Source organism: Salmo trutta, chromosome 21 (genome assembly GCF_901001165.1).
Source record: "Salmo trutta chromosome 21, fSalTru1.1, whole genome shotgun sequence".
In the NCBI taxonomy this organism is placed as follows: Eukaryota; Metazoa; Chordata; class Actinopteri; order Salmoniformes; family Salmonidae; genus Salmo; species Salmo trutta.
Genome location: NC_042977.1, coordinates 31,904,885 through 32,020,446, shown reverse-complemented (window position 1 = coordinate 32,020,446; position 115,562 = coordinate 31,904,885). Strand labels below are relative to the sequence as shown.

The following is a 115,562-nucleotide window of genomic DNA, read 5'->3' as shown; positions in this document are numbered from 1 at the left end:
GTGTCTCAACACTAGCTAAATTTACTATCACACCAAATAGACCTATTATTCAAGTCAATTCGATGGGCAAGTGACGACGTCATGCTTATGGGTCCTGTCCCCTAATCCTTTGAATGGGCTTGATGATTATATCATCAAATTCATGAAGAGGCGTTTTTTTTACATTCCTGGAAAATGACACGTCACTTTCATACCATATAGGCCTTGTGCTGCTCCAAATGCATCAGATTAGAGCTATACCATACAAAATATTCAACAACTCAAGTAGTTTTGCAAGGTGAATAAGGTGCTAAAAATAGCTAGCAGGGAAGAAAGTGTTCTCTGTCTAAATAGACAGGTTGTTATCTGTATGTGGAGGAGCATCTGAAGACAGGCTGTCTAATATAGTATTTGTCGGCCGCAGGAGTAGGAATGAAAAGGAAAGGAAAAGAAAATCACTGCAATGCAGGAAGGTTGAGTTATTTCTAGAACCATACAAGGAACGTTGAGAGTTATTTGTAAAACGATACAAGAAATGTTGAGTTATTTGTAAAACCATACATCTGCAGTAAATGTGTAACCTGTTTTTCCAGAAACATCCAAGAAAACATTTTAAAACGTGATATAAGAGATTGGATAGCTACATGCATAATACCCAGAATGTTAGCTATGCAAAAAAATAGTAGTAGCTTGTCATATTGAATTGGTCTCTCGAATACCATCAGTGCAACAAGAACAATCTTGACTCTCAGCTCATGTATGAAACAACAATAATCATCAAAGATACTCCAAACTGTAAAAGGCAAGGGATAACCAACCACCCCTGCCTTGAAATGGCATAGTCAAAGGATTCTTACCTCCAGGCATTTATTCACCTGTCATCATGCTATAGAAACACTCAATGTTGTAGAGAGTTATAGTGACATATCGAAAAGATTAAGTGAAGACAGGACACAAAGAATGTCATATTTAGTGTTTGATTCTACCCTTTGTTACTCATCTCATTCAAGACCATACATACGTTGCATTAGATTTTTTTGCATCTTTGACACTATACATTAGATAGCGGGACAGCAAATAAACAAGTATTGTTCACGGAGTAAATATGCACTTAAAATGGTGGATAAATGAATGGGAACGCATTATAACAATTTTATTTTTGGAAAATCAAAATGAAAAGAGTCTGTTGAAGAACACCCAGTGGCATCAAGAAGGCTGAAACAGCAAACCAAGGAGTAAATTGACTTAATGCCATCAAATTTCCCCCTATTCATGCTATAAGAATGGGGTTAGGGAAAGAGATTAGGTTATACATCTGCTGTCAGAGACTGGAGAGACCAAGCAGAGAACTTCACCTAAACAGAATGATGATCAAACAGACATGCCTCCTATTTTCTCCTTTATTGTCCCTTCTTCCCTTCTTTCACTCGACTACAGGCACAAACCCAGACAGGGGCAGATTTAATTCCTGATGAAACGAGTGAGAAATATGAGGGAGTCAGCAGCAATATCTGGATCTGAAATGTTCTACCCACCACATGAAACCCCCACAATGTCACTATTAGTAACACATTCACATAAATATGGATATTTTTTTATTCAAACATTTACTGTGTTGTTAGTGTAAATCTACATCTGATGACATAGCTTTGTAGGTAATTACTACCGTAGAGATAATTCACCATAGAAGACCTGAGGCTTTGGGGCTCCTACACTCACTAGGAAGAGAGAGTGCGTAGGTTTATAGTTGAGTAGCTATGCTGTGCCCTAAAGGCACATATGAGGCAAAGTTTGGTAAGTAACATTCTAATGTGTGGTTAACAAGATTTTTTTCTTATCTTAAGTGCAACAGAAAGTATACAAAATTATAACTAAATGCATTTGAAGTGCTCCTCAAGTAATTTTCACATTCAGTACAGAATTGTATGTAATCCTCTCAAATATAGAGTGAACTATTCCATTTGCAAATGAGAATAATTATTTGAATACCACAACACTGTAAATCCTATTGATTAGTGTGCATGACACTTTTTTCCATTTCCTCCTCCGAAACAAAACCGCAAAGAAGCCAGTAAACATTACAAATCTGTTGTTTTATTGGGTTAATCTGGCTGCTAAGTAACTGACAAGTAAATTAAATCTGTACAAATAGTTTTGGAGTGTCTGAAAATAGACAGTGATTTAAACTGTAACTAACAGCCATGCATTTTCCAGCTGCAGTGGCAGTGTTGAGGAAATGACACCAGCTTTGGTGGGTTGTATAGCTTCTGAGATGAGTCTCTTCATGTTGCTTGCAGTCCCATCATGGCATTGTTCGAAAGCTTGTTTACCTGCTGATAACATACACTGGTGGATTCAGGAGCACCGATCCAAAATCTGCTGCCAAAGTCACTCAAGTCTCATTGTACCACAGGAGGAGAAGAATGAACTGTTTACGCAGAGGGGAATGCAAAATGCTAAATGTGAAATCAAACTATGGGACCAATAAGGAATCACAATAACTTTGCCAAGGTTTTATTTTTAGCCCCAGTTGCAATGCTAGCGTTCTGGAAAACTGTAAAAACAAAAATGCCTGTGTGCGCTGTATGGCTAGGTTTGCACTATCTGGGGGGTGGGGGGGTATATCATTTGTACAAAATGGACAATGAAAAAGCAACATTTATGTTAGTTATGGATTCAGTTTTCGAGGTGAAATTAAATTAAATCAAGGATTCAACCGAAAAATCATTTCTAAATCATTCATATCATTTGGTCTGTAGATGTTTCATTTTAGAGAAGAAGCTATGTTTGCAGGTCAAAGGCATCCTTTTGCTTTGTATATATAATAACATGGTCCTCCTTGAGCCATGGCCCCTGCATTGGGCCCCACACCCATCCACAGGCAGGTATCCAGGGGGCCAGCAGGGCCCCCAGACGGCCATCTATGGGGGCCAGGTGACCCTGTCTCTGGGGTTAGCAGGATTACCACTAAAGAGGGATGGGCAGAGATGCTGAGGAGCCACTGAGTGCGAGTGTGCGAGGCTGGTGATGGCAGCTGTCAATGGTTTGGAAGGAGAAGCCAGACAGATTGTGCGTTCTGTTGGTGCAGCCAGTTCGCCACCTGGCAGGCTTTTCCTTGTTAGAACTTCTTGCTGTTTCTGTTCTCATCGTCAGAGAGATGGAGAGATGTTTCTTTCCCTCCTCTCTCCTCATTTGCGTTTTCATCTAGGGGGGAGATTTGGGATTTGTCAAACGGTTTAGAATGCTTTTGTATGAAATTATGGAAGATATGCACTCTACGTTCTAGACAAAGTAAGTAGGTTAATCAAGGGCACTATGTCACATCTACAGCTATAGAAGTATCCCATTGATTCCCACAATGACATTAGTGATTAGCTTTCCCATGCCCATAAAACACATTACCCATTATAGCTCATTATGACAGTAATTAATCAGACATGTAGCAACCCAGACAGACAAAACATCAGTTTGATCATTTGAATATTGCCCTCGTCATGATATGTTATTAAGAGGCATTAATTACCATTAATTAATTAACATGTGCAATAATGTTTAATGATTAATTCAAGTTATCAGTCACCTCTCCCTCCAGGCATCTGATTGACAAGATAAAGTATAACACATAGATGTTTTTTTTAAAGGCTAACAGCCTGATGCATCCCTTATTAGTTAGTCATTCCAACATGTACTGTATCACACCCAGAATCTAGCTGTCACTTCACCATTTCCTTCTATAATGCATATGTGCCTCACACCACACTCACGTCACAACAGTCACTGCCATCTCACAAGTTGATACAGAGGGATGTGATTCAGTTCCAGGTTTTTCTAGGGTTCTCAGAATCAAGATGTAGCCCACCAGTCGTCCACTGTGAGATGTCTACAGAAGATGTATTGTAGACTCTAGATATGTCTACAGAAGATGTATTGTAGACTCTAGATATGTCTACAGAAGATGTATTGTAGACTCTAGATATGTCTACAGAAGATGTATTGTAGACTCTAGATATGTCTACAGAAGATGTATTGTAGACTCTAGATATGTCTACAGAAGATGTATTGTAGACTCTAAATATGTCTACAGAAGATGTATTGTAGACTCTAAATATGTCTACAGAAGATGTATTGCAGACTCTAAATATGTCTACAGATGTATTGTAGACTCTAAATATGATGTCAATAGAAGATGTATTGTAGACTCTAAATATGATGTCAATAGAAGATGTATTGTAGACTCTAAATATGATGTCAATAGAAGATGTATTGTAGACTCTAAAAAGGATGTCAATAGAAGATGTATTGTAGACTCTAAAAATGATGTCAATAGACGATATATTGTAGACTCTAAATATGATGTCAATAGAAGATGTATTGTAGACTCTAAATATGTCAATAGAAGATATATTGTAGACTCTAAATATGAAGTCAATAGAAGATGTATTGTAGACTCTAAATATGTCAATAGAAGATATATTGTAGACTCTAAATATGATGTCAATAGAAGATGTATTGTAGACTCTAAATATGATGTCAATAGAAGATGAATTGTAGACTCTAAATATGATGTCCATAGATGTATTGTAGACTCTAAATATGATGTCAATAGAAGATATATTGTAGACTCTAAATATGATGTCAATAGAAGATGTATTGTAGACTCTAAATATGTCAATAGAAGATGTATTGTAGACTAAAAATGATGTCAATAGAAGATGTATTGTAGACTCTAAATATGTCAATAGAAGATATATTGTAGACTCTAAATATGATGTCAATAGAAGATGTATTGTAGACTCTAAATATGTCAATAGAAGATGTATTGTAGACTAAAAATGATGTCAATAGAAGATGTATTGTAGACTAAAAATGATGTCAATAGAAGATGTATTGTAGACTCTAAAAATGATGTCAATAGAAGATGTATTGTAGACTCTAAATATGATGTCAATAGAAGTTCTAGGCTTTTTAGTTAAGTTTTAACACTGATTATCAAGTACCACGTCTTTCCAGTGGCTGAAGACATCTACATCCACACAGTTATGCCTCTTTAATTCCTTAACCTCATACTTTAACAGTATGAGCTATAAGCACTGTGGGGTGTTTTAGGAGGTGGCACAGGTCAGAGGAAGTTCCCTCCAAACAGTCACAGTAGGCGGAGACCATCAGAAATCGACTACGCATTTGTAAAAAAAAATAATAATAATGTAACTAGGCAAGTCAGTTAAGAACAAATTCTTATTTACAATGACGGCCTACCGGGGAACAGTGGGTTAACTGCCTTGTCCACCAGGGGCCGGGGCAGAATAGCAGTTTTTTTTTACCTTGTCAGCTCGGGGATTCGATCCAGCAACCTGCTGGCTCAACGCTCTATTTACTAGGCTACCTGCCTTCCCAAAGTATAACTGGTTTACAACCTTTCCCAACCGTCCCAGGGACCACAAAATCACCTCCAAAAGAACCACTATTTGCGGAGTCCTGGATATATTTTTTTACATAAAATATCGTGGCTGTCAATTTTAGCAGTGAACGTATCTTATTAAATACCTATTATTATTGTTATTATTCTAAACAATTTGCATTGTGAAAACTATTTTAAAATTGCTTATACTACGATTAATACTCGCAACTGTTATTATTTTTGGAAGAAAAAAAGAGAGACTCCCCAAAAAAGTGTTGATAAAAAAAAATATATATATATATTTTAATCAACACTTTTTTTTTATCAAATCTGATCAATACATTACCTTACTTTTTTTTCCCTCAACACTTTTTGCGGACCCGCTGCAGTACCCACACGGACCACAGGTTGGTAACCACTGAACGAGATATCCACCATCTTTGATACAGCATACCTTTGCAACACATAGGGGAGTGACATCAAAGGTAATGTATTCATTGTATTGATCAGAAGTTAAAGATTTCTTGAACAAGTTACAATAAACATGTTGGTTGGTGTGCTAGCTTAGAAAATATGCTATGAAAAGGGCACTTCACACCAGTTTGCAAGCTAGCTAGTAGCTATATAACGTTAAGCAAATACGTTAAAAATGACAAACGTGTGTGGTTGAAGCCCACAATTTGTGAAACTTAACTATAAGAAGTGAAAATATAACTTGTTAATTTGTAGTCTTCAATGTTTTTTTGTGACATGAGCTACAACTTTACAAAGCTAACTATACTACTTCTGAACACCACCAGAGGTAGCTACTGAAATCAATGTGTTGATACAATTTATCCATCCTGTTTCTTTATTTGTTACAGCTATTTTCCAAGTGACCACCACAACTCATAGAGAGACTACAGGACAAACATGGCTGTGTCCCCAAAAAGAAGAATGAGGAGCAGAGGTAAAGTGTTAAAGCCAGCTGCTAAACTGAAAAGCTCACTGTCTGTTCAAATTGGGAGGGAGGGAAGATTATTTGCAACAGAAGTTGCACTGTTGGCCTGTTGAGTGTGGTGTCAGCTGGTCCCAGACCCAGTGGCCCTCACTGGGCTATGCTCTGCTGAAGGGAGGGAGAGTGGCTAATGGCTGCCCACAGCTCAGGACATGGCCTCGTTTGTTCATGGTCCCCCATCTCTGAAAAGAGTTATGCTGTTTACTTTGAATGGACAGCGTTTTTCTTTGTGTGCTCAATCAAAACAGAGGGGCAAAGTTAGTCAGCAAGTTGCATAGCGATCTGCATTCGAATTCTTCCAGCCTCTCTTGTATCAAGTTTGGAAACAATGTTTGACACTGTGTTTGACTGGACTGGGATGCTGGAGGTAGGAGAGATTTGTTTACCTCCCCAATACTAGATAGAACTAGATTCTAGATTCTAATTCATTCGTCAGCCACTTCTCAAATATATCTACTACAGTAGTGTACAGTAGCTTACAATCATCATATAACCCTCAGAATATAATGCATACAAATGATGGTTCAGTGAGTATAAGCTATGTAGTTAAAATATTTATATGCTTTTTTTATCTGATCTATTTTCTAACAAGGTATTTGCCTATGAATCCCTGGCACTTTTGATATTACCTGAAGGCAAATTGTACAGATTTATACAAGTTATTTACAACAACAGCCAAGCCATTCCTCTGGAAACTAGGCTGCAGATCAAAGGATTGGTTTGATCTCTACTTAGCATATTTGTTTAACCTAGCCAGTGATTCTGAAAAGTGCACAAGCTTTTGCCGTGATATGCAGAGCACCCTTTATCTGTCTTTTTCTTGTGTTAGCTCTGGATTTAAGTACTTTCTGTATTTAAGAGACAACTGGATTTGCCAGCTTTTGAAATTGAGTTGCCCACTGCTAGCTGTCTTGGCACCCAGGGATAGATAACTAGGTATGTTCCACCGCTAATCCTGATCGGCCTTGTAATAGTATTTGTGGACTGTACAGCACTCAATTAGGGCATAATGTGCTATTTTTATTTCCTTTAAGTTGTATTAAATTTGAAATCATTTGCAGTTTTTGCATATCTACTGTTTACTTTTTGAAGTATTGTTTTATAGCAGTTTTATTCAGGCAATGATGCTCTGCTCTGCACACACAGATACAAAATGTCAAGCAAAGAAACAATTTTCAAGTGCTCTAAAAAAAAATATGCCAGGGCAATCGGGCCATTTTCTGGAAAGCTTAAGAGAATGCATATGCACACAATGCCCTAATTCTCTCTTACTTTGGGCATGGGGAAAGATGAGCACAGGTTTATTGAGAGCCAGAAAAGGGGGCAGATAACTCACAAGAGGGATAAACCTGGGAAGTCATGCTGTAAATGTGTTTTACAGAAAACAATGAAAGGAGCAGACAAAGCGATTGTGGCAAAGTCCTTTGGAATATGGAAAAGCAGCTCTCAAAGGTCCAGGACCATGGAGAAGCCGGATGAGCCGTCCGAGGAGAGCAAGGAGAACCTTTCCAGCTGCACCTGTGAGTCCCTGCGAAAAGGTAAGGAACCAACAACCGATGGAGGAAAAGTGTGTCTACCTTATTTCAAATAGTCATAGGCCTATGTCTCTCAGCTTATTTTTCTTGTGGCCGTTTTAAATATTACTAGCAACATTGTTTTTCATTTGACTCTCCAGCTAGCCTGCTCTTTCCAGCCAGTGAACAAACAAACAAACCACATTGTTGGGCAGGAGAATTCCTTTTGAGGGAAAGTGTGTCTCCAATGATACCACGCTGCCAGGAAAAAGACAAAGCAAAAAATAGCTAACACAAAAACAGTCACAGGTGCATGGGACTGAGAGAGAACCCAGTGAATGGTCACCGCGGTCCCCAGGAGGTCTTTCAGTGTAAGCCAGTGCGGTGGGTGGACTTCTGACAAGGACATTGGTGAGCAGCCAGGTGGAGTGTGTAACTGTGAATGCTCCTGTTTATTCTTTTCACATGCTAATGTACCTCCAATCTGACTTCTCTATGTGGCAAAAACTTTACTTTTAGTTTACGTTTATGCCCACTAAATATTGTACTACACTTAACAAAATATAAACTCAACATGCAGTGATTTCAAAGATTTTTCAAAGAATTACAGTTCATATAAGGAAATCAGTCAATTGAAATTAATTCATTAGACCCTAATGTATGTATTTCATATGACTGGAAATAGAGATATGCATCTGTTGGTCACAGATACCTTAAAAAGAAGTGGCGCTGTGGATCAGAAAACCAGTCAGTATCTGGTGTGAACTCCATTTGCCTCATGCAGCGCGACACATCTCCTTCGCGTAGAGTTGATCAGTCTGTTGATTGTGGCCTGTGGAATGTTATCTCACTCCTCTTCAATGGCTGTGTGACGTTTCTGGATATTGGTGGGAACTGAAACGCTGCCATACACGTCACCGATTGAGCATGTTTGGGATGCTCTGGATTGACATGTCTGGTGAATATGCAGGGCATGGAAGAACTTGTACATTTTCAGCTTCCAGTAATTGTGTACAGATCCTTGTGACATGTGGCCGTGCATTATCATGCTGAAACATGAGGTGATGGCAGCAGATGAATGGCACGACATTGGGCCTCTGGATCTCGTCACGGTATCTTTGTGCTTTCAAATTACCATTGATAAAATGCAATTGTGTTTGTTGTCCGTGGCTTATACCTGCCCATACCATAACCATACCATGGGGCTCTCTGTTCACAACGTTCACAGCCGCAAACTGCTTGCCCACACAACGCCATACACCCTGTCTGCCATCTACCCGGTACAGTTGAAACCGTGATTCATCCATGAAGAGCACACTTCTCCAGCGTGCCAGTGACCATCGAAGGTAGGTATTTGCCAACTGAAGTCGGTTAAGACGCTGAACTGCAGTCAGGTCAGTACCCTGGTGAGTACGACGAGCACCCTGAGACAGTTTCTGACAGTTTGTTCAGAAATTTGTCGGTCATGCAAAACCCACAGTTTCATCAGCTGTCCGGGTGGCTTGTCTCAGACCATCCCGCAGGTGAAGAGCGGCTTATGGTAGAGAAATAAACATTCAAGTGTCTGGCAACAGCTCTGGTGGACATTCCTGCAGTCAGCATGCCAATTGCTCGCTCCCTCAAAACCTGAGACATCTGTGGCATTGTGTTGTGAGACAAAACTTCACATTTTAGAGTAGCCTTTTATTGTCCACAGCACAAGGTGCACCTGTGTAATGATCATGCTGTTTAATCAGCTTCTTGATATGCTACACCTGTCAGGTGGATGGATTATGTTGGCAAAGGGGAAATGGTCACTAACAGGAATGTAAACAAACATTTGAAAGAAATAACATTTTTGTGCATATGAAACATTTCTGGGATCTTTTAGTTCAGCTCATGAAACATGGGACCAACACTTTACATGTTGCATTTCTATTTTTGTTTATTATATACATTTTGCCTTCCTGTATTATACTTTTTTAAATTGCATATTCTATTCTTCTGAGCCATTAACTTTATGTTCATATTTTGATATTTTATTATTTCTTACTGCAAGTAAGCTTTTCGTTGGATAGTGTATACCATGTGTATCCTGTACATACGACTAATAAAAAATGCATCTTGAAACTTGAAAAACGTAAAACACACAGAAGCATTTTGATAACTTGTTTACATTCAATGTAATAATTGATGATATGCATTGAAATTGATTTAGTATGCAGTATGGTGCAGGATGGCAATCCAGTGTTACATGGAGGTTAACAGGCCTTTTTATTGGTACTGTAGGGTCTGACTTTCCATCCTTAACTGATGTAACTCTATTTTGTCCACGCTTACAGTAACATGTATTTGGCTTATCAGCATACACTGTTGGCATCAAATATTTGCAGAGGGCAGATCAAATTGTATTAGTCACATGCGCAGGTGTAGACCTTACAGTGAAATGCTTACTTATGAGCCCCTAACCAACAGTGCAGTTTCAAAAAATATGGATAAAAGTAACAAGTAATTAAAGAGCAGCAGTAAAAAATAAATTAACAATACAGGGGGGTGCCAGTACAGAGTCAATGTGCGGGGGCACCGGTTAGTTGAGGTAGTATGTACGTGTAGGTAGAGTTAATTAAAGTGACTATGCATAGATGATAACAACAGAGATACGGGTAGAAGTTGTTTAGAAGCCTTTTAGACCTAGACTTGGCGCTCCTGTACTGCTTGCCATGCGGTAGCAGAGAGAACAGTCTATGACTAGGGTGGATGGAGTCTTTGACAGTTTTTAGGGCCTTCCTCTGACACCGCCTGGTATAGAGGTCCTGGATGGCAGGAAGCTTTACCCCAGTGATGTACTGGGCCGTACACACTACCCTCTGTAGTGCCTTGCGGTCGGAGGCCGAGCAGTTGTCATACCAGGCAGTGATGTAACCAGTCAGGATGCTCCCGATGGTGCAGCTGTAGAATCTTTTGAGGATCTGAGGACCCATGCCAAATCTTTTCAGTCTCCTGAGGGGGAATATTTTTTTTTTATGTCCGCTTCACGACTGTCATGGTGTCCTTGGACCATGTTAGTTTGTTGGTGATGTGGACACCAAGGAACTTGAAGCTCTCAACCTGCTCCGCTGCAGCCCTATCGATGAGAATGGGGGCGTGCTCGGTCCTCTTTTTCCTGTAGTCCACAATCATCTCCTTTGTATTGGTCACGTTGAGGGAGATAGGCTCCACATTCTGTTCACACGCACCACTATGTGGACAGTATGAAGAGAGAAGTATGTGGATTATACGAATAATATCATTCAGCCCATCTAGGTCGATGGACCCACAATTCTGTCCACTTTACCAATACTCCATCTTGTTACTCTCACATAATTCCAACCTTACAGTAAATAGCTAACTTTAAAAGATATCATGAGCTTTCATCATAGTAAAATCATTTATCTATCTGTGCATATGTCTCTTTCAAATTCAGTTTCTGGAAAGGGATATATGGCTCCTCTGTACTAGAAACATTTCCATACCTTCTAGTGTGAACTCTATTAATAGCATCAAAGGCAGCATTAACATCTGCACCTCTAGCATATTTTCTGTATAACCAACGACTACAAATGACATGCTGTGTTCCTAACCCAGCTCCAACCCTGAATTACTGTGTGCTCAGTGTAATTATAAAGGAGGATTGTTGTCAGGCTATAATGCAGAATGCCAGGTACACACTGGCGGTGTCTCCCATTCCCACAAACTCACAGAGCCGTAACTATGTAGCCTACAATATGTACCCTAATCTCTAAGGTCAGCAGTAATTAGTTTAGATTTCTCTCTTTCTTGTTGAAACCTGAAATCAACCATTTGTCTGCTGATAAAAATAAAACATGAGGGAAATGGAGAAAGTGCAATACTTTGGTGCTCCATTCTTCCTAAGCCTGTTTAGGTCAGGGAGATCATTCAAGATTAAGTTCGAAATTGGACGTCTATCCATGTCCTTATGATGTCGGGAAATGCCTTCAAAACTGTCAGTAGGGGAAACGGTGAGCGCTATTATGGTCAAGTAGGCTTGGGTGGTGTAGATGGCTGGAGGATGGGTGTAATCCCATGACTCTGGGTCAGAATGCTGTGTGTTTAATCCCAGTGGTGGACCCAGATTTATTTTTTTAGCCCTATCCCTAACTCTTACCTTAACCATTTGGAATGAATGCCTAAACTTAACCCTTAAAGGCCCACCTCAGAGGAAGTTGCTGCACCTATTTTGAGTAATTCCTGTCCTAGAGCGGAAATTCTCGTTTACGTTCCACCTCGAAGATTGACGCAGGCTGCTAATTCAGGAATTGGGGGTGGGAACGTTGTCGTAGCAGAGGAATTACAACAAATATGGCGCTGACTGACAGGTGTCAGTGTAACTAGCTAGCATGTTAACTTTAGCCAGCTAATGAAAATTATGTGAGCACCGTTTCAGTTAAGAAGGTTGAAAGTAATTATATCAGAAAAGATTACCAGTCTACTTGTCAAGAGATAAGTCCCAGCCAAACCATGCCTCTACGGGCTCCCGAGTGGTTCGATTCCATGTTGTATCACAACCGGCCGTGATTGGGAGTCCCATAGGGTGGCACATAATTGGCCCAGCGTTGTCTGGGTTAGGGTTTGGCCAGGGTAGGCCGTCATTGTAAATAAGAATTTGTTCCTGACTTGCCTAGTTAAATAAAATCAATTAAAATATACTAGCTGCTGATATGTTGAGGGTTGACGTTTGTCCGACTTTTTCCATTTTAATAATATGAGTGAAACCGTGTCGGATTCCAGACGTCATTAATATTTGGACATGCACACGGACATGATCAAATAGCTATATTGTTTGTTCTCTCTGTTTATCATTTTCTCTTTAGGATCAGTAGAATGGTTGAAAATGAGAACCCTGCATACCCAGGGCACCGGGCCATGCAAAACAAATTTGCCAAAACGTTAGTGGTCAAAACCATTCATCTTGGGGGAGTGGGGTTCTAAAATGCAATCATATCACACAATTTTACCGTTTGTAACCCACCATCTCTTTTCGGCTTTATGTTCCAAAATTTGAAATGGTGTTTATACATTGAATAAAAGTACAGACTCAGTGCTTCAAAATGGTGTATCATACACTGTGGTTGGAGGAAACATGGGGAAGTAATGCTGCTTTAAAAGTTGATTAAATTATAATCCCATTTAGGAGAAAAAGGCATTTCAACATTTTGCTGCAAATTTCACATATTAATCCTTTGGAAACATATATTTAGAAATGGAATACTTTCACCAAATTGCCAAAATGGATTCTCTGAAAATTATCTCACTAAGTTCCTGCATTAGGCAAACCATTAACAGTATAAAATTGCCTATTGTTTTATAATAAAGATAACCTTTCACATTGAACAGCTACAGTGCCGCTCTTTGTTTACGCTCCTACCCTCTAAAGCCTGACACCCACCGATCTCTTAAAGAATTCACATTGGGACCCGTGATGGTGAGGTAGTGCTTAAAAAAAACGAAGAAAAGATTAACATTAAAATACTTTAATTTCAAGTGCTAAAGGTAGTAGCCTACAATTAGGAAAACTTAAAAAACACAAAGGATTAGGTTAAAACACTATCTAGACCTAGGCCTATATCATAAGATCCTTTGAGTGACTTTGGTTCAGGTCATGTTATGATATGAACAAAGGAATCTAGCCTGACAGCACATTTCTGTCCTGCCCTTTGGAACAGGACATGTAATGTCCATGGCCCTGTCACTGCAACAGTCCTGATCTTCTCAAATATATGTTTGCCGGGTTGTGTCCAGTTTGGGCGATGCTTTCACATCTCTGGAAGGACGTTAACATTGCACAGCAGCTGAAATCTGGTTCCATCTGAGTGAAAGCTCCTTTGTCACAACAACACCAGGTTCCAGACAATTGAAGCTGTAAAGGAGGAAAGCAGACAAAAATAGACAACACATTAAAACATTGCATACCAGAAATAAGATTCATTGACCCCCAATTTCAAGTAATAAGCTGAAAGTACAAAGACAAAATACCTAAAGTGTTGCTTGTTCACCCCCGATCATCTCCTTGTATTGGTGGCGGAGAGCAGGTTCATACTGAAAGACAAATTCCAGAAAAATAGGTTAAAACATGAATTAATTAATCTCCTATAGCTTGTTATTGCCTGTTGACTGCTACAGCTGTACTAAAATGCCCACTACACACTCAACCTGCTTCCAGCCAAACAATGACAGTGCAGACACTACAAGATAACTAGCTAGATTTAGCAAACATTTATAAATATAAAATGGTCATCTATTTTTTTGTTATAATGCAGACTAGCTATACAATTTGTGAATCTTAACAAATTATCTAAAGGATTATGATTATTTGCTGGTAAGAAAAGGCGTGCAGCAAGAACATTAGTTTGCACCCTCTATTTTAATGGAAAGGCCATGTGTAGGGTCGTCACTAGTTAACACAGCCACAAAGTCACAAACCCCATCTATTTCTACTTTTTCTCTTCTTAAAATTGCATTTTAAATATCTCACATTTACCCTAACTTTAACCACACTGCTAACCTTAGCCTAACGTTAAATTAAGACCTAAAAGCTCATTTTAGTTTTCATAAATTTGTACGATATAGCCAATTTTGACTTTGACTGTTTTGTCTAGTGGAAACCCAAGTGTAGGCTACAGAGAAAAGCTATTTGGCTCTCAGAATACTCATGATTAGGAAGAACTTTGAGCAGGTGTTTCTGATTTAATTAACATTGCCATGCTGGTGGTTGGTAACATTTTAAATAAGTCCAACCCTTACATGAAACGTAGGCTGAAAAGAAAGTGCACATCTCATAGGAAAATACACGTAACATGCTGACAACACCGCTCGCGCATGTTGATTTTGTCAACCCACACCAGATGCGATCAGGACATGCAGGTTTCTAGTAATCTCTCCTCCTTCAGGCCTCTTCTTCTTCTTTGGACTTTATATGGCGGTTGGCAACCAACTTTAAGGTGCATTACCACCACTAACTGGACTGGAGTGTGGACCTCAGTTCATCTTTCAATCACCCACGTGGGAATATGCTCATTAAAACCAATGAGGAGATGGGAGAGGCGGAACTTGCAGCACGTCAAGCGTCACAAATAAACTCAGCAAAAACAGAAACGTCCTCTCACTGTCGACTGCGTTTCTTTTCAGCAAACTTAACGTGTAAGTATTTGTATGAACGTAACAAGATTCAACAAGTGAGACAAACTTTACAAGTTCCACAGACATGTGACTAACAGAAATGGAATAATGTGTCCCTGAACAAGGGGGGGGGGGGGTCAAAATCAAAAGTAACAGTCAGTATCTGGCCACCAGCTGCTTTAAGTACTGCAGTGCATCTCCTCCTCATGGACTGCACCAGATTTGCTGTGAGATGTTACTCCGCTCTTCCACCAGGCACCTGCAAGTTCCCAGACATTTCTGGGAGGGCCCTAGCCCTCACCCTCTGATCCAACAGGTCCTAGACGTGCTCAATGAGATTGAGGTCCGGGCTCTTGGCTGGCCATGACAGAACACTGACATTCCTGTCTTACAGGAAATCACGCACAGAACGAGCAGTATGGCTGGTGGCATTGTCATGCTGGAGGGTCATGTCAGGATGAGCCTGCAGGAAGGGTACCACTTGAGGGAGGAGGATGTCTTCCCTGTAACACACAACGTTGAGATTGCCTGCAATGACAACAAGCTCAGTTCGATGATGCTGTGACACACCGCCCCAGACCATGACGGACCCTCCACCTCCAAATCGATCCCGCTCCAGAGTACAGGCCTCGGTGTAACACTCATTCCTTTGACGATAAACGCAAATCCGACCATCCCCCCTGGTGAGACAAAACCGCGACTCATCAGTGAAGAGCACTTTTTGCCAGTCCTGTCTGGTCCAGCGACGGTGGGTTTGTGCCCATAAGTGACGTTGTTGCCGGTGATGTCTGGTGAGGACCTGCCTTACAACAGGCCTACAAGCCCTCTGTCCAGCCTCTCTCAGCCTATTGCGGACAGTCTGGGCACTGATGGAGGGATTGTGCATTCCTGGTGTAACTCGGGCAGTTGTTGCTGCCATCCTGTACCTGTCCCGCAGGTGTGATGTTCGGATGTACCGATCCTGTGCAGGTGTTGTTCCACGTGCTCTGCCACTGCGAGGACGATCAGCTGTCCGTCCTTTCTCCCTGTAGCGCTGTCTTAGGCGTCTCACAGTACGGACCTTGCAATTTATTGCCCTGGTCACATCTGCAGTCCTCATGCCTCCTTGCAGCATGCTTAAGGCACGTTCACGCAGATGAGCAGGGACCCTGGGCATCTTTGTTTTGGTGTTTTTCAGAGTCAGTAGAAAGGCCTCTTTAGTGTCCTAAGCTTTCATAACTGTGACCTTAATTGCCTACCGTCTGTAAGCTGTTAGTGTCTTATCGACCGTTCCACAGGTGCATGTTCATTAATTGTTTATGGTTCATTGAACAAGCATGCGAAACGGTGTTTAAACCCTTTACAATGAAGATCTGTGAAGATATTTGGATTTGTATGAATTATCTTTGAAAGACAGGGTCCTGAAAAAGGGACGTTTCTTTTTTTTGCTGAGTTTAGAACCAAGTTCTATTTTATCGCCTGGCTACGCAGACGTGTGGGTGCAATGATTGAATAACATGCATGTGTACATTTATTTTGCAAAGCTTGCGCACGCGACGCAGGTGTTGTGGTCAGCATGTAAGAGTCACGAAACATCCGAAGTCACACATTCGGATTTGGCACTTATAGCCCAAATACAGTGAGCTCCAACAGTATCGGGACAGTGACACATTTTTTGTTGTTGTTTTGGCTCCAGCACTTTGGATAACAAATGGTACTATAGGTAAGCTCTGGCCATCATCTTTCAGCTCGAAAAAGTGCATTTCTATTCGTGTGGGTGTTTTTAAATTTGAAACTTTTGGAGAAATTGAACAATACTGAGCAGCAGCTTTGAAATTTGACGTTTGGCGAAATGGAACGATACAGAGCAGGGTGTCCAAAACACTTCCAAATGTTATGTTTGGAGCAACTTTGAAATTTGATGTTTGGAGAAACGTGGATGAACGTCTAATTCTGCAGTGAGACTGTGAGAGCTTATTGGCTTAGGTTATGTGACTGAGCCATGGTTGCTGTGTGAAATTGTATCCCGATACTGGCACTGCGTCCTTGTGAGGGAGTCTTGTAAAATGGGTTTACTTAGCGCCTTTGCTGGCATTTTCTGAAGATAGCAAATGCACAAACACTGCCCCCTGATCGTATTAACTGTAGAACAAAGTGATGTAACTCTTTGTCTTGCTTGTGTGGCATAGGTTTCCTCTGTATGAGTTTAGTGGTCAGCTCAAAATGTATGTTGCCAGGGATGTTACAGAACCATCATGCAGTTCAGCCATAAGACAAGTATCACTATTTAATATGACTGATTGTCTCTTCTGTGGTTTATCATTGGACATGAATTGGCTGTAAACTTCTGTCCCCAAAATGCACCATGTTAAACTAGAGACCTGCTGAGTGAGATACCCTTGCTCTTGGGCAACCATCCATGGAAGCAATCTCCTATAGTAACACATACAGTACTTTACATTAAAGGAACTAGTATGAGACAAGTTATTAATACTGTTTCCCTTTGCAAGCACATATCTTGCTGATATGGTGTTCTCCTTTAAGCCCTTCCTATGGACACATTGTATTTTGTAATCGTGCATAAAAATAATATACTGTATAGTATACTGTACAACGCATACAGTACATGGCCCACATGTGTACTGTACACCTAGTATTTTACAGAGACTAGAATACCAAGGTGTGTCGAGACCTTTCTTTAATCACTCAATTTACAGTACAAATCAGTTGAAATATCTCCACGCATCCCACTTATTTACATTTTAATTACTACTATTACTTATTTTTGGGATGTGACTATAGCAAGGCCTTGCACTAGAACGAAGCAAAAATACTTTTTCACTGGAGGTTTAGGTGCTTGTTTCTTTTAAATACCATCATCTTTGCTGAAATCCCCTCTCAAAAGAACCTTTCACTTGCTGGAATAAATTCAAATTAAAATTTAAATCCCTCTTTGCATTTCTTCAGCCTCTTTTAAAATAGCTGCCTCCTCTTAGAAAGCTGTTTATGTAGTGATCTGTTCATAATCCAGTTTGTTTCTCAACAGCGAAAAACACAGAAATCGTATTATCACTATTTTGGAGAGATGATGCGAGAAATCAGCAACTATAAATGTCTGGATCTGTAGAAGTTTTATAAGTGCAACAGACCATTGATGAAGAACAGTAACATTTGACTTGCAAATATCGATAGTACATTGTATTGAGAGATCTCAGTATGTATCAAATACCTTTTGTGATGTTATTCAAAAAACTAGACAATGGCTGTACATTAGTCTCAAGTTATCTACCTAGCACATATTTATCAGAAATGTTTTACCATGTGATATACAGCTTTTGTACTGAGCATATTAAGATTTAACTATTGGCACAATCGGTGAACCTTACATGTCATTGACAATCTTCCAGACTTCTATAAACAAAAACCCTTCCCAATCTCACAAGGCCTTCTAATATTTTGTAGAAAACAAGATTTAATCAAGAATGAAATTAATAAAAATATAAAACAGCAACACATTTATATGGAAGTGCCTTGTGATATATATCCAGCTGAAAATATGTAAAATAACTGGGAAGAGCCTGTTGGGAGATTTAATTTGCTCCAGCTAGATTGGGTTCATTGTTTGGAAACAAATTATAATTCTGTCTCCAGAAAGTTAACAAAGATCTAAACAAAAGGAAATCAATGGCCAAGCCCATTAATCACTCAAACCAAGCTACTTGTGCTGAAGAAACTTACTTCATAATCAATTTCTTTGTTTTGCTCAAAAGGGCATTTGCATTCTGATTCATGTCAGCAAGCTTATTGTATTGGGCGCAATCAAAATATTGTAAACCACATTAATGAAAGTATTTTTGTATTTTCAAGTGTCTCTGAATAGTCATCATGATAAACTGTGGCTGTCTTACAAACTGCTGTAAAAAGCTGTTTTTAACACGGACCACTGCGCTACTGATAAGGGTCATGTGTTGATTTGTCAACAACAAAGGTATCGAGGTGGAACATTGTGCCAGACTCTTGTGTCTAGTGATTTAAGACTTATGATTCTGGCATTGATAATACTGACCTTTAAGCACAAGTACAAGCAATCCAACTCTGCAGAGTTTCTGCTAAAGATTGTCGGTTATAAAATCGAGACAAATCTGGGAGCTACAGAATGTGTTGCTGAATGCTACTTATTATTCATTATTATTATTATCAAGACAATCTACTGCTCATCAGCATGATCATTACAGAAGCCACAGACTCACCTGTTGCCATTGTTTGTGGTCATTATTTTGCCTGGCCATCCCAGGGGAGCCACTTTGTGGATGGGTCGGGGGTTATGTCGGTCTGTTGCCTTGAGTCAATATCTGAGACTGCTAGAGTAGACCCAGTTGAAAACCAGTCCCCAAGACCCAATACTTAGACCCAGAACTAGACCTAGTGTTTCAAAACTGTGACAAGATCAAGACCAGTTTAAATGTTGAAAACGAGATCCAGACCAAGACAATTGTAAGAAGTCAGGCATCTTATTCCTAAACATAAGCCATTGCATGGCCTACCAGCTCGCACATAAGGGAAGCAAGGCACCCTGGCACTTGTGCGTTAAATCATTCCTTCTTGGCCACATAACTCTGGCAAGAGGAGGTATTGAGCGATATGTCTTGACCACAAGTTGAGTGACTACGAAAACCATGTTGTCCAAACATTAGCTCAGACCCAGACCAGAGGTATTGGATCACCGATCCATACAGAAGACACCGATCCATATACCTTGGGCACTGAAACCCTGGTCCATGCGGTCTTAAGTGGTGTTGACCTAGACCATGAGATCAAGTCTCCATCTTTGCTACATTTCACTAAAAGATGAACAACTAGTCAATTTTAATATCACCTAGCATACTGCGATATTCAGAACTGTTGAGCATACAACTTTTCCAAGAGATTGTGTATGCCATGGTAAAGCACGAAAGAACAGTCAGAAACTTTTGTCTGCAATCTGACTTCTTTACTACTACAGCAGCAGATCACCCAACACTGTTATGTAGCTTTTGAATCACTGCAGTACCTCAAGTCCTAGAGTAGCGAGGTTGTCATTAAGCATTGGGGGTGTGTCTTTAAAGGTCGCCCACCGTTATACCCTAGTTATCCCCAAGGGGAATGTTGGGTAGTACTAATTGTTTCTTTAACTGTGATTTAGTTACATGCGGTGAAGATAATGATCCCCATGGAAAATGTGCTGTGTTTTCAAAGAAACTTTCCCTGCCTGTTGACATCAACATAAGGATAGTTACATATCCTGGAGCTATATCATCAACATGCACTTACAGTGCCTTCAGAAGTATTCATACCCCTTGATTTATTCCACATTTTGTTGTTATAGCCTGAATTCAAAATGTATTAAATTGATTTCCTTTCTCCCCCATCGACACACAGTAACCCATAATGACAAAGTGAAAATGTGTTTTTAGAAAATGTAGCAAATATATTGAAAATTAAATGCAGAAATAAAATAATTTACATAAGTATTCACACCTTTCAGTCGATACATGTTAGCATCACCTTTGGCAGCGATTACTGCCGTGAGTCTTTCTGGTTAAGTCTTCTAGGAGCTTTGCACACCTGGATTGCACAAAATGTGCACATTTATTCTTTAAGCTCTGTCAAATTGGTTGTTGATCATTGCTAGATAGCCATTTTCAAGTCTTGCCATAGATTTTCAAGACAATTTAAGTCCAAATTGTAACTAAGCCATGTAGGAAAGCGGACAGAACCAGGTTTTCCTCTAGGATTTTGCCTGTGCTTAGCTCTATTCCGTTTCTTTTTAGCCTAAAAAACTCCCTGGTCTTTGCCGATGACGAACATTTCCATAACATGATGTAGCCACCACCATGCTTGAAATATGAAGAGTGGTACTCAGTGATGTGTTGTTGGATTTGCCCCAAACATAATGCTTTGTGTTCATGACATAAACTTCCTTTCTTTGCCACATTTTTTTCCCAGTTTTACTTTAGTGCCTTATTGCAAACAGGATTGATGTTTTGAAATATTTTTATTCTGTACAGGCTTCCTTCTTTTCACTCTGTCATTTAAGTTAGTATTGTGGAATAACAACGTTGTTGATCCATTCTCAGTTTTATCCTATCACAGCTATTACACTGTAACTGTTTTAAAGTCACCATTGGCCCCATGGTGAAATCCCTGAGTGGTTTCCTTTTTCTCTGGCAACTGACTTAGGAAGGACGCCTGTATCTTTGTAGTGACTGGGTGTATTGATACACCATCCAAAGTGTAATGAATAACTTCACCATACTCAAAAGGATATTCAATGTCTGCTTTATTTTTTTGGATGTTTTTATCTACCACTAGGTGCCTTTCTTTGTGAGGCTTTGGAAAACCTCCCTGGTCTTTGTGGTTGAATCTGGGTTTTTTAAATATTTTTTATTTATTTATTTAACCTTTATTTAACTAGGCAAGTTTGAAATTGACTGCTTGACTGAGGGACCTTTATATAATTATCTGTATGTGTGGGGTACTGAGATGAGGTAGTCATTCATTAGTCCATGCAACATATTATATGAATTGTTCAGATTATTTTCACTCCTGAACTTGTTTAGGCTTGCCATAACAAAGTGGTTGAATACTTATTGACTGAATACATTTCAGCTTTTATTTTTTATTAAGTTGTACAAATTTCCAAAATATAATTCCACTTTGACATTATGGGGTATTGTATGAAGGCCAGTGACTCAAAATGTAACCCATTTTAAATTCAGGCTGTAACACAAAATATGGAAAAAGTCAAGGGGTGTGCATACTTTCTGAAGGCACTGTATGCGTTGTTGCTCTTTATTTGCATATGCAAATTGCTAAAACATGTTTTAATTCCAATAATTTTATGTGACTATTTCTGTGATGAACAAGGCATCAAGTGGTTGCACAATGGCAGACAGATGAGTAAATGGGGTTTCGCACTATAAACCAGGAGGTGGTGATTGGCTATTCGTATTATGTGAGCACAATTCTGAAGCATTTTATCTTAAATTAACCTCACTTTATTTTAGTATATAATGATTTCAATATTTTAGATTAATGACTGAATGAATATTCATACCTACTCTGTTGTATTGCATGGAAACCTAGAACTCGAACCAGCTTTGGGTTGCCGGTTGCCTAGATTTGAATTAAGATTTTTTTAAAGCATCGTAGGTTGACTTCATAAAGATAATTTATTGTTCTTACAGTACATTAGAAGAATTCCGGAAAACATTATATTTGTGTAGGCTTTACACAAAGCCCGTATCGTGCTCAAAAACAATGGGGTGCTTTGACATTTCACTTCTTTGCTTACATAATTTGCAGCAGAATGCAAAAAGCTTTTAGACACACGTGACCGATTGTAATACTTTTCTAAATGCAATCAAACACTTTCTACAAACATGAGCAGGACTTTTTAAATGTGAACCCTTGTCTGACATGTAATTTCATCCAACCCACTCCTCTTTTCATTCCTCACTATCTCCCCCCAGTTTTCCTGTTGATGAAATAGTTTTGAAAAACACTATATGCTAGTTCATGGGTCATGTTGTAGGCTTTGGAATAAACCTCTTTGTAGATTAATCAGGGACAACGCATATTTTTTGAGTTTTACTTTCACTGAATTTGTGAAAAACTGAGCTGCTGGGCTTACTACACTGTCCTCTGTAATGTTTTTCATTTAGTTAGGATTGCTGTCTGGACATGACGTAATCAGTACTTTCTTGGACAAGTGCTTAAGATGTTCTTTCACTATGATTGTTTGCATCAGCTAAGAAAGAAAACATGTTTGGCTCTTGAAAGACAGTTACAAAATTAGACGTTAAATTAGGCATTAAACAAGGTGATGATCAACTGCCAAACCTTAAGTAATGATATGCCTCAGCCATCCTCAAGTCCCCAGCCTTGCTTAACCAAATTGCGCAGATAACAAAAAGCACAGAAAATACATTATTATTATTACACACTGTGTTCACACGTCTCTCCCCGGAGACTGGGATGACACAACCTAGAGATAAGCGTGTTTTGGGTGGCCTCTGTCATCAGCTGGGGAAGGAGATGCTTGCATCTCTAAGAGGCCCCCTTATGGGTATCACTTATTTTAAATGCTAAACCGCGGCCCCCTACCCCCATACACCCCCTCTCCACTCCCCCGCCCCTCACCTCTCCTCCCGCCCCAGGCTCCACCCAGAAGTGTGGCTTGCCTTTGTCATTGTAATCTGGCCCTGTTTGCTAAACGCTTCCAATGTTTACTCTCTGCTATGGGGGCTTGTATTAACAGGAGTCAGCAGGATGCGCATGACATCACTAGCGCTGCGGCTGGGGGGCTGTTGTAGGAGCTGCGTTTGTGATGTCTCGGGGCCACTGTCTTCTCTCTCTTTATTCCCCCTTCTCTCTATCCAGGCTTGTCTAATGCATGAGCTAACTCAGGAGGCTAACATGGCCTACAGGGAGGAATTACACCTAATTACTTAAATAACTGCTGTGCAGCAGCTAGCCTTCCTTCCTTAGTCACCAAAAATCATTTCCAGGTCTTTGGCTTTTAATGATAGCTAGTCCTCTATGGTAACAGAAAGGATCTAGGATAAAATGGGTTTTCATTCATTCAAATAGGAGAGAGGGAAATAAAATAAGACAGACAGGTACTAAGATACAGAAGGGGAAGAAATTCCAATTAACCGACAAGGCTTTCATGACATATACTTTGGTTGTTGTTGCCGTAGCGATAAAGTCGCAGACATTGAAACTCGTCTGTTGAGCCATTGTTATCATCCCTGGCCATCTGCTGCCGAGGACTGACATTCCCGCTCATTTGCATGATGAGTGATATGGGAAGCTTGGGAGGGCGTATGCCCCAGTCAGTCCTATGACAAAGCAAGTGAAAGTTTTTGAAGCAGAATGTAAGGGGTAAGAAAAACGAGATATATATATATATATATATATATATATATATATATATATATATATATATAATCTATATCAAGCGTGTGTGTGTGTGTAGAGGGCTAACGCATGCATCTGCCTCCTGTTTGTGTGTTTTGCGGATGTGGGAGTAGAATGAGGAGGGGGTTGTCTGCTGTTGATGTGCAAATGTGCATCATATTGAAGGACTGTGAATGGGGAGGTGTGACGTAAAAAGGGACCCGAACGCAGGTGCTTATCTCCAGGCTGTCAAAGGCATAGTATGTCATATTCCTGGGGACTACCTTTCAAAGACACTGCATCAGCTCGGCCATCAAGCGACTGGGGGGAAATCAAACTTTCTGGATCATAGAAGTAGGTTTGTGTCAAAAGTAATTTTATAATAATAATAATGATAATAATGTATAGTGGTTATGGTGTTTTTTTTTTTTTTGTCATTGACATCAAGCGCTGAGTGTGAGTGCATGTGAAATACAAGCATTTTATCCTCTTGATGTTTGATGCTGTCATATGACTTCATAAAACGTCATATATGTTTAAAAGTTAATGAACATGTTTATTTCTATAGGACACTAACTACTAATGTGTGAATGAGTTTGCTATAATTTTACAATATGAATACAGAAATAATATCAATTGTGTTATATTTATAAATGTCATGTCTGCACTTCAAGAAAGTATCTGTCTGCTAAATACAGGATTGTTGCCATTATGTGGATCAGTGCTCTTAGTAAAAGTGCAGCTTCTACAAGGGTCTCAGACAGCTAGAGAGGACGTTATATTGCTCAAATGGGGTTTTAAGAAGCACAACCTATTTTTGGATCATCCAGATAGCATTCAACGCTGTCGACACAAATGCTGTATGTTTAATTCAGGTAGAGTATAAGCTAAGGTCTTAGAAGAACACGTTAGTATTGTGTCTGAAGACAATGCTTTGTCAGGTTGTGCTTGGCAAAAGTTGCGTTAATGCTTGTTGAAATCGTGTTGTATTATGGTCGATAATAAGTGATCATTGAGACTTCTGTGGCAGACATGGTCCAGACCTTACACTTGAACAAACTCTGAAGAGACACAGTACAAGGTCTCCAGGGAAACTGTTGATTTAGTGGGAAGGATGGATGTTTCAAAGGTTTATCATCAGGACTGTCAATAGACTTAGGCCTATGCCTCGGAAGGGCAAAGATAGAAGAATATGTTAAGGGATAATTTGGAAGAAAATGAATGAATTTTTTTATAACATACTGCAGCTAGGGATTTTGTCAAGACAACTGGTGGGTTGATAAGTGAGTTGTGTATTGAGAAAAACAACTTGTTTTTTGAGGCATTTGCATAGGCCACATGATTAAATGAATATATTTTCAGGCGTAACATGTGTGGGTAAGAATACTTTAATTGTAGTCAGTTCCCTCCAGCGGCAACTTATTTTCAAGATGTCATTTTTTTAAATATTGTTTGTGTAGTTGTCTCTTTGCAACCTACTATGTTATTTTAAGCTTGAGTAAGTGTGCAGAGCAAAATGAACATCCCAACTTGTCATTTAAACAGTCTGTTCCTGTTGGAACTGTTTAGAACATACATTTTAATAGATTTTAGAGATTTTCAGAAATTTCTCAAATATGACATTTTGTGTCTTGTTTTTGAAAAACCATACTGAAACAAACAAAAAAATGGCTTGTTAATCAACTTTATTTCAAGAAGGCAATGTGATATACAGACCAATATGCCATGTGTAATATATAATATGCCAAATATAATATATTTAATATTCCATGTATAATATATAATATGGCGTGTATAATAATTATTGCTGCAAGGTGAAATCTTTTCAAAGTTAGGTTTGTCCAATACAAAGAGTTGGAGATGTAATAATACTGAGACAAAACTCTGAAATCATGAGCATATGGTCAATCTTTGGAGGTTATTTTAATACCACAGTTACAACAACACAAAGATGACAAATGATATGGTATTGAAGTGAAGTAAAGTCATCTACCCTCTTGTGTACTGTATGCAGCCCCCTTCCTGCTCCAAGCAGGATACTAATACAGTTGCTACACAACAGGGTAATGTTAGCTCTCTATGCCTGCACTCCAGTACGACAACAGGAGCTGTCCATGGTACCTAGAGAATAAAGACTGTGTTGTCCAGAGGGGGAGGTGAAATTACAAACTCCAGTTTATTTATTTGTGTAAACTTGATTATTTAGTTCTATGATGATAAAATTATTGTTCTATAGGATATCAAGTGCCCTGCTGTGACTTGTTAACTTTGTCACTTTTAACTTGACAAGTCTTTCCATAACTCAACAAATAGATTCAAACAGAGTTATTCAAGAAAAGAGCACTCTTTACTTTTCAATTTCCAGATTGAAGAGCAAGTCAAATATAGAGAAAGTAGCTGTCATGCATTGTGAAATACTGCAAGCAGCAAAGAGTTACAGTAGCAAACATGGTGGTAAATATCCATCCAACATGTACTGTGTTACCTGTTTTTCCCCACTCAAACTTCACTTAGTTAATCTAGGGAAATGAATTATGTGGATTTAATTCAGTAAGGTTTCAGAAATGTTCCATCTGCTGTTGAGCAGCTGGGGAAAGGATAAATGTAATTAATTACTTAACTTTTGAACAGTATTCCAGAGAAACTGTGATATTTGTATGATTGGGAATACATTTGCAATCCTTAATGTACAACATAAATATGTATTTGTTATGACTTTGCTGCATGTGATTTGTTTTGGCGAAATAAATATCACTTGAATTGACAGAAAACCAGTATTTTTTAATGCCTAAAACGTAGGCCCTCTAATAGATCTATCTGTAGAGGATTTCAGAAAGGAGCCATAAAAATACTCTGTGTTTAGTAACCCATGTTTGTCTTTTGGCTATATCAACTTCATTTGAAACCCACATAAATATATGCAATGGATTCTATATAATGATAAAGCAGTACTCCTCTGAAGATCAGTTTACTTAAGGTTGTATCTGTTTTAAAATGAGTCTGACTGGGATAGACTATACATTCCTGGTTGCCATATTGCAGTTAGAGGTTTCCTGATGCACAGACTATGAAGTATTTAGTGATAAATAGGAAATATTTAAATATTATATAAAACATGTTTAGTAACCTAACCAAGATCATCTGAATATAATTGATCTATAAATAAATGACAGGTAGTATTATTTTTAAAGAGAATACATGTCAAATGTAATGTTTTTTTAGTGAGTGGTTTTATATGCTTGACATGGTGGCGCTATAAGCGATGTCCCTAATTAAAATTACATGGGATTTTTTTCTGCTCTTTTTTTTATTCAAAATATATTTTTTAATTTACCTTGATTGTAATGTTACCTCATTGGCTGTGGGTTTGTTTGTTGGCCTAACTATAAAGGATCTGCTTGTACCCTTGTGGGTTGAGAAGAATTAGGATTTATGAATTTATTTCCTCTGTTGTATTGTTTAAACAGCTTTGGTTTAGTTTTGATCCCTTCCTCTTGCCTTTGAGGCTGTTCCACGGTGTCAGCTGTTGACTGATAGTAAGAGAACTGCCTCACAGTGTGAATGAAAGAAAACTAGCGGTTGGTAAACACTGATAAGGGATAAATAGAAAGCGGTCAGGCAGAGATAGTTCTGTGGGAGCCCAGATTGTGTGCGGTCTGTTAAAATGAGATTCTGAGCCTGTCCTTTTTATTCTTCCCCCCCTCCCCTCTGCTGCGTTTGTCTGGAAAATCTCCAGTGACCCTGCACAACAGTCCCAGGCTGCACTATTCTCTTTTTGTGTTTTGTTTTCTAACAAGGGTCAAGTTGGCCGATAGACATGTCCCTGATGCTTATAGACAGCTGTCATGACTGCAAGTACTTACAATAATTAATGTTACATGGAATTATAGTTCTGCTGCACCAGAAACACAGCATCAGGGAAATAGTGAAAAGATAAGTAAAATGTCTAGAACGTTCTCTGAAAATGTCCAGCCTTTGTCTGTTTGACATTTTATTGTCGAATGGTTTCACTTCATGTTTCTTCACAATTTCTTTCAATGTTTTTTTAATCTACTTGTGTATGAAAGATTTGGACTGAATTGAAATTAAATGTTGTAAGAGTTAATACTTTAATGATAAAAAGTGCAACGTTCAAACAATTTTGAACAAACTAATGCACTTGCTTACTTACAGTACCAGTCAAAAGTTTGGACACACCTACACATTCCAGGGTTTTTCTTTATTTTTACTATTTTCTACATTGTAGAATAATAGTGAAGACATCAAAACTATTAAACAACACATATGGAATCATATAGTAACCAAAAAAGTGTTAAACAAATCCAAATATATTTTATATTTGAGATTATTCAAAGTACATTTTACATTTTAGTCATTTAGCAGACGCGCTTATCCAGAGCGACTTACAGTAGTGAATGCATACATTTCATACAATTTCATACATTTTTTTTCTGTGCTGGCCCCCCTTGGGAATCGAACCCACAACCCTGGCGTTGCAAACACCATGCTCTACCAACTGAGCTACAGGGAAGGCTAAGTAGAGTAGCCACCCTTTGGTTTTTGGTATTCTCTCGACCAGCTTCATGAGGTAGTCACCTGGAATGCATTTCAATTAACAGCTGTGCCTTGTTAAAAGTTAGTTTTTTAAATGTGTTTGAGCCAATCAGTTGTGTTGTGACAAAGTAGGGGTGGTATACAGAAGATAAGCTTGGTAAAAGACCAAGTCCATATTATGGCAAGAACAGCTCAAATTAGCAAAGAGAAACGACAGTCCATCATTACTTTAAGACATGAAGTCAGTCAATCCAGAATATTTCAAGAACTTTGAAAGTTTTTCATTTGCAGTCGCAGAAACCATGAAGCGGTCTCATGTGGACTGCCACAGGAAAGGAAGACCCAGAATTACCTCTGCTGCAGAGGAAAAGTTAGAGTTACCAGCCTCAGATTGCAGCCCAAATAAATGATTCACAGACACATCTCAACATCAACTGTTCAGAGGAGACTGCGTGAGTCAGGCCTTCATGGTCGAATTTTTGCAAAGAAACCACTACTAAAGGACACCAATAAGAAGAAGAGACTTGCTTGGTCCAAGAAACACAAGCAATGGACATTAGACCGGTGGAAATCTGTCCTTTTGGTCTGATGAGTCCAAATTTGCGGTTTTTGGTTCCAACTTCCGTGTCTTTGTGAGACGCAGAGTAGGTGTACGGATGATCTCTGCATGTGTGGTTCAAAAGTTTGGACACCTACACATTCAAGTGTTTTTCTTTATTATCACTATTTTGTACATTGTAGAATAATAGTGAAGACATCAAAACTATGAAATAACACAATCATGTCGTAACCACAAAAGTGTTAAACAAATCAAAATATGTTATTTTAAATTCTTCAAAGTAGCCACCCTTTGCCTTTATGACAGCTTTGCACACTCTTGGCGTTCTCTCAACCAGCTTAATCTGGAATGGTATTCCAACAGTCTTGAAGGAGTTCCCACATATGCTGAGCAGTTGTTGGATGCTTTTCCTTCACTCTGCAGTCCAACTCATCCCAAACAATCTCAATTGGTTTGAGGTCGGGTGACTGTGGAGGCCAGGTCCTCTGATGTAGCACTCCATCACTCTCCTTCTTGGTCAAATAGCCCATACATAGCCTGGAGGTGTGTTGGGTCATTGTCCTGTTGAAAAGCAAATGATAGTCCCACTAAGTGCAAACAAGATGGGAAGGCGTATCGCTGCAGAATGCTGTGGTAGCCATGCTGGTTAAGTGTGCCTTGACTTCTAAAAAAAATCACAGACAGTGTCACCAGCAAAGCACCATCACACCACCTCCTCCATGCTTCACGGTGGGAACCACACCCACAGAGATTATTCATTCGTCTTCTCTACATCTCACAAAGACACTGCGATTGTAACCAAAAATCTCAAATTTGGACTCATCAGTCCAAAGGATAGATTTCCACCGGTCTAATGTCCATTGCTTGTGTTTCTTGGCCCAAGCAAGTCTCTTCTTCTTATTGGTGTCCTTTAGTATTGGTTTCTTTGCAGCAATTCGACCATGAAGGCCTGATTCACACAGTCTCCTCTGAACAGTTGATGTTGAGATGTGTCTGTTACTTGAACTCTGTGAAGCATTTATTTGGGCTGCAATATGAGGCGCAGTTAACTCTAATGAACTTATCCTCTGCAGCAGAGCTAACTGTGGGTCTTCTTTTCCTGTGGCTGTCCTCATAAGCCAGTTTCATCATAGCGCTTCATGGTTTTAGCGACAGCACTTTGGGTATTGACATTTTTGGGTATTGACTGACCTTTATGTCTTAAAGTAATGATGGAGTGTCATTTCTCTTTGCTTATTTGAGTTGTTCTTGCAATAATATGGACTTGGTATTTTATCAAATAAGGCTATCTTCTGTATATCACCCCTACCTTGTCACAATACAACTGATTGGCTCAAACGCATTAAGAAGGAAAGAAATTCCACAAACTAACTTTTAACAAGGCACACCTGTTAATTGAAATGCATTCCAGTTGACTACCTTATGAAGCTGGTTGAGAGAGTGCCAGGAGTGTGCAAAGCTGTCATAAAGACAAAGGTGGCTACTTTAAATAATTTTTTTGATTTAACACTTTTGATTCCATATGTGTTATTTCATAGTAGAATGTAGAAAATAGTAATAACAAAGAAAAACCCTTGAATGAGTAGGTGTGTCCAAACGTTTGACTGGTACCTGAGATACATACATAGATACAGTATATACATACGTACATTAGATACTGTATATACATACCTACATAGATACTGTATATACATACATACATACATACATACATACATACATACATACATACATACATACATACATACATACATACATACATACATACATACTATAAATTCATACATACATACATACATACTATAAATTCATACATACATAGATACTGTAAATACATAGCTGCATATGCTGCAGGTAGCCTAGCGGTTTGAGCGTTGGGCCAGTACCAAAAGGTCTCTAGTCCAAATCCCAGAGCTGACAGGGTGGAAAAATAAGCCGATGTGCCCTTGAGCAAGGCACTTAACCGTATTGGCTCCAGGGTCGGTATTGGTAATGGCTGACCCTGGCCATGACCCCACTCTCCGAGGGTGTCTCAGAGGGAGTTGCAAAAAACGCATTTAAATTTCACACGTGTATAATGCGCACTTGTAATATAAGCATCCACAAAATTATTATTATTACGTAGATACATACACAGATCTATAGATACATACGTAGATACATACACAGATCTATAGATACATACATACATACATACATACATACACTAACTTATAAATGTATAAATATAATCACGTGTTCTAAATACATAAAGCCATGAACTGTCAACATCAAACCTCATACTGAATATCTACCATTTTTCAAGCCTTTTTTTAGGGGCAATCTGTTCATTCTTTTGGTATAGATTTTTAAGGGGGATTCCATCTTTTATGTGATTTAAAATGACCTTCAGAGTTCTTACCTTGAGGGTCACCATGTGGTGTATTTACACAGAAAATAATTCAGCCCATTGTAGCCCGCTAGCTAATGAGATTGGTCGTTAAGTGAATGACACAAAGGCTACAAAAAAAGCTTAGTGGCTCCGTTGAATATTACAGTGTCCTCGCACACACACACACACACACACACACACACACACACACACACACAAACCTCGCGGCAGTGACACACTGGACTAGCCTGGCTACCCACCCACCCCACCTCGATGTCCTTCTACACCATCACCTCCTTGATGTTACTATGAAAGGCAAAACAAAGGCTAACGGGGGCATGGTAAGTCAGGCTAACAATTCTGCCCTGTCGGAAATGTTAATGTCTCTGTGTCTCCGTGTCTACGTATGAGAGTGTGAGTGAGTGTATCTGTGCCTGTTTAGTGAATGCAGAGCTTTCAGTCTCAGAGTAAATAGTGCTCTCGACAGATAAATAGATTCATGAAAGGTTAGCGCAGTGCCTAAGGAGACTGTCACTTCCAGACATGTTGGCTAATGTGACAGAGGACAAGACCCAGCTGTTTCCTCTTGCTTGCTTCCTAACTGTAACTTTACTCGCTAGCAACCCTCTTTTCTTTTCCCCCTGAACTTACGTCTGATGTCTTCTTTATGGAAGTACTGTAGTTTTGTCTTTTACCAGCTCTATTTACAGCTCTACTCAGAAAATAGAGCTACTTTTTACTACAAGTTGTGCCTTAGCTTCTATTTTCCATTACAGGATGGTAGTTTCATATTGACATCTCTGGTCCGTGCATTCAATTCGTGTCCATAATAGTTATTTTTTCTGACTTAAATTAATTTCTGGCTTAGACATTTTGTTATTGCGCGTGAGAATTCAATATGTAGATGTTTTTTTGGATGTATAACCATACTCCTGAATTTGACATTTAGACCTGTCACTGCCTTGTACTTGTCCTATGCTTGCAGGTACTCTCAACAGGTTTAAGCTGGTTGTTTTACATAGAAGTATATTATGTATCCTACATCATTTATATTGTATCAAAATATCATGCACGACCGGCAGACTGCATACTGGGTTAAAGTCCATATTTGTTATTAAACCCGAGAGTTAAGTCAAATTTACATTTTATTGACGGGTATAATCATAATCACAGACCATCTGCTGATCTGGCAAGCTCGGTTCAAACTCACAAAACAGTCCTGCTAACCTTTAAGTACAAAATACTATAGTCAGGGTTTAACTCGGCTATCCCAGAAGTGTGTGTGTGTTAGAGGAGATTGTATAGATTTAGCATAATACTTCATTCAGATCCTCTAGGGCTGCTCCTGCCATGTGTGTTATATATATCACGATCACTTCGATAACCACCATGATATTAAGCATGATCAATGTTAGCAACAGCCTGGCTAAGAGTACACATTACTAACTTTTTGACACATGTATGACTACAACCTACATTGCCATGGTTTCAGGCATTTAACTGCACAGAGGTTTTGTATTATTTCACTCTTTTTCCTGGTTTGGAATAATGTTGATAAAATGGTCAATGAAAACTATTTTATTTACTTTCCCCATTTAGAATAAGTAAATTACAACACTTTTATAACAATTTTCTTGCATTTTTTTCAACAAAATAAGAAATTCACCATCAGGCATCTCTATAAGGCATAAAATACTTATGTACAACTCATTCCAAACAAAGCTTACGCAGACTGAGAATTCATATGCCAGAGGTAAATCCCAGTTAACACGGATTTATACTGGCATGAGTTAAAGGACTAGAGTTTGTAATCCAGGTGGCCAGGGGATTTTGCCACACAGTGAAATCACTTAAAACTCCCCCAACGTCCTGAGCCATGGAGCTCAGAAAGCTGGGAGATTTTTCAGAATTTATGACAGCACAGCTGAACTCTTTCTGTGTGCGTGTGCACGCTCGTGTGCAAGCGCCTGTCCACCTGTGTGTGTGTGTGTGTGTGTGTTTGGATAATTTACTTCCTTTTATATACTCAATTAGTAAGATTGGGAGCCAGATAACAACATGAGACCTTGACAGATTGGTATTATCCCCCTTTGACAGGGCGAGTGGATAGTATTGGGAATTCAGCGTCCCATCTGCATAAACAGAAATAAATGTTTGTAGCTGAAAGTAAAGGATAATGGCCTCTATTTTAACAGCCGTTGACTCCACCTCTTCATTAGTAATGTGACCAAGTGGTTATTGGAGTCATTTCCCTTTTTCCCAGTTTGCTCTCTATGAGCTCCATGTACTGTAAATGTTTGGATGTGTGTGGCTGTGGAGGATGAGAAGACGGGAATAGTTTGTGTGTTTGTGTGCATTTGCATGTATGTGCACACTTAACGTGTGTGTGTGTGTTTGGAGGACAGGACAGAGGAGCAGAGATGGAGTGGAGTTGTTTAATGACAGGAACAGCTGACTTGTTTAGAGAGCAGTGAAAGGTAATTAACCCTGGGAAAACTACAGCTGCCATGCGAGCTGTTCACTTCAGTGCAATCTGATTAGGAATCAATGCCTCAGTGCTGCCTGGCTCCTTTCAGACACACTGTGTGTGTCTGTGTGTGTACGGTGTATGTTTTTTCGAGGTAAACTTTTCCCACCCAGAGGCGTCTGGGCACGGGAGACCTGCCTTTTGTGGCACGGGATTAGCTCGAACGGTTACTACGTTTCTCCAAATTGCCGACCACCTGGTAGCATTCAGGCAACCCTCCTCCTGCATGAAAAGGGTCTCCTTGGAAAGAAACAATGGCCAGGATTACTCTGTAGTGATGACAGACACCCGGGCTGGAACTTCTTTTCCCCCAAACACCTGTCAATGAATTAGTCCTTGTTAGTGTTTTGAAAACTTATGTTCAATAATGATTTGAAAGATGCAAACCAACATAGCATACAGTATTCACACACCTTGACTTTTTCCCCATAATTTCAAAGTGGAACATTTTTACAAATGAATTAAAAATGAAAGCTGAAATGTCTTGAGTCAACAAGTATTCAACCACTTCGTTATGGCTAGCCTAAATAAGTTTAGGAGTAAACATGTGCTTAACAAGTCACATAAGTTATAATGACTAGCTCATCTCTGTACCCCACACATACAATTATCTGTAAGGTCACTCAGTTGAGCAGTCAATTTCAAACACAGATTCATCCACAAAGACCAGGGAGGTTTTCCAAAGCCTCGCAAAGAAGGGCACCGATGGGTAGATGGGTACAAATAAAAAAGCAGACATTTAATATCCCTTTGAGCATGGTGAGGTTATTAATTACGCTTTGGATGGTGTATCAATGCACCCAGTTATTACAAAGCTACAGGCGCCCTTCCTAACTCAGTTGCTGGAGAGGAAGGAAACCGCTCAGGGATTTCACCATGAGGCCAATGGTGACTTTAAAACAGTTAGAGTTTAATGGCTGTGATAGGAGAAAACTGAGGATGGATCAACATTGTAGTTACTCCACAATACTAATCTAAATGACAGAGTGAAAAGAAGGAAGCCTGTTCAGAATAAAAAATATTCTGGGACGGCAGGTAGCCTAGTGGTTAGAGCATTGGGCCAGTAACCGAAAGGTTGCTGGATTGAATCCCCGAGCTGACAAGGTAAAAATCTGTCGTTCTGCCCCTGGGCAAGGCAGTTAACCCACTGTTCCACGGTAGGCCGTCATTGTAAATAATAATTTGTTCTTAAGTGACTTGCCTAGTTAAGTAAAGGTTAAATTTAAAAATGATTTTAAAAAATTCCAAAGCATGCATCCTGTTTGCAATAAGGTACTAAGGTAAAACTGCAAAAAATGTGGCAAATAAATTAACTTTATGTCTTGAATACAAATCGTTATGTTTGGGGCAACACATTTTCAAGCATTGTGGTGACTGCATCATGTTATGGGTATGCCTGTCATCGGCAAGGACTGGAGTTTTTTATTTTATATAAAAAAACTGAATAGAGCTAAGCACAGGCAAAATCCTAGAGGAAAACCTGGTTCAGTCTTGGGAGACAAATTGAACTTTCAGCAAAACAATAACCTAAAACATAATGCCAAATTTCTTACCAAGACAACATTGAATGCTCAGGAGTTGCCTAGTTACAGTTTTGACTTAAATCAGCTTGAAAATCTATGACAGAGCTTGAAGAATTTAAAAAAGAATAATTTGCAAATATTGTACAATCCAGGTGTGCAAAGCTCTTAGACTTACCAAGAAAGACTCACATCTGTAATCGCTGTCAAAGGTGATTCTAACATGTTTTGACTCAGGGGTGTGAAAACTTATGTATATGCAATATTTCTGTGTAATTGATTTTCAATAAATTAGCAAACATTTCAATTAACATGTTTTCACTTTTTCAGTATGGGGTATTGTTTGAATCTGGATGAGAGAGAAACAAATGTAATTGATTTTGAATTCAGGCGGTAACACAACAAAATGTGTAATAAATTAAGGGGTATGAATACTTTCTGAAGGCACTGTTGGTGTTAATTGATTGTGTAGAAGCTGCAATCCTGTGATATAGGTTTAATTTCCTTTGGGTTATAATTAGTCTTGGTAGTTATAGATAGCATGGTAACAAACCATTCCATAAAACAAAGCAATGTGCTGTTTTTGAATATTCAACATTTCTGTTCTGATTGAGATTGATATTTGATAATTAATTGCAATTCATCTAAAAAGCCATCTTTCATAGAATAATATAACTATAAAAGTGCCCCAAATTTAGTGAAAAAAATACAGACATTGTCTCTCTGATGGCGGAACAAGAAGAACCACCAATCTGGACTTTGTGCCACTGTGACTGTGTGGACCTGGTCCAGATTAACTCAGTTTAGAAGGGAAGGCTTTGGGATGACTTTGGAAAGCGATTACAAGATTTTTAAATCACCTCAGCGCAGGTGTCACCGTCTGACTCTTTTATGGGGTGCTTTGCTAACTGGCTCCAATAACAAGTTTCCCCTGTAGTTATGCCATCATAACAAATCATTGAAGCGATAGTGGCTGGCCAGCCAGGCTCCTAATTGTCTGTTAAGAATTCTGTGGAGCCTCGTTCTCTTTATTGAAGCTTCTCAGTCTTGGGGAAGTGATAAGACAGAAGCCAGTTTGTAGAGCCCCGTATAAAAGTACTCATTTGGCATAAGACAAACACTTTGCTTGGCGGCCAGGATGGCTGCATTGGAGACGGTTATGTCTGAAATCACAGTTGTTTCTGGAAGTCCGGAAGCGCCCCTCTATGAGGATTTTGGTGTGTAAAAAGTGCCCACTGATCAGAAGATATTCTGTTTCCCTTTTACTGTATTTATGTGAATGGATTGGTGTTCTACACTTTGGCGATTGTTCATACATTTTCTCTCCTTCTCACTCTCTCTTTGAACTTATATTATCAGTACCGAAATAGCGTGGAATTGGGCATGGTTACCTCCATACCTTACCTGGCTTAGCTTGTGTTAGTCTCTTTAGCCAATTTGCTGTCACTGTCCACAGTTGGTTCTACTGTATTTAGCACCATTCTATCATCTTCTCATGGTACTGAATATACAATCTTTCATTGGAAGAGGTATACTGTGAGATTTTTGATGGGTTGAGTTTGGAGCGTTACAAAGAGCAAACTACTCTGTATGATACTTTAAACTTGTATAGCCCTTAAGACTATTTTCAGTACAATTGGAGCTCACAGAGGTGTTGCTTGAGAGGTCAAACTATTAGTTCAATCATATCTTTATTAATTCTGCATCATAAGAAAGTCACCAATAACTTAAAATCTTGGGACCCATTTGTTTATATTTAAGGAATATTAAATATATTACTTTTATAGGAACATTACCCTATTATTATTTTCAAGAGTTTATAAAATGCATTTGTATAAAAAAGAATCACCATCATTTTAAGGGCCGGCTTTGATATGAATAGGGAAATCAGAGCCCCCCCCCCTTCCTCGCTTTCACCCTCCCCCTCCTAAAACGTTTCTTAGCTATTATTCTAATGTCCAGCTGCTAGCTTTTTAAACAGAGGGCATCTGATGGCTGCTTGGTCGCAGCACCGCAAATGAAAATAATTTTTTCAAAAACTTGTTTATCAAAATAGTCTCTTACACTATGAATGAATTAGCATTTCAATGAAAGGTGGTGAAATCAGTTGTGTTCCTTATCATCATATACCATCTCAGTTTGGCTCTCCACTGACAAGGAATCACTGTCTGCACACAAGCAACCAGCATTATTGTAAAGCGCACCTTTTTTGTTTAAAAACACGACATATTGCTGATTCTAAGCACGGTGGAGGATAACAAAAACCCAACCGGTCCTATTTTACATATACAAATATGATCAGTTTACCGTATACACTTAGACATTCATTACAAGGAAATATGAAAGTAAATTGTACTATCTATCATTTGCTGTTTGCACTTTATTATGCAGAAACAGAAAACACTTAGCATGTCAAATTAATCTGGAAATTATTCCCGGGGTAAACTATAAACACAGAAGTTACCCCGCACATTTACCCTCCTTTTTTCTCCTTCCTCTAGATCAGAGTGTAATTGCCAGTAATCAGGTCTGTTTGCTGCTGATAAAACCTCTCTGAATGCGAGGAACCCTCTTTGTGTGATGACTCAATTATGCCAGAAGTGGCTCATCAAACCTGGCCCATCAGCTGCTTTAATAAATAAGGAGGAAAACTTGCTGCGGGCGCATTATAATTCCATTCATTCCATAATTAAATTCATTCCAGTTTTAACCCTTCATTCGTATAGTCTGCCTCTGGAAGAGGAAACAAAAACAAGGGAGGAGGGGAGGGGAGGGGGCGGGTACTGAACAGACAGTGACCTTGCATAGAGCATCTACCCATCCCCATAATTCAAAATGATACTGCTGAAGAAAGGTTAAGAGAAAAGGCTCAGTGAGAAGAGAATGGATGGTATCAGTTCAGATAGAGCCCTTCTGTCTGCATGCATTGTTTCCACACAGCTTTAAACAGTAATTATGTTAAAAGTGTAATCTAATCATAGCAGTTGGTTGGGGGAGTATGCGGGAGCTGACATTTTTAAAACCTTATTTGGTGTTATTCTCGTTTGCCTTGCTATCATCTTGCATCTGCCCCAATCTAAAGGAAATGTAAGCAAAGTAATTCATGTTTATGGTCTTCACACTTTTACTTACCCAACTGTAAGCTTTTATTGTTTTCTAAATGAAGTACCACCAGTACCATTGACTCAGTTTTACTTTATCACTAAGTGTCTGTTAATTACATGAGGGTGTCCCAAGTGCAGGGATAAGCTGGGAACCAGGGGACATTTGAATGACTCAAGGTTAATGATGATTATTATTATACTAATGAATATCACTATTAGTTGGAGCAGTAGCTTTACAGTAGTTGTTGGGATGGGGAAAAATTGTAACAGCACCACTTGTATTGATGGTGACATACAAGTACCGTTTGGCTTAGGAATCAGCCACAGTATTAGTTGTCATAGTTGCACAGATGTAGGATCTTAATTTGACCAGTTTCTCACAGCAGGAAAATAATCCTGCAGCAACAGGAAATGTGAATTATTGTGTGGATTATAATTAATGGACGTTTTTGTAGGGGTTGGTACATTTTTTGTTAGGGCAAATCAAGTCTTTAGAAGCCTTTTTAAACCGTGAATACACTACATGTTTGCATTTCCTGCTGTGCAGGGTGATCAAAAAAGGGGCTCCCGAGTGGTGCAGCGGTCTAAGGCACTGCATCTCAGTGCTTGAGGCACTACACTACTGGTTCGATTCCAGGCTGTATCACAACCTGACGTGATTGGGAGTCCCATAGGGCGCCGCACAATTGGCCCAGCGTCATCCGGGTTAGGGTTTGGCCGGGGTAGGCTGTCATTGTAAATAAGAATTTGTTCTTAACTGACTTGCCAGGTTAAATAAAGGTAAAAGAAAAAAGAAAAAAAAGAAAGCTCCTACACCTGTAGTAGTAGTTGTTTTAAACAGTAGCAGGCAGCTTCAGTATCAACAATATACAAAACTGCAAGACCTTGTCAATGGCGAACCTTTTTGAAGTTGATTTCCAACAACACAAATAACCTCATACTTGTATATTTAACCACTTGTAGTTTGTATGGCTATGATGAACAATAATTATGAACAATAATATGCTTGATTGCATTTATATTTTGTATTAGAGCAGGGAAAACCACAGTTGGATCCAAAGTAACAGATCCAACGTATAAGCAGTCCCCATTCAACCCCTCTCCAAACGGTGTGTGAGGCCATGGTTATTCATGACTGTTGGACTGGGAAGCCCTCTCCTCTCCTAGTCTCAGTCAGTCACAGCCCATTCTCTCCTATCCTCTGTGGTGGGAAAGGTAGCAGATGGAATAGGGTGGGGAATGGGCTGGTCCCAAGGACAGCATGCAAAGCAGCCAGATTAGCACATAGAGAATCACATAGAAACCCTGCGCATCAGGCATTAGGCAACTCTGCTCAGTATCCCCAGAGAAATCTGCCCCATACATGGGCAAATAGTCCTCAGAGAGCAAGACGTTATTTGTCTATTTGTGTTGGGGGGCAGGAAAATGATTCAGCAGATGACAAACCCACCGGCCTTCCTTAAATAGTAGTGAGTCTCTTTTTTCTTTTTCTTATGCTAATGATTCCGAGTCCCCCCTTTTGGTTTGCAGAGGGAAATGCTCTGAGTGCTGTAATTAAGATGTTTTTTTTCTTTTTCCTTTTTTTCCCAAAGCTAACAGAAATAAATAATTCCTGTAATAAGATCTGTGAAGTGAAGAGGCTTAATGTACTCATTGTGTTTGTCCTTGTTTTCCCTCTTGGATGTTTTGTGTTAATTAGACTGTGAGCAATTTGATCTCTGTCAAGCAATCAATTTGCATCTTGGTCCTTATTCAACCATGTGAGGTATTATCTTGTTTCCTGCCCGTCACTATCTCTGACTGACTGCACGTTCACCAACAATGTCTATCACCACCAGCACCTTTAGCATTGAGGACAATATTATCAATATGATTAATTAGTTAACCAACCTACAGAATACTACAATTTAGATGGAAAACTTGGAAATTGAGAATCAGTAAAAAGTTAGTTTCTTTCCACTCCACATTTGATTTGTAGGCTTATATCTATTTTTATTAAAGGTATATTTATTTTGGGGGTTTTTTTGTTACAGAGAATGAATTTCATGCTCACATCCTGAAAAAAGGCAAGAATTGTGCACAAATCGACCAAGGTGGACTGCGTGGACCTTGCAGCACGTCGTATATATTTCCAAGAAAACTGCAAATAAAGGTAGGCTTAATATAATTCGATGATATATTATCCAGTGATGGGTTTGGGTACTATACATATGGATGAAAGAGCATGGAGCTAGTTGATGTCCTCTACAATAAGGTTGAAATATAGCCAAGTTCATTGTCCTGAAAAAAAAAAAAAGTATATTTTACCAATTCACTTTTTCTGTGAACGGATATAGTCATGTATTTGTATGGCTAATGGAAGTGGTAGCCATGATGTTCTGGATAAGCAGCATGTTTAGCAGTGTCGTGTCAATGCTCTTTTGACCCCTGCAGAATATGAGAGACAGATATTGTTTTACATATGCAGGGATGTGGGCGTTTGCAGATTTTGTATATTCGATATGTAGCTAGCTTTGTTGAGTCTGCTGCTTTATTTTTATACCACAGCACGTGTATTGTAGCCTACTGTACGTTGAATGTGACCATGCCTCCCAGGCTGCATTTAGACAAGCAGCCCAATTCTGATCTTTTTTCACTAATTGGTCTTTTGACCAATCAGATCAGCTATGAAAAAGATCTTATGTGATTGGTCAAATGACCAATTAGTGGAAAAAATATCAGAATTGGGCTGCTTGTGTAATCGTAGCCCCATTGTTCTACTTTTGAAAGCCGTTCCTAAGTCCAAAATGGCTGGCTGAAACCATGACAATGTCCAGATAGCCTTGGATAAAAATACTATGACCATAATGTCAACCATAAAGAAATGGGAAAACATTTTGTACTGACCAATGACCACCAAAGATCTATCATGTGTATGTGTTATAGTTTTGTGCAGTGTCAGGAATATATAACACAAACAAATCCCTGCCTGAGAGTGTAGTAAATATTTAATACAAACAAAGCCATATTTGAATAGCATGTACTGTATCTACAGTATTTGTTCTGCCTGTGTAAATATATTCATTGAATGTCATGTGTTCTCTCCATGTCTACTTCTCTTACTCGTAAACGTCTATAGGAGATTTCCACGTTGCTCCATTACTTCTGATTCATCCTCTGCAGAATTAGATACAGCTTTGAGTTTGTGAAGGACCAACAATAGCTTTTGTCGAATGGGTGTCAAAAGCACATGCTCTATACCCTCTCAGAACCTCTGTGCTGCTCACAAAGCAGAACATATAATACTTGAACACAAAAAGTTTGAGCTGTTTCTCCATCTCCCCTCAGATGACAATCAATCACATTTATTTTATAAAGCCCTTCTTACATCAGCTGATGTCACAAAGTGCTGTACAGAAACCCAGCCTAAAACCCCAAACAGCAAGCAATGCCGGTGTAGAAGCACGGTGGCTAGGAAAAACTCCCTAGAAAGACTAGATACAGGCCTTTGAAGGAATACAGTATGTAATTCAACGTTCGAACAAACATATTGAGCGCAGTTGAAAAAGCATGAACTGACAAAATATCAGTCAAATGTATACTCCTCACGGTCAAAACCAAGTTCATCGGGTATCTTACGAAGATAGAAGCATTATTATATTCAATATAGTATTTTCAATATATTCAAATAAGTATTTTCAAAATACATGATATTCTTTACTTGTAAGATAGAGGAATTTAAATGGTTCATGTACAAAGCATTAATAAGGCATTAAATCAGAGGTTATGTTATGAAATATTTAAAAAGTGTTTAAAACAAGTAGATTTGCATAATGTGAGTGTTGCCTCTCAATAACACAGAGGTGCCTAATGTGAGAATATTAGTCAATCTGAAATTACACTATCTGAATTTGAAATTGAAATGAATTTGTATTATTGTAGACGTTGTAACACATACATACACTATCTATACAAGTCTTGTTTAATAAAAACAAGTTATATAAATTTATACAAAATGAGTGAGTATCTCTTGTCTGTTTGTTTGTCTGTTCATACGATGATGGAAAAATTGTAATGAACTAATGAGGTAAATGAGTTTTTACAGAATGTAATCTATAGTGTTTGGGTAGTTGTTTGTCTCAATAGGGCCCTAGTAATCAAAAGTAATGAACCTATTATGTGCAGGTCCTCCGAGGGCCCGGCGTGGCATTGAAGAGTGTGGCACATAAAAGGTTTATTAAAGTAAATTAAGGTCCATCACTGCCACACCTGCTCCCCTATTATAAATGTATGACAGGTCAGTGCCTTCAATCACAACAGCAAACCAGAGAGAGGAGTCATGTTTCCCATTACCAGGAAAAGTAACAGCGTATCTATCCTGTGACTCACAAATTTCACTGGCCTGTGACCACTATACACTGCCATCAGCCCAGAATAATTACCTTTAATAGGTTTTATTTGGGATCCACATGAGAAATGGTGGCGAGGGAGAGTGGATGGATTTGAACAACTATTTTGGTCTAAACACACTGCTGTCTGTCTGTGTACCACCACCACCACTTTAATGTCATTATTTTGCATTATGGTGTTTTTTCCACCTCCAAAGTTTATTTTGTTTTATTAACTTCACCTTCGGTTGGTGTTTTGCTTTTACATGTGTTTTCATGACTACAGCCATTAATTTACCGCAGATAATCAACACGTAAATACATAAATGTTCTGGGAAATATAGGGTAATGTTGATAGGAAGGTTCAAAGTTACTTCAAATAAACCTACAAAAATAGGATGGATACAGCATCTGCTGAGTTAATGTTAACATCATTATTCCAGTCTCAGTAGTCAATATTAACAGAATCTGTATTTTGTTAGAAATTTGTGTTACATGCTAAAGAATACATTGTGTGTTCTTTATCAACAGATGGATTCAGAAGGAGAGGAAAACACACTCCAAACATGCAACGGTGGTAAAGGTGAGCAGTGTTGACAACTCTTACCATGTTCAAGCAAGCCCATCAATAGCAGTAACCGAGCACTTCAGCAATTCACGCACATTCCACTTATACATCTATGGGGTCTAGGCAGGAATCAGTTCAACAATCCAACTTTACAACTGTCAGTTTTACAAATTATCTTACCAATTTGAAGAGCACTGCATTGCCATTATTTTATTCAGATGGGGAATTAGTTCATCAAATTGGAACTGTGGCTCAAATTCGTTAAGGAGTGAATATATATAGTGTGATTGAAAACCCCTAGACAGGGGGATGCCATTATGCTAGTGTTCCAAGCCTCTAAGGTCTGGCTGGTGGCACCAGAGCCATTACTATGTCTGGGAAATTCATGGAAGCTTTATTATGGGGTTGTGCTTCATGGGAATACGGTGGACTTGAATGAGAATGAGATTTGCATCTGTGGTGCATGCCCCTCAGGGAAAATCGATTTGCCTTTTCAGATCATGTTGTCAAAGCTGTCAGGAGGATGAGCTACAGCAGATCTCAGAAAGAGGAGAGCAGATTGGGGTTGTGGATATTTAAAAAAAAAAATCTATATAAAGGGTATCTTGACGATGATTTTAATCATATCAGAAGGCTTTTGTTGAAGTAAAATAGTTCATTATAAGGTTGCAAAAAATCTATTTTGATAAGTAGCTGTAAAAGTCATCTTTTCATAGAACATTTGATAGAGTACAATCCAAAATCATACTAGGGGAACACCCCACTACCATGAGTGTAGTCGGCCCACAGTGTATTCATTCACAACTGCTTATCAAAAACATGGAGCTAGTACAGTAGATCGGTAGCTTTGATCAGGATTGTGTTTCCCCAGTAGCCAGATGCGTAGTCACTCCACAGTGGAAATGTAAACATTACTATTTACCTGACGTACTTCTGTTTCTGTTTACAGTTCCAGCTGACTGCATCACCCAGGCTCCGAGGTAAGGGTTCACGACCTCTTTGTGAAAATAAACACTTACAGGTATCCTCTAATTTACCCCGGGTTTCTATGCCCTTGCATACAGAATGAAATAGGCATCCTTTGTTAGTAGATGTGGTATGCTGGCCATTCTCTTATCTTGATAAAACCGGTTATAATTGATTTTGTCCCTGTAGCTCTTCACTGCGCTTCTAGGTACTTTGTATTAATCATCTCAACCATATACAGTTTCTTCAACCTTATGTTGACCTTTTTTCACTGTAGTTACAAAAAAACACTTGTTTTTACTTTCTGAATCCTGAAATACAGTTGGGGAATAAACTGACAATGTTACATTTTACGTTCACTTTAAGTTCAAAGTTTTCAGATGAACCCCAGTAACGGCTATGGCCTTTTGTTGACCCCGTTGCTCTTTTTATTCATTCATCCCCCCCACAACAGCACATATGGGTCTATGGCTGCTAGGAAGAGGCTCGCCCAGGAAGGGGTGCAGGGCGCCCCCGTCAACAAGAGAAAGTCTCTCCTGATGAGGCCCCGCCACTACAGCCCCAGTGAGGCGTGCTGTGAGGAGGAGAACGAGGACCTGGCACCGCCACAGGACAAAGAAGAGCTGAGGAACATTGACACTCCAGCAGGTAGACAGATGTCCTGTTGTTTGTCTGTTTTGATGAACAATTGACGCTGAATTTTAAAATCCCATCTGTTGCATTCATATTTCCCTCCTTCTCTATTGCCTGTCTGCTCGCCATCAGCCAGACCCCATAGTCATTGTGTATTGGAAGTGAAAGACGAGACTGCTGGGTTCACATTAGTTGTGTCTGTCTCACGTCCTCAGTCCTACTTTTGACAGCTTATCTGCCATGATATTTTTGGCATGGTTTTTTCCCCTATTTTTGATGAGGCCAGATTTCAGACTCCTCCTTTTCTTTTTTTTTTCTTCTGTGTTTGGTTTTTCTGAAAAGCCATTCAAAAATGGGTTGAAAACACAGAGAATTGAATAATGATCATGTTTGCTTTAGGCCATTCTGATTAGAATGTCATCTGTTGATGTTTGTTTAGTAAAGTGAGTTGAGTTTAGATTATACACACGATTTATTGATTATTAACACAAGCTAATGTTGCATCTTAACAGAACCAGCTTCCCTTCTGAAGTATGCTAACCATCTTCTTATTAAACCAATGTCACTGATATAATAGAATAAATTAGTGATTATTTGTCGAAAGATACTAAGACCAAGGTGCGTACTCAACAATGACATAAGGAAATGTTTGTTTATTTCATTGAGCCCTCCCCCCAAGCAAAACATTTCTATTTCCAAATGAATTGAATTTTGAGCATTTTGGCAACAATACCCATGGTTTACATGTGCATTCTCACCCACTATAATCTGCACTTATTTGGTATAGTTTTAACGATGTAACTAAGCAACAAACGTAATTGTCCCCTTCGAAAGCTTTTGTTAGGCCCTCTAACACAGTCCAAATATACATAATTAGGCATAATGTCTACAGCTCATTATAGTACACATGTGGGTAGTGAAATGGACCAAGAGAGTAGCTCAATGAATTGTGCGGATTAATTGGAAATGGAATGTATTTGTTTCTGGGGTTCATATAACATTACAATTATCATAACCCTTTCTGCACTAGCTTCGCTATCTGTTTTTTCCCTTTATCTTTCTTTGTTCATATACCTCCCTCTCATGGTTTGTTTGTGTTTCAAGCAGAGCTTTTATGTGTCTGTATTCAGTCACCACTACCTACTTGTACTGTATTATAACCTTTAAATCAAGAAAAGTAGATATTTTTTATCAAAAGAAGGCACCTGCAAACAGCAAGCCCTATACAATACAATGAACATGTATCAAAAGGCTGGCAACACAAAGCAATGACTGAACATTGTGTGATTAACATAGACCTACATACATTTGTAAATATATTTTTGTCACAATCAGGTCTGGGGATATTTTATGTGAAATGTCTATGACAGTTAAAGTGGATAGAAAAAGCAATAAGAATGTAACAGCGGGATACTGTTCATATCTGCATTTTAAAACAAGAGGGAAAAATAAGCCGCTAATTTGGTCGAGCCGCACTGCGTTCAACTCCAGCCAAGCTCCAACCACACTGCAGAGCGCCTGTAATGGCTATTCTGGAGTACAAACTGTTCACCTGTTCCAATACACAAACCACAGGAGGGATCCATGTTTTTCTCTCCCATGCGGTCTCTTTTCCACTGCACGCACTTCTCACTGTGTGTGTGTGTTCAGTTGAAGTCGGAAGTTTACATACACTTAGGTTGAAGTCATTAAAACTCGTTTTTCAACCACTCCACAAATTTCTTTAACAAACTATAGTTTTGGCAGGTCGGTTAGGACATCTACTTTGTGCATGACACAAGTAATTTTTCCAAGAATTGTTTACAGATTATTTCACTTATAATTCACTGTATCACAATTCCTGTGGATCAGAAGTTTACATACACTAAGTTGACTGTGCCTTTAAACAGTTTGGAAAATTCCAGAAAATGATATCATGGCTTTAGAAGCTTCTGATAGGCTAATTGACATAATTTGAGTCAATTGGAGGTGTACCTGTGGATGTATTACAAGGCCTACCTTCAAACTCAGTGCCTCTTTACTTGACATCATGGGAAAATCAAAAGAAATCAGCCAAGACCTCAGAAAAACAATTGTAGACCTCCACAAATCTGGTTCATCCTTGGGAGCAATTTCCAAACATCTGAAGGTACCACGTTCATCTGTACAAACAATTGTATGCAAGTATAAACACCATGGGACCATGCAGCCATCATACCGCTCAGGAAGGAGACGCGTTCTGTCTCCTAGAGATGAACGTGCTTTGGTGCGAAAAGTGCAAATCAATCCCAGAACAACAGCAAAGGACAAAACTACAAAAGTATCTATATCCACAGTAAAACGAGTCCTATATCGACATAACCTGAAAGGCTGCTCAGCAAGGAAGAAGCCACTGCTCCAAAACCGCCATAAAAAAAGCCAGACTACGGTTTGCAACTGCACATGGGACAAAGATCGTACTTTCTGGAGAAATGTCCTCTGGTCTGATGAAACAAAAATAGAATTGTTTGGCCATAATGACCATCGTTATGTTTGGTGGAAAAAGGAGGAGGTTTGCAAGCCGAAGAACACCATCCCAACCGTGAAGCACGGGGGTGGCAGCATCATGTTGTGGGGGTGCTTTGCTGCAGGAGGGACTGGTGCACTTCACAAAATAGATGGCATCATGAGGGAGGAAAATGATGTGGATATATTGAAGCAACATCTCAAGACATCAGTCAGGAAGTTAGAGCTTGGTCGCAAATGTGTCTTCCAAATGGACAATGGCCCCAAGCATACTTCCAGAGTTGTGGCAAAATGGCTTAAGGACAACAAAGTCAAGGTATTGGAGTGGCCATCACAAAGCCCTGACCTCAATCCTATAGACAATTTGTGGGCAGAACTGAAAAATTGTGTGCGAGCAAGGAGGCCTACAAACCTGACTCAGTTACACCAGCTCTGTCAGGAGGAATGGGCCAAAATTCACCCAACTTATTGTGGGAAGCTTGTGGAAGGCTACCCGAAACCTTTGACCCAAGTTAAACAATTTAAAGGCAATGCTACCAAATACTAATTGAGTGTATGTAAACTTCTGACCCACTGGGAATGTGATGAAAGAAATAAAAGCTGAAATAAGTAATTCTGTCTTCTATTATTCTGACATTTCACATTCTTAAAATAAAGTGGTGATCCTAACTGACCTAAGACAGGGAATTTTTACTAGGATTAAATGTCAGGAATTATGAAAAATTGTGTTTAAATGTATTTGGCTAAGGTGTATGTAAACTTCCCACTTCAACTGTATGTGTGTCATCCATCTGTACAAAAATAAGTTATTTTCTGTCTGCTCTGCTAATTGTAACTAAACATAACTGACTTAATCTTTGTTGAACAGGCTGATATTCGTATGCCTTTGTTTAGAATTAAATGTATCATGTAACAAAAAGATTATCAGCCATGTCATTGCATGTCTCAAAAAATACAGCTTCATATTTTGCATCAAAAAAGGAGTTTAACTATGTCTATTTCATTCACCTACTTCCGCTGTTGCTGGTCTGTCTTCACCTGCCTTGTATTGTGGTAGTGAATATACATCACATCCCTACATTTACACAATCCAAAATCATATGCTTCAAAACAAAAGCCGTTTTTCTTTTTTGGCAGAGGTTCGTCAGATAAGTCAGAGCGCTACACTTCCTGCATTTAGCAGCTTTTATTTTGGGGGATTAAGTTGTATACTATGGCCTGATAATGACTAGTAGTATCGGTTTGGTAATGCCTTTATCATCCTCAGTGGAATCCACTTACAAGATTATATAGCCTACAGAATTGCATCCTAAATTATCTCCAGATCTATCAACCTATTGGATCCCTCTCCTCCAGTCTCTGTGGGTTACTTTTAATTTGCTCTGTGACGTCTTTAGAGGATAGATCTACTCTGTACTGTACAGCCTACTTATGATTTCTAGAGTAAAAACCCTTATGGCCTCACTAAAGAGCTTTAGCACTGAAAATAAGTTTCAATGATTTGGGGGATCAAAAGATATTTTAGTGAATCAATCCAGATGATAGCGTTCCATTGTTAATCATTGACCATGACTTAATATTAATATAATCAGGGTTTTACTATATTAAGTGTCATTTAACATACATTTTGGAGAACTAAGAGCCTAGCTTTTCTCTTTGTTTCACTTAAACTGAACGATGATTGAAACCAGAAATTCAATTGTCATGTCAAATATATTTGACCATTACACGCAGTCCTGGGATATAATAAACATTTTGATATGTCCATAAAAATGTCCACTGATAAAAAAACAGAAAAGCTTTATTTTAAAAGCTTTTAGTAAAGAATCAATGTAAAAATCAATTATCAGGTGCACTCAGCATAATGACCTATTGAAAAAAGATAAATAAAAAGAAAGAATAAAGGGAAACCAGGATTTTTGTAAAAAAATGTAATACTGAAATGTTTTCCTCTTTCTTGGTTATTGTGCTTACATATGAATATGGGTTCTTAAATGAGTTGTGTGTGAATGACAAGTTAATATCTTTAAAATCATAAAGCCCTGCTTGGCGTACACCTCAACTACTTAAAACTGATGTTCAGTGCCACAAGCCATGTAAATCTCTGTCATTATCTGGTCCGTCTAAATCCACATCAAGTTGTTGTATTCTGATTAGAGATTTCTAAGAAGAGGAAGACAATCTTGTTCTTCATCTTTAGGTTTCATGTTCAACTAGCCAAAACAAGTGTCTTGTGAATTATCTCTGATGTACTTGAGGAATTGCCAGGAAATCTTGCAGTTGCTGTCCTGTCCATACTATTACTATTTTCATTACATATTGTATTTTCCAATCCTCTTAACAGTCATTTCAAATGACAAAGACATGCGTTTTCTAGATAGGAAAAAGTGTCACAATTGGCGTTGAATGTCTCTACAAAAACATTGACTAAGCTGAAATGGGGACAGACAAGATTGTTACTCTCTGCCTAACCAAATGTTCTCTGAAAAGCATGGCCTTAATATGAACAATTGACTCAAGCTTGAAAAAAGCATCACAACATAGTTTTTGTTCTCTTTTGCTTTTACTTTGTTTCTAAGATGGATACTCAGAAACACTTAACGAGCCCAAGAGAAATGGCTGCCAGGACGCAATAACAAAACCCCATGATTCCTTTGGATGGTCTGAAGTGGTGACTGACTCTCCCCATCAGGAGGCTGCAGCCTCGGAAACTCTGGAGGACGAAGAGGTGGCGGAACGAAACCAAGAAGAAGAAGAGGAAGAAGACCAAAGTCAAGACAGGATGAGTATAACTTGCAGTTCGTCGCCACGTAAAAGCCCATACGGAAACAGCTGGGAAGCCGAGTGGGAGCCTCTGTCCCTGTCTCATTCTGCCAGGGTGAATGGCTCCAATGGCTCTATCAGCAGCCCCTCCAAAGCCACCACCGGAGAAAGATACCTATTGGGGAGAAACCACTACCTACACATGCGAGACCATGATCCTGACTCGGTCCTTAGTGGGTATAACATGGGCAGAGCAGGTCCCTTCCAGGCAGGGCCCCTGCGGCTCTACCGATCAACCCCCAGTGAGGAGGACAGTGAGGGGGAGCCAGAGGTGGAGAGGCCTCCTCGACTGGAGGCCTGGGCCCTGGGCCTGCAGGAGATGGAGAGACCCCTGAGCCTGGAGATGGACAGAGGAGACCGGGACAGAGACAGAGAAGACAGAGACAGAGGAGACAAAGACAGGGATAGAGACAGAGGAGACAGAGACTGGGACAGAGGGAGGGTGAACCTGAGCCTCCTGGAGCAGGCCATGGCATTGCAGTCAGAGCAGAGGCAGGTCCTCCACAATGCCTACAGGGAGATGGATAGGTTCCTACTGGAGCAGATGACCAATGAGAGGAGGCACCAACGGCTACTGGACGTGGACACCAGGGTGGGCTATCATGGATGCAAAGGTACAAATACTTCATTTCAATATATCTTATTTCTTTGTCAATTCAAGATTCTAGATGTTTTATTTTATAACAGCTTTTTATCAACGTAATGACAGTGAGGACCCTTTTAAGTCCATCCTTTGTTTTTGTATGTGTACTATTAAGGCCACTTGAGAACAATAGAACTACATACAGTGGATATTGCACTTATTCTAATGAAGAGTAGTGGGCATAAAATAAGTATGCAGCAGACATGATTATGCATGTTTATCTAGTATGAATTAGACCACTTGTGATTTCAATGATGAGGCGCTTCGAAACGTCAAAATAATAAAGAATCATATTCAGAGGGGGAAATCCTCTTAAGTACTAAACTCATTTTGGCAACAATTGAAGTAATAAAAAACCAGACTAAAATAAATAAAAGAACAAAATCTTGTGATGGAATTGCTACTACCCAGAATATTGGATTTTGATAGGAATCAACTGGATATTTAACCATGACCATAAGTCTTAAATCCGCCCAAAGTACCCCTCATGTTTTCCACTGATTCTTCAAATGACTGCAGCCTAATGTGTAATCCCAAATGTAATCTTTCGATGGATGGGCATTAAGAAGTCAATGCCCCGTGTTGAACTGGAAGCCTTAACTAAAAGGACAGATTAATATAGAAAGAAGCATTTTGCAAAAAGTGTCTGGCTCTTTGCATGATACTGTACTTTAATCTGTTTGTTTCTATGTACATACAGATTCATTCTAGCATTTCTCAGAATCTCACATTCATGCAAGCAACTCTTTACAAGTTTAATGAAATATAAAACTGAAGTTCATTAGAATTTTGCCAAAAGCTGTTACCTTTGTTGCATTCTTTGCTTGTGTGGGTAATGAAGGTTACAAAGCATGTTAAGAATGATACTGCAACATTCTTGAAGGTGTCATAAAATTGTTATAAATGTATATGTGAATGTCTATGTATTAATCTAAGCGCTCATGTTATTTGCCTCCTCCCAGACTCTCCACGACCAGATAAGAAGGACATAAGGTGTCCTACCCCTGGTTGTGACGGCACTGGCCATGTCACTGGTCTGTACCCCCACCACAGGAGTCTGTCTGGCTGTCCCCACAAAGTCAGAGTCCCCCCAGAGAGTAAGTCACTCAGACATACACATACATGTATGTACATCAGGTATTCTTGAAAGTCAGGACAAAACCAATGTATCTTCACTTACATCTACATGTACACACAGGTGTAGGATCTTAATTCGATCACTATTTTGTTGCTGAGAACTTTCCTGCACAGCTGTAAATGGAGATGAGCTTCGAGATGTACATAAATTCACTGAAAATCATCCACACGGTTATATTAACAGAATTGTGCTTTACCTGATCAAGCAACATTATGGACTAAATGTTAACATCATGTTGCTGCAGGATTATTTTTCTCTGACAATATAGGTGAAATTAAGATCCTACATATGTATAGAATAGAAAGTGATGCTTTTTTACTGAAAATAAGTACTGATGTTTAAATAAAACCTTCAAAGTTATCAAGTGGCTCCAGAAACTGATTGAGTGGCATTCATTCTACATTTATACAATCATGAAGTGAGACTTGTTGTCACCTACAGTTTTCTTGTAATTTCTGAATATTGTAAAGGTTTTTTATTGGCTGTGGTTTAGTCATTTCAATGTAACATAACAAGCATCCAACATTAAACAGTAATGTTACAAAAGGAACAGAAAAAGTAATTAACTTTTTTCAATATGAAAGCAATGTGCTCTTAGACCAGAAGCAATGTTTGCAAATCAAAGGGGTTGCTAATGCTGTATTCAAAAATAAATGGACAACTCCTGCAAACTAATTGGAAAATATGTACAGAAGAGAAAAGTTTCCAAGGACACAGAGTAGAACTCCAACTCTAGCTAGGTTTCCGTCCAATTGGCCACAGATTTTCATGTGAATATTTAAACATCTGAATGAAATCATATGCGCTTTTCCCCACAAGAGATGTTTCCATCAAATTGTGGATAAAAGGCTGTGCTTGATGACGTAGTGCTTTTTGTTCTATTTTTATTGCCACTAAGGTATTTATATTATGCGACCAACACACAGTGCACTGACAATGGGAACAGTGTTAGTTAGATATGCTTGTGTCCATAATTGTATGACTTTTCTAAGGATCTGTGCTCTTGGTTTTTCTCTGATGTCAGTACAAAGAACGTGTGAATTGAATTGATGTATCTATAAATGAACAAGCCTTTAGTTTGCCTTTAGTTTACCTTGATCACTCTGGATACATTATTGTTTTCCTGTATTCTCATTTTGTGATTTGTTATTGTGTTAACTCTTGATCCCCCCCATGAACTCGGTCACCGCTGACGCAGTATATTTGTCACCGCTGACGCAGTATATTTGTCACCGCTGACGCAGTATATTTGTCACCGCTGACGCAGTATATTTGTCACCGCTGACGCAGTATATTTGTCACCGCTGACGCAGTATATTTGTCACCGCTGACGCAGTATATTCGTCACCGCTGACGCAGTATATTCGTCACCGCTGACGCAGTATATTCGTCACCGCTGACGCAGTATATTCGTCACCGCTGACGCAGTATATTCGTCACCGCTGACGCAGTATATTCGTCACCGCTGACGCAGTATATTCGTCACCTCTGACGCAGTATATTCGTCACCTCTGACGCAGTATATTCGTCACCTCTGACGCAGTATATTCGTCACCACTGATTGTATAGTAAATCTCTCCTTCTACTGAGCCTACTGTTTCACCTACTGTCCCTCTCCTGTCTGTTTGTCCCCAGTCCTGGCCATGCATGAAAACGTCCTCAAGTGTCCTACTCCCGGGTGCACAGGAAGGGGCCATGTAAACAGCAACCGTAGCACCCACCGGAGGTACATCCTGCAGAGACTAACCCATTAAACATGACATACTGTACATAGACAGGTTCAATGGGTTTGAAAACCTCCTCCTCCCCCCCCCAGTCTCTCAGGCTGCCCCATTGCTGCTGCAGTGAAAGTCTCCAAACCTCAAGAGGAGAGCCCCAAATGCAGACAAGCACCTGAACGATTGTCCAGGTAAAATCACGAGGGGAGAGAGAATGTATAATATGTGTTATAGCTGTAATTTTGCAATATTGTCATTTTGACTGTTGACAATTATCGACGTGTATGTGCGCATACATTATGATGACAGTAAACCATTGAGACATTGAAAACTATACTATGAAACTAATTGATTGAAGTTCGGAGAGAGCATAGTCCCTTTGATACAAAACAAAGTGTGTCAATTGCAATATCATATAAAATCAGGAGGTATGTTGGTTAACATTTACAGTATCGTATCCTGTTTATTTATTCAATGTATTGTAAAAGGAATTACAATATATAGCCTATCAAAACTTCACAGACATGGTTTCTCACTATCACTTGTTCTTAAGCAATGGTTTAAGGTCCCATGAGATTCTCCCTATTAGGGACACAGAGCATCACAACTCTTTGTTCCCTGTAGAAAAATCACAGGCAGACTGCCAACCCATACAAAATTAATTAGTTGGGTAACATGCCTGTGTGTGCGTCTACAATACAGATCAGATCCCACATCCAGGAGGAGGACATTGATATTATTCAAACAACACTGTGTCCATTACTTCACAGCCACCTCGTATGGATATTATTCACACTATAATGTATATTACTTCCAGAATCATCACCACCTCTTCCACAGCCCATGCATAATGTGCATTAATGTGTCAATATCATATCCTATGCATTTTATTTGACACTGTAGCCACTTTCCTGCCCACTTGTGTGCATGTGTCAATTTCCTGGATCCTTACATGCGTTTTATTTGACACATACAGTAGCCACTTTCCTCATCAAATCCAACAACACCTCGTCTTCTTGGATTCTTCTCCAACCAGGCCTCTCGGCCCCCTCATGAAGAAGTTGGAGTTGAATCAGTACAACTACAGGTTCGCCCATCACCATCCTGTCGCCGCCGCCTTGCAAGCCAACCTCACCAAGGACATGGACAAGTACAGCAAGATCCGCTTTGATTACGCCAGCTTTGATGAACAGGTCTTCGGCAAACAACCTCTGATGGCACCCAACCAGGACCAAGAAATCTCTTCTTCACACTTCCCTGACTGTGAGTTTCGCACATTTGATTTGATTCAAAGGGGGGGCGGAGGGAGATTGGCTGTACCATAACAGCGTGTCAAGCCACATTAAAGGGATTTAATGTGCAAGCGTTGCTCATCTTCTGCCACAAATGTGCAGCTCAGTAGGACACTATGTAAATAAATGATCAGACAACAACCAAACTAAGAGTTTGCAACACACTCACAAGGTTCCTGTAAACAAGACAATCATGCTTGTTTAATATATATATATATTATATATCAACACAAACGCTTTTCTATTCAAGCACAGACTGATCCCACTGCAACCACAGTGTAAAAATAAACATGCTGATGACATGTACCATACTGTATGTTATAATGTAGGGGGTATAATCATGTGTTCCCAGACCTCTGTGAAAGTTTCTGTATCTGAGTTCTGTTATCCAACAGCTCTACAGTACACTGGCTTTCTGGGCGCCCCCGGCAACTGCCTGCCCACGCCAGGCCCTGTACGCCACAGCCCACCCAGCCATTACAAACCTGGAGGTGAGGGGCTCCAAGCCACCACTGCCACCACTGCCATCCTCAACCTCTCCACCCGCTACCGAAGCAACATGGAGTCCATCTCGGGTCGGCCCCTGGCGTCCTCCACAAAGGTAGTCAAATTAGACCAATTATTTCATGTGGTCATTTTAAAGCAACTCTGATTTGTTTATAAAAAGGGTGAAACATCAAAAGGACAGTTTTTGGCAAAGGAAACGTTGTCTCTGGTGGCGGCGAAACAAGAGATCCCCCCCCCGTAAAGCATTAATGTACACAAAATAACATTTGTGTAATCACATCATAAGAAGAAAATACAACAAACCTTTCTCAATTACAGTAAGACTCTGTAGTTCCTGTAAAACATGTGGTCATGCGTTTAATTTCTACTTTCATGGTAATAGACAAAGATAAAGATTTAAAAAAAGAATAACTGTATGAAAGTGTGTCTTGCATGCTGCAGATGGCGTAAGATATTTAGCTTAGTAATATATTATCCAGGATAAGCTGTGTCTCTATCAGATGGCCTATACAACCAGTTCAGTGGCTTAAACCAATCAGCTGAACAACTCATTAGCTGAAATATTTTATTCTCACAAAATCAAAATCTCCCCGATTTTATTAAATGTGCACCAGTTTAGTTTACAATTTGACCCCTTTGTGCACATCCTATATAATCTCTAGTGGGAAAACCCCCAACTGCCCTGTCCACTACGCAGAAAAGTTCGATCCTCTCAACTGAACTGAAACATGGCCTTCCTATGCATTAAGTTTAACTGCATGACAATGACTGTTTCAAAACCCAAACAAGGCCTCTGCAGTATGTAATTACTATCAGAATATTGATAGATAGATGATTCAAGGTTTCCAACACCTACACAGTACAGGACCCAGCTTGGTGAGCTGATAATGTGGCCTTGTACCAGGTACCAACCCACTGAATGAATAAAACAGTGTTAACAAGTTAATCATCTGTCCTCTTCTGCAGAGGACTTATGTAGCATACTCCGTATGGGGCCATGCAACTCCTATGTGTCTATAGCTCTGTAGGCTACCAGTAACGCAAAGGCAAGAAAAGCATCACAACTCAATGTGGAATGCTCATCTATCTCTCCTGCGATTGAGATGTTACCACACGTCTACACACGTCACCATCACACACATCATTAAAATGGATAGCCACACATGCAATGTCCATGAAAATTATACCCATTCATTCATTTTGTAAAAAATAAAAATAGAATATAGGTATAATGGGACATATACGTTTGTTGGCGACATTTCAGCATTTAATGAGGTAAAACTTCTAATACTATAAAACCTAATAAGCCACAAGTGCACATAGCGTTTGACGTAGCACAGAATGAGTAACACATCTGTCAATGAGAGAACTTATGCTACATTAAGCTTTTCATTTTTGTTTTAATGGTGATGACCTAAAACCAGCACCCACAGCTGCCATCTTGGTTTTGTGTCCTAGAAAACAGACCGATGGCACAGCTGTCACTGACAAACTATACACCAAGGAGCGATTATTATTTTGTTCAACAGAATTAATGCTGGCTTAACACCATACTTTACCCCGGTGTTAGATAATCACGACATGTCTTATTTTCATGTAAATGTATATTTGAGGGGCAATTGAAGTTACTTCTCACAGGAATTATACACGTTGTTATTTTTAGAAAGGTATCCCTTTAAAGTATTGCGTTAGGTTAAAAGGGCATATCATAGTGGTGTATTAATTTCAGTCTTCACTACTTCATACAGTAACTCTCATTTCTCATTCCAATACAGACTGACATCAGTCTCATTTTTTGTGAACTGTTGAATATTTAATAAAAGTGACTCCATTGTAACCTTATGACTATAACTGAGTCTGACTTGTGAATTTATTCTCCTTTAGGACATGCCCATAGAAGTGGATGAGAACGGCACTCTGGACCTGAGTATGAAGAAGGGTCGGGAGGTGAAAGCCCCACCCCAGGTGCCTTTGGGAGACGCTACCCAGTCCCCTCCTGAGTCCACTCTGTCCAAGCAGGCCGGAAGTGTACACATCAGCCCTGCCTTCTACCAGGCCCTGTGCGAGAGAGACACCTGGGACACCCCTCTCAACTTCAGCAAAGCACAGCATCAAATAATGCACGACAGAGAGGTAAAAATAACTTTGCTGTTCCTCCTTTTAAATACACAAGAAATACTGTACAAGATACCTATGAAACAGAAGAAGAAAGCTTGTTTTGTTAAATTTGTTGAACAAGAGAAAATATAGCTAATTGATAAACATATGAACATTAACATAACAACATATGGTCTATAAGGGTGATATGGGGATACAATATATAATGATAGATAATTGTGAACACAGTGTATGTTCCTAATAAATCTCTTGTTAAAGAGCATGTACTTCATAGCTGGTATTCCTGGTTGTTCTTGACATTTGTCCTGTAAATAATTCACTGACGACAACATCTGGTGCTGAACACAGAATCTTTGAGAAAGTAAATCCAAATGTTTTACATTACATATCCGTATAAACACTGTCCGTGTGGATTATCTGACTTTAAATGGATGTATGGTTTACTGTTGGTATCCTTAAGTGTAATCACTCATTACCCCCCAACTCCTAGGCTTGTGTTTTAAGAGTTTTTTTAAGTGGGGTGTTTTCATTGATAATTCACTTTTAGATCATGTTCAAGACTTAAGACTGACACAAGAAGTCAGGTGATTAAGGAGATTTTTAAGGACACTATTATTATTTTTAAGGACATTATTATTAAGACTGCATCAGGAATGGCCTATTCAGGCATCAGGCACCCTATTCCCTATGTAATGCACTACTTTTAACCAGGGCTCTGTTAAAAAATAGTTCACTATATAGTGAGAAGGGTCCATTTCAAACGTACCGATGTCTCTCAGCAGGAAGATTTTGACGACGCTTCTCTGGAGGACCAGAGCTACTCTGGAGACGCGAGCATGTTCAGCCCCAAGACCGATATGCTCTTAAGAGACTCTAAGAAAGAGCTGATGAGGTATATCATGTTTAATGTTGGGTCTGCTCATTCTGGAGGTCCAGTGAGGGGAGAAATTGACATCTTGCTGCTTCTTTGCTCAGTCATCTGTGTATCATGTGCATTTCCCTCTAAAAAGGTCAGCTGACAGATGGTCAGTATTAATAACAAAAGTGTAATTCCCAACCAGACCTGTTTAAATAGGGCATTATAATTGGGGTGAATGAATACACGCTCAGTGAAATGCGCTGGACACGATCTATCCTGTTATTAGCTCTTATATTGTTACCTATTATATATTACATGTTGTTGTGACTGGTATGTCTGCAGGTTCATGTGAAGAATGTATCTTGTTAAAAGTGAGTTTTCACATGTCCGTATGTCCTCAAAATGAGCTTACCACTCTTGACTTTGTAGTTAGACTGCATGTTCAATGGAGTTATTATCCACTCTATGGTAAGGTATGATTGAGTAGTTTACAGAAAACAATTAGATCTGCCAAGGGATTTACGAACAACTTCTGCCACACCAAATAAACATTGAAAATAAACATTGAAATTACTACATTTCCTGCTGTACTAAGTTCCGCTTCCACTAATGCAATTCAACGCATGTTAAAAAGGTTAATACACTGTATCAGAAGTCCATGTATTGTAGAGTATGGTCTAACTAAGTGTTGTGTTCTCTGCAGCTGTCCTACCCCTGGCTGTGACGGTAGTGGCCATGTTACAGGAAATTATGCATCACATCGAAGGTAATTAGACACTGTTAACACCGGCTAGTAAACACTGTACGGCCTGGTTCAGAGGAACTATGTCGACTGTTTCATATTGATCAGTATTATATGCTGCTGAAAATGAAAGGGAAAAGTTGCTTTTTTTTACATTCAAATAGTATTGTAATAACTCTCTGGTGTGGATCCTCTGTCTGTAGTGTATCTGGGTGTCCCCTGGCTGACAAGACTCTGAAATCACTGATGGCAGCTAACTCTCAGGAACTAAAGTACGTGTTGTCCTGTCAGTCATCATCTTACCACTGTTTATAGACATATCATTCACCTGTTTGGGTTCAACTTTGTGCTGTTTTATTGCTTTACATTATACATTCCACCTGGTCTCATGCCGTTTTAGTCATATATTGAATATGGACTTTTCTCCAATTCATGTGATCAGGCTGCATACATTTACATTATGCAATGTACTGGGTATCTACTGACCTCATCTGTTTATTTTTTTTTAATTCATGCATTTAAATATGATATCATTGTCCCAGACAACGTGGCACTGAGTTTCGCCTGTTCTGTCGGTCTCTCCGCCTGCAGGTGCCCAACACCTAGTTGTGATGGATCTGGACACGTGACAGGGAATTATTCTTCACACAGAAGGTAGTCTAGACTGGATCACACAAATTACTGAGTAGATGAATAGGGATGTGTTTCAATCTCATTGTCTAGGTATTTATTTTTTATTAGTTTATACATTTTAGACAATTAATAAACTGCGATATAACCGATTGATTGTTGTTGTTGCTTAATGTAGTTTCCAATGACAGGCTATGTGAGAACATCATCTTATCACTGATGAAAGAGTTTGCTTTATTTTAGCCCTAAAGTAGTGTTCATTATTGTTAAACCATATTGTCTCTAAACATTTGTAGTTTGTCAGGATGTCCACGTGCCAGAAAGGGAGGCTTGAAGCTTACACCAAACAGAGATGAAAAAGACGACCAAGAAATAAAGTAAGATATTTTTCTTCTCATTATGATTTCTGTTTCATAACTATTCTAGTGCTGGCATGCATGCCTACGTGAATGAAAGTACTTGTATCATGTTGTAAAGAGGTCATTATACCAGAAAGACAAAAAGGAAATAGTTTTCCTGTTCATAATTTACTAAAGCTATCTTTCATGGATTAACAACATATTAAATACATGTTTCAAACGTTGTAATTTTTTTCATTGTCTTAATAGAACATCTGGCTTATCATACTCTTGTGTGCATTGTGTTCTTGTATTGTTTATTTAAGGTCCCCCATACTACGGGATGTGATCAAAGCTTAATTGTTCTAGATGCAGTTGTCTCTGTAAAAAGCAGTGTGTAAAGTACTTAAGTAAAAATACTTAAAGTACTACTTAAGTCGTTTTTTGGGGTATCTGTACTCTTACTTGTATCTTACTTGTACATCTGGACAGATTTACCCTTTTGAGATACTAATGCAGGGCCAAAATGTTAGGAGTTAGACTGGAATATATCTCATGCACAAGAGGGGGTGGTTGAGAACCTACATGTAGTGCATCTTTAAGGTTATTAGATTATTGTAAATTGTAGGCCATATGGCATGATTCCATTGTCCCGATGCCTTACACTCAGAAAAAAGGGTTCCAAAAGGGTTCTTCAGCTGTCCCCAAAGGATAAACCTTTGTGGTTCCAGATGGAATTTTGGGATCCATGTTGAACCATCTGTGGAATGGGTTCTACATGGAACTCAAAAGAGTTCTTCTTGGAACCAAAGGGATTCTTCCTGGAACCAAAAAGGGTTCTTCAAAGGGTTCTCCTATGGGGACAGCTGAAGAACCCTTTTAGGTTCTAGATAGCATTTTTTCCCCTAAGAGTCTACATATACCTGTAGTGTATGGATGAATGTAAGTAATGTGGTTGGGGTTGTTTTGTCCTCTAAGTGCTACTGGTACTCTACTGAACAACAGAGTGCAACAATCTTTGTTACAGTAGCACTCTGTTTTGTTTGTACACTAGTTCTCTGTACCATCTCAGCCTGCCTTTCACCTTTACCAATAAGGGAAGGGGTCGGAACCCTCAGGGGATACATGACAATTATGTGTAATTCATGTCACTCCATTACTGACCTGGAGAAAACAGAGCTGGGAAATGTAATTACCCTTACAACTCTTAATAATATTCAACAAGACTTGTGCTTATGATTTGTTTATGTAGGCTATATCAATCTGAATGTGTTAATTATTCCAACGTTTTTGTGGATTAGCAACTTGGTTGATACGATTATTTGAGCCTGTTGTCAGTTTTGTTGACTACATTTTTAATCAGCATTTTACTGGATTAATCAACATAATGGTTTGACAACTCTTCCTGTCTAGATATAGTGAGGGATGTTTATGAACTGTGAAAATGATTTGTTTGAGTATATATGCATTTATTATGTGTGGTTTAAGAGGTTAAGTAAAGTCGTCTCACCTCAGTTGACAGCATTTTGATCTACTTACATTTCCATTGTACCGAAACTGTGAACAGCGATATATTGACATATCTCAGATCATACAGTATTTACTGCCTCTGTCATATTAAATGGTTTGAACTGCAAAACTATTTTGAGGAAAAAACAGCTTACTGGTGACAATCTTTCTCCTCTGCCTCATCTGAATGAGAATAGGCATCTCTCACAGGGGCACTCTGAACATTGTCAACAGTCTGTGTTACAACATGACTCCCTCCACTACAGTAGCAGTACAAGGGGAGGACACCAGGTAGTAATAAACCTGACTCCTGGGGTGTATTCAGTGATGTTAAACGTTCTGAATGTTTCTGATAGAAATAGAATGAATAGACCTGATATAAGCATATCTGTTCTATACGACACATTACAAAACGTTCAGATATAAATGTATCACCCTCCTTAACGAACCCCTTGTTTGTCTCCCTGCTAGGTGTCCAGTGACGGGTTGTGATGGCCAGGGCCACACATCAGGGAAGTACACATCTCACCGCAGTGCAGGGAGCTGCCCCCTTGCTGCCAAGAGGCATAAAGAGTCATCCATCAATGGCCTCCCCTTCCCCTGGAATAAGGCCTGCAAACAGGAACTGCCCCACTGTCCCCTGCCCGGTTGCAATGGCCTTGGACACGCCAATAATGTGTTTGTCACCCATAGAAGGTTGGCCTGCATTCACTCTATTCATTGTGTCCCATACAATACTAATGAAACAAGTTTATTTTTAAGTTTGTAAGTGTAAGTTTCTTTCTGATTATTTTTCATTTTCTTTGTAAATAGTTTGTCTGGATGCCCTCTTAATGCTCAGAGTATTAAGAAGAAGATGACAGGAGAGGAGATGATGACTATTAAACTTCAAGCCAGCAGTGGTAAGCCATTATAATATGATTTACAAACATGTTCTGTTTGGGCTGGTGGACTGTACATGTATGCTTTGGCAGGATAATGTATGTTATGGAAATGTTCATCTCAGTACCATCAAAGTATGTTTAGTCCCCCTGCTAGTTGATTCACTGAAGCAGCAGGTTTAGCTTGATTTTCATGCGAGTATTTTCTAATTTCAGTCGACAACAACGATGACGTGCAACACTTGGATCATGAAATCAAGGAACTGAATGAATCCAACCTGAAAATAGAAGCTGACATGATGCAACTGCAGACCCAAGTAACTATCCACAACTGTGATATGATGTTTTTTAAAGGATTCATGCCCGGTTCAGGTTGACAAGTTTCCCTCTCCCCTGAAAGCAGATTTCATCGATGGAATGTAACCTGAAGACAATTGAGGAGGAGAACAAGATGATTGAACAGCACAACGACAGCCTTCTGAAGGAGTTAGCTCACCTCAGCCAAGCTCTTATCAACAGTCTCACAGACATCCAACTGCCTCAAATGGTACAGTGATACCAACCTCCTCACTTGCACATGCAGCTTTTATCAAATAAGTACAAATACTGAGCTATATTGTATGCTAATACAATTATTTTGTTTAACAAGTAATAATTTATTTTCTCATAAAGATAGGGGTCAAATTATTGGCACTCCTGTTTTCAATACCATTTAATGCCTCACCGTGCGAGGATAATGGCACTGAGCCTTTTTCTAAAATGTTTTATGAGATTGGAGAACACATGGGGAGAGATCTTCGACCATTCCTTCACATCTTTCCAGATCCTTGATATCATTCGTCTGCTCTTATGGACTGCCCTCAAATTCAAACCACAGGTTTTAATGGGGTTCAAGTCCGGACACTGAGATGGCCGTTTTAAAATGTTGATTTTGTGGTCAATTAACAATTTCTTTGTGGATTTTGATGTGTGCTTGTAGTTATTGTCTTGTTGGAAGATCCACTTGCAGCCAAGATTCAGCCTCCTGGCAGAGGCAACCCAGTTTTTGGCTAAAATTTCCTGGGCTATGTCTGAAATCTGGCTTGCCTACTAGTTACATAAACGACATACTGTGTACTAATCGTACTACATACTATTTAGAACGTACTGCCTAGTAAAAAGGCAGTACGTTTTTATCAAATATCAACATAATACTCATTCATATTGATAAGGCGTCATCTAATGCCCATTCGCCCTTGTTCCCTGCCATTCCTTCATTTTTGTAAAGTGTGTCCCCTATTCTGATTATCAGCTGTGAAAAGACGATTCTCTTCCTCAATAGTGTGCAGTGAATTCTAGATGAAAAGCCCAAATTAGTATGACATCCTGGCATTTAAAGCATACAACATCAAAATGTCACATACTATAAAACTGCCTATTTTCGCATACCCAAAATGCCTACTATTTAGGACGTAAGTATGGGTATTCGGACACAGCCCTGGAACTGGGTAAAGTTGATTATGCCGTTGACCTTAACAAGGGCCCCAGGACCAGTGGAAAGCCCCATTACACCCCATAAGAATCACCACCATATTTTACAATATGTTTGGGGGTATTTTCTGCTTATGTATACCACTGGTGTGCTGGGCCAAAGAGCTCTATTTTCATGTCATCCTACAATTTAAATGCCTGGAGTTTGCTAAACGGCATTGGCACTTGGATTGGAACCAGTGCTATGGTCAGATGGCTTGAAAAAAGAGCTCTTTGGCCACGCATCTCACTATCTCAGTCTCCGGACTTGAAACCCATTGAAAACCTGCGGTTTGAATTGAAGAGGGCAGTCCATAAATGCAGACAAATGATATCAAGGATCTGGAAAGATTCTGTATGGAGGAATGGTCTAAGATCCTTCCAAATGTGTCCTTCAATTTCTTAAAACATTTTAGGAAAAGGCTCAGTGCCATTCTACCCGAAAGGTGAGGTATTGATAACAGGGGTGCCAGAAATGTTGACCCCTATCTTTTTGAGAAAAACAAATGACATTTTAAACAACATCTCTTTATCTGAGCAATTATGTCATTCTAAAATAATATCATTTTTGAATGTTTTTGAGCATAGAATATAGCTCAGTATTGTATTATTTTATACCGTATTTGTTGCTCATCTTTATCAAGGGTGCCAATAATTCTAGACCTGACTGTCTAGCTATAGTGACATTAAATTATTATTGTCACTATAAGCTTCAGTTCGTGAACTAATATTTGAAAATGTTTGTGTTTCAGGGGCCCATCAGCGAGCATAATTTCGAAGCCTATGTGAACACATTAACAGATATGTACAACAGCTCTGAGCATGACTACTCTCCCGAGTGTAAGGCTCTCTTGGATAATATCAAACAGGCTATGAAGGGAATCCACGTTTAAGCTGTCGAGCCATCAAGAGGAGGTATCTTTGACTTGGGATAATGGCACTGGATGGCTGTGTGCAGTGCTGGCTTAGTTGCATGTATAAGACAAGGCTTTGGGAAATGTGTCAACATTTCACTGTTGAATACATTGCACTGAGACAATTACCAGCCCAAAATAATGTAATGTTTTTTAACGCTTCTGTATTCACTTGACATGTTTCTTCTGGTGAGATTTCTACCCCCCTTGCACTTAATTATTTTGAATGGTTTGCTTGATTTAAATCTGTATTTATTTTTTGTCTTTTTTATATTATTATTTATAATCCTTATTCATCAATGTATTTATTTCCACACATTTGTATTTATTTCTATCATTGTAAAATGCTAAATATTTGAAATCCTTTGACTAATTCTGCACATTGTAAATGACATTGAAGCACGTTCCAGTTTCAACCATAGCTCTCTTTCGTCATCTAGTGGTGGTTTATTTATATATCAGATCATGTCATAATAAAATCATTTGGATCTCCCATGAAGGTGGAGAACTCCACCAGAATAATCCAGAATCAACATGTTTTTTAATTGTTGCTTTTGCTTTCTATTTAGTATTCAACACTGAATGTATGGTAAGATCTAAAATGCAATGTTAGTGTACATCTCTTAATTCAACAATATGTTAAGTTGACTGCAATTAGGGGAATTGCTTTCAGCTGTTCGCAAAATGCAACATTATTTTATTTCATTCAATGAACTGAATGTCAGATTCAACTTGAGTGTGCCGCTCGAATAGAGCAACTGACAGCACTAAGAAAATTGAAAAATCCACTTTGACTTATTTCTTAAATGATATAGATATTAAACTGCCTTCTGTGCACATGCTGTGTGTGCATATATGTGCCTACATGTAAATGAATACATAAAATATACGGTACTCTGTTTTGTGGTAGGACAGTATTATGTGGCTGGTGTCTAATTTATTGTACATTACACTTTTCAAAGGAGAAAATGTTAATGTTTATATGCCATTTGAAATCTTTAAGCATCGTCTCGGTACTGTAGCTGTAATCTCAAAGTCAGGTCTTGAAGTTTCACAGGTTAGGAAGTGTTAGTGCTTTTCTACTTTTTACTTCTCTTCAGCGTGGGAAAACGGAACATGCTCCAAGAAATGTAACACCACCATACAAACATTTACTCTGGTTTAAGCTATTCTGACATCCTTTACATACATCAAATGTTAGCTAATGTATACTTAATGGTGGTCAGTGGCATTTCGGTTTCTGTATGTCACATCAATTTTAAAATATCCCCCAAAAGCACTTGGTGGTGTAAATATCACTGCTGGTTCTTTAGGGCCAGATTCAATAAGCGTTTGCACCTTGGTAAATCAAGACCTATATTGTCAATAATGGACAACTGTCAATAGAAATGTTCAATTCATCACTATTATGAAGCAAAAAGAGACAAACAAACAATGTTTGTTCTTAACTGTTTATTTTCAATTGTTTATTTCTTTTTAAATTGAGTTGTGAATCAGTTGCACTTTTTTCTTTTGTATTTCAGATTAGTTCTATTGCCCTGGGGTTCCAGAAAAAGATTAAGCTTTCTTTGTTTGTAAGCATTGCTCTTGATGTCACAGGAAAATGTTATTATTTTGACGTTTGCATGGGTTGATAGTCTTATCAAGTTACAATAAATTGAGTTTGACTTGGCCTGCTACACATTTCCTGAGGAGGAATTGGAAGTGCATATCTGCAAAACAAAGCCAAATTTAGGACACTTGTTGAGGAAAATACTTTCTTTTATCCAAATACTCAACTCATTCTAAAGAATTGTAATGTTTAAAAATGTAATCATTGACGGTTTGTTTAACTTAATAATTGTGTTAATTTATAATTCGTAATATTTAATTCACATACCACACATTGTTTGCTCAGGAAGTTTTGTGAAGAATATTTATTTTTCCCTGTTTAGTATTTGATGTTTTGTAATGTGAACTGGATTTTTGTGGAATAATATTAGTATGATGAAACTGTATTGGACATTTTCATTAAAATGTTGTTTTTTCAGTTCAAGTAGTTTGTAAATCGAAAGTTCCTATTACTTTTACTATTTCATAAGCAGATATGCGCTGTGCTGTACAGTTTGTGTATGGTAGAAATAAAACTTTTTGAATGGTTGTGTGATTCTCAGATGTAAAGTAGGAGGTTGGCAATGCCTTACAGCACAAATACTCTTCTTTGACTGAAGTCTACTTCACACTGTATTATATAATCTCTCAAAATACATTTGAATGAGATTTAACAACTGCTCCTTGGGCGGTCATTATCTACTGCAAATGGAGAAGAAAATATTGGATGGCTCAATATTAATGCCTCCTTTTCATCCCAATACTCTCATTGTAGCTTCATGAGATTGATACCAGAGTATGACAAGTCTGCCACCTGGTGGCGGGTATCAATAAGACATCTCAGATGAGAAAGTAGGCCATCTGTGTAATACAGTTACATAGGCCTATTCTTTGCGCATTGTTGACCATTTTGTTGCGGACAACGGAGTATATTCATTGAAATTCAATCAATTGACAATCCTCATAGAATTGTTTGTGTATAATACAGTGTGTTATGTTTATTCACAATGAAGTTAGACTAGAGTGAGCAGCAGGCCTTGCCAAGCAGCAAGGTGATAGTTCTCAAAGAGAGAGTATAAAAGCAGAGAGCAGTAAGAATCAACCCATTTGAACTTGTCACCTTATGTTGAGGTTGCTCGCTAGCTAAGCTAACATGACATTCAGCTACAGTTAGCAACTTAGCGGTTTACATTTCAGCGCACATCATAACCAAGTATAGGCCAGCTATAGGTAACTGATAAAATAATGGAAACACACGAGTAAATGAGGGATACAAAGTATATTGAAGGCAGGTGCTTTCACGCAGGTGTGGTTCCTGAGTTAATTAACCAATTAACATCCCATCATGCTTAGGGTCATGTATAAAAATGCTGGGCAGGCCATTATTTTGGCTACCATGACTATAGCCACATAGGACGATAATGCCCTCATGCACAGTGCACAACTGGTCACTGAATGGTTTGATGAGCATGAAAATCAAATGCCATGGCCATTTCTGTCACCAGATCTCAACCCAATTGAACACTTATGGGAGATTCTGGAGCGGCGCCTGAGACAGCGTTTTTCGCCACAAATGTTTCTCGTGGAAGAACGCTATTGTGTCCCTCCAATAGAGTTCCAGACACTTGTAGACTCTATGCCAAGGTGCATTGAAGCTGTGGTGTCCCAACGCCCTGTTAAGACATTTTATGTAGTTACCTCTACATATGTTTCCATGTAGCTCAGTTGGTAGAACATGGCGCTTGTAATGCCAGTGTTCTGGGTTCGAATCCCACAGGCGACCAGTATTAAAAAAGTACGAAAATCAATCCACTCACATCTGTTAAATGACTAAAATGTAATTATTACACCTTTGATCAGGAAGGAGAACGGACAAAAAATGCAGAGATGAAGAGAACAAGTCCAAGTCAAACCACGCAAAACAGTTTATTTTCTTAAAGAAAATGTATCAGTTCTGAATACTTTGGCACCAAAACAAATACTCCATGTTGATCTATACAAATAGCTTTCGAGTGACACGCCTCCATCACTGCACCAGCCATTTGGTGGTGGAAGCAGTGGGTTCCTGAGACGGTGTCGGTCAAGGAGACCAGAGGCTGGCTGTGAGGGTAGGTTATCTGTCCAAAATGGCACCCTCATCAACATTTGCGCACTGTGGGTGGAATAGGGTGCTATTTGGGTTTAAATTCTGAATTATTCAATGGTTATCAATGTTGTTTTTTATGCACATGTATCATCACTTTGAATTCACAATGAATTATGACAGAGGAAACTTACAAGCCAATCTCGTTGTTGACCTTATCCTGTAGGAAAAAATGCTAAATCGGCTGTAAGGATGGTGAAATACACATTTAAGGACTAAATTCTGCCTGTCTGGCTGGTTGGCCCGCTTCGAATACCGGTACATAAAAGTAGTCGTCGCACTGTACTTACATCGATACTTACATCGTCTTTCTGCAGATGGATGGCCCAGAAGAGGAGGATGGAGAGGAGAAGCACCAATAGTTTGAAGGACCCAGTGGTCCCGTCTGAGACCAACTCATCTGACGCTGGGAGGAGCTGGGACACTCGCTTACGGAGGCCGAGGTACTCGAATGAATTGGCGAACATGATTACTTTTTCAGTCACACATCACCACGACCATGCACTGTATAATTAAAGATGCGCAAAAATGCGCACGGAGATTTAGCTTCGATCCAGTGGTGTTGTGGTGGTTGCGCGTTCTTTTCCATGAGGGACTTGGGGTTGAAGTGATAGGCAAAGTTACTGTTACGGCGCAGTCCGATGGATGTAGTGAATCTGGACTGGGGTGTAGTTGAACACATGAATGGCGGGTGCGAGCCAAGCTATTACGGCGCAAAAATGGGTGTTGTGCGTTCATATGAAATGAAAGGAAACAGTTCTGGTACCCCAACGCCTACGTCTAGACCCACCTGTGGTTTCGACCTAGCCCCCAAAAATCTCAAATCTAGTTTATGGGCCAAATATGCCTCAAATACATTGAGCCAATGCTAGTCATAGACTAAAGGCATATTCTACAATTCACATTGTTCTACTCTAATTAATCGTGAATTATACCCGAAGAGTAAAAACCATAGGCATTTTGTTTCTTAATTTTTTAACTACACCAGACAAGAAAATAAAGTTAATTGAATTATTTTATCGTTTTGGAGCGAGGATTCCACAAAGCAGATACAACATCACCAAGCATCTCTCCACAGTGTTAGGTTATTCTGACAAACTGATGTGACAAAATAAAATTGAGAAAAAAAAAATAGTTTATTGCAGGAGCAGTACAGGTTTGAAGAAATAATTATACCAAATAGTTAATCATGTAGGCTAACAAGATTCTAAGTTATAATTGAACAAACACAATACACAGATCAAAACCAACTGTTCCATCAACATTTTAAACTAAGATCACTAGCACTTGAAGATGATTTACAGCGTTCCACAGCATGTGCTGTTAAAATTCAACAATAGCTGGAAGCAAAGCCGCATGGCAGCATGTTATAAGCTTGAGAGCCATACTGTATTCAGCGGAGCCTGCAGGCTAGAACCAGAGCTATAGTGGTCACCATGAGGATGAGAAATATAGCCTTCAACAGTAGGTACCACACCATCACAACATCTAGAACACCTGAGAGAGAGAGAGAGAGAGAGAGAGAGGGAGCGAAAGAGAGACAAAGATAATGTAGAAAAGAGAACAAAAGAAAATAAAGAAATGTCAAAAAGAGAGACAAGACAAGAAAGAGAGAGAGAAAGAGAGAAATTAAAATCACTGAAAAGACGAGGCCATTTTTCTCATTAATATCATTGATGCTGGGTGGTGAACTATAGATGCTGGGCGGATAACTCTTTGGCTGCTAAACCATGTGGATGGGAAAGAACATCTCACCTTGTCTGTAAACCCCAACCCCATGCACCTCACACATACCCTGCTTTGGCTCTACTGTGGGCTCAAGGGTATTGACAGAGGGCCCAGAGGTAGGGAGGTCTGGGGGAAAAAAAACAGATCAAAACATTATAAACTCAGCAACAAAAGAAACGTCCTCTCACTGTCAACTGCGTTTCTTTTCAGCAAACTTAACATGTAAATATTTGTATGAACATAACAAGATTCAACAAGTGAGACATAAACTGAACAAGTTCCACAGACATGTGACTAACATAAATTGAATAAGGTGTCCCTGAACAAAGGGGGGGGGGTCAAAATCAAAAGTAACAGTCAATATCTGGTGTGGCCACCAGCTGCATTAAGTACTGCAGTGCATCTCCTTCTCATGGACTGCACCAGATTTGCCAGTTCTGTGAGATGTTACCCCACACTTCCACCAAGGCACCTGCAAGTTCCTGGACATTTCTGGGGGGGAATGGCCCTAGCCCTCACCCTCCGATCTAACAGGTCCCAGTCGTGCTCAATGGGATTGAGATCCGGGCTCTTCGCTGGCCATGGCAGAACACTGACATTCCTGTCTTGCAGGAAATCACGCACAGAACGAGCAGTATGGTTGGTGGCATTGTCATGCTGGAGGGTCATGTCAGGATGAGCCTGCAGGAAGGGTACCACATGAGGGAGGAGGATGTCTTCCCTGTAACGCACAGCGTTGAGATTGCCTGTAATGACAACAAGCTCAGTCCGATGATGCTGTGACACACCGCCCCAGACCATGACGGACCCTCCACCTCCAAATCGATCCCGCTCCAGAGTACTGGCCTTGGTGTAACGCTCATTCCTTCGACGAAAAACGCGAACCCAACCATCACCCCTGGTGAGACAAAACCACAACTTGTAAGTGAAGAGCACTTTTTGCCAGTCCTGTCTGGTCCAGCGACGGTGGGTTTGTGCCTAAAGGCGACGTTGTTGCCGGTGATGTCTGGTAAGGACTGTGCGTTCCTGGTGTAACTCGGGCAGTTGTTGTTGCCATCCTGTACCTGTCCCGCAGGTGTGATGTTTGGATGTACCGATCCTGTGCAGGTGTTGTTACATGTGGTCTGCCACTGCGAGGACGATCAGCTGTCCATCCTGTCTCCCTGTAGCGCTGTCTTAGGCGTCTCACAATACAGACATTGCAATTTATTGCCCTAGCCACATCTGCAGTCCTCATGCCTCCTTGCAGCATGCCTAAGGCACGTTCACACAGATGAGCAGGGACCCTGGGCATCTTTCTTTTGATGTTTTTCAGAGTCAGTAGAAAGGCCTCTTTAGTGTCCTAAGCTTTCATAACTGTGACCTTAATTGCCTACCGTCTGTAAGCTGTTAGTGTCTTAACGACCGTTCCAGAGGTGCATGTTCATTAATTGCATATGGTTCATTGAACAAGCATGGGAAACAGTGTTTAAACCCTTTACAATGAAGATCTGTGAAGTTATTTCGATTTGTATGAATTATCTTAGAAAGACAGGGTCCTGAAAAAGGCACATTTCTTTTTTTGCTGAGTTTATATAGATACATACAGATGTGTAACCGACTGGGTATAACCTGGGTTATCTGCGTGCTACGAGGCTGCATTAACACACTGAGCTGAAGCCTAGGTATTAGCTCAGGGTGATACATAAATATTCAGGTCTATGACAATTGTACACATCACACATGCCTAAATGTGGTATGTTTTTATTTGACTCTTATTGTTGATATTGATTATTGTACTGCAATGTTGAGGGAGATAGCACACACGCATTTCACTGCCCCTTTTACACCTGCTGTAAACTGTGTACGTGACAAATACAATTGGATTGGATTTTGATTTGATCTTACCTTCCACTGTAATAACAGCTGTGGTGCCCAGGGCATCAGGTGGTTCTGTCCTACAGCTATAGTTCCCACTGTCCTTCTCCCCAGCTCCACTCACATGCATAGACAGAGTAATGTTGGGCAGGATGGAGCTAGCGTTAAGTAGGACCTGGCCATCCTTCCACCACTGCATCACATGGCTGGGCTGCAGGCAGACAAACTCACAGGCCAGGCTGAAGCTGTGGCCCGGCCGGATCGTTTGGTCCACATGGGCTGAGTTGATGGAGGTGTAACAGTGACCTATACATCCAAAAACATCCACTTGTTATAAGATAACACTTGTGTTAAGCTTGTTATAACCACTTATAAGCTTGCTTTAACTACTTGTTAGGATATAAGCAAAGATTGTCCAAGCTCTATTTCCTATTTATCCATCCTATTCATCCATTTTAAATATGACAGAGAGAATTGACCTTAGAAAGACAACATACACCTTTCCACTAAAAGCCTAGAACTGGCTATGCCTAGACTTACCTCTTACTTGGACCAAGAGAAAAGCTATCCTTAAGAACAAGCACATAATGTCAATCAGTCCCGTTTGTGATATATGTCAGTCTGTCCTTTTCACAGCTTGATGTGTGGACTGAGTCCCTTCAGACACAGAAAGGCAGTGCGGAAACTACCTATAGGGTGACCTAACAGTTACTCAGGAAACGCAGGTCTGAGTTCTGAGTAGCTCTCATGATGAACCAGCAGATGGTTTGATAACACTGACCAACAGATCACATCCTCTTGCAATTCATTCTATTGCAAACTTTAAAGTAGTATATTTTCCTATATAGTAGGGTCTATGATAGGAGAGAGAGAGAGAGAGAGAGAGAGAGAGATAGAGAGAGAGAGAGAGATAGAGATAGAGATAGAGATTCACATTCATTTGTTCTCTCTTTGATGTTTTCACCTTTGAGTCCCCAGGTAAACATTTCCTCTGAATCCATCTTTACAAGGCTATTTCTACTTGTTCATTTTCCAGAGAACATAGAGCCCCGTGTTGATTATCCCTTTTATCCCATGGCTTTAACTTAACACATATGCCACTAGAAATGTGTTCAACATCAACTAAAGTAGCTAGCAAGTTAGTTTACTAGATAGTTACAGTAGTTGCCTTGGTCACCAAACAAACAGACTTGCTAATTTAGCTAAACAACCATGAGTCCTAGCTTGCTATTATGAAAATCGAATTGCCAATGACAACAATGCTTTAAATTAGAGCAGCTCAAACATAGAACATGTAAGAATGAACTATAGCCATTGAATTCTACCATGCTGATATACCGTGGATATGTAAGGGATAATCAACCAGGGACTATGCGTAGCCAACCAAACCATCAGTCCTAGCTTGCCATTATGAAAATTGAATTCAACAATGCCAATAACATTAATGTTTTCAATTCGACTTTTGCTTTCAAAAGCTGCTCAAAACAAAGAACATGCAAGAATGAACTAGCCATTGAATTCTACCATGCTGATATACACTATATATACACAAAAGTATGTGGCCACCCCTTCAAATTAATGGATTCGGCTATTTCAGCCACACCCGTTGCTGACAGGAGTTACTCTTAAGGATCGGACCCTTTTTTTTACATTTTCGCCAAATATGACATGCCCAAATCTAACTGCCTGTAGCTCAGACCTGAAGCAAGGATATGCATATTCTTGATACCATTTGAAAGGAAACACTTTGAAGTTTGTGGAAATGTGAAATGAATGTAGGAAAATATAACACATTAGATCTGGTAAAAGATAATACAAATAAAAAAACATGATTTTTTTTTTGTTCCATCATCTTTGAAATGCAAGAGAAAGGCCATAATGTGCTGTTCCAGGTTAGGCGCAATTTAGATTTTGGCCACTAGATGGCAGCAGAGTATGTGTAAAGTTTTAAACCGATTCAATGAACCATTGCATTTCTGTTCAAAATGTATCGAGACTGCCCAAATGTGCCTAATTGGTTTATTAATACATTTTCAAGTTCATAACTGTGCACTCTCCTCAAACAATAGCATGGTATTATTGCACTGTAATAGCTACTGTAAATTGGACAGTGCAGTTAAATGAACAATAATTTAAGCTTTCTGCCCATATCAGATATGTCTATATCCTGGGAAATTTTCTTGATACTTACAACCTCATGTTAATCACGTTAACCTACGTTAGCTCAACTGTCCCGTGGGGGGGACCGATCCCGTAGAGGTTACAATCAAGCACACAGATATGCAATCTACATAGAAAAACATTGGTAGTAGAATGGCCTTAAGAGCTCACTGCCTCAGTCAGCGTTCCAATTCATCCCAAAGGTGTTCGATGGGGTTGAGGTCAGGGCTCTGTGCCGGCCAGTCAAGTTCTTTCACACCGATTTTGATTGTATGGACCTCACTTTGTGCACAGGGGCATTGTCATGCTGAAACAGGAAAGGGTCTTCCACAAAGTTGGACGCACAGAATCATCTAGAATGTCATTGTATGCTGTAGTGTCCCTTCACTGGATCTAAGGGGCCTAGTCCAAACCATGAAAAACAGCCCCAGACCATTATTCCTCCTCCACCAAATTTTACAGTTGGCACTATAAATTCAGGCGGGTAGCGTTCTCCTGGAATCCGCCAAACCCGTCGGACTGCCAGATGGTGAAGCTTAATTCACCACTCCAGAGAACACTTTCCACTGCTCCATAGTCCAATGGCAGTGAGCTTACACCACTCCAGCCAACGCTTAGTATTGCGCATAGTGATCTTTGGCTTGTGTGCGGCTGCTCGGCCATGGAAACCCATTTCATGATGCTGCCGACAACAGTTCTTGTGCTGACGTTGCTTCCAGATATAGTTTGGAACTTGGTAGTGAGTGTTGCAAACAAGGACAGGCGATTTTTACCCGCTTTGCACTTCAGCACTCTGTGGTCCCGTAAGAAATTGTGTGGCCTACCTACCACTTCACAGCTGAGCTGTTGTTGTTCCTAGACGTTTCCACTTCACAATAATAGCACTTCCGGTTGATCGGGGCAGCTCTAGCAAGGCAGAAATGTGACGAACTGACTTGTTGGAAAGGTGGCATCCTATGACGGTGCCATGTTGAAAGTCATTGAGCTCTTCAGTAAGGCCATTCTACTGCCTATGTTTGTCTATGGAGATGGAATGGCTGTGTGCTCGATTTTATACATCTGTCAGCAACAGGTGTGGCTGAAATAGCCGAATCCACTAATTTGAAGGGGTGCCCACATACTTTTGAATATATACTATATGTCAATCTGTCTTTTTCACAGCTTGATGTGTGCACTGAGTACCTTCAGACACAGAAAGGCAGTGTGGAAACTACATATAGAGTTTATGACCTCACACTTACTCAGGAAACACAGGTCTGAGTAGCTCTCATGATAAACAAGCAGATTGTATGATAACACTGACCAACAGATCACATCCTCTTGCACTTGATACTATTACAAACTTTAAAGTTGAAGTTTAAAGGAGTATAATAGCCTATATAATAGGGTCTATCATAATAGCGAGAGAGAGAGAGAGAGAGATAGAGATTCACATTAATTTGATCTTTGATGTTTTCACCTCGGAGTCCCCGGGTAAATATTTCCTTTGAATTCATCTTTCCCAGGCTATTTCTACAGTAGGGCAAAACACACATCTATCTGTCTACATCTGCTAACCACCATGTGACGTGTTAACATCCTCGCAGCTGTGTACCATCAGCTTGGAGAAACTGCTGGTAGGCTAGTCAACCACTTCACAAACTAGCTGCATCCCAGGTGGCACAAACGTCTGGCCTGATTCCTGCATGCCAGATCTAAAACTGGCAGCCGGATTCGGCCCGAGTCTGAAATGAATGATGGTACAGAATAGGCCCGAGTCATTTGGGCCCGATCTGGCAGCCAGAACTGAGCCAAAGCTGCCATTTTAGGCCCAGCAATGGCCCGAATTCAATCGATTTTATTTAAATAGATGAAATTGACTCTGTGTGGGTTTCATCCCTGAACAGGCACTATTAATGTACAGTAGCATGGATGTATCCAAATAAATGTCACTAGAAAACAGCTTAAACAAATGCAAATGCAGCTACTTTGATGTTATTATATCTGCAGAGTTGACACGACTGTGTTAGCCATAGTTGGCTAGCTAGCAAGCAAGGGATAAGAACATTGCAAGCCTGCATAGCAATCAAACAAATAGAATGAACAACAAGTCCTCTTCTCTAGCAACTTAACCGATAGAACTAACAACCTGGTTTAGTGGAAGGCTGAAATAGTATGAATTTACTTATCAATGAAAACATGTCATTTTTACCAGAAAATGTGTGCTTGTTTTCAATGGCAACAGTGGTTTAAGTGGGATAAATGCCTCCGCTCTGTACATTATCTGGAATTAATAAACTCGGTCATTATCAAGTTGTCCATTATTTCCAGATAATGTATAAAGCGTCAGTGTTTATCCCTTACATGTATGTATGTAAACTCAGCAATAAAAGAAACGTGCCTTTTTCAGGACCCTGTCTTTCAAAGATAATTCGTACAAATTCAAATAACTCCACAGATCTTCATTGTTAAGGGTTTAAACACCGTTTCCCATGCTTGTTCAATGAACCATAAACAATTAATGAATATGCACCTGTGGAACGGTCGTTAAGACACTAACAGCTTACAGACGGTAGGCAATTAAGGTCACAGTTATGAAAGCTTAGGACACTAAAGAGGCCTTTCTACTGACTCTGAAAAACACCAAAACAAAGATGCCCAGGGTCCCTGCTCATCTGCGTGAACGTGCCTTAGGCATGCTGCAAGGAGGCATGAGGACTGCAGATGTGACCAGGGCAATAAATTGCAAGGTCCGTACTGTGAGATGCCTAAGACAGCCCTACATGGAAACAGGACGGACAGCTGATCGTCCTCGCAGTGGCAGAGCACGTGTAACAACACCTGCACAGGATCGGTACATTCAAACATCACACCTGCCGGACAGGTACAGGATGGCAGCAACAACTGCCCGAGTTATACCAGGAACGCACAATCCCTTCATCAGTGCTCAGACTGTCCGCAATAGGCTGAGAGAGGCTGGACTGAGGGCTTGTAGGCCTGTTGTAAGGCAGGTCCTCACCAGACATCACCGGCAACAACGTCGCCTATGGGCACAAACCCACCATCGCTGGACCAGACAGGACTGGCAAAAAGTGCTCTTCACTCACGAGTCGCGGTTGTCTCACCAGGGGTGATGGTCGGATTCGCGTTTATCATCGAAGGAATGAGCGTTACACCAAGGCCTGTACTCTGGAGCGGGATCGATTTGGAGGTGGAGGGTCCGTCATGGTCTGGGGCGGTATGTCACAGCATCATCGGACTGAGCTTGTTGTCATTGCAGGCAATCTCAATGCTGTGCGTTACAGGGAAGACATCCTCCTCCCTCATGTGGTACCCTTCCTGCAGGCTCATCCTGTCATGACCCTCCAGCATGACAATGCCACCAGCCATACTGTTCGTTATCAAGTCGTCCTGCAAGACAGGAATGTCAGTGTTCTGCCACGGCCAGCGAAGAGCCCGGATCTCAATCCCATTGAGCATGTCTGGGACCTGTTGGATCGGAGGGTGAGGGCTAGGGCCATTCCCCCCCAGAAATGTCCAGGAATTTGCAGGTACCTTGGTGGAAGATGGGGTAACATATTACAGCAAGAACTGGCAAATCTGGTGCAGTCTATGAGGAGGAGATGCACTGCAGTACTTAATGCAGCTGGTGGCCACACCAGCTACTGACTGTTACTTTTGATTTTGGCCCCCCTTTTTTTCAGGGACACATTATTCCACTTATGTTAGTCACATGTCTGTGGAACTTGTTCAGTTTATGTCTCACTTGTTGAATCTTATGTTCATACAAATATTTACACGTTAAGTTGGCTGAAAATAAACACAGTTGCCAGTGAGAGGACGTTTATTTTTTTGCTGAGTTTATGTGTGTATGTAAATGTGTGTCTCTCTGGTTCTATCTGCCCTTTCCTTGCTGTGTTCAGTCCTCTCCTTTCTGCCTCTGTCTGGTGCAAGCTGCAGCCACTTTATGACAAACTTATCTGTCTCTCAATCTGTAGCCTTGGATGTAAAAGTGTTTCTCCTTTTGAATAAAACCAAAAAAGTTCTAAATAAGTAGTCACTGAAATCCTAGGAATCACAATCCAGACTTCAGGTTTCCAATTTCAACACTGAGTCAAACAGATCAAGATATATGTGCCTGTTGTAGCACTCCCTTGTGGTCAATCTGAACATGCTTGCATTTGTTGAGTCTTGACAGGGTTTGTAACATGTGTACTGGTGAATATACATTTATGTGCCAGCCAACACCCACATTAAAGTTTATTGGTCAGTTGTTTGACATACTAGTCTGGAAAATATTGCGTTGGAAGACGTTGGTCCATAGATGCCATACAGTGCATTCGGGAAAGTATTCAGACCCCTTGACTTTTTCCACATTTTGTTACGTTACAGCCTTATTATAAAATGTATTACATAAATACAAATCCTCATCAATTTACAGACAATACCCCATAATGACAAAGCAAAAACAGTTTTTTAGACATTTTTGCAAATTGATTAAACATAACAAACAGAAATACCTTATTTACATAAGTATTCAGACCCTTTGCTATGAGACTCGGAATTGAGCTCAGGTCCATCCTGTTTCCATTGATCATCCTTGAAATGTTTCTACAACTTCATTGGAGTCAACCTGTGGTAAATTCAATTGATTGGACATGATTTGGAAAGGCACACACCTGTCAATATAAGGTCCCACAGTTGACAATGCACGTCAGAGCAAAAACCAAGCCATGAGATCGAAGGAATTGTCGGTACAGGATTGTGTCGAGGTACAGATCTGGGGAAGGGTACCAAAACATTTCTGCAGCATTGAAGGTCCCCAAGAACACAGTGGCCTCCATCATTCTTAAATAGAAGAAGTTTGGAACCACTAAGACTCTTCCTAGAGCTGGCCACCCGGCCAAACTAGGCAATCGGGGGAGAAGGGCCTTGGTCAAGGAGGTGGCCATGAAACCGATGGTCACTCTGACAGAGCTCCAGAGTTCCTCTGTGGAAAATGAAGAACCTTCCAGAAGGACAACCATCTCTGCAGCACTCCACCAATCAGGCCTTTATAGTAGGGTGGCAAGACGGAAGCCACTCCTCAGTAAAAGGCACATGACCGCCCGCTTGTATTTTGCCAAAAGGCACCTAAAGGACTCAGACCATGAAAAACAAGATTCTCTGGTCTGATGAAACCAAGATTGAACTCTTTGGCCTGAATGCCAAGCAGGAGGAAACCTGGCACCATCCCTATGGTGAAGCATGGTGGTGGCAGAATCCTGCTGTGGGGAGGTTTTTCAGCAACAGAGACTGGGAGACTAGTCAGGACCAAGGGAAAGGTGAACAGAGCAAAGTACAGAGAGATCCTTGATGAAAACCTGCTCCAGAGCACTCAGGACCTCAGACAGGGCGAAGGTTCACTTCCCAACAGGACAATGACCCTAAGCACACAGCGAAGACAACGCAGAAGTGGCTTCAGCCAGAGCCCGGACTTGAACGATAGAACATCTTTGGAGAGACCTGAAAATAGCTGTGCAGAGATGCTCCCCATCCAACCTGACAGAGCTTGAGAGGGTCTGCAGAGAGAGAAGAATGGGAAAAACTCCCCAAATACAGGTGCCAAGCTTGTAGCGTCATACCCAAGACTCGAGGCTGTAGTCGCTGCCAAAGGTGCTTCACCCACGCTGATGGTTTTGTTACTTTGCTGACCACAACCCTCTGCTCTTGATTGTCCAATGTCTCTTTCAGCTGGTCAAGCACATCATATGGGATTTTCCTACATCCATGAACAACAGGAGGGACTTTTGGATCAATGTAGATGTGGTGCAGCCCTGGAAACTCAGAGTACTTTAATAAATCTTCTTCGGGATTGTTGTCCCATCCACGGGACAGTTGCGCTAACGTAGGCTAATGCGATTAGCATGAGGTTGTAAGTTACAAGAACATTTCCCAGGACATAGACATATCTGATATTGGCAGAAAGCTTAAATTCTTGTTAATCTAACTGCACTGTCCAATTTACAGTAATTATTACAGTGAAAGAATAGCATGCTATTGTTTGAGGAGAGTTCACAATTTAACATAAAGTTATTCATAAACAAATTAGGCACATTTGGGCAGTCTTGATACATTTTATTTTACAGAAATGCAATGGTTCATTGCCCATACACTGCTGCCATCTAGTGGCCAGAATCTAAATAGCACCAGGGCTGGAATAATACATTATGGTATTTTTCTTGCATTTCAAAGATGGTACAAAATAAATACAAAAGAACGGTTGGTTTTTTCTTTGTATTATCTTTTACCAGATCTATTGTGTTATATTCTACTACATTCCTTTCACATTTCCACAAACTTCAAAGTGTTTCCTTTCAAATGGTATCAATAATATGCATATCCTTGCTTCTCAGGGCCTGAGCTACAGGCAGTTAGATTTGGGTATGTTATTTTTTGCAAAAAAAAAAAAAAAAAAAGGGGCAGATCCTTAAGAGGTTTTAAACACAGCTGCATAGTGCTTGAGTAGCTCTTCCTTGGAGCATGGCAGAGCATGGCTTGCAACTGTTGACATTTTTCTGATGAGGTCAAGCTGCACACAGGCCTCCCTGCCTAGTAGTGGTGTCAGATGCATCTGTAATATAGAACTGTAGATAGGCTTGTTTGTGCCGCGTGTGCACTTGCAATGTCATGATGCCCTTTGGTTTAATGCGGATGCCTCCATAGGCTATGAGTACAGTCCCAGTCTCTTTCACGTTGAATTGCTTGGGCAATTTGTCAGCTATTGCTTGTGGGAGCACATAAGCTTCAGCTCCTGTGTCTAACTTAAAAGTTGACTGTCTGTCCCCCTATACGCAAGTTTGTGTGCCAGCCAGCATCTTTTTTGCGTGCTTGTGTCACTGCATCTATGAACAACGTGTCCACTTCCTTGACCTCTGTTTCAAAAGGAGCAACATCTGTCCCTGACCTCCACACAGCTGCAAAGTGATTTATCTTGCCACATTTTTTACATTCAACATTGAATGCAGGACACCTCTTTGGTTTGTGTTTTTCCACAAGTCTGTCTGCTGCTCGCTGGTTGAGCATGGGGGCGGCCTTTATTCTGACTGTGCTCATGATTGTATAATGGCGGCCCTTTTCTTCCATAGCATGCACAAACTGTTCTGTGCTATTGCTAGCTAACATACAGTATCTTTATTTTCACTATTTTCTACATTGTAGAATAATAGTGAAGACGTCAAAACTATGAAATAACACACGGAATCATGTAGTCACCTAAAAAAGTGTTACACAAATCTAAATATATTTCAAAATATATTTTAGATTATTCAAAGTAGCCACCATTTGCCTTGACAGCTTTGCACACTCTTGGCATTCTCTTAACCAGCTTCACCTGGAATGATTTTCCAACAGTCTTGAAGGAGTTCCCACATATGCTGAGTACTTGTTGGCTGCTATTCTACAATGTATTTTTTTTTTTAAATAAAGAAAACCCTGGAATGAGTAGATGTGTCCAAACTTTTGACTGGTACTGTAGCCTAAGTTGATGTAATTTATTTTGTACAGCATACATTTATTGCCTTAGCTAGGGTTAAATCTGAAATGGAGAGTAGTTTCTCTTATTCCACTATGTGGCGATAAACACATACCCGTTAGCATTAGATCCTCGGTGTCTTTGAACTCACAACCGCGTGTTCTCAGTCTCAGTTAGGTTATACACTTGTCAATACCTGCCTGTTCATTGAAGTTGTGTGCCCAAAACGGATGTCTCTCGAGCACAGTATTCCTGCGTGGTGCACAGTAGTTGTCCAATGCTTTAATCACCTCGGCCAGTTTCTTGTTTTCCGGGTCGGCATATGTGATCTCCATCGTGTTGTATATCTCCAGCTCGTCTAAAAACTGCTATTTTCCAAGCCTCTGGCTTGTCATTTATCCCTCTGGCTAAGTAGTACAAATTCAGTCTTTGTTTTCATTTCTTGCAAGGATTCCAGTCAATAACAACGGAGGTGGTGTAAACGACTGCATTGCTGCTAATCCCAAACTACATAGCTATTGACTCTGCGCTGTGAGTATTTTCCAATCTAAAAGTGCAATGTCGACATTTTGTCTGTTATAAAGTGGCTACTCGCTATCTACCATGGCTTTGTCTGAATTGGTGACGCACAGACTGTTTGGGCCTGCATGTGTTCAAAACTTCATTTCTAGAGACGATTGACATCTTTTTACACCAATGTCCATCTGTCAACTCCACTTCCTTTCACCACGAATCGCAATGTATTTTTGCTAATTCTTTCGTTAATATTTTGCTAGTTTAGCCTACGTTAGTTGATCATGGCCATCATCGACTGCTAAAGTTAGCTGGCAACGTTCAATATGTATCATGCTATTTGGTCCACATTAACTATCGAACCTGCTGCAATGCTGATGGATATTAGCAATGGCGCAAACATTTGGTTAAATTTGTTTTGTCACGCCTTGCTTGAATAACACTACAGTTTTTAGCTACTAACCTGACATTCGTTGTGGCTAAAAGCCTAGCTAGTTACGTTAGCTAGGTAACGTTAAATTGTCTGCGATGTCGTGTTTGTTTCATGCGTTGTATACATTTAAAGTAACGCAACGCAACACCGTTAAAGCCAATGTATGTAATTTAGCTAGCTGATGTTTCTTAGCTAGCCAACGAGCTACATCATGAAGCTCAATTCTATGCAATATTTTAAAACAGTTAATGTTATCAATTTGAAAGGTAATTAACCACAAAAGAGGCTAGCCCATTTCCTGTTTTTATTTTGTTTTCCACAAACGCAGTGCTGAGATATCAGGGCAAGATGATTGGTTTAGAAAACGTCCAATCTGTGTGGTAACTGTTCTAGAAAGCAGTTGATTGGCTTCAAATAATTCTGCCAATCGTGGATGAGAACTAGTCAATGAGTGGGTTTCGATTCATGTCATACGTGTATTGCACCGGCTGAAAGTTGATTGCATTCGATTTGGAACCGGGCTGCCTCCTGGGGGTGGTCTGTTCGAAACCCATGGCGAAATCTGCTCTAACCAGGAGTGATATAGCCAAAACTAGATTGAGCACGTGGAGTAATCAGTAGGATTCTGTGTTTTCACATGCGAAAGTGATTGCTTTAAAAAAAAATTGAAACGCCTTATCTGCCTTCCCAATGAAAACTAGTTAGACAATTCGAAAATATATTTTATGGACAACAACCGAGCGGCGCAGATTACTGTTAGATTTGAGAAGGGCGCTCCTCCCTCACCACATTTGCCCATCACGTCACGGGCCATAGCCTGATGGATCGCGGCTCAAATTACTCAAACTCCGTCACTGTATCGTCAGACTACACTAGCTGCCTACAGAGACTACATTGTAATGTATCTGAGAACAAATTAGTTTATCCTGCAGATGTAGCTAGGCCTAATTGTTTTTCGCTTAATATATAGTTGAGAGCTTACTGAACAAACTAAACATTAGGCTACTGGCAGCCTGTCTACTGTTCTTTGACAATTATCTCTGTAAATAGTGCAGGGGAATTTTATGTCAATTTTTCTTTTTTCTGACCCAAAATAGGCAGGTAGCCTAGTGGTTGGAGCGTTGGTCCAGTAACCGAAAGGTTGCTGGATCGAATCCCCGAGCTGACAAGGTAAACATCTGTCGTTCTGCCCCTGAACAAGGCAGTTAACCCACTGTTCCTAGGTAGGCCGTCATTGTAAATAAGAATTTGTTCTTAACTGACTTGCCTAGTTAAATGAAGGTTAAATAAAAAAATTAACTGTGAATCATCATTTGTTTACCCTGTACGCACATTGAGTAACACAGTACAGAGATAATTGCCAAAGAACAGTAGACAGGCTGCCAGTAGCCTAATGTTTAGTTTGTAGCCTACATCTTGGCCCCTGTCCAGATCGATAGCGCATGGTCTTGTGCATAGATAGGATTTCACTGAGCATGTTATTGGGTTGTTGTCCCAGGATCGGTTACATGTTTCGTCACCCGGCCCAGGTTGGCTGTCCCTGTCACTGAGTCAGATACCAGCCAGTCTCCCTCGTTCTTAGAAAGTCATGACATGTCACGGCATGTTCTCTCTTGGCCTAAGCCCAGTGGGTCAACTCAGGCCACACATCCTGGTTAACCATGTGAAATAATCATGATTTGTCATTTAAGGGTCACGCTCAGTAGGCAAATGTTATAGAGCGTTGCAGATTAAAAGGTCTTGAATAGAGCTGACATGATTTTTTATTCAAATCAAATGTTATTAGTCAAATGCTCCGAATACAACAGGTGTAGACCTTACAGTGAAATGCTTACTTATGAGCCCCTAACCAACAATGCAGTTTGAAAAAAATACAGATAAGAATAAGAGTTAAAATAACAAGTAATTAAAGAGCAGCAGTGAAATAACAATAGGGAGACTATATACAGGGGGGTACCGATACAGAGTCAATGTGCGGGGACACCGGTTATTTGAGGTAGTATGTACACATAGGTAGAGTTATTAAAGTGACTGCATAGATGACAACAGAGAGTAGCAGTGGTGTAAAGAGGGGGTGAGGTGCACTGCAAATAGTCTGGGTAGCCATTTGACTAGATGTTCAGGAGTCTTATGGCTTAGGGTGTAGAAGCTGTTTAGAAGCCTCTTGGACCTAGACTTGGTGCTCCGGTACTGCTCGCTTTGCGGTAGCAGAGAGAACAGTCTATGACTAGGGTGGCTGGAGTCTTTGACAATTTTTAGGGCCTTCCTCTGACGCCGCCTAGTATAGAGGTCCTGGATGGCAGGAAGCTTGGCCTCAGTGATGTAATGGGCCGTTCACACTACCCTCTGTAGTGCCTTGTGGCCAAGCAGCTGCCATACCAGGCAGTGATGCAACCAGTCAGGATGCTCTCGATGGTGCAGCTGTAGAACCTTTTGAGGATCTGAGGACCCATGCCAAATCTTTTCAGTCTCCTGAGGGGGAATAGGTTTTGTTGTGCCCGCTTCACGACTGTGTGCTTGAACCATGTTAGTTTGTTGGTGATGTGGACACCAAGGAACTTGAAGCTCTCAACCTGCTCCACTGCAGCCCCGTCGATGAGAATGGGGGCGTGCTTGGTCCTCCTTTTCCTGTAGTCCACAATCATCTCCTTTGTCTCGATCATGTTGAGGGAGAGGTTGTTGTCCTGGCACCACATGGCCAGGTCTATCCTCCCTATAGGCTGTCTCGTTGTTGTCGGTGATCAGGCCTACCACTGTTGTGTCATCGGCAAATTGAATGATGGTGTTGGAGTCGTGCCTGGCCGTGCAGTCATGAGTGAACAGTGAGTACAGGAGGGGGTTGAGCACGCACTCCTGAGGGGCCCCTGTGTTGACGATCAGCGTGGCAGATGTGTTGTTACCGACCCTTACTGCCAGAGGGCGGCCCGTCAGGAAGTCCAGAATCTAGTTGCAGAGGGAGGTGTTTAGTCCCATGGACCTTAGCTTATTGATGAGCTTTGAGGGCACTATGGTGTTGAATGCTGAGCTGTAGTCAATGAATAGCATTCTCACATAGCTGTTCCTTTTGTGCAGGTGAAAAAGGGCAGTGTGGAGTGCAATAGAGACTGCATCATCTGTGGATCTGTTGGGGTGGTATGCAAATTGGAGTGGGTCTAGGGTTTCTGGGATGATGGTGTTGATGTGAGCCTTGACCAGCCTTTCAAAGCACTTCATGGCTACAGACGTGAATGCTACGGGTTGGTAGTTATTTAGGCAGGTTTGGTAAAAATGGATTTAAGTTTCCCAGCATTAAAGTCCCCGGCTACTAGGAGCGCCGCCTCTGGGTGAGCATTTTCTTGTTTGCTTATGGCGGAACACAGCTCATTCAATGCTGTCTTAGTGCCAGCCTCTGACTGTGGTGGTATGTAAACAGCTACAAAGAATACAGATGAAAACTCTCTCGGTAGATAGTGTGGTCTACAGCTTATCATGAGATACTCTACCTCAGGCGAGCAATAGCTCGAGACTTCCTTAGATATTGTGCACCAGCTGTTGTTTACAAAAATACATAGACTGCCGCCCCTTGTCTTACCAGACGCCGCTGTTCTGTCCTGCCGGTACAGCGTATAACCAGCCAGCTGTATGTTGATGTTGTCGTCGTTCAGCCACGACTCCGTGAAGCATAAGATGTTACAGTTTTTAATGTCCCTTTGGTAGTTCCATCTTCCGCGTAACTCGTCAATTTTATTGTCCAAAGATTGCACGTTTTCTAGCAGAATGGAGGGAAGTGGGGGTTTATTCGATCGCCTACGAATTCTCAGAAGGCAGCCCTACCTTCGGCCCCTCTTTCTCCTCCTCCTCTTCACGCAGATCACAGGAATCGGGGCTTGTTCCCGAGGAAGCAGTGTATCCTTCGCATCGGGCTCGTCAGAGTCGTGAAAGGAAAAAGAGGATTCTATTAGTCCGTGGTGAGTAATCGCAGTCCTGATGTCCAGAAATGATTTTCGATCATAAGAGACGGTAGCGGCAACATAATGTAAAAAATAAGTAAAAAAACTAGTTACAAACATCAAATAAACAAACAAAAAAACAATCGGCTGGGGGCACGTAGAACGTCTGCCATCTTCTCCGGTGCCATCTTCTACTTGTTAGAGGTGTGTTTGTTCTACATGGTATATTTCTAGCTTATTTGAACGGACCACAACTTTGTGCCCAACTGATTGCGGCCCTGAACATAGGTGTTTAATGCATAGGCGAATGTCATTTCTCTCTGTGTGTATATTTAGCTAACTAGGTTATCTGAATCTATTGCAGGATTTCAGGTCAAGTTCAAACCACATGTACCTATTTTAGGTAACTAAATTAGCTCCCACCCTTCTCTGTCTGTAAGTTTAAGACAAGTCATAGGCTTGTCAGCAGCAGCATGCATGGCTGCAGTGCAGTGCAGTACTCTACTCAGTCCTTTACTGCTGGTGGAATACCTTTACTGCTTGACCCATTTTGACAGCCCTTTTTTTTGGTTGCTGAAAACTCAAAGGACTATGCATTTCAGGGATGGATGAATAAAACCAGAACAAAAATCTGCTCCTGTAACACAGTACTATCATACAAGGGTGAGAATGAATCAATTATTTATTTTGCCAGTGTGTGAAAGAAGAGCCAATGGAAAATTACCTCTCCACAAGCCCTACTAGCTACTGTACTACAATGTCACCTCTGAATGTAATCTTTATTAGCTGACTCGGATGTGTTAGGTGGAGATGCTGAGAAGGCTGATAGAGAATTCAAAACGTGTCTTTCTCTGCTGCGTCTTTCATACACTGTAGATGGGCTTTATGATCTCCTCACAGACCATACTCGTTTGAGTCATGCTAGGTTTTTCACCTATGTTTTTTAGTAACTGAAATGATAAGTAGCTACCCGTCCCGTAGTGTTTTTCACGCTTCATAAAAACAGGATACTATACTTCATCAGTTTTACAGAATTATTCATGAAGATCTCATTGTAGTTAACTTCAATAAACTCATAACAATTTTGGTTACCACTAGCTTCATGTGCTTACACAGTAATTCACAACATATATTTTTCTCCATAGTTGCTTGCTTTGCACTATCTGTAGCTACATGGGTATTGACCTCCGGGCTGTGTATTTATGGTTTCTCCATAGACTGACACCCCCTGCTATACTTATCATCTTATCTCTCTTTTATCATTGTCTCCCTCTCTCTCAATTCCCTGGAGTTAGCCTGTCTTGATATGACAATGGTGTGAAGTGTCCCTCAGGGAAGAAGAACACAACCACTCAGTCCCTCAGGTGTCCCACTGTCCTCTTCATCGCTCCATGCCCCGCTAAGAAGACAACACAGTGTTCCACTTGTGGAAAGAAGAGTTTTGCACCCTCTTTTTGCTCTACCGTTTCTTTCTCGCCATGGGGGGTGCAGTGAGTGCCGGGGAGGACAACGATGATCTGATTGACAACCTCAAGGAGGCGCAGTACATCCGTACAGGTCGCGTGGAGCAGGCTTTCAGGGCCATAGACCGCGGGGACTACTACCTGGATGGCTGCAGGTACTACACTACCCTTAATGCTCTATACAACCTCTCCAGTTTTATCAAAATCAGGTTTGGGGTCCATTTCAATTCAGGAAGTAAACAAAAATTCAAATTCCACATTTTTCTCATAAGGAAAAAATACAATGTGAATTTCAGTTTATTTCCTGAATCAACTGAATTGAAAAGGTATTGCCCCAACCTTGGTACCTATAATGCTCTGTACAAAATTGTTTTATCTTAGTAAACATTTTCCTGGAGCTAACATAATGGTGTTTCTCAATAACCCTCCTTACCTATAATACAGGGACAATGCCTACAAGGACCTGGCGTGGAAGAATGGCAACATCCACCTTTCTGCCCCCTGTATCTACTCTGAGGTGATGGAGGCTCTGAAGCTCCAGCAGGGACTGTCCTTCCTCAATCTGGGCAGTGGGACTGGATACCTGAGCACCATGGTGGGACTCATAATAGGTAACGATGCCTCTGTTTGTTTAATTAAATACTTTTCCTCTCTACGATGTGTTGAGACATTCATTTAAATCTTGATTAACGATTATATGGTGATGGTATACATCGATGCTCTAGCCCTAATGAGTTAACCTATGCTTAAATAACACAAGGCAACACACATGGATAGCATACGAAGTCAAACGCAGACCCACCTAACCGGTCGTAAGTGATGTGTAATCACTGCAAATTAACTTTTAATTGTTTTTTTGCAGGTCCATTTGGTGTGAACCATGGAGTGGAGCTCCATACGGATGTGGTGGAATACGCCAAGGAGAAACTAGATGACTTCATCAAGAATAGCGACAGCTTTGATAAGTGAGTTGGAAGCTTAATCAAAACGTTACACATGTTAAATAGGATGTAATGGTGCGTGCAGTGAAACTCTGGTTAAATAACTAGATGCAGTTTTCAGACATGGAAATTGCCTTACAGTGATGCTCCAGAGCTTTTGTATAATTTCAGCCTTTTATTTAATTTTTTTGTTGTTGACTTTCCCCCTCTGTTTCCGCTACTGAATTTATCACCAAGGGAGGACTTGGCCTACAGGCCATGATTAATTATTGTGAAGATCTAGATTATAGACTGCATTTCTTGTAGATACCGTCTTTTTTTGTACATAGTATAGAGCACATAAATGCTTAATACAAATACTATTTTCCTTTATTTTTCTTCATTACCCACCCTAACTCAACAAGTCTGCAAACTTATCTTTAAAGGTCTGAAAGGTTAAATGGTTACTTATTTTATGTTTTACTTTTTCTTTCTTTCTCAATAACCCCCAAAATATGCTGCTTTAGAGATTTCATATGTAAAGCTGCCACTCACCGTTATGCTGCAACCCTGTAATGATAGTGCAGGTAGGGGAGAACCGGGGCAGGAGGGCTGGGGGTCTAGGGGGGTTCTGGGTGGGGAACGACCAATGGGTTGGTTCCCCTGTGGGTCCTGATTTTTGTTTCACATCCATAGGCTTATTAAAACCTCTCTGGGCTATGTGGGACGATTTCGTCCCACCTACGTAACAGCCACTTCAATCCAGTGGCGCGATTTTTGAATCGTTAGAAATGCTATAACTTCAATTTCTCAAACATATGACTATTTCACAGCTATTTAAAGACAAGAATCTCGTTAATCTAACCCCACTGTCCGATTTCAAAAAGGCTTTACAACAAAAGCAAAACATTAGATTATGTCAGCAGAGTACCCAGCCAGAAATAATCACACAGCCATTTTTCAAGCTAGCATATCATGTCACATAAACCCAAACCATATCTAAATGCAGCACTAACCTTTGATGATCTTCATCAGATGACACACCTAGGACATTGTGTTATACAATACATGCATGTCTGTTCAATCAAGTTCATATTTATATCAAAAACCAGCTTTTTACATTAGCATATGACGTTCAGAACTAGCATTCCCACCGAACACTTCCGGTGATTTTACTAAATTACTCACGATAAACGTTCACAAAAAGCATAACAATTATTTTAAGAATTATAGATACATTACCCCTCTATGCACTCGATATGTCCGATTTTAAAATAGCTTTTCGGATGAAGCACATTTTGCAATAATCTAAGTACATAGCCCGGCATTACAGGGCTAGCTATTTAGATACCCACCCAGTTCAGCCTCCACCAAAATCACATTTCCTATAAGAAAAATGTTCTTACCTTGCTTGTTCTTCATCAGAATACACTGCCAGGACTTCTACTTCAATAACAAATGTTGGTTTGGTCCCAAATAATCCATCGTTATATTCCAACAGCGACGTTTTGTTCGTGAGTTCTAGAATGCTTCTTCGCGGTGTCGCGCATGGCGCATTGGCGTGTCAAAAATGTCTAAATATTCCATTACCGTACTTCGAAGCATGTCAACCGCTGTTTAAAACCAATTTTTATGCCATTTATGTCGTAGAGAAGTGTTAATATTCCGACCGGGAGTATGCATTGAGCCTAAACAGCCGAATAAAATTTCTCCTCAGAAGCGACTCATGCACGCGCATCATTGAAAGGTCCTCCGAGCATCCACTTACAAAAGGCGATAATATATTTCAACCTGAGGTTCCCTCGTAAACCTTCAGTTATTTCGCGGGCTCTGAGAGCCTATTGGAGCCCTGGGAATTGTCACGTTACAGCTAAGATCCTTACTTTTCAATAAAAAGAGGTAAGACGCACGACTCCTTGTCAGACAGGGTACTTCCTGCTTGAAGCCTTGTCAGGTTTTTGCCTGCCATAGGAGTTCTGTTATACTCACAGACACCATTCAAACAGTTTTAGAAAATTCAGAGTGTTTTCTATCCAAACCTGAACAATAATATGCATATTCTAGCTTCTGAGTTGGTGTAGGAGGCAGTTAAAAATGGGAACATATTTTTTCCAAAATTCTCAATACTGCCCCCTATACCAAACAGGTTAACACTAAAGATACATCATTAATAATGAATTGTTTTTTGAAAAACAATGGCAACGCTAGCTATTCTCTCTTGGAATTTGAAAAACCTTAATAGTCCTATCAAATGTTCCAGCTATCTTGATGTCCTAGCAAGAAACCATATTGATATGGCAATGCTCCAAGAAACACACCTACTCTAAAAGGATGCACATAGAATAGAGAACCATTTGTACAAACTGGCTGCTTTTTCATCAGCCCCAAACAGAACTAAAGGTGTAATCATAATGATACATAAGAAACTCAAAATCACCATCTTGGGTAAAGGCGAAGGCCAAGAAGGCGGAATCACTTCCCTTAAATGTATCCATAATGGAAAGAAAATGGCCTTTTATTGTGTACGCTCCAAACTCATGATCCTACATTTTTTGATTCTCTGAACAGCATATTGTCAAAATTAACTGAATTCTATCTGGTTATCGGGACAGACATGAATGCCATTTTGGACATGCGGGACAAACCATGCTTACTACTACCAACTTAAAATGTCAGAATCTCCTAAGCAACAAGATGCCATTTCAATGTTTCATTACTACAAACTCCTACATTCTGTGATCAATTTGAAATTGAACTAAATTAATTCATAATGATCAATAAAAATTCAGTCGATGAACCCCGGATTCTATGGGATGCCATCATAGATTTTATAAAAAAATAATGGAACTGCATTTGCATCTGTGTTGACTAAATCACAATTTAAAAAAGATAGCAGAATTGGAAATGTCGTTATTTGCATTAGTGTTCTCAACAAACACTTTTCAGACCAGGTAGCTATTACTCTTTTCTAAGTCAAGACCGAGCTTAATTTATTAATAACACAGAGAGCAGAATTTGCCATCCATCGAGTTAGACTCAACCATTAATTCCATGGTAATCGTCTCAGTCGTTTACTGGCCAAATAGCTATGCAGTAATGATCAATTAGCTGATATAGCAACTATTGAATCTGAAATAGGGGAATTACTATCAGAACTCAAAGATCCTCCCGCTTCTATAAAGAATTGTACACCTCTGATTGTAAATCCACACCAAGCCAGACTATCCTTTCTAAAATAATTAAGAACTCCTCTTCTCTCAACAGAGGAAGCTACCTCGCTGGGAGCCCAAATCTCTCTCAATGAACTCAAAAGGGCATTGGATAGCACGAATAAAGGCAAATTACCTGGATGGGATGGTATTTCTTCTGAGCACTATTTCAAATTTTGTAATCAATTAGGATGGGTTTGTTAAAAAAGCTTTTTCCTTGGATAACCTCCATCGATTATTACAGATATTAAATACATACAGCTCCTTGGGCTGAAACAACAGCTCCTTGGGCTGCTTAATCGCTCGATGCAGAAAAAGCTTTTAATAGACTAGAATGGTCATCTCTGGTCTGTCTTAGAACCTATGGGAATTGTCTCCAATTTCATTAATATGATTAAAATGCTATATGCCAATTCCTCAGCCATAGTTATAACAGGCAATATCTGCTCCTCTCCTTTCAGAATCAATAGAAGCAGCAGACAAGGCGATCCCATTTCTACTTTGCTATTTTTATTATCCATGGAACCCCTGCACAAGGCAATTCATCAATCAAAGGAAAGAACACACATTTCTTTTAAATCTACTGATCACTTCATCTCATTATACACAGATTATGTTTTACTACAATGAACAAAAATATAAACGCAACATGTAAAGTGTTGGTCCCACGTTTCATGAATTTATTTCAACTGACTTATTTCCTTAAATTAACTGTAATTCAAAATAATGTATATATTTACAATTTAGGTCAACTATGCTAGCCTATGGAGGCCCTTGGGAAACCCAACTATTGAACTATCCAATTATGGGATTTAAAAATATATTATCTGGGCTCCCAAAAGGACTGATCTCTATAATATATAAACAACTTTTGGGAAGCTCATATTCTGAGTTAGCCATTAAGAAAGTATGGTTCCCAGATCTAATTGAATCTGAACAACCCTTTTAACTCGAACAGAATATGTAAATATATGACCTTTGCATCCTGTAATCTAAACCATAAACTTAAACATTTTACTTTGTTCACAGACTTTATTTAAGACAGAGGAAACATTTTACGATGACATTCGTCCCAACTGTTCATATCTTTCATATCATGTGGGTGTGCCCTGCAGTTAAATGCTTTTCATCTATTATGTTACTTAATGATGATAGCTCCTTGAATCTCTCAATCATTCAAAGACAATTACTGATGTTGGCTCTTCGATGGCATTCACCTTACTCTCTCCCAATTTGCCAGTGGATACGGTTACTATTAGATGTTAAACATTAGAATTATCGACAGCAATAACTAATGGTGCTAGTCAAAGAACAATTGAGGCCTGGACAAATATACTGTGGTTGGATGGAGACATGTTGGCTCGGTGAATAGGAGGGGAGGTTGGGGGTGGAGGCCCACTTGTATATTTTTTGTGGGGGGGGATTAATACTGAATTTATTATTACTTAAACTCTATGTATTTCTTACTTTTGTTTTTCTTTTGAGTGGCATCCCACAGGTACATTTTATATAAACCAAAAATATTAATTGAAATGGATATTGTACCTCATATATATATATATATATATATATATATATATATATATATATATATATATATAAATTATATTACTACCTCATATAAAAATGACTTGTGTCATGCACAATTTGTGGAGTGGTTGAAAAACTAGTTTTAATGACTCCAACCTAAGTGTATGTAAACTTCCGACTTCAACTATATATAGTTTACATACACTTAGGTTGGAGTCATTAAAACTAGTTTTTCAACCACTCCACAAATTGTGCATGACACAAGTAATTTTTCCAACAATTGTTTACAGACAGATTATTTCACTTATAATTCACTGTATCACAATTCTAGTGGGTCAGAAGTTTTCATACACTAAATTGACTGTAGGTTAACCTGTTGAGGATCTTATCCCGATCTTATCCCGGTATTGGGATTCATTGTCATGTGACCATGGCGGGGAATTCAAAACTGCAAGAGTAATCATTTCAAAAAATCAAATAATCAACTATTTTCCTCCATTTGAAAGATATATCTCCTAAATCTAACCACGCTGTCCGATTTTCAGAGGCATTACGGAGAATGCATAAAGTTAGGTTATGTGAGGAGAGTACATTGACAATAGCTGCGTGTAATGTTTAGCCAATTCAAAGAAGGGCATCAACAGACAGAAAACTAGCTAGAATTATGCACTTACCTTTGACAATCTGCATCAGATGACACTCATAGGACATTATGTTATACAATACATGCATTTTTAGTTCCATCAAGTTCATATTTATATCCAAAAACAGCATTTACAGTCGCGGTGAAATTCAGAATTTTTTTCGGCTCGAATGCACCCAGTGAATCCAGCATTACAAATCACGGAATTACTATTCGAAAACATTGGTAAATTATAATATTGTCATTCAAAGAATAATATATTATCATCTCGTAATTGCTACCGAATGGCCAGATCTCAAAATAACTTTACTGGGAAATCACATTTTGCATAAACTGGGTACTATGCTAACAACAATAAGCTATATGCTAAGCTAAGCTAAGCTATACCGTTAGCATTAGCATCATCTAATATCGATAATAACATTCTAAATATCCCCTTACCTTTGATTATCTCCATCAGAAGGCGCTGCCAGAGATCCCAGGTCCAGAACAAATGTGGTTTCTTTTGACAAAGTTCATAATTTATGTCCAAATAGTTAGCGTTCAGTAGGCTCCCACAAAATGAGGTGGGCAGTGTAAAGTCACGTCAAAAAGCTAAAGAAAACCTAGTAAATAATCTATTTACGTTTGTTTAAACATGTCAAACGTTGTTCATCATTAATCTTTTGGTCCATTTTTAACGTGAAACATCAGTAAACATCAGTAATATTTTCACACAACCTATCAAGTGTCTAGAATAAACGATAATGACAAAGGCACTCTTCTCAGATTCATGCGCAGGCGCAAAAAATGAAGTGATGACGTGTCAACTTGTAAGCTTTCTTATTCGGTCTGTATTCATCACAGATGCTTCCAACAACTTTCTAAAGATCGTTGACATCTAGTGGAAGCAGTAGGAGTTGCGAACTGAATCCTTTCTCACTGTGGTATCTTTAAAACAATGACACTAAATAGTACAGTCACAAAATTCTCATTTTTTTAAATCTATTTTTCACAGGTTTTTGCCTGCAATATGAGTTTTGTTATACTTACAGACACCATTCAAACTGTTTTAGAAAATTCAGAGTGTTTTCTATCCGAATGTGTTAATAATATGCATATCCTAGCTTCTGAGTTGGTGTAGGAGGCAGTTAAAAATTGCCACATATTTTTTTCAAAATTCTCAATACTGCCCCCGTGGCCCGTAGAGGTTAATTGAAATAATTTGAGTCAATTGGAGGTGTACCTGTGGATGTATTTCAAGCCCTACCTTCAAATTCAGTGCCTCTGTGCTTGCCATCATGGGAAAATCAAAAGAAATCAGCCAAGACCTCAGAAGAAAAATTGTAGACATCCACAAGTCTGGTTCATCCTTGGGACTAATTTCCAAACACCTGAAGGTACCACATTCATCTGTACAAACAATAGTACACAAGTATAAACACCATGGTACCACGCAGCCATCATACCGCTCAGGAAGGAGACGCGTTCTGTCTCTTAGAGATGAACGTACTTTGGTGCGAAAAGTGCAAATCAATCTCAGAACAACAGCAAAGGACCTTGTGAAGATGCTGGAGGAAACGGGTACAAAAGTATCTATATCCACAGTAAAACAAGTCCTACATCGACATAACCTGAAAGGCCTCTCAGCAAGGAAGAAGCCACTGCTCCAAAACCGGCATAAAAAAGCCAGACTACGGTTTGCAACTGCACATGGGGACAAAGATCGTACTTTTTGGAGAAATGTCCTCTGGTCTGATGAAACAAAAATAGAACTGTTTGGCCTTAATGACCATCGTTATGTTTGGAGGAAAAGGAGGAGGCTTGCAGGCCGAAGAACACCATCCCAACCATGAAACATTCGGGTGGCAGCATCATGTTGTGGGGGTGTTTTGCTGCAGGAGGGACTGGTGCACTTCACAAAATAGATGGCATCATGAGGTAGGAAAATGATGTGGATATTTTGAAGCAACGTCTCAAGACATCAGTCAGGAAGTTAAAGCTTGGTTGCAAATGTGTCTTCCAAATGGACAATGACCCCAAGCATACTTCCAAAGTTGTGGCAAAATGGCTTAAGGACAACAAAGTCAAGGTATTGGAGTGGCCATCACAAAGCCCTGACCTCAATCATATAGAACATTTGTGGGCAGAACTGAAAAGCATGTGCGAGCAAGGAGGCCTTACAAACCTGACTCAGTTACACCAGCTCTGCCATGAGGAATGGGCCAAAATTCACCCAACTTATTGTGGGAAGGTTGTGGAAGGCTACCTGAAACGTTTGACCCAAGTTCAACAATTTAAAGGCAATGCTACCAAATACTGATGAAAGAAATAAAAGCTGAAATAAATCATTCTCTCTACTATTATTCTGAAATTTCACATTCTTAAAATAAAGTGGTGATCCTAACTGACCTAAAACAGGGAATTTTTACTTGGATTAAATGTCAGGAATTGTGAAAAACTGAGTTGAAATTTATTTGGCTAAGGTGTATGTACATTTCCGACTTCAACTGTGTGTGTGTTTGTGTGTGTGTGTGTGTGTGTGTATATATATATATATCTCGGCAAAAAAAATAAACGTCCATTTTTCAGGACCCTGTCTTTCAAAGATAATTCATAAAAATCCAAATAACTTCACAGATCTTCATTGTAAAGGGTTTTAAATACTGTTTCCCATGCTTGTTCAATGAACCGTAAACAATTAAAGAACATGCACCTGTGGAACGGTTGTTAAGACACTAACAGCTTACAGACGGTAGGCAATTAAGGGCACAGTTATGAAAACTTCGGACACTAAAGAGGCCTTTCTACTGACTGAAAAACACCAAAAGAAAGATGCCCAGGGTTCCTGGTCACCTGCGTGAACGTGCCTGAGGCATGCTGCAAGGAGGCATGAAGGCTGCAGATGTAGCCAGGGCAATACATTTTACATTTTAGTCATTTAGCAGTCACTCTTATCAAGAGCGACTTACAGTAGTGAATGCATACATTTCATTTCATGCATTTTTTTTTTTATTTTTTTTATTTTTTATTTTTTGTACTGGCCCCCAGTGGGAATCAAACCCACAACCCTGGCGTTGCACACACCATGCTGGCATTGCAAAAACCAAGCTCTACCAACTGCTCTACCAACTGCTCTACCAACTGCTCTACCAACTGCTCTACCAACTGCTCTACCAACTGAGCCACAATAAATTGCAATGTCCCTACTGTGAGACGCCTGAGACAGCACTACAGGGAGACAGGACGGACAGCTGATAGTCCTCGCAGTGGCAGACTACGTGTAACAACACCTGCACAGGATCGGTACATCTGAACATCACACCTGCGGGACAGGTAGAGGATGGAAACAACTGCCCGAGTTACACCAGGAACGCACAATCCCTTCATCAGTGCTCAGACTGTCCGCAATAGGCTGAGAGAGGCTGGACTGAGGGCTTGTAGGCCTGTTGTAAGGCAGGTCCTCACCAGACATCACCGGCAACAACGTCGCCTGTGGGCGCAAACCCACTGTCGCTGGACCAGACAGGACTGGCAAAAAGTGCTCTTCTCTGACGAGTCGCGGTCGGATTCACATTTATCGTCGAAGGAATGAGCGTTACACCAAGGCCTGTACTCTGGAGTGGGATCGATTTGGAGGTGGAGGGTCCATCATGGTCTGGGGCGGTGTGTCACAGCATCATCGGACTGAGCTTGTTGTCAATACAGGCAATCTCAACGCTGTGTGTTACAGGGAAGACATCCTCCTCCCTCATGTGGTACCCTTCCTGCAGGCTCATCCTGATATGATCCTCCAGCATGACAATGCCACCAGCCATACTGCTCGTTCTGTGCATGATTTCCTGCAAGACAGGAATGTCAGTGTTCTGCCATGGCCAGCGAAGAGCCCGGATCTAAATCCCATTGAGCACGTCTGGGACCTGTTGGATCGGAGGGTGAGGGCTAGGGCTAGGGCCATTCCCCCCAGAAGTGTCCGTGAACTTGCAGGTGCCTTGGTGGAAGAGTGGGGTAACATCTCACAGCAAGAACTGGCAAATCTGTTGCAGTTCATGAGGAGGGGATGCACTGCAGTACTTAATGCAGCTGGTGGCCACACCAGATACTGACTGTTACAGTTACTTTTGATTTTGACACCCCCCCCCCCCCCCCCCCCCTTTTGTTCAGGGACACATTATCCCATTTCTGTTCGTCACAAGTCTGTGGAACTGGTTTATGTCTCAGTTGTTGAATCTTATGTTCATACAAATATTTGCACATGTTAAATTTGCTGAAAATAAACGCAGTTGATGGTGAGTGGACGTTTCTTTTTTTTGCTGAGTTTAGTACCAGTCAAAAGTTTGGACACACCTACTCATTCCAGCGGTTTTCTTAATTTTTGACTATTTTCTACATTATAAAATAATAGTGAAGACATAAAAACTAGGAAATAACACATATGGAATCATGTAGTAACAAAAAAAGTGTTAAGCAAATCAAAATATATTTGCAATTCTTCAAAGTAGCCACCCTTTGCCTTGATGACAGCTTTGCACACTCTTGGCATTCTGTCAACCAGCTTCATGAGGAATGCTTTCCAAAAGTCTTGAAGGAGTTCCCACATATGCTGAGCACTTGTTGGCTGCTATTCCTTCCCTCTGCAGTCCAACTCATCCCAAACCATCTCATTTGGGTTGAGGTCGGTGATTGTGGAGGTGTGTTGGGTCATTGTCCTGTTGAAAACAAATGATAGTCCCACTAAGTGCAAACCAGATGGGAAGGCATATTGCTTCAGAATGCTGTGGTAGCCATTTTGGTTAAGTGTGCCTTGAATTCTAAATAAATCGGTGGCGGTCCTCATGAGAGCCAGTTTCATCATAGCGCTTGATGGTTTTTCGACTGCGCTTGAAGAAACTTCAGAATTTCTTGAAATGTTCAGGATTGACTGACCTTCATGTCTTAAAGTAATGATGGTCTGTCGTTTCTCTTTGCATATTTGAGCTGTTCTTGCCATAATATGGACCTGGTCTTTTTCCAAATAGGGCTATCTTCTGTATACCACCCCTATTGTCACAACACAACTGATTGGCTCAAACGCATTAAGAAGGAAAGAAATTCCACAAATTAACTTTTTTAACAAGGCACACCTCACCTCCATTGAAATGCAATCCAGGTGACTACCACGAAGCTGGTTGAGGGAATGCCAAGAGTGTGCGACGCTGTCATCAAGGCAAAGAGTGACTACTTTGAAGAATCTCAAATATAAAATATATTTTGATTTAACACTTTTTTTATTTACATGATTCCATTTGTGTTATTTCATAGTTTATTATTCTACAATGTAGAACATAGTAAAAATAAAGAAAAATCCTTGAATGAGTAGGTGTGTCCAAACTTTTTACTTGTACATATATAATTTATGTTCAATTCCTATGGTATGTTACAAATACTAATTCATACAATATGTTACGAATTTGTAAGTGCTAAAGATCCTGGACAGCATCTTTTAAGACGTGTCTTGCCATTTGAATACATTTTAAGGCGTTGAAATCTTTTTTACATTTTTCTGACTGATTGAAAAACACATTTTTCGTGGATGCCTTTTGGCTTGCATTTATTACCTTTTTTACTTTATTTTGTTTTTGTCAGGTTTGACTTCTGTGAACCCATCTTTGTGGTGGGCAACTGTCTGGAGATCTCGTCAGACAGCCACCAATATGACCGTATCTACTGTGGTGCGGGGGTGCAGAAGGATCATGAAAATTACATGAAAATCCTGCTCAAAGTTGGGGGTATTCTAGTGATGCCTATAGAGGATCAGGTAAGCGGTAGAATGTCTCTGAATAATGCAGGAATCATAAACATCATTATTCATGATGGTGCCGTCTGCGTTGGTAATCAGAGGCTGCGTCTGAAGTGGCAACTTATTCACTATATAGTGCGCTACTTTTGACCAGAGCACTATGGGCCCTGATCTAAAGAAGTGCACTATATACGTAATAGGGTGCCATTTGGGATGCTGTTAGTGAAACAGCCAGGGCCTGCATGACCAATGATGTTACGATACCCAGCAATCGTTATTGTGCCTCAGAAGCCCCTGAACTGGTACTTACGCCATCAGTCTGGTCTATTTTGTCCTCTAACAAATTGGAAAATAGCAAAACACTTTAGAAAAAGGATGACGTTGTGTGGCACTCAAGCAGAGAAATAACATTTTTGAAGGGCTTGCACAAGCCCACACAGTCTGTCATCTTGTGAAATGGAAAGTCTAGCTGCTTATGTTGTTTTTCAGAAAACAGTTGGAACTCCTGCATTGCCAGGTTGGTGTGGTGGTGCAATAAAGAGGGGGAAAGTTTTGATGTGGAGAATTGAGGCCAAGGGCTGAGGCAGCTCAGAAGCTCAGGTCCACCACAGTTCCTCTGGATCAACACCTTCATGTGATGGCCAAAACCAGCTTTTTGTCAAGTAGATATTTGAAGGCACCCATGTCCCTTTCTGGTGTGGAACTAAAGATGCATATAATACATGTGATTGTGTCCCTCTTATATTGGTGGTGGTGTTATGGTTGGTATAACTGTTCCATTGTCTAGTGCTGGGTACTCCAAATTCGACCTGATTTGTATTTGCCCCCCCCCCCCAAGCTTTCTAATAAAATAAAATAAACAACATCCTAAATCGTTGTTGAAGATTAAGACTGTCAAATCACCAAGAAATCAGCTCAGTGATTTTAAATATTCCCACACATAACTAGAGGCATTGGTGGTCGTATTCCAATGTAATCAAGGTTTTAAAGGATTCTATGTTTGTCAAATACTGTATCTGTTTGGGCTTCTTGCGGTCAATTTTGCAGTGTACAAATTATTTATAATTGTGTTCTGGCCCCCTGACCATCCGCTCAAGAAAAAATCGGTCTGCGGCTGAGTGTAATTGGGGACCCCTGAGGGATATCCGACACTGCAAGCTAGATCTACTCTGGGTTTTCTAAAGCTAACCAGCTTCAAGTTAGATTCACATTCCAGCTCAGGCTTCATCCGTATTATGACGGTGGATATTGATTGTCCAACTGCCGCTAACTCTAACAGGCTTGTGACTGCACGTGCATGTCACACATGGCTAGTCAAATGCCCAACTCTTCATTCAGACAAGGCTGAAACATAAATCCATGGGCGAGTGAGTGACACATTTTCATTTGTGCCGAAATCAAAATGAAAGGAAATGTATCTTACAAATTCAGCAGGCTATGGCGTGAAGTAGGCTTTCAGAAGCGCCATCTTTATTTTATGACTTACTGGTAATGCCGTCTTTGGTGTGCACAAACACCTTTTTTCCCACACATATCAATATATTTTTTAAATGATTAAGTCATACAAAGATATTACATTGCGTGAAGTTTTAAATACATTTTATCTTTACTAAATGTGTAATGTGATATATTCCAACACTACAATTTTTTTTACACCAAAAAAACATTTGATTAATAAAATATTTAATCAGTCTTCCTCAAATGAAGGTGGTGATGATGATGATGATGATGCAAATTCTTTGCAAGAGGGAGGGAATCTGATTTCATTCGTCATCAACTCGCAGCTCAATCACTTCATTCAGGGTAAGCGGAGTCAGCCGTGAGGAGTCAGCCTGCCCGGAGCAGGTTATTATTGAAGGATTCATTGCCATAAAAATTTAGCTGGCTAAAAGGTCAGCCACTTTCGTATTGGAGTCCGCAGTTGAACTCGGAGTTGACCAAAGTTACCTCGCTTTCTTAAACCTGATTCGTAGGATACCCCTCTGGTCTAGTGGAATGGTGGTGTTAACAGGATTGGTATGCATCTAGTGGGTTGGTGTTAACATGGTTGGTATGTGTCTAGTAGATTGGTGTTTAAACCTCTACAGGATCGGTCATTGAGTGTGCCAGCCAGAGCCCGGACTTAAACCCGATCGAACTTCTCTGGGGAGACCTGAAAATAGCTGTGCAGCAACGCTCCCCATCCAACCTGACAGATCTTGAGAGGAGGAAGATTGGGAGAAACCCTCCAAATAAACTTTTAGCGTCATACCCAAGAAGACTCAAGGCTGTAATCGCTGCCAAACGTGCTTCAACAAAGTACTGAGTAAAGGGTCTGAATACTTATGTAAATTTCATTTTAAAAACTTTTTTTTTATACATTTGCAAACATTTCTAAAAACCTGTTTTTGCTTTTTCATTATGAGGTATTGTGTGTAGATTTAGGGGGGGAAACTATTTAATCAATTTTAGAATGAGGCTGTAACGTAACAAAATGTGGAAAAAGTCAAGGGGTCTGAATACGTTCCAAATTCACTGTATTGCCCTATCCCACCTGGACAAGAGGAATAATTATATAAGAATGCTGTTCACCAGCCTTCAATGCTGTAGCTCAGCCTTCAATACCTTAGTGGCCTCTAAGCTCATCACTAAGCTTCATCACTAAGCTCAGTGCCCTGGGTTTGAACCCCTCCCTGTGCAACTGGGTTCTGGACTTCCTGATGGGCCGATCCCAGGTGGTGAAGGAAGGTCACAAAACCTCCGCCACGCTGATCCTCAACACGAGGGCCCCACACGGGTGTGTGGTCAGCCCCCTCCTGTACTCCCTGCTCACCCATGACTGCGTGGCCACGCACGTCTCCAACTTAATCATCAAGTTTGCTGACAACACAACAGTAGTAGGCCTGATTACCAACAATGACGAGACAGCCTACAGGGTGGAGTGGTGCAAGAAAAATAACTTCTCCATCAATGTCAACAAAACGAAGGAGCTGAAATGGTCCCTTCACACCGACAGTGTGGTGAAGAAGGCGCAACAGCGCCGCCTCAACCTCACAAGACTGAAGAAATTTGGCTTGGCCCCTAAGTCCGTCACAAACTTCTACAGATACACCATTGAGAGCATCCTATCGACTGTATCACCACCCGCTACAGCAATTGCACCATCCGCAACCTCAGGGTTCTCCAGAGGGTGGTACGGTCAGCCCAACGCACCATCGGGGGAACACTGCCTGCCAACCAGGAGCTCTATAGCACCCAGTGCCACAGCAAGGCCAAGAAGATCAAGGACCTTAGCCACTAAAGCCACGGCCTGTTCTTCCCACTACCATCTACAAGACGTAGACAGTACAGGTGCATCAAAGCTGGGACCGAGAGAATGATCAAGGCCATCAGACTGTTAAACAGCCACCACTATACGACCTCCACCCAGTACCCTGCCCTCTGCCCAGTACCCTGCCCTCTGCCCTGCCCTCTGCCCTGCCCTCTGCCCTGCCCTCTGCCCTGTCCTCTGCCCTGTCCTCTGCCCAGTACCCTGTCCTCTGCCCAGTACCCTGCCCTCTGCCCAGTACCCTGCCCTCTGCCCAGTACCCTGCCCTCTGCCCAGTACCCTGCCCTCTGCCCAGTGCCCTGCCCTCTGCCCAGTGCCCTGCCCTCTGCCCAGTACCCTGCCCTCTGCCCAGTACCCTGCCCTCTGCCCAGTACCCTGCCCAGTACCCTGCCCTCTGCCCAGTACCCTATTTATATACGCTGAGTATACAAAACATTAACACCTGCTCTTTTCATAACATAGACTTACCAGGTGAATCCAGGTGAAAGCTATGATCCCTTATTGATGTCACTTGTTAAATCCACTTCAGTCAGTGGTGATGAAGGGAAGGAAACAGGTTAAAGAATCCTTTTTTAGCCTTGCATTAATTGAGAAATCTATTGTGTATGTGTGCCATTCAGAGGGTGAATGGGCAAGACAAAATATTGAAGTGCCTTTTAAACAGGGTAGTAGGTGCCATGTGCACCGTTTTTTGTCAAGAACTGCAACAGTGCTGAGTTTCACGCTCAAGAGTTTCTGGTGTATATCAAGAATGGTCCACCACCCAGAGGACATCCAGACAACTTGACACAACTGTGGGAAGCATTGCACTCAACATGGGCCAGGATCAGTGGGATGCTTTTGACACTTTGTAGAGTCCATGCCCCAATGAATTGAGGCTGTTCTGAGGGCAAAAGTGTGTGTGGGGGGTGCATCTTAATATTAGGAAGGTGTTCCTAATGTTTGGTATACTCAGTGTGTCTACTGATGAACCAAATTTGGGATTATGTTTTACATTTTGGATTATTGTGTGCTTGTTGACTTTTACTGCATTGATTGATTACAACTAGAAACAAAAGCATTTGCTGCACCCGACACAACCTGCTAAACTGTGTACGCAACCAATATAATGTTATTTTATTTGTCGAGTGGATTGGTGTTAACGTGGTTGGTATGTTCTCCGTTGTCTCAATGGACTGATGTTATTGTGGTTGCTATACAGTAACTGTCACTCTTTATGTTCTGGTTGCAGCTGATACAGATCACCAGGACTGGTCAGTGTTCCTGGGAGAGTAAGAATATCCTGGCCGTGTCATTCGCTCCTCTGGTCCAGAAGAACAGAGCTGAGGGAAGCAAGCCTGATGCTGTAGAGCTCCGTGAGTTCTCTACTCTAACCCCTGTTCTACTTTAAACCTGGGGTCTTATTCACTAGGCAACAAACTAGAAAAATACAAGAGTTTTGCTATGATGTGCACTAATGATTATATAACCCTGTTCTGTACGCAAACCATTTATTCTGTTCTCTGTAAATAGACACATCAGAACAATTACCCCTTTGTTTTGTTTTCTATCTCTCTTTTGAAGTTTAAAGTAAGCCTCACTTTTTAAGTCAACGGATTTATTTAAAGTTAAGACGAGCCAATTTCTAACAAAAACCTTGCTTTGACTCTAGAGGCTTAGTTACCCTGTGGGTTGGTGCATAATTCTAAGTATTTGATTAACGGTAATGACATTTTTCCATGACTTATTTTTCTATGACTTATTTTTCTATAAATGTATTTGAAGTATTGTCTCCAAATGACCAACCTATAATCGAGCTCTTGCGTACTGAAATGTTATTGGACTAATGGGATTTGACCTGCCATCCCTGTCCTCTCCTCCTCCTCAGCCCCAGTGACAGTCAGGAGCCTTCAGGACCTGTCTCGCGTCTACATCCGCCGCACCCTCCGAGATCTGACCAATGAAGAATGTCCTGACAAAGGTCTGGTGCAGAGGGCGCCCCAGAAACGCAAGCGCAGGCGTTGCCGGCTGCGACGCATTAACACGTACGTCTTTGTGGGTAACCAGCTGATCCCCCAAGCCATGGAGAGCGAGGAGGACGAACGGATTGACCAGGAGCAGCACAAGGAGGACCAGGAGCAGCAAGAGACGCAGGAGCAGCAGGAGAAGGAGCAGGAGGAGGAGGAGAGAGACATTGGCAGCGTTGAGATACTGAAGGCAGTGAATGTGCTGAGAGACAAAATCATGACTTTACCTCTGCCTGAATCGCTGAAGACCTATCTGTTATACTACAGAGAAAAATGACTGACTGCTCAACCTGCTGGCGTCCGTTCTCATGGATGCCATGCCTGCTGAGATGCTTTTCTTCATTCTCCTGTTTTCTCTTTTTTCAGTACTGAATGACGTAGTATTATTTTTTTTCTTCAATATGAACATGGAATGGACACTGAGACTTCCTGGGTCGTCATGGATAATTTTCTATAGTTACTATGATATGGTTATGTTAGAATTTATGTTATCGATTGTTTTTTGAATTTGTATATCAAAGATTTATTTAAAAGCCTACTGAATGGAAAATCCTTTTCAAATATGGTATTTTGAGGATGTAGATTGTATCACATGTTAATATTCCAGCAAATTGTCACGAAATGAAATTGTATAAAATAAGATGCCACCTATATTTGTTAATATGATCATGTAACCTTTTTCTAGAAGCATTATGGAACTTGATATTACTGAATTAACATTTACAATTACTGAATAGAAGAACCAGAGACCAAAAAAAAAATGCATGTACACTTCCTATTTGAATCAAAGACTATTATGGAACATTTTATGAAACATTTCCTCATGAATCATTGAAAGGGCAATTCTTTCATCGTTCTTTCCTCACACTGTTATGTTTGACTAGAGGGATTGTAATGCTGTGTGACGATGAGAGATCAATGGGAGATTGGTTTGTCATTTATTTTGTACCGCATTTTTAAATCTCTGAAGTATTTCTTTAGAATGGTTATATCCTCTTGCTCTCTCTCACTTTGCTCTTAAGTAATAGGCATTTTAATTTGGTGATACATTTTTATTGCCTTGAATGTTTTGCCCACCAGACTTATTTTTCCACTTTTTTTTGTTGTTGACGTGCAAAGGGTTTGCAATTATCATACCAGCAGTTAGGCTAACGGGGAATCTGATGAATTAAGATTTTTCTAATGGTGAATGAAAACGGCCTTGTCTCATATTGATTCTGGGTTCAAGAAATCTTTCCCCCACACATCATCTCCAGCTCTTTATCTAGACCTTGAAGCACTTACAGTACGTCAACACTCAAGGCCCATAAAGTCATGGGTATAGGACTCGAATAATAATAATAATAATAATCCTGTACTGCAGTGGTTGCTGATGCCATTTCAAACAGGAGGACAGGCTCATAGTAATGTTTGGAATGGAGCAGTATCTAACAGGAGGACAGGCTCATAGTAATGTTTGGAATGGAACAGTATCTAACAGGATGACAGGCTCATAGTAATGTTTGGAATGGAACAGTATCTAACAGGAGGACAGGCTCATAGTAATGTTTGGAATGGAGCAGTATCTAACAGGAGGACAGGCTCATAGTAATGTTTGGAATGGAACGGTATCTAACAGGAGGACAGGCTCATAGTAATGTTTGGAATGGAACGGTATCTAACAGGATGACAGGCTCATAGTAATGTTTGGAATGGAGCGGTATCTAACAGGAGGACAGGCTCATAGTAATGTTTGGAATGGAGCGGTATCTAACAGGAGGACAGGCTCATAGTAATGTTTGGAATGGAGCGGTATCTAACAGGAGGACAGGCTCATAGTAATGTTTGGAATGGAGCGGTATCTAACAGGAGGACAGGCTCATAGTAATGTTTGGAATGGAGCGGTATCTAACAGGAGGACAGGCTCATAGTAATGTTTGGAATGGAACAGTATCTAACAGGAGGACAGGCTCATAGTAATGTTTGGAATGGAGCGGTATCAAACACATTGAATTTAATTTATTTTGGGCAACAGACATATACAACAAAATGCACAATGTGGACCCAGAGGATATCACTTGAAAGTATTAATTAAAACACTTGTTTCAAAAGTGGTCCTCGATGGTAAGAACAATAACACATGTATTACATGGTCTCCATGTATTTGATATCATTTAATTCCAGTCATTACTATGAATTGTCCTCCCCTCACTGGCCTCCACTGCTGTGCAGTGATTAGTAAGTGTTATCTTAAAGATAATGTTTGTCAGCTTTGGTCAACACAACATACTGTACACTCTTGATCATTTGGAGGTGATGTCCCACATGATCATAAATGTACTATTACTTTCTGGTATGAAAATATGTACGGTGTTTTTAAACCACAACAAATGGCCCAAGGCGGGTCATGACACAAAAACTCACAATACATTGCATAGTAACGCATTTTCTATTTGCAGCAGCAAAATCACTATAATGGGAGATTTTGGGATCCTATTTCTGGACTGTGGCAGTATCCATAATAACAAGCACCTTATTCTGTTAAGTACTAAATCATGAAAAGAGACCTGCCATTCTGGGTTTGATGTACAGTACCAGTTAAAGTTTGGACACACCTACTCAGTCCAGGGTTTTTATTTGTACTATCTTCTACATTGTAGAATAACAGTGAAGACATCAAAACTATGAAATAACACATATGGAATCATGTAGTAACCAATAAAGTGTTAAACAAATCAAAATATATTTAATATTTTAGATTCTTCAAAGTAGCCACCCTTTGCCTTGATGACAGCTTTGCACACTCTTGGCATTTTCTCAACCAGCTTCATGAGGTAGTCAGTCACCTGGAATGCATTTCAATTAACAGGTGTTCCTTGTTAAAAGTTAATTTGTGGAATTTCATTCCTTCTTAATGCGTTTGAGCCAATCAGTTGTCTTGTGACAAGGTAGGGGTAGTATACAGAAGATAGCCCTATTTGGTAAAAGACCAAGTCCATATTATGGCAAGAACAGCTTAAATAAGCAAAGAGAAATGACAGTCCATTACTTTGACTGACCTTCATGTCTTAATCTGGAACATTTCAAGGACTTTGAAAGTTTCGTCAAGTGCAGTTGCAAAAACCATCAAGCGGTATGATGAAACTGGCTCTTATGAGGATCGCCACAGGAAAGGAAAACCCAGAGTTACCTCTGCTGCAGAGGATAAGTTCATTAGAGTTACTAGCCTCAGAAATTGCAGCCCAAATAAATGTTTCTCAGAGTTCAAATAACAGACACATCTCAACATCAACTGTTCAGAGGAGACTGCGTGATTCAGGCCTTCATGGTCAAATTGCTGCAAAGAAACCACTACTAAAGGACATCAATAATAAGAAGAGACTTGCTTGGACCAAGAAACATGAGCAATGGACATTAGACCGGTGGAAATCTGTCCTTTGGTCTGATGAGTCCAAATTTGAGATTTTTGGTTCCAACCGCTGTGTCTTTGTGAAACGCAGAGTAGGTGAACGGATGATCTCTGCTTGTGTGGTTTCCACTGTGAAGCATGGAGGAGGAGATGGGATGGTTTTGGGGTTGCTTTGCTGGTGACATTGATTTATTTAGAATTTAAGGCACACTTAACCAGCATGGCTACCACAGCATTCTGCAGTGATATACCATCCCATCTGGTTTGTGCTTAGTGGGACTATCATTTGTTTTTCAACAGGACAATGGCCTAAAACACACCTCCAGGCTGTGTAAAGGCCATTTGACCAAGATGGAGAGTGCTGAATCAGATGACCTGGCCTCCACAATCACCCGACCTCAACCCAATTGAGATGGTTTGGGATGAGTGAAGGAAAAGCAGCCAACAAGTGTTCAGCATATGTGGGAACTCCTTCAAGACTGTTGGAAAAGCATTCCTCGTGAAGCTGGTTAAGAGAATGCCAAGAGTGTGCAAAGCTGTAATCAAGGCAAAGGGTGGCAACTTTGAAGAATCTCAAATATCTTTTGATTTGTTTAACACTTTTTTAGTTACTACATGATTCCATATGTGTTATTTCATAGTTTTGATGTATTCACTATTATTCTACAATGTAGAAAAATTTAGAAAAACCCTTGAGTGAGTAGTGTCCAAACTTTAGACTTTTTCTGTATGTATTTTTTTATATTTTGGACTAGAGCAATGTACGAGACACATTATATACTAGTCATGTAGCTGTACATGTATCAGTTAGAATTTTCTTGTGAAACTCCCTTTTTACGTGATAGCTTTTAAAGTGCCAATTCACCCCATCACATTATCCGCTCCCTGTCAAGTGACTGTGGTTTTATGGTAAAGTAAAGGGGGACATTCTGACCTCTAGCCTTTTGGGGGCCCTAAGCGAGATTTGGTTGGAGGGCCCCCCACCTCGCGGCAAACCATTTTAGTGACCCCCCTCTTGATGGTGGAGAGAAAATGTGTAGTTTTAAAGTTAATTTCTTGCAATTCTACAAATTCTTCCATGGGGTATAGAGGAAATGTTTCAGTTTTAAAGCAGGTTTTCGGCAATTCTACACATTTTGCCATGGGGGAGAGAAAACAATTATTTGGCCATGATTACTACAAGTTTAGATAGCTGACTAGACTAATTACCAATCAAAAATTGTTAGCTGACATGGCTAATTGAGTGACTGACATATCAAGAGAAACTGCTGATGTATATTTCAAAATGCATATTTTCACATTTCTAAATTGCACCTGGTGTATTCTACTGTTCTTATTCTCAATAGTAAGTTGAGACCCCTAGCTTCCGGGGGCTCTAACCGGCCCTGATTCTGACCATAGTGACCTCTAAGAATGATGCAGTGCTTTTACAGTATATTCCATTAATGCTTGAAAAAGAATAGCATGCCCATGTTCATTGGTAGATGTAACATTTGTGTTGATATTTTTCAGTTTTATCACATACTTGGAAACTGATGATTGATCTTGCTTTGAAAGCATTGAAATTATAGTTGTTGATATATTATGAGGTTCTATTTTATATTATCATGACAACAGTAAAGCAGATGGTTATGTTGATACTGTATGTTTGGTTATAAAATCATTTGGATTGGGTTTGATTTGTTTGTTGTTGTAGCGCCCTCTTGCTGTCACAAGGCATTGCGTAATGTGCTTGTATGTAGGCTAGATCCAAACTCCACTGGTGTTAGTTCTATGGCCCAACATGCCTTCCATCGCATTCTGGTGTAGCGTATAATATTTGGGTTTGAAATGGAGTTGGTTGGTTTCTATATTGGTTATTGTATTTTTGTGAAGAGGTGATACTGTGTACCTTTTTGAATTTTAAGCATTAACACATAATTGACTAACTAGCACATGCTGTATAAGTAGCAGGGCCTTATGGTTCAAACGCAACTGTAGTTTTGATAGTCATCTTATCTCTGAAAAATGCAGATGCTCAATTATGTACACACATGAAACTGTGTTGAATTCACATTTACTATGGGTAAAACTGCAAAGTTAATGTGTTGGACATAATTTATGAGACCTCGTCCTTGAGATTTTGGGTCACCCCAGGCACCAGATGTGATGTATTATCATATGTACGTTAACACTTGATAGGATTGTTTGCTTCCCCAAATGGTCCCCACAGTAAAGACACAATTCTGTTTGCTTCCCCAAATGGTCCCCACAGTAAAGACACAATTCTGTTTGCTTCCCCAAATGGTCCCCACAATAAAGACACAGTTCTGTTTGCTTCCCCAAATGGTCCCCACAGTAAAGACACAATTCTGTTTGCTTCCCCAAATGGTCCCCACAATAAAGACACAGTTCTGTTTGCTTCCCCAAATGGTCCCCACAGTAAAGACACAATTCTGTTTGCTTCCCCAAATGGTCCCCACAGTAAAGACACAATTCTGTTTGCTTCCCCAAATGGTCCCCACAGTAAAGACACAGTTCTGTTTGCTTCCCCAAATGGTCCCCACAGTAAAGACACAATTCTGTTTGCTTCCCCAAATGGTCCCCACAGTAAAGACACAATTCTGTTTGCTTCCCCAAATGGTCCCCATGGCAAAGACACAATTCCAAGCCAATTTTATGGTCTTGCCTTGAATTAATTTGTACAGAGGTGAACTATTGTTCTGTTTTTTCTTATCAGGCTCATGTTGATATTTCAAAGCGCGCTGGTAGTACATTTTTGAAATTGTGTCAGTTGTTCACTATGTACATGTTTCAGCACACATAAAATAAAGGTCAGTCTTCACATTTTGCCTGTGTTTGAATCATTAATGCCTTCCCACTGCTGTAGAGTCCCACAGCTACTTACTGTAGCAAGATGCTTTTCTCACCCAAGTCTTTTTAATTATTCCACTTGGCCAAGACTCAGTGAGTCGTGGTTTAACCTTTCTCCTCTCATTTCTTTCTGTAGAGAATAAGCATAGCAACAACCTTAACCCAGCACTAGCCCAGCCCTGACTGTAACCTAAAAATAGAAATAATGTTGTTTTTTAAAAAGTAACATTGGCTTATTCAGTGGTGATATAAAATACATTATTGACAAGTTTGAAAAAAAATATGATTTGCCACCATCTCTGACTTTACTGTCAAACAATGTATCTATTATCTCAAATCGGCCCCATGTTATAAAATGTTTTATTTATTAAGTAGTACACTATATATTTGTTAATAAAACAGCTATCATTTGCCAAAAAATAAAAGTCACCCCATCAATCTGTTGTTTTGAAGTGTTCCAAGCCAAGGGTATGTGAAAGAGATCGAGGCTATATGTAAAGCACAACACAGTGCCACTTCAACTTTCTTTGCATAGAATCTACAGCACCACTTTCCCTTTCTACACCTATGTCAGATAACCAACTTGTTATGCTCTTCCTCACCCCATTTCATTTAGTCCTCTGAAGCCTTATACTTAGTGAAACTGAAGGGAATGGTGGTCAAGCACGTTACTTCATATAGCACTCTGAGTCGAAGCCTTTCAAAATATGTTTTTGGAATAGTTGTCAGACTACAATATTTTAAAATCGGTTTTGACTTTAGAGCGGATGGACGCAGTTCAGAGGCTTTTCTAAGCACTTTGGGACATGATGCTACAGTACATATTAGAATCTGCTTGCAATGTGGTTCTTATTGTCATCATTTTTACACTGACATAACAGAGACAGCATCTTTTTAATCATGGGTCAATGTTGTTCATCGTCATTGAACTTGGTAAAGAGAGCATGAGGGTATCAACTATGTATTCTCTGTGGAACACATCAAATTAATGAATGTCCTAATTCTTTTAAGTAATCCCTCAAGTAAACGCCCATATTCATTATTCCCCTTTTGTTAATTTGGATGTCAACCTTTATTTACATCATCAAGATTAGCAGAAAAAATAAAAATGACAGAAAGAGTTTAATTCATTTCAGTGAATTGTATTTAGAGCAATATCTTCCAGTGAGTGCAGGACCAGGTATAGACATTTTCACACAACCACATGTTCTGAATCTGACTGGCTGTGTTGGCTGTAGCACTTCGTCAAAATAATTCTCAATGATTCACTTTGTGAAATCCGTTGTTAATAATCCGGGTCCAGTCCAGGTTGGGTGTGTGAAGGATTACTGTTTGCTGAATGCCTTGATTAAAAACACCTCTCTGACAGACTCATAGCAGCACTCATACCTGTCCTCCCTTCAACATCAATAAAAAAAGCTATGCTTATGTACATCTATAACCTGAGTCATTCCCTCTATATGACCCTGTTGTGTTGAAAGGAAATCGTATACAATTTGACATGATGTGATTTATATTTATAGTTGGAGTATAACCACGTCATGGGCAACAATAAAACAATTCAAAAGTGCCATGAGGTTGATTCATTTGATATTTGTGTATAATCCATAATGCACACATATTTCAGTGTTTCTTCGTTGAATTAAAAGATGTTTTCAGATAAAACAAAACACATAGGTTAGAGAATATGAACTGCTTTCACCTTCATTATACAACCACACAAGGGTGAAAACTACTTAACTATGTAACATTGCAGTTTACACTGCCATGACGCCATCTAATCCATATTTATTCATCTAATCATTACTCATGGTCATTAAGAAATCAATATCCATGAAAAGAGAGAGGGGGACATCTTTTTTTGTGGCTAATTTACATTTCCAATGATAAATTATGGCAATACTAACTGACCATCCTTACAATTGCTATAATCATCAGAAATCGAAATAAGTCTTCTTTAAATCTTCTTTGGTCGAAAAGAAGAAAACAATTTGTTTATAGCCACCATCCTTATACTGTATGTCTACCTGTTCAAAAAACATCTTCTTAAACCTTCAAGAAGCGGATTGAATATTGTAGAAAACAGTTTGTCTGCTTTGACGCCTTGGCAACACGATCATGTTATGTTTAACAACAGTGTCAACAACACGTGTGAATCATTGTGAAAGGTGCCTGGGGATCTGACCTAAGACAAATGACTGAATTCAGCATGTTTATAATCATCCATTCATCCATCCATTCTATGTCCATTGGTTCTGCACTCACTCATTCGTGTTACAATGTTCTTCGAAGTACAGCGCAATGTACTGGTCAAAAAGTTCACACAGCTAGCTTCCTTTTCTCTGATGAAATATCAAATGTGTCTTTCGGAAGAAAAAAAAAGAGTTCTGTCAATAATACTTCAAATGTTGGCTTCACATGTCCTTGTTCCTTAGACGGCTTTGGATACAGTACAACACACTCGTTTGTGGTCTCTCCTCTGCCTCTCCAGGCCATGATGTAGTAAAAGTGCAGTGTCTTAGGGGAGAGGGGGGACTCGGGAGAGAGGGATAAGGAGAGGGGCTGAGCAGGCTCTGTCAGATGGAGTATTTGATTCTGGATGTCTGTGTATTACAGGAGACACTGGTGAGCGTGGAAACCCCCCCAGCGGTAGTCGCAGCACCTTGACTCTCCACAAACATTGGATCCAGGCAAGCAACTTTGGCAGCAAAGAATGCATGGATACAGTGCAGCACGGCAAAGAGGTTAGAAAATTCCAGCTCCTGTGAAACAAAAGATAGACACTAACTTATTCATGTTTTGGGATAATAATTAATTAATGAATTAAACATTTCTTAAGCATGATTTATCGGTTTTAATTGGTATCGGCTGATAATGGCCAAAGAAAGCATGATAAAATATATAACTATTGGCTAATTTCATTTAAATCAGAGCTATAGCATAGGTTTGTTACCTTGGCTTCAATTGCTTTATTGTCCTGATTTTGGAACAGAAATTTGATCTTGCTCTTCCCATCATCAGACGATCCTTTCAGTTGGGAGAATTTGTATCTCCACAGCACCGCCTGTATAGAGGAAGTAAATAGAGTTGAAGGTGGTTTATAAAGAACATTACCTTCTCTTTCTTATCTTATCTTATCTATTTCATTCTAATTATTATTATCTGTGGTCTAATCTCATTCTGATTTTCCACAACAAAATTATTCCCATCATGTTTTTTTTCCTAATTATTTGCAAATGTAGCAGACAGTGCAAGTTCATAACCTTGGATGATGAGCGTCAATGTCCTGTTGTTAATGATGATTTGAATCTACGAGTAATGATACACTTCCTCCTAATTGTCAACCATTTTGTTGGGCCTGTCTAGACAGCGCACATCACCTTGTTCTAAATCAGATGTCTGCA

The 115,562-nt window shown here is 40.0% G+C and overlaps 4 protein-coding genes and 1 long non-coding RNA gene across 18 annotated transcripts in view; 2 read left to right on the top strand and 3 right to left on the bottom strand.

Annotated features, from left to right (window-relative positions):
- Positions 1-7,612: 7,612 nt before the first annotated feature.
- On the top strand, positions 7,613-65,502 carry LOC115157179 (suppression of tumorigenicity 18 protein). Of its 4 annotated transcripts, none has more exons than XM_029705207.1 (22): positions 7,613-7,912; positions 40,631-40,749; positions 43,496-43,547; positions 44,482-44,512; positions 44,953-45,146; positions 50,195-51,052; positions 52,044-52,178; positions 53,855-53,945; positions 54,036-54,128; positions 54,974-55,200; positions 55,625-55,830; positions 57,621-57,869; positions 58,634-58,746; positions 59,417-59,479; positions 59,659-59,727; positions 60,047-60,109; positions 60,382-60,462; positions 62,404-62,628; positions 62,746-62,834; positions 63,030-63,130; positions 63,214-63,360; positions 65,075-65,502. In XM_029705207.1, the coding sequence occupies exons 1-22, from the start codon at positions 7,654-7,656 to the stop codon at positions 65,213-65,215; spliced, it is 3,606 nt and encodes a 1,201-aa protein (XP_029561067.1). In that variant the 5' UTR covers positions 7,613-7,653; the 3' UTR covers positions 65,216-65,502. The 4 variants fall into 4 exon arrangements, with proteins under 4 accessions (XP_029561067.1, XP_029561068.1, XP_029561069.1 ...); XM_029705208.1 differs by lacking the exon at positions 7,613-7,912 and adding an exon at positions 24,100-24,316 and having other exon boundaries at positions 54,914-55,200; XM_029705209.1 differs by lacking the exon at positions 7,613-7,912 and adding an exon at positions 24,253-24,320 and having other exon boundaries at positions 54,914-55,200.
- Positions 65,503-68,733: 3,231 nt separating this feature from the next.
- LOC115157181 (uncharacterized) lies at positions 68,734-69,440 on the bottom strand. The gene is made up of 2 exons (XR_003868394.1): positions 69,272-69,440; positions 68,734-68,978 (listed from the first exon to the last, which is right to left on the bottom strand). It is a non-coding gene; the product is annotated as an uncharacterized LOC115157181 (long non-coding RNA).
- Positions 69,441-70,086: 646 nt separating this feature from the next.
- LOC115157178 (uncharacterized) lies at positions 70,087-83,656 on the bottom strand. Of its 5 annotated transcripts, none has more exons than XM_029705206.1 (4): positions 83,183-83,656; positions 72,585-72,860; positions 70,725-70,823; positions 70,087-70,466 (listed from the first exon to the last, which is right to left on the bottom strand). In XM_029705206.1, the coding sequence occupies exons 1-4, from the start codon at positions 83,187-83,189 to the stop codon at positions 70,363-70,365; spliced, it is 486 nt and encodes a 161-aa protein (XP_029561066.1). In that variant the 5' UTR covers positions 83,190-83,656; the 3' UTR covers positions 70,087-70,362. The 5 variants fall into 5 exon arrangements, with proteins under 5 accessions (XP_029561066.1, XP_029561062.1, XP_029561063.1 ...); XM_029705202.1 differs by lacking the exon at positions 83,183-83,656 and adding an exon at positions 82,403-82,554; XM_029705203.1 differs by lacking the exon at positions 83,183-83,656 and adding an exon at positions 82,403-82,554 and having other exon boundaries at positions 70,764-70,823.
- On the top strand, positions 82,615-107,113 carry LOC115157175 (protein-L-isoaspartate O-methyltransferase domain-containing protein 1). 5 transcript variants are annotated; one of them, XM_029705197.1, is made up of 8 exons: positions 82,615-82,737; positions 87,002-87,099; positions 88,377-88,699; positions 88,989-89,155; positions 89,407-89,509; positions 100,451-100,622; positions 105,143-105,266; positions 105,779-107,113. In XM_029705197.1, the coding sequence occupies exons 3-8, from the start codon at positions 88,560-88,562 to the stop codon at positions 106,192-106,194; spliced, it is 1,122 nt and encodes a 373-aa protein (XP_029561057.1). In that variant the 5' UTR covers positions 82,615-82,737; positions 87,002-87,099; positions 88,377-88,559; the 3' UTR covers positions 106,195-107,113. The 5 variants fall into 5 exon arrangements, with proteins under 5 accessions (XP_029561057.1, XP_029561056.1, XP_029561059.1 ...); XM_029705196.1 differs by lacking the exon at positions 87,002-87,099 and having other exon boundaries at positions 82,630-82,737; XM_029705199.1 differs by lacking the exons at positions 82,615-82,737; positions 87,002-87,099; positions 88,377-88,699 and adding exons at positions 92,729-92,800; positions 93,135-93,228 and having other exon boundaries at positions 89,032-89,155.
- Positions 107,114-111,349: 4,236 nt separating this feature from the next.
- LOC115157174 (gamma-1-syntrophin) overlaps positions 111,350-115,562 on the bottom strand; it is a 157,977-nt gene continuing 153,764 nt past the window's right edge. For all 3 annotated transcript variants that reach the window (XM_029705193.1, XM_029705195.1, XM_029705194.1), the window contains 2 exons: positions 115,112-115,222; positions 111,350-114,920 (listed from right to left, as the gene is read on the bottom strand). In XM_029705193.1, coding sequence (XP_029561053.1) covers positions 114,735-114,920; positions 115,112-115,222 — 297 coding nt within the window. In that variant the 3' untranslated portion in view covers positions 111,350-114,734. The remainder of the gene's footprint in view (positions 114,921-115,111; positions 115,223-115,562) is intronic.

Coding starts and splice junctions, on each gene's coding strand:
- LOC115157175 (XM_029705197.1), top strand. CDS start 88,560: ATGGGGGGTGCAGTGAGTGCCGGGGAGGACAACGATGATCTGATTGAC. Junction 100,623..105,142: donor TGATGCCTATAGAGGATCAG/GTAAGCGGTAGA, acceptor TTCTGGTTGCAG/CTGATACAGATCACCAGGAC. Junction 105,267..105,778: donor GCCTGATGCTGTAGAGCTCC/GTGAGTTCTCTA, acceptor CCTCCTCCTCAG/CCCCAGTGACAGTCAGGAGC.
- LOC115157178 (XM_029705202.1), bottom strand. CDS start 82,541: ATGGAGATCACATATGCCGACCCGGAAAACAAGAAACTGGCCGAGGTG. Junction 70,824..72,584: donor AGCTGTTATTACAGTGGAAG/GTAAGATCAAAT, acceptor TTTTTCCCCCAG/ACCTCCCTACCTCTGGGCCC. Junction 70,467..70,724: donor GGTTGGGGTTTACAGACAAG/GTGAGATGTTCT, acceptor TCTCTCTCTCAG/GTGTTCTAGATGTTGTGATG.
- LOC115157179 (XM_029705207.1), top strand. CDS start 7,654: ATGGGGAAAGATGAGCACAGGTTTATTGAGAGCCAGAAAAGGGGGCAG. Junction 55,201..55,624: donor TTCTTCACACTTCCCTGACT/GTGAGTTTCGCA, acceptor GTTATCCAACAG/CTCTACAGTACACTGGCTTT. Junction 62,629..62,745: donor GTGTTTGTCACCCATAGAAG/GTTGGCCTGCAT, acceptor CTTTGTAAATAG/TTTGTCTGGATGCCCTCTTA.